The 109,520-nt window shown below is 36.5% G+C and overlaps 1 protein-coding gene across 1 annotated transcript; it reads right to left on the reverse strand.

The window, feature by feature from the left end:
• Positions 1-21,413: 21,413 nt before the first annotated feature.
• On the reverse strand, positions 21,414-100,529 carry LOC108778419 (transmembrane and TPR repeat-containing protein 2). The gene is made up of 3 exons (XM_018545597.1): positions 100,073-100,529; positions 41,960-42,137; positions 21,414-21,491 (listed from the first exon to the last, which is right to left on the reverse strand). The coding sequence occupies exons 1-3, from the start codon at positions 100,396-100,398 to the stop codon at positions 21,414-21,416; spliced, it is 582 nt and encodes a 193-aa protein (XP_018401099.1). The 5' UTR covers positions 100,399-100,529.
• Positions 100,530-109,520: the final 8,991 nt, after the last annotated feature.

Genomic DNA, 109,520 nt, shown 5'->3' on the forward strand with positions numbered 1-109,520 from the left:
TTTCCACGCCCACGTCGAATTATCCAATGCGAGGGTGGTATCCTGAATCAGTTCTCTCTTTCTCTCTCTATCTGCACAAGAGTATCGATTTTCTTTAATATTTAATAGTTCGATTCTGTTCTGGTGGTGTCACAAAGAGAACAATAGCACGCATCGATGCACCGTTTCCGTGAATAGCAGTAATTCCGTCATCAAATTTAACCTCGATGATCGGATACGCGAGCTGCGATATTGCGGTTTGATTTTCAATCGACGGTCCGTCGATAGAAACGCGCGCGCCACATGGAATTCGAAAAAAGGTCGCGCTTGCCACTATTCGTTACTGGGCTCATCACTGTGCTCTAAACCACATACTACTATTATAGATAATTATTTTTATTGTGAAACGGAACTGCTGTCAGCACCATTATTATTTCCATCAAATCACATTAATGGTCATTTCCGATGGCTATAACTATCAGCTCGGTCCTCAATCTTTTAATCAAACAAATTGTTAAAAATTAGAGGCAAAAACAGAAATGGATCGAATCCAGAATGACATCGTATATACATAGACATCGTATTCAACTCGATCCATATTTTCCGTTTAAATGCACTCACCCCTCCGCGTTTCCGACTTTTCGTCGTACTACAGTCATGTCATGTAGACGTTACCCTTCGGAAATCGGATTTTCTTCTTTCGTCGTTAATGGCTCGTATTAGTCCAACTCGTGTAAGTTGTTTTAATTGAACGTATGGTATATGAGAGCATCGGAACTCTCCAGACCGTAAAGAAAAGAATAATTACGAACGAGCGATAACGTTGGCACTGCTTGAAGTCGTGTTTCGAGGTATAAACGCGAGGAACGTGTCCATGCCAGCAAGTTCATAAAGAATTTTTACTAATTAAGAGCATTCGATTGAATGGTGCGTGCAAAAGGCATTACATCCATTATTATATCTTTGTATATAAAATAAATTTTCTTTGCTTCACACTGTTATTTATTTTACATGTTTATTTATTCTACATGTTGCGCCGTTTAATTGCCGCGTTACGATACAATATTTGATTATGCTTCATTAAATATATTCAAGAACCATATACCTCTCGATTATCCCTTGTACATATATTATACTTCATATAACGTACGTATTACCAAAGCAACATTCATCAGCTAACGCACTGTGCGCTCAATAGACTATGATCGGATGGAATTGATGTAACACGAAATTGGATTGAAATGCTATTTGCAGGATAGTATGCAATAGTTATATGCTTTATCGCTCATAAATGATACATCATAGTAATATCTATCGAATAATTTGATTTATACATTACACGATTTATTTTTTAACAAAGTTGTATTCCTTTCCAAACTAAGATGCTACACATTAACTCGATTAAATACTAATTAAGTCAACTACGAGGATAAATTTCGCCGCCGTTATAGTTAAGCTCAATCGCGTATAAACTTTGGCCACGTATGTCCACACATTATTTCTGATATACTCTCGTAGTCTCGTAGAGTAGTTTGAAACTTTGTGACGAAGGCCGAGACTGGAGCCATTAATACTGTTTCATGTAATTTACTTGAAAATATTAAGCACTCGTCTATCTATCTGTCCGAAATTACTCCATGCTTTCCATATTCTATATTACAACGTACATATTTCACTGAAGATTATACATAAAATATAACCATAAAAACGCTACGCTACGGAAACAATACTTGCAAATATAGCAACCTAATTCAATTGCTTTCTCAATTCGATAACTTTCATTTAAAAAAAATGAACACATTGTAAACAATAAATTTTAAATAAAGATGTCAGACGTTAAGAAATCTAATACCAAGTAAATATATCTTTATTAATAAAGTTATAAGTAATGAAAAAAGTATCGAAAAATCATTGAAAGAAGAAAAGGGGTAGGCCACCCCGAAAAGGCGTTTAAGGGTTAATATAATAAGATGCATCTATATATATTTTCAAGTGAAATAGGAAGAGACAGAAAGAGAGAGAATGCATAAAAAAAAAGAGAGAAAATTTTTATTCTGTCCAAAGAGTGCAACTTTGTAACTGTTTCTGTAAATTCTTTCGCACTTTGATTGAACATTGAAAGAAGAAAAGGGGTACGCCACCCCGAAAAGGCGTTTAAGGGTTAATATAATAAGATGCATCTATATATTTTTTCAAGTAAAATAGGAAGAGACAGAAAGAGAGAGAATGCATAAAAAAAAAGAGAGAAAATTTTTATTCTGTCCAAAGAGTGCAACTTTGTAACTGTTTCTGTAAATTCTTTCGCACTTTGATTGAAAATAGCGCATTGTCGCGAGCGTAAAAGTGAACAGGGGAAAAAGAGGATGATAGAAAACAAGTAGCAGAAAGTAAGAGAATTAGTAGATAGGTCTCTACGCAGATAATTTGTGGCGTGCAATCCCGACCCAGCTGGAATAGGGAAGGCGTAAGCTACACCTATTTCGCAGTAATTTACTCGACTTCCACCCCTTCTCGAATGAGTAGAGTCGGAAGAGGGAGGGTTGATTGATCGAAGGCGAAGCACATCGCCTCGCGCTCGCGGCAGGATACGCCGTCAGTCTTGGTTACTAACATACGGAAACTGATGACGATCCAGTTCTACGTACGGACGCGTCAGAATAGATTCAGGAAACGCGTACAACAAAGCCGCACGCTGCGATTTAGCTATTCCACCGTCGACTGCAACCTCTCGTCGTGCGAATACCTCCCCTCTCTGTGGTCTAGTATCTATATTTCTCCGACTGTACATTGTAATGAATGGAAGACGTCGGTATGGATGATGACGTACGGAGGTTTCGGGTCTCGGGTGAAACATCCATGAGGGTTCAACGTATAGCCATGTATATCAGATATGTCGTTGAGGGATTGTCAACGACATTCCCCGGTGATGTCTCGTTGCCATATCCAGCCATTCGCGTATCCGCGTTATAACGATATACGTACAAAGTCTCTCAAGGGCTTCAAGTTTACAACCCTATTCCCACCTCATGAAAGAAAGAGTAGTGTTCATCAATGCACTAGTCTGTTTTGATAGTCTCCCTCCGAATAGGATAGACCGTAAAAGATTAGAGTAACTACGTTTTATCGTCATTATAAAATGAAATAAGTGAGACGAGTATTGTGGATCAATATAAGGAAATCTCTATCTGAATATTAATTATTGTACGAATAATCTAGTAAACATCAACTAAAAATAATATAACAGTAGCGTATAATATATGTATATATATGTATATATATAAAACTTTCTTTAAATATAAATATTATTAATGCATATAAACATTTTAATTTTAGATTTATAAAAAGATTTCAGTTTTATAAAAGATGAATATCGCAATGTGAACTAAGGTGAGACCTCTTGAAATACAATTATCGGAGTTATTTTTATTATATTTACATTAACACTGCACAATACTTATTGCCATATTAATTTTAGGCCAGATTAATTTTATTTAACTTAAGTTTGAATAAGTAAGCAAAAGACTGTCATAATTATAATATGGACAGTCGATTTTTCGTGAATACCGCAGCAAATGATTTAATAATGCTTGGTAACCATTTGTAATATTCAAGATTAATATTTTCTATACGCAATAATGCACATACATCTCTGCTCGGTTTGTTCAATGAATATTTCATATATTGTTCTACGCACGCGCATAAACCCTGTGTATGTTTCTGGAACAATAATATTTACCATGTAAATCCCAGTTGCATTTTGTATTATATAGCATTCTCAAGTGAAATATCGGTGACACCAACGGTAAATGGGAAGAGCTAATACAGTTTCAGAGCCACCATTACGGCAGACAAGAAATCCCTTAAGCCGTTAGATTTATTCTAGTCCCTGTCAGCAATAAAATATTTATTCAAACGTCATCCAGAACGCAACATTAATTTATTAATACTACGAATTATTACAGAAAAACTTTTTTATACCATTTAATAATATACATGCAAAATGTATGTATAATTTTTGAAATATCTCATTCTAATAACTATTATCGCCCAGTCAAATATACACGACAATGACACGAATACACAATACACTCGTACTTGCACGAAAGTACAATTTACGTAAGAAATCTGGCAATGTGGCTTACCGAAAGTGTTCTTAGAGGCTATGGGGAATTTATATCATACAGTATCAGTTAGTCTGAGACATTCCGCGGCTTCGCAGCTCGGTGTAAATGCATGCTGTTAACCGCGCTCTACATCTTTAAAGCACCTTGAATCTACCTCCAAGGCGTCGTACACGGTGGAGCGACGAAATTTCGCGGCCGTACTGACTTAATGTCCTCTAAAGTGGTTAATGGATAATTTAACGTCATTGCGCAACCCACACAGATGCGCGCGTGGATGGGCGCGTGTCGAAGTAGCTACACGATGAATGACTTACATCTCACGTGTGTATCACGTTGGTGCTTCCAAGATTGTTCATGTAAGCCACATCAAACGAAATATAATTTCGCCAGAGTATGTAAAGTTCAACATTTACTCGATAGATATATATTCGTATATACCTGTTAGCAAGAATAGAGGTTTAACATCATTGAGTTTCAGACGCTTAATACTTGGATAAAATCAGTCTATTTACGAACAATATATAATAGATTTAAGAACAATAATTTTATAACATACTAATCTACACAAACATCAACATTTTCTTCACTACGTATGATAAAAATGAAGAAAATTTAGTAGAGCAGACAATCAGCAACGTATAGTACAGAATGTACCGAACCATTGAGAACCAACGAAGTGAAATCAAGTAGCTTCTCCGTATAATAAACAGTAATATCTCAAGAAAAAGCAGTCCAAATGGCGGATGTCTTTAATATCAAGATATCAGAAATTTATCACGCTCTAAATTTTGTCTGTATAGATTTTATTTTTCTACCGTATCGAGAATAAAAAATAAAATAAAATTTATAGAACGAAAGTAATCTTGGAAGCCGTTATTGTATACTCGCTTCTATGGTTTGCCATCGATCTATGATGAGGTAAACCAAGATACCAACAGACATTCTGAAGTCTCAAAACATCCACTCGTCTCTCAAGCATCAGTTAATTGGATACTCCGTAGCCGACACTCTTAGTGACATTTTTTCTTTACCACAACGCTCCTTTCTTCTTGTCTTTCTATTCGTCGCGGTTGACATGTATTTTCTCTGTTTAGTCTCACAGTTTTCCAAGCTAAAAGGAGTTGAAATATTACACGTTGAAAGATAATGTAGCAAGAATTTTTTTTTATATTCCATGTTAATGCGCTTATAAACTTTTCTTATATGCTGTGAATTCTATCATAAATAATGAAAGTGCATTAAAAAATCATTGGTAGGCGTCATACGAGGTATGAAGAATAAAATTTATCGCGGAAGAAGATGTTGCAGGAAATGGCACATTAACAATAATGTTGGTAACAAATTCTTTGATCTAAAAATGAAAAAGAAAAAGAATCACAAAAGCTGTTTGGTATCAACTTTGTTGCTTTGTTCCCGTATATGAAGTATAAAATTTACTACCGTGGGGAATTCGTTAGAGAACCGTGCCTAGACCCTCCGGATATAACTAATTACGCGCACTCAGCGGTGTCGTCGCAGTAGCTTTGTCAGGGGCATTTTATCTCTATGCCGGAATTTTCACTGTCCAGAAAGTTCTCTGCCCACGTATATTCTCGTTGATCTTGCGAGAGATAGGACAACCACGTTGTGATCGTTTAGTTCGTTTTCCTTACATAATTAAAGCTAACACGCTGCATTGCGTTAGTCGCGAAGTTATTATTTGAAAAAAATGAATTCAAATGTGTCAAAGATATAAATTCTACAAAACATTCTACACAAACGGCGGATCCAAAAAATTCGCCAAAAAGAAAGTTTTGGCTCGTGCAAGCAATATTTTTTATAAAGGTCAAATATAAAAAGATAAAATATTATTTAAATTATTACGTTGAAAAATTATTATTTATATATAATTTTATAATTCATAAAACGTTTTATTCAAAATTATATTAATAAAACAAAAAGAATATAATCAGAATCTATGTTTTTTTTATCTAAGAATTTCTTAAATTAATATTATGAATGTCTTCGAAATATATCAAAATTGTAATTAAGCATTTCAGAGAGAGAATTATTAAAAGATATACATAATATTTTGTTATAAATATTTAAAAAAAAAATATTCCAAGGAAACAAGCCTTCGTGAACCCACTAGTGCTGCAGGACGAAAATTATCTTGTAATTAATTAAATATATTATATGTCTCTAGCAAATAAATCTATTCTTTTCTGTTGAATTTCTTGTAATTCATCTTTTCACTTTCTCTTTCCATATTAGAGAAAAATAAAAGAGAAAAAAGAACGATGCAAAAAGTTCAGGTTTAATAATTTGTCCGTTTTCCCTCGATATTCTTCTACGGGACGTACACCTTCCTTTGGTTACCGAACATTTACTTATGCAGTTATTTAACACTCTAGTTCTAAGCGTTCCATAAACGATGTTAATTATCTGCATCGGGTATATCATCGTGCAATCTTTACGGTGAACTCGCAACGCCAGTTTATGGGAAGAGGATGAGGATGGAATTCCGGGAAGGCGCGCAGGTGCTTGAATAGGACATAAATTATAACAAGAGTATACGAAGTTGCTACGAGAAAGTACTTACGGTGAGAAAGAAGCGCATATGTCCGTAGTTGACTAGCGGTATTAACCGAGCGTGGTGTGCGAATATTCGCATACAAAAATACGCCTCAAACCGTAAATCTGCCTTGCTCTTAGGTTAACGTGTGAGAAACGGTTTTGCATATTCTCATAATTTTGAAGCTCGTGAACTTTATACCCTGGCACTTTTTCGCCAGTTATTACACGAGCGTTACAATCCCGCTATAACCAGTTATTGTCGTTTGAATATTGAATATATTATTTATTGTGTAAAAGAAAAATAAAATGAAATTATATTTAATAAAAAATATAATTTGATCAGTTTTTTAACCGTAAAACGAACCACCTTCCTTCAATTCTAATGTAGAAAGGAAAGATCAGTGAGGTTTGAGCTTACAATTAGCGCCATTTACCGCGGAAACTTCCGATCATAAGAATTAATCACCCGGCAACGAGACGTTCGCACGAAAACTGATCTGTAGATTTAACGCTTCGATGGATTATCTGGACGGGAAACAATGAGCGTGAATTTCATTTCTCGCTCTCTCGATCGATAGAGCCGTCTATATATTTTATTTGATCACTCTAATATTGTATAAGGATTGAAATTTTGTAATAAAATCGAAATTTTTTACGTAATACATCATATTTTACGTAATACGTCAGTTTGTCTCGAATCATAGCTTTATCTAGATTTTCAAATCTATGAAGAGATAGAGCAAAACAACAAGCACTACAAAGTATTTTGATGCTTCCTTTCAAAGGCCGCTATTTGCAATAAACAGCAAAATAATTTATGCGAACAAATTGAGATACGCGATATTAAAATACAGAGAGTAATACTTCAAAGATGATTGAACAGGACTTTCAGGAAAATGGCCGTGAGATCGCGCAGATACAAATTTTCCCGTAACAATATTCTCGGTCAAAGGATTACGTCATAAAGACATGCTATTATACATACAGCGATGGAAATAGAAACGAGAGAGCAAGAGGCGTGATATTACGCTCTATCGTTATCACATGCATGAAGTTCCATCGTTCGTGCATGATTGTCAGTGCACCGTAAATGACTGGTGCTGCATACGTTTGCATTTTCGCATAACTGGCTCATAAATATGAAAGTGAGTTTCGACATTCTCCTTAGAGGAAATCACGTCAATACGCGACAACATGGTTCGACTAGCTTTCGCTGAAATGTAGCACGATTCCAATAATTCCCGTCCAATGTAAAATCCTACAAGCGTAGTTGACAGCAACAATCTCCTATTGTTAAGAATATTCCGAATTTCGACAATTTACTGTCATTCATGTGTTGAATAAAGTAAATGTCAAAAAAAAAAAAAAGGGATTTACTTTCAGTGTACAAAAAACACGATCGAATAGAATTGCGCATGATTATTCTAACACTTCTCTATTGCAGATATTGATAAAAATTCAAAGAGCACTCTGTCACATTGTGAGTAACGTCTCGTTGATACAGGGACGACAGGGGGGATTCGCCTGCGATTCAAATTCGCAGGGCGTAGAATTTTCTATAAATTTGTTTTATGGATATTATCGTAAACGTTACACAATACTCCACACATAAATTTTTATGCACGCGCGTTACGGTACCATAACAAACAAAAGAGATATCGAAATCAAACGGAGAGGAAAGTAGAACAATCTTTTTACGAGGAAACTTACGTTAACCATTTATAGCGTATTCCTTCTGTTTTCCAGGATATTCCGCAGTTTCTAAGAGGTAAGCTGTTTTATAAACTTATAAATCTCTCGAGAGTATTCCAAACGTACAAACGTAAAGAAGAAGTTTCAAGTTACCATGCTGCATAAATTCCAATGAACTCTTGCGGCGATTTAAAGAACACAATGAGGTCTTGCAATAACCTCGGCGAACTAGTTCCATCGTCGTTATCATAACGACGTTACGTACCTTTATTTGATACACAATTCAATTTCGACCATAATAGTGATTAAGAATTATTCGCCAATGTCGATTTCAAACGCTAGAATATTCGTAATATAACAGAGTGCATACATGTATATATATATCTGCATTTTAAAATTATCAGTTCAAAGATAATTAATATATGACGTGATTAATAACATGATTATTATTTATAATAATATCCCAATGTTATAATAACGTCTATAACTCAATAAACTTTATTATAGACGTAATTAAATATGATACAATCGAGACTGCTGAATTTAGCTATTGACAAATTTATCATCGATTATTTATATTTAATTTCTTGTAAATCATGTTATATTCCATAATAAAATTAATATATATGTATAGAACGGAGGGGGATCTTATAAAGATTTTATTAAGAAATGTTGATTGTAATAACATTCGTAACATACTCATATCGTGTCATCTTAGGAAGTCTACCTACCGCGTGTTAATATTTTACGACAAAGCCAGCGCAAGTTATGGATATGACACGCGTATGGTGCCCATAATATCATCGCACATGGGTACAGCAATAGACCGAGACACGATGGGGCGGACCCGACGTGGAATTAATCACTGCGAAGATCATACGCGGTATATACGCGAGTCTGTCGTAACCGGAGAGACCCTTTCCATTTACGATTCCATTTACCCTGTACAAGCTTGACGTAGAAACCTCCAATACTCTTTCGCTCCTCTCGACCGCGAGTTTCTACTAAGATTCGTTTGAAAATGTTGCCGTAACACATTTACATTGAATCTTTGACCGAGTACAAATAAAGAGGAACAAGATTTTCTTGAGGCCATAAATACATCATCTGTGTTAGTGTCTACAGTGGATTGCAAAACACGATCCATTTGACTTCAATCAATCCAGTGTATTACACGGAAAGAACAATTTTGTTAAAATATCTAAAACCTTAGCTACATAGACAGGAAATAATTTTATTGAAGTATCAAAATTTTTGTCATTCTATAGCTTGAGCGCCTTACATATACATATTTCGATCTAACAAAATTCGAACAAAATTATTTTGGTCTAATAAAATTATTTTCAAATCTGTATGTATAGCTACATTTTAAATACTTTAGCAAAACCATTCTTTCAGTGTATATAACACGTTGGATGTATACGTTTGTGCGTGTAACACGTTGGATATCGTAAAATTAGATAGCGTGTTTGGATAAGGTAGTTAGTGTCACACGGCGATGTAAAATCACGAATCTTGCATGAGGCGAGATTGAAGCAGCACGAGGGCATCCTGCGCGTTGCAGCAGAGTCGTAATTGCGCGTTGTCAGGAAAACGTTGCGAAACCCTTGTTAATAACGGGCGAGCGCGGAATGATTTATACCGTAGCCTATTTAGCGGCGATTAGCGCTTCGCGTAGAGTTACGCGCGCTAGTCGTTCGCTTAACAAGCTTAAACTTAAATTACCGTATTAATCGCGCAGCAGCACCGCAGGGTCTAACCGAGTAACCACCTGAGCGGCCGAGCGGGTACACGCGATCGCAAATATGTCGTCCGGTATTTCCGGAACCTCGTAAACGTGTAACTGCATTAGAGTGGAAACTCCATGCGCGCGACCTACGACATCCCGCGCTGGCAAATCTCCCCAAGTTGCAGCGTCACCAAAGGACACGTGCCGCCGCGTGCGCCGCGTGTGCGCGCTCGACGAGGAGGATATTTCGAGGACAAGGGTTCGGAGGGAGGATAGAATTCTGAACGACATTGGAGCGCGCCGTGCCGAGACGCTTGTCCGACGTAGGCTTGCGCGATCGTAAATTCCGTGAAACGACGGTACATCCGGCCAAATTATACATGTCGTAAAATATTCCTGCCCGGTTTCTAGCAAGACAGCTTGGAAGTATTTCGCCTAATATCATTCCTTCCTCTAGTTCGTTTCTTCCCCTCACTCGCGACTGCTCGAAGACGAAGAGGGTGGAAAGCTGGAATTGTACCGAGGAAGATGAATAAATATGACGGTAGTTTGCAGGAGAACAGAACGCTGCTCCAATACATTTCTATATGTCACCGAGACGGTATATGGTATATACATATACAGGGACGTGACCATGGAAACAAAACAATATTTTTCGATATACAATTATCGAACACACTCTCTTTTAAAACAGTAACTAAAATTTCCGTTTTTCGCGGTTCTATTTCCATAAAGTAAGTCAGTAAAAAAAAAAACGGAAGCGTTGTATTTAATTAGCGTTCCTTCATCAGTCGTGTTGAAAAGAGGAATCTTACTGTCGAGTTGTACAGTTACGTATGAAAGAAACGCACGGAAACGTAGCTTTTATCATGAAAATGTAATGGTATAACTAATTAATTTTGTAGAGCAGGGAGACAAATTGCATTAGGTTTATGACTGCTTCGAACGATGCGCTTCTGTAATTAAGATAATTTTTTACGAGCGTGAAAAGGACTGTTCCGTCCCTTGGCGCTTGTCATGAAAGAATTCTACGAGGTGAATATATTTCGTAGTCTCGTCATGAACGGAAGTTTTGCGGCGTCGCGTCGAGAGAATCACATCGCGCGACCATTTCCATTTTCCATCTACGTGAAACGTCAGGACACGTCCGTTCCTTGCGAGACGTAATAGATACGGCGGTTATGCGATATCGTTGAACTACGGGATATAGCGGAATCGGATTTACTGGACATGTTCAGCGAGCCGTAAAATCGGATCGTATATTAGAAAATTTTTCGTGAATGTACATTGCGATCTCGGACTTTTTTCGAACATCTATAATGTGTCTCATCGAAAAAGAAAACTTATAAAAACGATAGAACGTCTCGAGACTGACAAGTAGATTAAAACGAATCATGATATTGCTAGTACCGTCTCCAAGAAAATCAACAGAGAGATTTTTCGAGTAGCACCGAAAAGTTGCACCGCATTCGAACTCTTTGAGGATGAGACTCGAACGAATCGGGGCAACGGGACGCGTCGCGAATCTGTTGCAAACAAGCAATTGGAATGGAAAAGTTAGGTAGACGAGATTTCTGGTTTAACTTGAGTACGAATCGAGACTCTTTCTCCGGCTGATAGTCGACTGACGTTTCTGATCCTTGAGATGCAAAATTAAAAGACATTTTAACTCACGCGTACTCGTATTTGAAATGAATAAAAGATAGAGTCTCTCTCTCCCTCTCTTTCTTTCTCTCTCTCTCTATATATATATATATGTATATGTATATACATATCCTAAAATACTTATTCTTTAAAATAATCTCTCTTGAAAAATGTAAAAAATATTACAAGAGTATATTAAAACGTATTCTATTTTTTTTTCCTAACGATCACAGAAAATTAATAACTTATTTATATTTATACACAAAGTGTCTCAAAATAGAGGATAATAAAACTGCAGTATAAAAGTTCATAAAAAGTTAAATAATAAAAGCGCATGTTATTTTTTAAAACAAAGTAGTTTTTAAGTTTAAAACTAAAATATAACCAATTCTAAATCCGTTAATTAAAAAGTCATCCATCTCTGTATGTCGTGCAATAGTATTAAATATCAAATACTTCGCGATCACCGACACTAAGTAAAACGTGATATTTTGATTTTTTTACCAACGTTTAGAATTGATTATACTGTAAATCTTTATACTAAAAACCTATTTTTTCAAATGGCACGCATTTTTATATTTACTTTTTTACACAAATTTTCATATTACAACCTTATTACTCGAATTTCGGAATATTTTTTCGGAATATCTATACATAAGTACTCATTCCCTTTTATTTTGAAGTTAATTTCAATTAATCGAATGGATGCTTGATTGACTGTATGAGAACATTCTTTCGCAGAGGTGCGAAAGCAAACAATCAAAATGGTATGGTAGCTTAAATGTTTCCAACTGCTGAAAGCACCAAGCGAGAGGTGAATACGGGCTGAATCAGATCAAAGGATAAAGTCGTCTTGTTTCCATTGTCATCCAACACTTTGATCTCACGTATACGCGATACGTTACTCCTCAACGAGGGACAATGGTATAAAGTTTCCAGTCGTTCTCAATCGCTGCGAGTTTTGAAACGTTGTAATAGGATTCCTCGTCGCGACTCGCGTAACATAAAGGATTTATACAGATACTCACCTGACGTGGAAACAGGGATGAAAAGCAGCTGGATTATCCTGCGCGGAGAAGTTCGGCAAAGTACCATGAAGTAGAGCGAGCCGTACCACAAGAAGTATGCTAAACTGCAAACATTAAATGGTCGATAAATTTTCATATTGTTATAGAGACACATTTTTCTTTCGAATATAATACTTATGTGAAAACATTCAAATACTTTGTAACAAATGTGGATTTAAAAGCTGATTGTTTGAATTAGTACTCATATTAATATTCAAATTAATTGTTTAAATTTAAATATTCAATAAACTTGATTCCTTGATATTTTTAGTACTAATAACTAGGAAGAATTTAAAAAGTTAAATTTAGAAAGTCCTAGATATATATATAACCTCAACAGTGAATTCATAGTATGAATATCAAATGTGACGTTAAGATTTATATTCATAGTCCGTTTTTATTTTAAGAAAGATTTTAAGATGTTAATGTTCTGTGATTGACTCGTGACATTTGACGAAGCGATCTTAAATATAAGACTATATGTAAAATACAAATACCTAAATGAAATGTCCTTTATTTGGAAAGTACGCTTGTATATTGCGTGCAAATTTATTAAATTTAAAACACTTGCAACTCTTATTCTTTATATTTGCATTTTATCATAATTGAATCATAAAATGTTTGGAAAATACACTTGTATTGCGTGCGAATTTATTAAATTCAAAACTCGCAATTCTTATTCTTTATATTTACATTTTATCATAATTGGACCATAAAACGTTATATTTATATAACAAAAAGTGAAATAAAACAAAGTAATTAAACTATACTTTCAAACAGTCTCTCATATAATTTATTCAGTTCATTGATTCACTGCACGACGACGGTAGAGGCGTAAATACAGAAAGGTATAAACCATTATAATGCAGTGAAATGAATCAAAGTAGAGTTAATGTTCCAAAAGTGAACAGCAAAGGCACAATTGTGCATTCGTATGCCGCGTCCACGTGATACAATTTTCTCTTCATGTTAATTATTCATCATCTGTAAGATACGTGGCAAGAAAGCTAGTAATACATCTCGCAATAATGTTACCAGTCGACGCAACGCACCAGTCACGTTCTACTAAATGGTTTAATTAAGTAACACGATTCGCGGGTCTGAATAGCAAAGAACGAAAGGTAGTTGCTTTGCAGTCTCTCTCTCTCTCTCTCTCTCTCTCTCTCTCTCTTGCGCGCGCGCCAAGACGTCGTCACGTTCACGCAAGGGATGACACGGGACCGTCGTCACATTTCCGTCACGTTCTCCACAGAGCTCGCTAACCCAATAGACGTCCGTACCATCCTCCGATAGACCGCTCTCTATCCCTTATTCCAGAGTTACCGGGGGCGTCGTTGGCCCTCTCACTGTCTCTCCGCCTTTGTACCTACGTCGGGGTCGCTCTCGCTCGCATTCTTGTCGGCGGACAGACACGACGGTGAGTGGTTCTGGAAGGGTTGGAGAGTCGGACAATATCTGCCAATTCGTGGTATTCATATCCTCTAGGATCGAAGTCGACAGACGAGGGTAGCGTCCATCCTAAACGGTCATACGAACACGTCGTAGGTACGTAACGCTGTCATCGAAACGCCTCATTCTGTAGAGACGTTCGACATCAATGCCGGCCTTGTTCTTCGATGGGAAGCTCTTGGAATATTGTATTACGCCACCACGGAGGATCCCGGCTGACCTGCGAAATACGGCGAGCGGAACGGAAATTCAATTCCGATAAATATCCGATCCGCACGAAATGTCGTATCGCATATTGATGCAGCTTTTTATCAACATTGCGAACTTTTAACCATAGATGAATATACAATTGTAAATAATGCTTTACAATGCAATGCCTGACTGCACTAACGATAAGATACAGCAATAAATTAGAAATTATAATACATTCTATAGATTAACATATATTTTATTCTTTTCAAATTAAGATTTTTCTCGCGCCGTGACAATGCATTCTTTTACTTAATATATTCGATTAGATATCGATTAATAATTAAGTAATGATAAAGTGGCTGCAGAAAGCAATCACGATAATGCATTTTTTGCTGGTATATAGTAGCTTCGATCGTAATTTCTCTTTAATTGCAGTATCTTAAGGGAGTGTAAGACACAAGCGAGAGTTAAACGTTAAGTCAATCAGGCAACAGTGAACATAGCAATGTACAATCGGTAAACATCGTATGTATCTCTCTCTCTCTAATGGATTGGCCTATTGATTAGGTTTGTCACATTAGATGTTAGCTGTATAACGCGTCTTTAGCGCTCGTGCCTTCCAATGCAATAACGATGATTTTTAGTGCGATTAATTGCGTTAATAATTTAAAGGCATTTGACGTTAATTCCTTCAAAAATAATTTCAAATTTTTCTCTAAAAATATAAACGTTTACAACATTAATTAATTTCTTTATAATTAATAAGTAATCGTCCTAAATATAAAAAATACGTAACTATACTATACGCTGTCTCATTTATTCAGAATTTATATAGAATGGTTTTAATGAAGTATCTAAAATGTATCTAAAAATTTAAGATACAGATCTGAAAATACACATTTTATTGAAGCACTGAAATATGTAAAATGCTTAAATATTGATGACAATACTGCAAAAAGTTTTTATATTCTAACGACTAGTTTGGGAGTCCTAAGTAAGTATTTCGGTCCAAACAAAATTATTTTTAAATATATATTTTAATTTAAATACAATATATATCGCGTTCTTTCCATGTACTTGTATAATCAACAATGAGAAGTATTATTTTACAAATAAAACATGATGTCTCTATCGCTATTAGTTCAAACAAAGGAATTTACAAATCTGACAAACTATGTTCAACGTTAGCCAAAGTATGGCATTCTATTCTGGAATATTAGCGGACTTTCCCGACGATGAAGATAGAGAAGCATCATTGAGAATGACGTACTTGAGGACGTGTAAGTGCTGCGGGATGGCGGAAACGACGGGGGTGGAAAGAGATCCGGGATATGTAGATAACTGTGTGAGGGTAGGTCGTGTGCAAGCACGCCTCCCTCGTTCAGCGGCATAAATTAGCATAACTCAGAATCGTGTTCGGTTAAAGTACTTTCCATGCGCAACCTTTATTCCTGCATTGGCCCACGTGATAGATCGTGTTCCTGCCTTGACTTAACCACAATACATCTTAAGGGTAAAATACATTATTTAGCAATTCCAATACTGAGGGAAATTATACAATTGAGTTTACTTCCTAATTATACACTACGGAATTTTAATGTGCAACTTGAAACTTCGTTCCTTCTCTCTCAAAAACTGTCTTTTTATGGAAACTTAACTTACGGAAAGATTAATGTGACATATAAAAAAGTACGATTATAGTGAGAATTATTGTCCATTTATACAGGATATCTCAAAACTAATGATAAATATTTTAAAGACAAATTTTTTGTAACATTTTGAGAAAAATTTAATGCGAAATCTAATAAGAAAGACTAAAATATCAAGACTAGGTGCTTTTTCGAACTTTATGTCTAAAATTCGACACCTCCATACTGATCATCCTTGAACGCGCGAAATTCCTGATATTTATAATTTTTAAACTCTTTCCGTTTAAAAATTACCATAGTTTCGACATTTTCGTTATTATTAGACTTTTTGTCTTAATCATGATCAGTTTTGGGACACCCGTAATTGCTAAATATGTATTTGGTAACTAATATACAATGATTGATAATCGGCGTATAGTACAACTATTAATTATTGATTGTGAGATATACTATCCTTGGATCTTTATCGAACGCTTCTCAGTGTTAGTAAGGATGCTTAATACGACGCCGTCTAAATTAATTCGCGACAATAAAGACGATGAGCGTCGGCGTCGTAAGAGCCAGCGTTTCTTGGGTATGAACATCAACGACAGTAAAGCGCCGAGAATTTAATAGCATCTCATAAACTCCGTTTAGGGGTTACACCTGACGGTGTCGTGATCGACCAACATGACCTCAATGGATTCGTACCAAAAATACGAGAAATTCACATCTTCTATCGATGAAATTTACCACTCAACTTGAGACTCCTTTGAAGATTCGATGCACTTCACGCCCGCGTGGATTTTACTAGAAAGAGAGAGCCTTCTTAAAAGCTTTACTATTCGCAAAAACTTTAAATCCTGTTTGAAAATTAAGTTTCAAAGAGGATTCCAAATTAAACGCATAAAACGTTCGATCGAAATTAAACTGTGCAAGTTTTCCGCTTCTTTGAAGTGTATTCAAGTTAAAATGTGATGTTTAACTTTAATGAATCTTAAAAGAAGATAAATTGATCATTTAATTATTGCCGTCACTTAACAAAATTAATTGCAAGAAAGCTGATTATTATCATGGATTCCAATGGTAAGCCCGTGCCCATATTTTTGATTTCCAAGCGTTATACAATACCCATTCATGCGAATCATACATCATTCTGTTGATCTTTTGAAACTGCCGCTATTTCATCCCTCGCTTCGTTTGCCGCACAGTTTGTCTTGTGTTGCATAGCAGTTCGGGGAATGTTATTTATTTTCGGCGACCGTAAAGGGAAATTCTCTACGTCGAGTGTATATATGGTAACGATCGTTAAATTTGCTTAAAGCACGAGTTGCTGTAAACATCGGTGTCTGACTATAGTCAGGCGATAAAAACGAAAGATATCGGTCGTTAAGAATTAATGCCAGCACGGAATAGAGAGAGCGAAAGAGAGAGAGAGAGATGATCCGCGCTAATTCCGTGGATTATAGAAGAGTGACGATCATGTTTTCTTAACACGTAGAAAAATCCCCTTCAGGTATTCACGCCGAGTACTACCAGATACATTACAACAGTGTGTGAATACACATTTGCAAATAATTCACTTCATCAAGATTTTCATCATCATCTTCTTCTTGATATTTTTAATAAATTTTCTGAATAAAGAGCAATCAAATAAATCAATATTTATATACAATACAATACGCTTCTCTCTCATTTGTTGTGAAGGCTTGATGTGAAGTTGCTTGATTTTTCTGTTAATCCAGTTACTCATAAGTTGAAAGTGTACAGACCTAAATAGATAAATATAGTCATGGACATCCCTGCAATTCCCCGGATACCAAAAGTGCAGACATTGTCGTTAATACAATAATAGGAAAGCTAGTTGCTCTTGCCACTCGTCTGAAAATCCTGTGGGACTTCCATGTACGACCGAATGTGCATGGTGCGTTGAGGTGATTCCAATCCTCTTTGACCATTACTCACATATCTACATTTCACATCATTATACGTAGAGTCATTCTTTCTTCTCAATCTTTTAGGATTTAATATGATTGATTGCTTTTAACAACCAATATTAGGATGACAGTGATGCATCGGAAATATCCTGAACCCGTTTTGAGACATAAGATTTTATCACGATATATTTAGACTTTCATAAATCAGATATAATCATAGTATGCCAATTACCGTACATTTACATTATAAATGTATAAAATTATCTTATAACTTACCGAAATGAGTAACGCTGCAGCACGTTTGGAAAAATATCTAGAATCGTCGTTCCACTTGGCTTCGAAAATAGACCTGTAAAATACATGTACCGAATAATGTAATGGCTTTTTTTCGTATTGCAGATTATATTATACGTCTGCCGCTATGAATACAAAAAGTACCGAACACTGCACCAGTATACTATCACTATGATTAATAGTGCACCTAGTCAATGTTTGAAAAGAGTTTGTATTCCGACACGGAACCTTAACGTGCCGAAATATTTTGGCCGCATTTTCTATCGTCACGAGAAGCACATTTACCGCTTTGAGACATGCGACATAGAATTCGTGGTGATTTTATTGTCGTGGCACGTACATGATTTCCGACGGGAAACGAATAAATTTCGTGTGGCTTTTTCGCCTAACACCTAATTTTTCAAACGCGACATAAAATATCTCAGATTAATCCTATTGACTGTGAGGTATTATAAGTAACTGAACTCGAGACAGCTATATCAGTTTAAAGTTTACCTCAAAGACATCAAATCTTACATTTCGCCAGAACGTACACCACGCTCCAATAGCACTTAAACACTTACCTCTTGATTGAATGCCAGGAACGACAGAGATCGTAAAGAAGGTTTAGTGCCAGAACAGTAACGCCAGTTTCCTTCGCCAACATCGATAGAGCACCCAAGCAAACGCTGGACCATACATAAGCCGTCTGCTGGCTATAAAAAAAAGTAAATATTTGGAAATTACATAAAAAATATTATACAATCTTAAATTGGATTTTGTCTCTCACGTACTTAGAATACATAAATCGATTGCAGTGATTTAAGTCATCGAATATATCACAGACTTTAAAGTATTACTACCTTCATTCATATATTATACAAAAATTGTAGACTTGAGATAATCGGTAAATACAGCTAAAAATTTATATAATTTAAGTACACGGTGTCTTATAATTATGACTAAAATGTCCTGCAATTTTTTTATTAATTATTAAAAGATGTTATTTATAACGCAGGTTATATTATAATAAATAATATACTTAGAATTTGAAATATTTTTATATAAACAAATCCAAAAAATCAATATCTTCTTCTTGACTCCCAAATTCCAAACGAATCCGATAAATATTTTCCCTATATAGGAGGCTAATGAGAGTGCCACGTTGCTGTTGGTACGTCAAACAATTTCCTTGGATATATTAAATCCTTTATTCAAAATCACATATAGTACGTTTCGACTCTTTTTTGAGTCATCTTCAGCTACATAATAACACCCAAATTGGATAACCGAATAAGTCACATCGAATTGGTAGATTTGATGTTCTTAATCTCTGTGAAATACAAGCTGATATTTTAATATGTTCTTATTTATAATAAAAATTCATGTGACTCACCAAACGATATCCAACCAGGAAAATACAAAACTTAAAATTAAAATATTTTTATATATTTTTATATAAAATTTTATTTAAAAAAGCAGACAAAAAAAGAATTAATATGAATATATGTAGAATAACCAAAACGTCTGTATAAGAGAGAAATAATACTTTAATAATACAACCATATTTTTGCTTATACAGATATATTACATGATATATTTCCAATATATTTTTCTGTTTTCAGATCGAATAGAAACGTCGGTATCGGGAAACAATTCTCACCAAGAACATTGATCCAAAGACATGTAGGATTTATTCGTTCACGTCGGTCGGCATCTACATCAATCTACGTTGAATGACAGATCAGTTCCAAGATGTCGTTCGGAATTTTAGGAACAACGAGACCAATGTGAGACTTGTCCGCCAAGACGAGACCTTTCTCGAAAACTCGCTCATAAAAACGAGGTAAAATGGAAGTGTTTCTTACAATTTACATCAAGCTTCTTAAGTAAGATTAATAGTAACTCGCCGCAGTAATGGCAAAGTGCGAATGAGAATACACCCACTCTATAGAGAAGTAAAGCGGTCAAGATTGAAGAGAACGATAAGAGTCTTGATAAGCCAAATGTATAATTGGAATTAATCATCGGTGGACTTAACTGTCGAAGGATTTAAATGCGATGCGTAAATGATTGAGAAATTGAATTGAAGACGGAAGAACTAAGAGACACCAGTCAGGTAAAAAGAAGGAAGATAGATAAGCATAAAGCGGGGCGATGAAGCAAAGGTGGAAGGAAACGAAGAAGAAAGAGTACTCAAAGGCAGCCAAGAGTAATCAATTTCCTAGGTTCGAAGACAAGCATCTTACCCTTCCGCCATTGGCCGCCCGGCGCTAGCCCTACAGACGGAGTTTTACCTTCTTGTCTTCTGCAAACGCTCTTTTATGTTGGAATACGACCTCTACGAAAGCTTTTTACGCTCTTACAATCAAGTCCGCCTCTACAGATTTTTCGTTATATCAGGCTCTCTCTCTCTCTCTCTCTCTCTCTCTCTCTCTCTCTCTCTCTCTCTCTCTTTCTCTATAGTTTATTAATGAAATTTACTTAAAGTTTACAATTTAGCTTCTTTATGATTAATTAAATTTACGTTCAGAAATAGCGACGTATATCTGCCGTAAAGTCGTAAAATGAATATTACGAGAATAATGTCTCTTTAGAAACATAATTGAAATTGTTTTGTGCGTTGAGTCATTCTTCTTAGCTCTTATGCTGAAGATCGATCATGAATAACCCGGGGCACATTTACGATCCCTGCACGTAACTGTAATAGTAGTTTGTAGAGTAAATTAGTTTAGTTCATAATTTTCGGGTTCCATGTACATGAGAACGAATGGGTCTCTGTTTTGGCGTCAGGCTGGCGTCGTCGCGACGTTAAGTGTCGCCCAACATTCTTGACGTATGTGTAGTCCCTAAGTTCCTCCAATTTACAGGAGGGTATATCAACTATACTCCAACTTTTAGATAATATATACATATATAAGCGTAATGTAGGGCGAATGCGAAATTTTTTCTACTTAGCTAAATTATTTTCTGCGTAACTTTATATTTGTTGTATATAATATCTTAAGGATAAGGAAATATTTAAATATAATAGAACAAATTTAATATAAACCATCTGTATGTCCATATACATTAATCTTAAAGAAGATTAAATGTCTGGAGTTTCAGTAAGACGAAAAGGATTAAGTTATTAAAGTATATACTTACCCATGATAGGCAAGAAAAGACAGCAAAAAGAAGATACACGCTAGAACATCCGCTCTGCCTACGATGCCAGTCACCTGCAACATAAAACGATATAAAACAACATTACAAGAAGATAATACACGTTGCCGCATAAATAAGCGCAAAATACAAATATGTTTAGCTTTCACGCGTATATTTATTGTATATATTTATATCGTTAAAAACTGAAGTGTTCACTTTAGCCTGGTTTCAAAAATTCTCTTCACTCAACAAGTTGCGGTATATAAAGCAATTCTTCGTCTGAATCGGTTTTTGTTTTAGAAGCGAGAAGAGAATAATAGTAGAAGTGCAATAGCCGCAGGACTACGTGTAGATCTCGGAAAATAGGAAACGACAGCCTGATATTGGATTTAGCGGTGTAACACGAGAAGGCTGATCCGAAAGATGTGTGAAGAAAGCAAACCAAAGATCTCCTTCGTGACAAACGAGATGATGGACAAGACGAGCGAGTACGTGAAAGTGTAAAAGAGAAAAGGAAGTGGGCGGGGCTAAGATTGTCCAAGTTATCGACAGCCCAGCACGAGTGAATAACCGAGATTCTCAAGGATCAACTCCAGCCAGGGAAGCCGACCTGCTACCGGAAGCTGGATTTACCCGTCGTACTCATCTCTCTTCCTTCCTTCCTTCCGCTCTGCTGGGCTAGAGTGTACCAGGTGTACCTTTAAAATTTACGAACCCCCGTCTATCATGGTGAGACGACCGACCTCCCACCTCTTAACGAATTAATTCCACGAAATCGCAGGGATACGATCTGCAAGGTGAACAGAAATTGCAGAGCAAGAATAGCGAGATATCAGTGAATTTCTGACATAAAGTTCGTTCTAAAAGGAATATATTAAAATCCGTTCGTTAAGCCGATTACATACAACGTCTAACGTATTATACGTTATTAAGTTAATTAATCTAGACTTGTGATACGTGAAAGAGCTGACTGTCTTGAATTTATGATCAATTGTAAATTAAAATATATCATTCATTTTATTTAAGTTCGATATAAATACATATTTGAAATAACTCGCGTGATAATATAGCGTAAAGGTAAATGGCTTATATTAACTGTCAAATGAATTGTTCATGTCTTATCTAGCAATATATTGTTCTCCAATGTGCTTGACAAATAATTCAAAGATGAAACAAAAACCATTACCGACGTTAACATTATCATTGAATTGAGAACTGTAATTACAGATACGAGAGACATTGATGAATATACGTTTTCAGCGATGCGAGAGACAGAGAGAGAGAGAGAGAGAGAGAGAGAGAGAGAGAGAGAGAGAGAGAGAGAGAGACAGAACGGTGATGCAATTAATCATTCAATTATAACAAAACAGTACCAGGGAGGAATAACAACTAGCATTTATCTTCCAAATTTGGCGTGAATTGTATGCAAATACGAAATATATGAAATACGAGCAAAATATACGAGATATGTACTTCCGATGCTTTGCATAAAAATGACAGTACTAAAATATTAACAGCGCACGATTACATATAAAATGTCTTCTCAAAAATCACATCGTATTGTTTTATACAGTACAACATTAATCGAATACTTAAACGAACATCAACATTCAAACAAAGCCCGCGAAAGATAAACATTGAGTTGACATTTCATTACAATCTCTTTTTTTTTTTTTTGTCATATCGCTGTACATGCTCTTGCAGCAAGTGGACCCGGAGGAAATCTTGCTCGAGGAAACAATACTCCGTCAACGTCAAGGAGAATGAAAACCGAGTCCGAAGCAGGATCTGCTAGAAGCGAGGAGCCACAACTGAAGGATCTGCTTAAGATAACAGAGGTTACGATGACCACTTTGCGATAGATTCCTTCACACGCCTCTTCGGCTGTCAGATTTATGGCGAGGAATAATGGTCAATTTGTGAAAAAAAGAAAAATGACCGATGGGGCATTTGTCCTAACTACGAATGATGGGCCATTGAGAGATAAAAAAAGCAAACGTGGGCGAAGGGTAAATGAATGATAAAATCGTTTATTATGCTTCTATGATCGTAGAGTCCGTTTGTTTCAATCCACTTTACATCAATCCTTTTCACATTCCATCAATTTTCCGAAAGCTCAACAGACATATGCCATTTTTCATTCTTAGATGAAGGTACAAACGCTATTACTAAAATATACGTGTACGAGTATATTTAACGTAGAAATGATGATCTATTACGGAAACGCGTCCCACCGTTACACAGTTAGGGAATCGAGGGATTTACGACGCAAATAGATATGAGATAGAGAATGTTGATGCGTTTGTTCGACTCGATACTAGTTTGCTCCAGTTTATACTTAGCTGAACTCCATTAGCATCTCACTCATTCTGAACTTCTAATTGATTATATGATGTATACTATACTTCCTTGAAAGTTCGCTCGTTATTTCCAGCTCGGAATCTTAATCTTCTTTAAATTCTTTTTCTTATATTATTATATTCCTTCTATTTCTCAAGATACGAACTATTATTCAGTATTGACAATTACTGGCATTGGAATATCTATGCATGCTTATACTGAACAAATGAGTGAAGAAAAGGTCATTATTAATTTAAACCGCTATATGCGAATGAATCATATATAATAAATACCAATGTAATTGTGATATCACTATTATATTTCAATTTTAGTTTATAATTGCATTTCAAATAAGCGGCGCGCAGTTTTGTATAACAAAAAAGGATATTTAGAATTTACATATAAAAATTATTAATTTAAACCTTTAGATCAAGACTGATTTGACCATTTCCTTACTTATTTGATTTATTCACATAGCTGTCTAGATTAACCAATTGTTTATACAAAAAGTTATAAACTTTTATACGATGTTATTGAATTTAATTTGTTACTTAACTCTTAACTTGTTATCAATGTTGTTTCCCGAAGATGTACGCGAAACGTAAAGTCTATTAGTCATTTTATTATAAATTTCATATTCATGCATAGTTTACAAGTGTTTTGTACGAGTAATACAATATTCTGACAAGTATTATTGTAGCATTTGTACTCGATTCCACTTTTGTTTAACAAATTGAGCACGTCTACGCTTGGGTAATACTAATATTTCCCACAATTAATTAATATCATCATTCAACGCGGTAAACCGCAGGCAACGTAGCAAGGGAGGAGAAAAGTAGTGATGTGTATCAACGATGACGCGTAACACCGTGCACCACGCTTCAAATTTCCAGCAATGCACGAATTCCCCTTGTGTGGGTTAACGTCACAATCAATTGTACATTAACGAAAGATTATTCTGTGATAGAGCATGTAATGAGTATGACTGTTTTAATTAGCTGAATTCGTGAATGTACCGCGGACTAGTGAAACAAGCAAGCAAATCAAACCATTATTTTAATATTACGTCCCATTGTTCCGTACGATTCAATTAACTGGAGTCCATATAACATACTAGCCACGTAACACTCGTTAAATTGCCCGCGTCTGCATTTGGCGAACGCGAAGATGAAGATGCAGCTGCGTCTCCTTTCTATTAATATTTCTGATCTAGCAATATATATTCATTCTGATCGTTATATAAAATTAAGCATTACCGTACAGCGCCACAAAGTAAAACGCTCGGTTCAATCCATGATCCGCCGTGTGGATCTCTTGTGAAGGAAACGTTCTCGAGCCATAACGATCGCGCAACTTCATGTTTAATTTGACCTGAAACCGCGAGCTCTGCGGGTAAAGCCATCCTACCGAATGTCCTCTTCTCCCCATACGCCACCCCTTCCGCGCTCGCAAAATTCATCCCTTCCGCGGAACTGACGCAGACCGGGGGGTCGGCGGGTCTCTTTCGCTGGCAATATACGCCGATACGGCAACGACGTCGTAACCACGAAACGACAGCTCGGTCACTCGGCTCTCGTGCTGTAACTGAAGCGCTTCTCGCGCAGGGAAACATTGCCGTGAAGTATAACGACGTCCAAGAGAGAACGTCCTGTTTAAAACGTATACGGTAGCGTGATTACCTTACGCCATAACAACGAGTCAACTGCAATAAACATCCTTGTAAAATAGATCACGTAGATAATAGCGAGACTAAATAAAAATATTTCGTTTACGAGATCAATCGTCTGTGGACGGACCGACGTTGATATGCCTGAAATTGAAATGCAAGAAACCGCGAGATATTACGCACGTAGAGAGAACAAAATTGAATCGTAGAGTTTCACGTTAAATTATTATTTCTTGCGAAATATGGGTATAATCAAGATACGTCATACATACATCATGTTGCACTTTGATATTTTATCCACGTTGCACTTATAATGAATACATTTTTTGTATTCTAAGAAAGAATAATTTTTCTCTGTGAATTTATATGTCTGCGTAACAGTAATATATACGCCTGTATTATAATGTCGTCATATTTTTATATAATCTCATAATATAACAAGAATGTACAGTTTCGGTATATTCCGAATGCGTTCTGGAGAACGCGATTATATTCGTGCAGTATAAGCACGTACGAGACACCGACAGTCTCTTGGCCTCTTTAATATTATAGGAGGCTTTAATAAAGCCCCAGCTTCTTACAGACTTGCTAGCCCCATTCTCTCCTCCGTCACGACGACGACATTGTTAAACCCCTCTGAACTTGCCCTACAAAAGACTAACGAAGTGGGAGAATGCCGAAATAGTAATGAGAGATTCAGGTAATATCGCTGCAATAATTCATAATATTATAAACGATTTATAATATTAACGTATCAATTCATTTATTATTACATTACGATTCGAAACACGGCGGTGCTCTGCATTTTTAGTTCCATTTTTACTTTCAGAAACGCTATTCTCCGAACGATATTCTGACAACCTTGTTAACTTCACCTGTATCCCATGTCAGCTGTTGGCAGCACGAATAGGTAACGGAGTGAAACTAGCGAAAGAAAAGAGGCAAACATCCGACTTCTTATTCTTTTTTTATTTGCGAGTGAATGTTCTTTTTTAAAGCAGTGATATAATTATGACTTTTTCACCCAAAATTTAATAAAACAAATATATAAATACGATTCACGGATCGATTTTTACCATGAACGTGAATAATTGTGTAATGATTTTAAATGTCAATTAATAGTCTAAATAACATTAAATCTCATAGGATCGTTCATGTCAGAACGTAACCAATAAGAAATAATGCCTTTAACGATCTAGTTGGATCTTAGATGCTTGCTATATATAATTCCGTGTGAATTTATGTACTACGTACGTAGTTCTTCGAACTGCGCACCGAAATTTTTCAAAACCGAAAAATTGTTTCGGTGCGCAGTTTAAAGAACTGTATACGTGGTTCCGTGTGAATTGATCATATATGTTATAAATTCACACGGAATTATACAAGCATCTAAAATCCAATTAAAGACATTAAATTCTTGTCGATAAATGTTTATACTATTATAAAAGGAAAATGAAATACGTATTTTATGTAAAGATTGATATCTACGCTTGATGTAATCATCTTGCGAAATCGTCGATTTCAATTAATCTTTCACCTGATTTGACATTTCCGGAGTTCTATCCTTCCGCATCAAGGATCTAATAATCGTTGATGTCGCGCTGAAGATTTCTCTAGTTACGACTGTCGGCGGAGGGTCATTTTCCCGCTCGTTCACTAACCCACCGTCGTCAAACAGCAAGCTGCAACTGGTTCACCCTTAAGAAGTTCTCCCCCCCTTTCCTTCTGAGCAACGGCAATATCCTTTAATGAAACGTCTAACCGCTCGTACGGAACACTGGGGATGATCGTCGTTGCGGCCACTATCAAAAGTATTTTCTCTATTTGTCCTCAATTACCGTCAGCCTGTGGTTCTCCTTGAGTTGAGTCCGGGAGCGGAGGTCGCTATAGGAAGTTACCAGAGCAACTTTTGTGGAATGGAACTTCAATTGGCCGCACGTGTCTCTATCCACGCTCTAAAGCCAAATAAGGGGCACGTTCGCCTTGTTTTATGATTCTATTCAGGGGAAAATGACAGTTTGCGTATCTACATTACATCTATGACGTATTCATAACGTATGTATATGTACGTCGCAAATGTATCGCTGCGATTAAGCAATCATTTTTTATTATTCCTTCAGATGTGAATTTTAATCAGCTCTCATGTGAATATGCAGTAAGGCAGACATGAAATATGTATCGTGACAAATTAAAACATTTATATTAAAAAAAAAAAATTGCTTTTAAGATGTTCTAGAAAACGCTCGTGTGTGAGGATTTCTACGATCTTGTTTGCAGAACACTTGTGAAAGTTCAGCTTCGCTCTCAAAGGACGTATATCTATAAAGATGCATATGTAGATAGCATATACATCGGGTATACGCTCAACGGAGAGTTTCCTGCGCGTCATGAAAAAGGGAACTGACAGCGCGGAACAAAGACATGAAAATGTAAGCGCGTAACGCAAAAATGAAAGAAGAAAATTAAACTGCAGTACATTACCCCATTTTAATATACCTATTTTAACAGATTACGAAACATTGCACACTGAAATAAGGACTGGTTCAATTTCTCCCTCAATTTAACCCGTTACATCCGGGCGAGCTCGAAGACGTGCTTCTTACATGGTCGCTCCGCTTTCGCGTCAGCTTGCGCGGAATTTTTTAAATCGTTGCTCTTGCGACTTCCCATTCAAGTAGATTCCGACTCTTTAAAACGGGGCATGTGTTTCCGAGATTGCGAACGAAGGAGAACGGCGAATAGTACCTCGCTAATATACACAGAAATGCTGGAACTGCGTTCCGAATGTTCTAAAATATTTCTCACATAGAAAATGATAAATTACAACGTTGAGACTCCGGTCTCGCTGTTCGTTTCTCCGCACGTTGGCGGTTCGAGTCGACGTAATCCGCACTAGTGATCATCTTCCATAGCGGCGCAAATTCGAGTTTCGACCGTAACGGACGATCTATCTCGTCCGGAAGTAAGGATCCGTCGTCGTATCACGCGGCAGCTGAGAACAAGACCGGCGCGGCGGCGTGGAGAGAATTAAAGGATGGGAGGGAGAGAGAGGATAGGGCGAATACGCTCGAATTCTAAGCGTTATGAATCGTGCAATCAAGGAACTTGGAACTCTCGGCCCCAGACTTCAACCAGCTGATACCTTTCTATTTCCGGCTGTTTCCAAAAGGGACGGCGTAATGTGAGACACCAGTGCGCCAGCGATACCCTCTTGTATCCGAACCGAGAAAACGAGAAGAATGGTAAGACACACAAATGCGTATACCTTATACGTATAACGAAGCCGTTTTGAAACTTAATTGTTCGCATCAATAAAGCGCAGACAACAAAGCGTGAATCTTTTCGCTTAATAAACTATTCTGTCTCATTTTATTATTTCAAATCCCGAATGTATGTTGTATATGGAACTGTGCACCTTTGCATGCGGCCCTCGAACTACGATCGTAGACAAATGTTTCTGCTCGCGTCACCAAGTTACGGATATTTTCTGAACATCGACTACTCGACGAAACTCCTTTGGGAACGGAGCGACACGTTTCCTGTAACGTTTCGACGTCAGCTCAAAGAGGGAGGAACACCGCTGGAAACGGGGAGAGAAAAGTTTCGTCCGCGTGAAACGAGGTTACCTCTTCTACTTTGAATCGACGTCCCACGAATCGTGCGCGGAATTACGCTGCTGGTAGTCGCGAATACCATCGCCATGAATATTTCACTGCGGGATTTCGCAAACGCACGCGCGGCCAAGAAGGAAACTAGTGAGGCAGAATCTTGCCAATAATGTGTAAGTGCTTTTAGATAAATTGCGTTTATACCACACGTTAAAGCAACAAGAATGTAGGACTTGCATTGACGTCAGTACATTTACATCAAGTTCCTTCATTAAGCTTTGGAATACAAAGTACACACGAACTACCTATATTTGCAAACGGACTAGTCTGAAGCGTACGAGAAGAACGTCTTGAAGCGAAAAATATCAAAGGCTTGACGGAGAACGAACAGCGACATCTCGCAGGCAGTAGTAAAACGCTTGTGCCGTAGCGAAAATATTCTGTTGAGTATAACTCCCGTTTCCTCGACGAATTAAATTTTTCATTGCAAACTTCTACCGCTGTGAAAATTCAACTGCATCGTCTCGGCGCGACAGCGCTTCCGTTTCTAACGACCGCGCTGGGCTCCGCTCGGAAAATCCGCCAAGCTCACAGGAGCCACGATATTTTTTTCATGCCCAAAGGCGAAGAAGGCGACCGACATTCTTTTTGTCTTCGTGCAGAACGGACGGCCGTGGGATTCGACGTGTAAACGATATCACCCTGCCTGTCCATTGTGCCCGGCCGATAATTCTTTCCGCCTCGTCGCCGAGAAGCCGAGAAACTTTCGGCTTCCGCACCGTGCTCTTTCCTCCATAAATCAGAGATAAATCACTTTTAAACTCGCGCTGTTAACTCCAGGTCGTCGCCGACTTGGCCGACCGACGCCCGCGGATTCCCTCGGGTGAGAACGTCGAAATCGATGGTCCATGAGATAATGAATATGTCTCCTGGAATCTTTTTGATTTCCGCGAAAGAATGAAGCGTACTTAATTAACAGACTCGAACGTGCAGCGGGACAATTATTCTGCTCTTGAAATTTTTATATTACAGTACTCCCTTTCATCATTAATCTCGTTAGGACTTTTATTGGATATGAATAATAGTCTATACGCGTATAATGTATAATATTATAGGCAATAATGTTTTCTTTAACAGTATATTATATAATTTAATTGTTTACCGCAATAACTTCTATCGATTTCTTCATTATGTTGTTTATTGCATATTTAATTTTTTATTAACCTTAATCAGTATTCGAGAATCTAATTTGGATCCGAGCATCTTCAATTACGTTATACAAAATTGTTTATAACAAATGTTTCTTATAATCTTATATAATTTTAAGTTACGTACTTATTTTTCAAATTTTGATCTTCTAAACTAAAATATCTTTCGATTACGAAAAACATTAATTTAAGTTACACTAGATCTAAAATCAGTTTAAAAAAACAGATACTAATTAGAATTAATTATTTAAACGTTTCGCCGAATTTATGCGATTTAATTTATTATAATAATATGAATTGTGTGTGACATAATTTTATAATTAAATTACAATTAAATAGGACTTTCAGACCTTTGATAAAAATTTACCGCGCGCGAATATAATTCGATAAATTTTTTAATGTATATTTAAAAAATCATTGTCGGGGGTAATACTTATACGTAAAGATGTTTTTACTAAAACTAATAATCTATCAACAAGTCTCAACAAGATCTTAGAGCCTGTTCAATGATGTTGTAATTTTTATGACCGGTCCTGATACTGTCGACCATCACGCAACGCTGGCTAGTGGTATGGTTGATGGTTATACTTTCGATAAATTGCAATTCCTTTCAATACAGTGACTGACTTCGCTTTAAGCCACGGAGAAATAAAACTGTACGTTCACGAAAACATTCTCTTACTTCAGATTCCAGTTTCTTTCTGCATTGCTCCAACATATTCCGGATATAACATTATCATTATATTCGCTTTTCTATTTCTTCGTACTTGAAATATATTTATACCAAAAGAAAGTGTGGAATTTTAAGATATTAAAATATTTTTTTCTTGCCTCTCTATTTTTGAAATACTTAAAAATGTTTTAGTTTTGAACCTTTTTAATAAACAAAAAACACTAGAAGGCTGGGTTATTTCACCTTCCGGTAAACTTCAACTCATCTTCTTACTCCTTTTATACTCGTATACGCTTTTACTCTTTTACTCCTTTATTTATTCAATAGATAAATCACATAGTTAATCTGAATGAAACAACCGATCCTAAATCGTTTAAAATTGAAATATCTGTTATTATTAAAAGTTTGTTTTGCAAAGATGCTTTAAACAAACATTTTAAACACTGTACTTTTACGGTGTATATTGGTATTGTATCAGCAAATATATGCATACAAATAGATATATCATACATATAATAATAAACAAAAATGAAATTAATATGATAAATAATAATATACGTAATTATATTTTGATATCTATAATAATATCAACTTTATACATATACACATAGATTCATAGATATGTATACCAATGTACATTATCATACATATAACGTATCAATCAATTTCTGACGATCGATTGTCGAGAGGATGTATAATCTATATAGAAGCGTTGCTAATTCCAAAGTACTGGTCATTGGTAATCCATAGGGACTCGTGAATTACTTTGTTAATCTAGACCAACCGGTTGAGCTTCCCTTAATTTAGTAACCAGACTATTATATGTATTAAGTACAATTATCCCAGAATATACACTAGTATGAGTTTGCCATACCGCATAATACCTATCCATAGTGTAGTGAATGACTGGCACAATTTCCGGGATTTGTGTAATTTTCAGTGGTTACGCCAAGTGATTCATCAGGAAGAGCAGGAGTAAAATGTACAAATTTTCGGAGCTATAACAATGGCAAGCGTGTCATCCTTAATGCATCCATCCGTTTTCAGCTTCATGATAAATTTTCAATTTTAAAATCATAAAATTTTCAACAACATATTCTCAACGTGAGGAAATTTTATTATTTCCGCTGTGTGCATAAAAGCAGAAATTTAAAAGGTATCTCCGCTCAGTATCGATCTTTCGAAAGCAGTGGAAATTCTAAAAATAAGGTGCTAACAACGCAACGTTTGCGATTTTACAAATGATTTAACCGCAACACAATACTTAGGTGCACAAGCTTCGCTGCTATGCACACATGAAGGGAGAACAAAAAAGAAACAAGACTGCAATTTATTACGAGGTCTCGTGCGCATCTTGCCAAATTTATTTTTATTTTTTCGCAGGCGAGTATAGTGTCTTTGGACAATCTTGTTGAATTTTCGAAATACAAGGATTGTTGCGCACGGAGAAATGCTTCCGCTTTCGCATCGGGAAAATCGCATCCCATGCTGCGGAGGCACCTACGATTTTACGAATGATTTAACGGGAATGTATCGCCTGCTCTCCGTGCCTCTCTCCCCCCCTCCTTCCATACTTTCTAACAATATCTAGAAAACATTCCGGTATGCACGTTGATGCTCTTTAGTTTCTTTGAATGAAAAGAGAAGGCATTCGAGACACATCTCGCTCGATCTGTCTTCCCTCTTTATTCCCACACTTTCTTTCCTCTCTTCTGCGAATGTTTCGAGGTAGCGGCTTCTCTTCCGTGCATCGTGAAACGGAACACGTATTTTGTTTTAGCCCACTCGTTTGCTTTCGACAATACACGCGCACAGCAGTAGATCCACGTTCCTCCTTTTCAATTCAAGAGACGCTTTGAGTAAAAATAACACTACTAAACAATTTTCAAAGGTTTCCATACCGAACGAAAACCCAGGTCTAAAACAAGCTGTTTACAAACATACGCTTTTCTGCAAGAGTATTGGCCATTTACCTGTCTCACGATGAGTTTGTATATATGTATTTTACATTATTTTATATTACTTATCAATAAAACTATATACGAAATGTATGTAGTCCATATTCCGTTTATAAAACTCAATTTCAAGCATCCTTCGGAAAACGAGTATCGCACCGTAAATAGTTGAGTTCCGTTATCGCTGTAAATCGCCTCTAGCAATATTCCACCGTGTATGAGATAAATAAAGTAAATACTCGAGAGTATAAACATTCACACTAACTAATTAATCTTATTATCATGGGACGCAGAGTTAACGAATTAACGTGCCCTTTTGAGTTTTCGTGCGCGATTCAAGCTATGTAGATGATGAAATTAAATTTGGCGAATAAAGTGGAAAGCAATATACTATTACGATTACTTTGTTTTTGTGTGTAAATTTTAATTTTTATATTATACGCGGTATAATAAATGCGCAAAGATAGATAAAAAGAAGAAAAAAAGAGAAAATGCGATGAATGAAGAAATTATTATACTACAAACAACGGTATATAAAGCGATTATTTGTAATAGCGAAGGTTGTTAGTCTTAGTAGGTTCTTTCAAACGTCATTTTCCTAATGTACACTTTCCCTTATGAAAATCGTTTTGTTACGCTCACTTAATGGCGAGGTGAAATTGAGCGACTTTCATGTTCCATTGTATGAAAGCGAGCGCGCTTTAATCCGATAAAATAGCTGTAATTTCGAAGAATTGTTCTTCTTCTTTGCAAGCTTTATACGTACGCGAAGAACAAAAGGTGTGTGAGTAAGATGATAAAGTAATATTCAACGGAATCACTTAGTGGACTGAATACATTTTCCGATCCGAATAGATGGACGGTGATTTTATAAAATGGCCGATGTACCTTCGTGATATTGTGCGATCTAAATGTTCCAATTCTAATCTAGACTACTTTTGTCGTTCGCCTACGGCATTTGTCTTATCCGATAACGCGAGTACCATCGATAAATGTATCGCTAAAAATCGATGCATCCAATTTCGTGTGCAAATCAGAATATCGAGCGACTTATAGCCAGAAGCGATGCGAGACGGTCGTGAGCATGAAGAGATAGCATGATACGCGAATTGTAAGATCTTATCGAATAAAACTTAAGTGTTTTCTATGCAATATTGAAACGAATGAATGAAGATAAGATAAAAGTGTCTTAAAGTATTCATAAGCTCCTGAAGAAAGGATGACTTTTATCCCGACACTTTATCCTACTAGATATTTTATAGAAATATATAGTAACGCTATAAGAGTATAGTTCATATTATTTAATTCGTAAAAAAAATTTTATCGAAATAAGATTTTTAACAGCATTTTTCATCGCTTCATTTATAGGATTATGTGAAAGTAAAACCAGTAAAGTTTGGTAAATATTTAGTTAGGCCGAAGGACGGCTGTGAGCTAAATCCTACTGAAGGTCACTCAGGGGTCGTGACCTTGACAACGTATGTCATCGGAAAGTGGTCCGTTATACTAAATATTTACTCGAGATTTTTAAGATTTAAACGTTTTTAAAAACGGAAAAAAAAAGATTACTTGCAGCAACAAAGATTTGTGTGTGCGGTAGTTAAATTCCAGTCGTAGCATATGGATATCTAAAACTTTAGCAATGTGATCCATTTTATTTAGTTGTAAACATTGAGGTAAGAGTGACAAAAATTTAGCTACCGCAGACGCTACATGGAATGGCTATAATACAACGCGCTGCAACAATTAGCACATTAATTGTACAGGAGACACCATAAATTTTGGTAATTTCGATAACATTTTAAGTGCCATTGCAAATTCGAATGTTCGTGGACGGAGTGTTCTCCAAAGTTAAAATTGTTTACATGACAGCTACTTTAATTTGCACTACCATTTATTAGGTCTGCCTGGTAGAAATAAATAAATAAATCTCTGAAATTGCTAAAGTGTTTATCAATTGATCCACTTTTAGTATAATCATACTGAAAGTGAGTCAATTGATAAACATTGATAAATTTCGAACGCCCGCTCGGACATCAAGCGCCTGCGTCTATGACGCACGTCTCGCCACAAAGATGCGCGTCAGGACGAACGAACGGGTCGTCTAATTTGCGGACCAATCGAAAAGAGATACGTATGCACAGTTAAAGTCGGCAACACTCAAAAATATATGATTAGACAACACCCGAACCGAAACGCGTCCGCCGCGGTCGAGTGGCTCCCCGAATTGCCACGATTACACGACACGTTTGCACACGCTTCAATCACTTTCGACTGTTTTCATCGAGAGGCAAAAACAATCGGAAAACAAAACAAACAGCGTCTACAATATTCATATTGCTGCGCGCTGCGGGACTACCTATTTGCGCGTTCTCCGAATTCATAATGAATGTTGCCCGAATGCTCTGCTTCGGTTGCATTAATTACAATTGTTAGCTGTGATAACAAATCTTCAGTTTGTAATCGATATGGTCACAGCAGACAAGTATGTTTTGCTAAGAAATCCATATAATAGCAACAATAATAAATTCTTTTGCTACAGCAGCAAATACAGTTTCAGCAAATCATGATTAGCTGTAGCGCTGAAAACTTTTTTTTTTCCGTGAATCGTGTTCAATTCACGTACCATCCTTTCTGACAATAGCATGTCCAGCCAACCAAAGGCAAACGGGAATTGAGTATTTTGTACGGATTTAAACAAAATAGGAGATTGTAACAAACAGTCTTTGAGTTAGATGTGCAATGGATGCAATTTGAGCAAAACTATGATTATCTTTGATGTGTTATTGCAATGTAAATGTTCTTTAGTTTGTAAAAGCCAGTTCAATTAATATCTGACACATGATCTTGTTACACACATCCCGAGTATCCATCAACAACATACTCGTATTATCTTCAGAAAAGCCAACATGCATATTATACTTGAACATATCGCAGAAAATATTTTTAAACGCAGCTACAAAGCGATCTGTTTCTGTACAATAAAAAACATTTTATATTTGTGTTGAAATCCTTGTTAAAATGTTTGTATTCTATTCTATTTTTATTATATTCGCGTGTTAATTTAACATAATGTGTTATTTAAATATTATGTGTAAAATTATTATTTTATATAATATTTTATAGAGTTAAAACAACATAATTTATTAGTAATAACATAATAAAAATAATATCTTTTAAAACATAAATTCTAAGTTAAGTGAATAAAATATGTGTTAATTTAATTTATATTACATATAAATATTAATTTTACTTAAAAAAATATGCTTTCATAAGCTTATAAATTGTGTCAGTTTAACAATTTTATATTATTTTTTAATATTTGTGTTACAACATATTTTTCTTATGTTAAATTAACATGAAGTTTTGAGTAGATACATGAAATGAGTTAAATTAAACACAAACTTTTCAATTGTGTATAAATTTTTAATAAATCGAAAAAAAAAACATTTTCTCTTTCCTTAAACATTATTTCTCTCAAACTTTTATACACTTAAAAAAGTGTTTAATTTTAAAATATTTTATTCTTATTTCGATTTTTTTGAACACTTGAAGATTTTAATTTTAAACATTTTTAAGGGTTCAAAAAATGGAGACAAAAATAAAAAATCTTAATATCTTAAAATTAAACACTTCTTTTTTGAGTATACACGAAACAAATAATTAGCTTTCTCAAGAATCACTCGTTATTATACTAATAAGCAATTTTATGTATAATACATAAAAAGATCAACTCATTAAATGACTGATGCAAATACCCGATAGACTGCCAATTAATTAGTCGTATGAGCACAAGTAGAATGCGGCCCATATAATGAACAGCAACACAAGCATGGTAATTGATCGATCGTAGAGATTTCCGTGTTTGGTGACCGAACGACGTAGTCCAGAATGATAGTTGGCGATCTCTCTTCACTCGATATAACCCTTCTTCTTCTATCCTCGCAAACGCGTCCTTTGTTCGGGCTAGTTTACATCGGACCAAAAGCCAAAGCTTCAATGGCATTGTACTTAATTAGTGAGAAATTCCTTTCAGCAGCTCAGCGAAAGACTTAATTCACGAACTAACAGTGCTTTCATCGATTGATTATTTCAACAAATAGAATCAAACTGTTAACTTATTTGACTGACAGAAAATCAGCGATTGCCGTCAAAACAAAGATGTGATAACAGATTGTATTATATGGCGAAACAAGAGCCAATAAATCAGAGGTTAAAACTATAGCGAATTATTTAGTATCATGTTTCCCGAATGAGGTGAAAGATTTCCGATCCTCGTGTAAATTTGATACCACACACGACATGGTATAATTTACTAATATCGAGCTAATAAACGTTTCGTGACAGAAGTGTATAAACCCAAAAAGCATGAGAACTTTTAATGATATCGTGTGAAAAATTTTGTGCCAATTCTATGTGACGTGATAGAGGCAAAATAATGACTAACTGATGTAAAAATATTTTAACATTTAATATGAATATAAAAATAGTTTGCATCAGTGGATCGTTAACATTTCGAAATCAGTTGAAATATATATGTGCCGCGGCATATGACGCTCTTGCTATTGTTTCCAAATGGGAAATCTGGGAATGGCACTGATTATTCTCGGTCAGAATCAGATGTTTACGAAATCTGATTCTGCAGTCAGATTCTATCTGACGCAACAATTAAAAACGATAAAAATGTTACATGCAGTAGTAATGTAGGAAAAAGTGACGCTGCATGAGAGATGTGATTGTGGGATATTTTACAGCTCCGTGCAAAAATAATCACGGATGGTAGAGTATTTGATCTGAGTACACATTATTATATATCTGACTTGGCCGTCCGCGTACGACATGAACATGATATCACAATAGTGACACTGGCAACGAGGGTTGGCCGCGCACGCAACGAGTAATACATGCAATACCGCACGCACGTGATGTAACAGGATGCAGTGCGTGACCGGCAAGCAGGTCGAGCTTGTAATGGGCAGACCGGGACTTGCGAACCAGTGTCGTGTGCCGCCAGTAATTCCGCTCAAAAGGCACGATTCCGTACTAATAACGCGGAATTCGCCTTTATCTGAATATCTATACAATCTATTTCCTATACATTCTTCTTATGATTGCTTATTCATAATTACAAAAAATTATTGATCATGCTGTATTACTTCCGTGATTCGTTAAATCGCGAATAAATTTGAGTTCTGTATACTTAATATCAATTTGAAAAATAAAAACCATGTACACTACGTGACTACACTCTAAATCTTGTGTGAAAATGAAATTTTACTCCTTAAGAGTGGTACTTGCACCAGTCCAGCACTTTTCACTCTTAGAAAATGAAGTATCACTTCAAGTAAGAGTCAATTTTTAATTTCTGTAGAAAGTGAATAATTTCATTCTCTAAAAAAAAAGTAAATATAAGTTTAGTCCCTTTCATTCTTGACGAAATTAAACCCATTCGATTGTGTTATTGCACAAAATGAATCTGACAAAAAAAGCGTCGCTCTGCTTCGCGAAGCGAAATATTAATCGGCAAAGTTGACCTTTTGGGAAATTCACTTGAAGAAATGAAGTGAAATTTATTTTTACTGAACTGGCGCAACTATTACTTTTCTTGAAGTGAAATTTCACTCCTAAAAAGGAAGATATTAAGTTAGGACTGTTTTTCGACTAAAATAAAAAAGTTTCAAGATGTACAAATTATAATATATATCAATTGATACATCATAAATTAAAATTCAATTTAAGCAGAGTTGAATGATATATCGCTTATCTCGGGAAAACATCGGAAACTGGTAGAAATCCTTATCAAAAACAATATTCTTCTTTCGCGGCATTACAGTTTACGGTAAACCAAAATCTACCTTTCATTAGATTTCCATAACAATGGATTTTTTGTAGAATTAGGTGGTTAGCCTAATGTCCAACCTCTTACCTGAGGTCGATACATCTATCCACTGATACATGGGACCTACCAGTTTAACGCTAAATCCGAACGGGACGCTATCAAAAACAATAAAATTAACAATTGTTAAATAAGATATCATATATTATTATTTTTTTTTTTTCGCGAATTAAGCAACAAAAACTGTATTACACACGGAATACAAAAAAAAGCAATGGGAGTCAACGCAGTTATTAGTACGATTATCAAATATTTATTCTAAAAAATAACTCGCAATGTTACATAAAGATGGGATGCGCAAATGTGATTAATTTTGTCAATTCTTCAAACGTTTCAACTTAACTTTTAGTCATCTTTAATGAATTATCTAATGATCTTAACGAATCTCGATGTACAGTATCAGCGTTTCAAGTGGTGTATAAATTTTCTAAAAACTGTATTGTTATTATTTAAACATGATAACTTGATAAGCATGTTTTTTATTCAAATTCAAAACTAGAATTCGAAACCAAGCGATTATTTTGCATTGGACTCTTTGTCGTTTGTCAATCGCTTGAAAATATACATTTTCTTTTAAATTATATGTATTTAAACAATAACAATATTTCTTGTTTCATTCTCGGAATATTTTAACATCTCAGTTAATAATTTTTTATTAATAAATGTGACAATATATTAGCTTCACGGACTTTTTATCATGATTCCTTTCATGTTCCTGATATTTTCCTAAGATTAAGTGATACATTTGACTTTTTTGCTTAAGTCCTGTAATATGATACATAATTTGTACATCTTAGTTAGAACTTTTTCATTTTAGTTGAGAAACAGTACTAACTTGACATCCTCCTTTACATTTTTAAATAATTATATTGAAAAAATAGATCTATTTTCTATAATTAAACATAATTTTTGGAACTTCAAGTGAAATAGAAAGTAAAATATAAAAGATATATGTTTTTATATTTGGCGAAAGCGAGAAAAAATGACTAGTGCAATTTAATGTAGGAATAAAGAACTTGAAATCGATATATAAATATCGACAGCTATATGATCTTTCAGTGATTGTCTGCAGAATATAGGGAGAGTTTCTCTCCATTTATGTAAACTTCAACGTTCAACGAACGCATTATAATCACCGACGTATTGTTCCATGCCGTTTCTCAACTTCCTAATCTAACGCTCTATAAACTTCCATTTCCATACATAATAACATAATTTGTGCAATAACGGCGGACAAAGCTTTATAGTTATATGCTTAAGTAAAGCGGGTTAAGTAGGGTAATATTATTAACGACGAAGTTTATCATTTTCTCTGATGCCGTGCAGAAATACTTGATGGAACTCTAATACTATTTCTCCAATTTATATATAGTTCTAAAGAAAATTTAAGATTTTTACGTAAAGTAACGCGCGCACTAATTATTTCTCTTATGACTGATAAGCGTCAACGTTGATTACGTATACAATTAAGGGTTACCAACCGTACTCTTTCTTAAAAGAGTACATGTACTTTTCTTTCAAGATCGAAAAACAGCGTCCTCTTATTTTTCACTTATTGTACTTTTTCTCGAAAAATGAGACAAAATTTTAAAAAATAATAGTTAATATTTAAATTTAATATTTTACAAAAAAAGTTTTGCTTGACTTGTACTAAAGAGAAAGGTTAGACAAGGATGAACAATTAACTTTGATTATTCATCCTTGTCTTATGCATGTAATAGCATAAAAAAGAACAAAAACGTGGACATTTCTTTACGAAGTTTGATACATGAAAAAGACCGGGTTGTCCACTCTCATAAGATTTCTCTTTGTTTGTACTAAGGCTGTGTGTTCGCTTTGGAGCAATATGTAATATATAAATGTTTATTTATATATTATATAAAGATTTTGTTAGAGATTTAATTATATACATATTAATTTAAAAAAAACTTAAAGTTGCAATATACATTGCATACATGAATTAATTTTATTTTTTCAGTTCTATTGACAGGAAATGCTGAAACCGCCGTATTATCGATAAAATTATTATACCGATAATTTTTGACGTTTTCGTTCCTATCCAATTTCTTCGTAAGTTTCACAAAATAAAAATTCCTTTTCCACGATTAAAATATACATGCCAATGTACTTGTCCTTGGTGTATTTCGTGATCAAAGCTGGAAAACATAAAAAATTACGGATTTCGTTATCCATTTTTACCTTCAACATTGATCGCCATAGTGAGATAAAAATAAATAAAAATATCTGTAACTTTTTTATTTTTTACAGCTTTGGACACGATATACACCAAGGGCACATACATTAGAATATATATTTTAATCGTGGAATAGGAATTTTTATTTTGTGAAACTATTACGAAGAAATTGGATAAGAACAAAACCGTCAAAAACGGTGATTTTATCCGTAATACAGGCTCCAGCATCCCTACTTAACAAAAAATCTGGTTAGAAAGTAAAGTTTTAATAAAATTTAAGTAAATATATTTATTTGTAACTTTGAATAAAAGTTGTCAATAAAAATTACATCTTAGAAATATTATTTTATTGAATATCGGATTTTAAAACAGAAAACCTCTTTTTTACATTTTTATCTTATCTTTCTTTAGAAAATGTATGCTTTTTGCCAATCGATGTGCTCTTTTTGTGCAACCAACTAACCTAACCTAACCGAGAGTTGGTAACCCTAATTACAACAAAACAAGTCCATCTTGTTTCGTTGTAGCAACAATCAACCCCCTTCCCTCTCTCACCCCGCGCTCCCTCCCTCCCTCCCTCTCCCTCTTTCATCCTCTCTTCAGCAACATGAACGAACACTTCAAATTCTGTCCGTCACGATCATAGCCATAATAAGATTAGGCTAATTACGTTTATGCACTTAGGAAAAGCGGATCAGCCAGACTCTATTCGCGTACGCAGAATCGAGCGGTTACGTGGCGAGTGGACTCTACTAATCTTGTTGTTTTGTTTGGTTTAGGATGAATTTGTCATTGTGCTGTGAATCGTGCAACGCGTAAGTACATGTTCGCGAATATGCTATTGCATATTAGCTAACGGTAAACAAACAAAATTATAGAACAGCGAATGGCTAAAGCGTCGACTAAAGCGTTTGTGGATAACAATCCTACTTCGCTCAAAAGATTTATATTTGGCAAAATGCTTTCATTTTTTCTTAGGACACCTTGACAGTTATCACTTACCGCTTCCGTGTGTACAGGATGTGCGGCGAATAGCAACCCAGCGAGCGCTGCGAATCCCGGCCGAAGTGCAGCTACCACGAGACTCACTCTGGTGACTAAGATGCACGCAGCAGCGTGTAAGGCGACATTCGTGACGTGATACCACATGGGACTCAATCCCGCCATCAAATAGTTCAACCTAAAATTAATTGAAATGGAATCTGAATTAAATATGATATCGATAAGGCACAGTGATACCGGATCTATTTAAAAATATCCGGATCAGAGTGTAGCAAAAATTTTGCAGTAAAAATTTTAGATAAATTAAGACTACAAATGAAATCACAGATCAGATCACAGATAACAGATAATAATTCCGTTAATTTAGTAAGTTAAAGTATGAAAGAGAAGTGTAACATCGGATTTATTCCATAAATAACGGAATTATTTAAAAGCCGTTGATATAACATTTAAAGAATGATTGACATTTTTATTGAAAATACATGTATCTACAAAAATAATTCATACGATACGTTTTTGCAGAATGAAATAGACTAAATCATTAAACTGTTCACGGAAAGAACGATTTTGATAAAGTCTCCAAAAAAAGCTAGGGGCAGATCTGAAAATAATCTTCTTGAACTATTAAAATAATTAGAAGAAATCCAAATGTGTGGACAATTCTGTAAAACATTTTTATACTTTAGTAATTATAGTTTGAACGTCTTAATTTATGTCTATAATTTTGATAATCCAACAAAATTATTTTCTGATGCGTATCTAGCTAAGTTTGTTGATATTTCAGCAAAAACCATTCTTTTTGTGTATATTATCAATTCGTGTGCATCTTACAAGACAATGTCACCCATTAACAAAGCAAAAATTAAAACGCCCATGTTTTACAAAGCGTTTCTGCATCAAAGGACCGTTCTGCATCTACACAAAATCATCCTTACTTGAGAAAGAGAACAAATTTCATTGTTGTCGGATACAAAGAAACGTTGGAAGATGAATTCTGTCATCTTTTTGTTTATAAGCACAACGGATTTCAAACGCGAACGTGACGTAGTTTCCACGAAAATCCGCTTAAGTCGGCCGAAGTAATCGGATTTTAGAGAACCATTCCGACCGTTCCCTTTTCGCCGCAACTAACCGAAGGACGCCGTTTTCTTTGAGTAGATTAAAGTAACTGATGTTATACTCGTTAGTTAGCAAAAAGTGATATCGACTTTTGATAAGTACGTGCGTGTGAGAAACGAGAGATATCCTATCGAGTCGTTCCATCGAATGGTTTCATTAATTGCTGAGAAATTATTCGCCATTGCGAGACAGTAGACGAGACTGAAAAAATAGGACGGCGTGAAGAATATAGAAAAGTATGGATCGTGGCGACATCGAGATGAAAACAAACACCGTAGTTGCTGACGCAGTCGAGCTATAATTTTGGAAGCCTGCCGGCGGCATAAGTTCGATGCCCTCGGAGGACCTGCGCTTGGCTCGTTTCCAGGTGTCAAGGATCATAGGTTGTCGGAGGCGTATCCTGTCTCTACCTTGGCTCTAGATCAAGCAAAAAGCGCGCATACGTCGATCGCAGGATAGAAGTCGCAGATCTCATGGCGAAGCTATTATTACAAGTTAGACTGTATATTTATTTTTATTATACAAAGGTATATGTATAGCAAATTAAAACGACCGACAGTGCGAACTTATTTAAAATGAAATGATCAACTTCGTAAAAGTTTTATTTTAATGGCAATGCTCAAGTTTCGCTTAAAAGTCAACATACGGACCGCACTTCCGCATTTATATCTACTTACTAACAAAGTTTATTGTTTCTCTGCTGCATCCATGGTTTGCAAGTTTCTGATATACGCAACGGCTCGAAATACACAGTATGAGGGCTGTATACTTAGGAGCTTCTTGTTTGTTCTAACCGGTTTCTCCAAGCATAACGGCGTGCGCCTGCATTCCTGTTTCATGGAATGAAGTACATCGTATTGCAGCGTCGATATTACGTTATCACACTCGCGATGTTAAATAGACATTGATATAGTTTCGCTATCAATTAGGCGATTAAATAAACAAAAGCAACTACATCGGTAATATTTCTTCGATCTGTGTAACGTAAACTGACATTATTTGATAAACAACAGGTAAACATATTTTAACAGCTGGTATCTGTCTTTGATCCGAAAAACACAGAGATTAATCGCCGTGCATTACAAACGTCTCTATTTCCAGCCTCATTCTTCTTCGCTCTTTGCGCATAATCATTTATATTTTTCCTCTGAAGAATTCTGTAACGCAATTTGTCTTCGTTGGCGCAACTTTCTACGTGAATTTCTCCTCTCATATCTTTTATTCATGTCATCATTGAAGCTCTCTCAGACATACACAGAAAAAAGGTCTGCAAATAATTACAGACTCTCTTTATTTATATACAAACAATGAAAATTATTATTTGATTTTAAAATATCTTATGTTATGCACAATAAGATATGTATGTGTATATTCTAGTGACCAACCGTTCCAAATTGGGAGAGACAATTCCAAATTTTAACTCTGTCTCTCTTTACAACGTGTCCCAAATTTTGTCCCAAATTAAGACCGTAATCACAAATTGTCTCTCTTTTTAAGAGGTCCCAAATGCAATTGTGGCGTTGCAAGCGTCAATTGAACTGCCATCTAATAAGTGTATCTGCTATCACTGTAATTGCGATTCGAGAGCGCGTTTTTAGCGCTAATCAGCGCTAATACGCGTTCTATCTTCATTGGACATAGGAAAGTATTGTTTTTCTTTAATTACTCACATATAGACTCCTGAAAGAATACAATTATTAATAAAAACATTAGAATCTATCTAATGCTCAAGTGTGAAAATTAATTTTAACTTAACGTGCGAAGAATTTTACGATTTCTTATTAAAAAATTCAAAAATTATTCGTAAAATACATAGCGTACAAAAATATAATTTTAAAACACATAAAACGTATATACATATTTGTGATTCATAACTTAATTTTGGTTGTGACTTATATGATGCTATTAATTAAGTGTTATTAGTTTATTTACCAATGTAATAATATAATGTTCATATTTCATTAACAAGTCTCAAAAAGTGTTTATCTATCAAAATTTGATTATGATTAATATTAATTTTTTTCTATGTCCCCCTTTCGCTTCTCTAGGTGTTGGTCACTAGAGTATATATCTGCATCGGTTATGTAGTTTAACTACACACATACACAAAAATACTCACATATACATACACAAAACTATTATAGATAACAAAATTGTATAAAACTTTTGTCAATACGTTTTTTGTTTTTAATTATTGATTTAAAAATAATAGTAGACTGTCAAAATTTTTTCTAATCAGACACAACTAAGGAAAATTGTAGTTGAATTAAAAAAGTTTTCACTTATGAAAAAATAGGCAGACAGTTTTTCTTCGTGGTGAGAAATTTATTTATATGTGTGACTTTTATATTATAATTATGCTTTTAATCAATTTACTCTTGAGCGTTTAATCCGCTTTATTCTACATCCCATTGAAAAGATACAACAAACAGCTTTTGAAACTGCAGCTTTCGTAGTTTCTGTATCATACTGTATCCTTTCAATCATCCAATTCATATTATTATCATATATTATTATTGCGGATATTATATGATAATAATAGTAATAATAATTAATATGCAATTTGATATTCTTGAATTGCATTAGATATGCATCGAGTCTAAATTTTTATGTTATTCTTCTAATGCTTGTTAAAAATGCGAAAAATAACATAATGTACATAAGAAAAACACTACAAATTTATTCAAAAAATACGTATTATATTCAAAAGATAAAAGAAAAAATTATTCTCTATCTAAAATTTTATAATTGAATTGAATTGTAAGTGTGAAGGAGGGGCGCGCGCGCGCGCGTGTGTGTATATATATATATACATACATTTGCATTTTCAAGCTGGAATAACACTGGCGATACACCATCAAAAGTTTCAAAACAGAAGCATAGTATGACGAAGTAGAACAGTTGCTCGTATCAGACCGCAGCGGGACCTGATACTAACTGTCTGACCGCAGGTACGCTCTTACTACTGGCTAACCACGACCGGTTCTATTACGACTGTTTGACCGCACCGGCCCGTAACTACTGGCCAGCCGCAGAGCGCGATCAATACTTATCCCCGCCGTTCTATCATTATCACTTTTGCGTTTGTATCTTGGAACGAAACGAACAGCTCTCGCGCCAATTAAATGAAGGGCTTTAATCATGGGAAGATCTCTGAAATCGGACACTTTTCCTGAAATAATGCACATCCAAGCCTGTGGAGACATCATCGTGCATATAGACTTTAGTTACACGAGTCGCGCAGCGAAGATCAGCATCCTAAGAAGAAAATCTTGGCGAAGTTCTGGCACGTAATTAACTAATGAAATTTTGCTCGTCGCTGTAAAGATGAATCGCCCTACCAAGCTTTTCGAGGAAACCTTGGGCCTCAAAGGAGTTCCCTAAAGACGTCGCAAAAAGTTGAAAGATCGGACTCTTCGTAACGAGGTATTAAAATCTTGAACGTTGTCGTTAAAGCACGCTGGCTTAGTTTACCTCCCACTACATCGCCGTAAAGACCAACCGTTTCATCTTTTCGTCTCGTTAGTATCCTCTTCCACTTTTATGGAAGAGAGGTACACTGGTACACAGAAGCTGCCAGTACTCGTATATCACGAAAAGTTATATCGTTATTAAATCTTTACACAGAAATACGTCAGCCGTTTAACAAAGACTAAAAGACGAAAGTTCATCAATTGGCAGCTGTGATTATTTTTATACAGAATAAAATATATTTTATTCAATATTCCTTTTTCGCTCTTTTCAAAATAGAAAATTCCTTTAACCTTTTATGGAATGTCGAGGTAATGCATGAGGAAACATTTCCGCGCGATATTCTCTGACAGTCACGCACGTATTTCGAGTCTCGTTTCCTTTTCGACGGCAATATTGGGTTCTAACTTTGAGGGGACTATCGTTTGCAGCCACAAGACAAAGGCACGATGATAGAGCATCGTAGAAACGCCATTCGAGCTCAATCGTGCGCGGAATATAGCAGCCAAGATACCGATTTCGACTCTCCAGTGCTGCTTCAGTGATTTAAGGGATTGGCTAACCCATACTTCCAGTCACGTTCCTCCCAGAAAAGTGTCCAACGAAATAAATCACGAGCACGTCGAGACTTCGATCTTTGTTGTGCGCGCGCGAAGAAATTCGGACACGTTAAGAGAAGCACCGATCGATATATCCACGAGATATTGCCCACTCTCTAAGACTTATTTATGTTCGAGGAATATACGTTTATGTGTTTTTTGCAATGTTTGTAAGCGTTCTATTGGATGGTTTTATAAGTTCCTGAAGTCAAGTTTAAATGACATTGAAACACAAACGTATAATAAAGTAAATATGATAATGAAATCGGCCGATGACGGTCAAGCAGGATTTTGGTTGCTAAATGTAATGTGTGAATTTTATTTACCACGTATGTAGTCCTCAATCGCGTGCTGAAATTTTTCCAGACTTACAACGCAACTCTAATCAACTACCGTAGTAATATCACTTTTTAGTTAAATTGACACAAGCAATCTAACAAATTTTTGATGCTTATATAAAGCCTGGAAAAATTTCAGCATGCGATTGAGGACTACATACGTAGTAAATAAAATTCACACATTACATTTAGCAAAATCCTACTTGACCGTCGTCGGCCGATTTCATTATCATATTTACTTTAGTTTTCAACATCGACGGTCTTACACAAATCTTAGTTTTAGACAAACGTATAATCGTTTGGTCTATTTTTAAATAATGTTATACAGCATGCTTAAACATATATAATAACTTATGATTATTGTTATAAACATATTTTTAAGGTCTGTTTTCTCTGGACTAATGTACACTTCTGGAAATTAAAGTGTGAAATAGATCTGTGTTTGATATTAGTCGAAAGAGCGAGAAAGAGAATTCTAATGCAGTTTAGTGCAGAAATAGAAAACAAACCATCATTCAATACTATATACTTTATTATTTTTATCGCAATAATATCGTTGCTGAAACCGCTAAAATTATTAGAAAGATGATGAAATTACTGTAAGAGTGCACTGTTAAACATTAAAAGGAACAATGGTAACCCAAATATCTTGAATTACATAAATCAAACGTTTTGTTCTTTTTAACTTCTATGTGTGTTCAAATGTATATATCAATCTATTTCTGTGGTTAGTTTTTTTTTTTTTTTTAAGTAAAAAGATTCATATTATAAATTATATAAAATAACTAAAGTACACTAAACTAAATTTAAATAAAATTTAATACATTTTCGTAAGTTAAATCATTTAATTTTATTATTTTAATTAAATTAACAACATATTTTGAGTAGAAACTATGACGATATATGTATAGAAATGATTAAAACTAACTTAAATATAAGTTGACATTATGAATTTACAGTGATTGAACAACATTACAAACATAGAAAAAAAAAAGTTAAAAGATTACAAGTTTGTGTTTCTGCGTCATTTAAACTTGAAGGAACTCATGAAATTACCAAATATATCCACTATTTCATTATTTTTTCTTTTTATCTTATTTTCTAATCAAACATTCAAAGTAGAACCATAACTGTTATGCAAATGTAATGTGGCGATTTAAAATATTATAATCAGAGATTTGCAAGAAACCATCATAAACGATTGATTACCTCATATTTGTTTTCCTTTGACCCTCTGTCTCCTAACCTCTCCACCATATTCATTCCTATACGAACGATCCGCTTACACATAGTCACGAAGTCAGATCTGATAATAGTATAAATTACGACCGCTTATATGCCTTGAGTGGCGCCATATATCAACGGACGAACCTCATTCCTTTTCTAGATTGTATATTGGAAAACATGGTGTGTTCACGTTGAACATGATGAAGGACTTTCTGAGAAAGGCCATGCAGCAGGTACCCAGCTAATATCTTGTAATCATTAAGCTGCACATCCCTTTCCAGATTGCATTTCAAAATTACACTATCGATCCTGACTCTACAAGCTATTTTCTGAACATATATAAAACTTAATTCGCATTTTCACTTACAATTAATTATTATAATCGTATAGATTTCGTATTAAGATTATATTAATATTACTTGCATTTTTTAACAAAATTAAAAAATTCTAAAAAAATTACAAATTAAAAAAAAATTTAGTGACGAATTAAAACCTGAATAAAAAATTATTTTAATATCAAATAAACATTTTTGTAAATAATTAAAATAAAATTAAAAAATTTACAACTTAAATTAAAAATTGTATTATTAAATATAAATAATAATTGCAATATTATTATAAAGTGCTTCATATATAATATTCACTTTTATATGGAAAGCATAAAGTTTCAATTCTAGTAATTTTTGCAGAGATTATATACACCTGAAATACATCCCTAAATTTACGAGAGAAAATAAAACGATATGCTATAACTCTTATGTGTTGGCGCAAAAAAATTTGACTAAAAGAATCCTTTGTGTGTTCACTAAATAACGAGCGTCCAGAAAACAAAAGGCAACAAAAAGTGCCGTTTGAACGACAGTGTGGGTCATTCTAGACAGCAATGGAACAGTTTTAAAGGGCACTTTGGAATTGTGCCACCAATCAATGGTAGCTGATATCGCTAAGCGAAAATCCGACTTACGGGTCGTTCCAAATCCCTTGTATTGGGATCCGCTGGGAAATGGCCAGGGCTGGTTTCATTGCGGCCAAATTAACCCGCCGATCGAGCGTGTCCCCATAGCCAAGGTCGTTAAGGAACAGATTAAGCCGTGTTCAAGCGAAGGGAAAAAGCTCTTCTTGGAAAAAAGCAACAAGATTAAAAAAAAGTCGCGTTATTAAACGGTTTACTATGTTTTTATTTTATCGTAATTTTTTAATCTCTTTGAGAGAAACGACGAGTTAAATTATATTCTATATATAGGAGAGTAAAACAAGGGATGCGATAACTAGAATTCTATGACCAGCTAAATTCAAACGCTCTTCAATTAAACTCAACATGATAATCGGCCGATGGGATAGCATGGCAATTGATGATGTTTCGGCGAAGTAAGCCCCCACTGATTTGTTGTAATCCGATTTGCTCCTAATCCGTCACGAAGGTCGTCCGCGTCATATTGCGTTCAAGGGTTTTAACAGCGCTAACCGCCCGTGTAAAACCATCGTAATCGCAAATGGAAAATTCGATATTGTTATAACTGCACGAAACAAGTGATCGATTGACAATGAGAAATTGATAATTAACGATTGGTCATTTCGTGCGTGTAAGTTTGCAATGAGATAATAAGCAAGTTAGTTGAAATTTTCTAATGAAAAATTAGAGCACGAACTACGAATATGACATTCATAGCCAACGTACCCATAACAACTCGCAAATATCACATGTGTGTTTAAAAATTTTACTCAACTATATAGTCTCTTCATATACGCGAGCTCGTACGCCCTATAACGTTAAAATGGCAAAGCTGTGTCGCGTTACAACGTAATCTTCACGCGCTAATCATTTTTTATCGCAGCCGATAACCAAAACGTTATTCGCGCCTACTACGGGGTGTCATCGTAATTGTCAGGCAGGCCGCGAAACGCGGCAATTAAATTTGTCATTGTCGTTGAGTGCAAACGACATGCATTTGCGGAATCGTTTCCACCTAAGGGTGGAAAGCCAAACCTCCCTCCGTTCAACCCATAAAAATTTCGCTGAAATTCATGAACGATATCGCGTATATACCCTGATGGGCAATCATTGGATCGCAGTCGCCTTTATAGTCGCCTTTAATTGTCGTTCTTTTTATTGCTGATACACAATCAGCTTGATGGAAGCTTCACGACTGGACGATTCGCTTTTTCATGTACAAGTAATGCGAAGGGTGAATACAACGGAGAGAGAAAAAAAAAGCACAGAGAGAGAGAGAGAGAGAGAGAGAGAGAGAGAGAGAGAGAGAGAGAAACATGTAGAAAGACGAGCTGCCACAATTCCGCGCTGCGCGAAGTGCGGCGTCAGATGCGCTCGTCTCGGCCGCGATCGTTACAACCGTACGCTGCAGTGTAAGGAACTACACGGGGCAAGTTCTCGTGCCTTAAGATTAATCGCGTTCCAGGTTTCTCCCTGCCCTGAGCATTAAACACGACGTCTGAACGATCTCGCGTTTTGTGCACTGGCGAATAGGCGGACGGGCATGATGATAACGTACGACGAAACTGCGAGCGAAATTAAGGACCCCGCGCCGTCGCTGTCGCCGTAGTGCCGTAATAGAATCTCGCCGTTTAAATGTGAAGTGGTTGATGCGCGGGTTGTAAAGGAAAAGGAACACGGGGTTTATTATCGATTTGAGTGTAAGTTGATGTGTTTGTACAATGAAAAATAACCGATATTATGCAAATATTCGACGGTAAAGAACAAGTTTTTTTAGAAGGAGCATTTTGTTATATTACATTATTAAAGATTGAAGAAATTGTGAGGCTATAAATGCGAAATATTGGAATACTTTATTAAATAAATATTGACTGATATGTATTGAAATCTAACGCGCAATAATAATTTTTTAATAAAACTGTTATACTTCTCCAGCTTTATTCACTTTCAATCCTTTATGTTTTTAAATCATGCACCGATTACTATTGAATTTTTTCAAGCGTAATTTTATGTCAAAACTGTAAAAATATTAAACTAATACTCAATTTAGTACTATGTGATGTTAATGTAAATATTTTATAAATCTACAAGAAATTTATTCAGATATCAAAAGTTATAATTTTATAAATCTATATATAATAAATTTATTGAGATATTAAAAGTTATAATTTTGCTTCAGTTTTGAGTAAATATTAATAACGATTAAACGTTGAACTTAGGAATAATTATCTGATTTTTTATGTAAATAATCACCTGGGGGGTATTTTTACGCCCCAATTAAAATCACCATTATTAACATATTGTATATTATCGATTATTCATTATTTAAAAATATTATGAATAAAGTTGATCATAATTTTAATCATAATTATTAAAAGAAGTAGAAACTAAATAAATATTAACCAAAAGAAACACTTTAATTAGTTTATTATGATAGTATTTCTAAAAAAAATATTGATTTTAATTAATATAGGTAATGCTCTTTTATTGCGGGTTTCATAAAAATTGCGTATTTAAAGGTTCACAAAAAATAGTTATTAAAAAAAATATTAAACAATATCTATGTAGAACAATATTTTACGACATTCTTTTACCGCTGGGATACATAAATATTATACCTAGTCTTGTTAATTTATGTCACGTTATATTTATGTCACTGAAATGCGTATCAAATCCAATTCATCTATTTGATAAACATACGTCGTTCTTCATTTAATAAATGTCTCCATACTTTATTTTCTCTTCTCTTTTAACGAGAACGCTGACATAAGAAAACATGTATTCCAATCAATAGCTACGTTCAATAGAAAAAGCAGCTTTACGACTGTTGTAAGATTCTTTAATGTGATTGGTTCTTGTCCTTAATTTCTTACTGGATCTAAATATATAAACTAATCGTTTTAAAAAATCTTACAGCTGTTTTTTTCTGCTGAACGTAGCCATTAAGTAGTCAAAAACAAAATACGCGAGATCTTATCTACATAAAGATAAATAATCTCATTTAAAGTCAAACTAAATTTTTCTTTTTAATTGCTTGAAGAACTTGTATATTGCCCCGTTCTATTCGTCACGCTTTGAATAAAATGAGTACTTTTGATTTGAAGTACAACTTTACAACCAAGTCTCGAATCATAAACTTCAAGGATGTAGTACGTCGTACGATATAGTATAAGAATTTATGGATGTATGCATACACGATGCGCATTGAATTTTTTTAGATTTATGGTACCAGGTTTATCGAGTTGAGCTATAACATTACAAATCAGTTATTCTAACCAAACATTGTAATACGCAGTCAATTTTTAATACAAAAGCTGCAGAATTCTATAGTTATTATCTAAAAATATAATAAATATTTACAAAAAGGGGTATGTAGGAACCGTATAGCATATCGTATTTATACAAACTCCCTAGTGTTTGAGAATGTCGCGATAGAGAAAAAGACCAGCAGTTACCATAACTTCGTTGCTTGAGATGTACCTTAGATTTCGCGGTGTGTCATTACACTATTTCGCTTGCGTGTTCCTAAATAGTACCGTACCGAGAAGGAGAATAAGTATATATGATAAGAGCAGAAAAGCAAGGGAGACGACGAAAGCGAAAATTCAACGAGATGTGTACCGCAAAGTGGCTTTTTCAATTGCATGTTAAGATTTTCCTTTTTATCGAGAAAATTGATTCACGCAAGTAGCGTTAATATATCATTTAATTCACATAACGTTCTACATAGTTATACATAGAACATCAAAGTTATGACCGGCGAAAGGCGTCAGGTCGGAAACGTAGAGATTTATATAAATTACTAGCGAACGACTGATGAGTGTTTCTTAGGTGTTCCTTATGATTCTTAACTCGTGGACAATGCAATATATTCTCGGAAACTCGTGGCTGCGCATGCAAGATCGGACGCGTTCGCAAAGCTCAGGGAACTTTATCGTCGTCGAGTAATGGGCGGCTGTTTGCAAGGCGGAGGCGCGTATAAATTGCTTCGCGAGCAGAAACGGAGAAAAAAAGGCACGGGAGCAAAAAGGACAGGTTGAAAGGAAAGAAAAAAAAAGGGAGAGAAAAGAGAGATAGAGCATGGAGGTAACTTCTCTATCCTCCCAGGATATCCAGGGCCATTCAGCGAGCCGAGGAAAGAAAGAGACCTACAATTCCGTGGGAAGAATACCTCTGGGTATTTAAGGGATAAAGTGCCGCACCAAACTAAACGCCTCCGTGCCTCGCGTATACCACCCTCAACCCCTGCATCCCACGCACAATCCTTCGCGGGATCCACGTCTCCCAAGAGAAGGCCAGAAGAGAAGAAAAAGGGAAAAAAAGGGAAAGGGTGGAGGATGAGAAGGGAGAGGAAGGAAATCCATATGAAATAGCCGAGACAGTATCTTCGACCGAATTGAAATACATCTCCGGGTAAGATATAACTAGGCTCACAAGAAGAGTAGACTGCTTCCCGTCTACAGGTAACTCTCTCTTCGTCCCATGAGAAAATAAGCTTCGCTCTGACATTTCTCTGTATTCTATATAAGTTTAGCGTTCAAACGCCCCTATAAATACGGTGGACAATGTTGAGCTTCAGTCAGAATAATGATACGCGCAATCTATGAAAGGATAAATGCGAATTCTTCCTTCCCATAGAAAAATCCCATTGTCATTCGTCATCAACAACAGGCTATCGTAAATCCGTCGAATAACGCGACGAACCGCAATATATCGGCCAGTAAATGTTTCGTATTTTACTGTGCTTACTGTATTTGTGCAACAGTAACGGCTTTGTCGGCGCATCGGATTATTATTGAATTTATTACCGCAGCCGTCCGAGAGTCACAATTGTGTGGCCATATTTAGCTTGATATTACATAGCGATGATCAATGATGATATTTTGCGAGGAGATGCAATATATAAAACTCATAATTGCATATACCTTTCTTCCAAATTATGGCAATATAAAATGTTATCTCTCAAAGCAAAAATATTAAATTATAAATTTTATTATGTAGGAGTATTTAATTCAGAAGAATTTAAAAGATAGATCAACACAAGATAAATTACATTTGAATATTAAAGAATAAAATATGTTAGAGTCAATTAAATTATAATAGAGAAAATAAATTACTAGAATAAAAGAGAAAGAAATTTATTAATTAGTTAATTGTTTTCATTAGAATATCTTACAGCATTTAAAATATGCAGTTTAGTAAAGCTTAACTATTGAAAACACTGTAAATAGCAAATTTACAGTTTAAATAGATGTTCTCTAATAATATTGAAAAATATTCGACAAATCTCTCTCTCTCTCGATTCTAAAGAATAGTTCCCCAGAACCCTAAGAACAAAAACGAGAAAAAAGTCAAATAAAGTTCCTTCATGTTTTTCAGATTCTTAAAACTCTCGTTGGTTTAAAATAGATGCGCTCGGCATAGCATACACATACATTTTAAGATTCCAATTTTTTATTCTAAATCGATCCTCTCTCTCTTATTTTAACTCGTAGTTTCTGTTAAAAACATCCTTTTAAAAACTTATTAGATTATATACGAAAAAATGTATGTTATATGACTCATCTAGTGTTTATACAATAAATGAGTTCACGTAAGAATAAATGACGCAAAGAAAAAATAGATAAATGATAAAAACGAAAGATGTTAAAAATTGAACCACATTGAATTGGATTTAAATTGAATCAAATAGAAAATTATTCTGTGAAACAATCGAGGAATTATTTTTCAGTGAATTTTTGTACTTTCGTAGAGTTTTTAAGTTTAATAAATGAACAGGTCAATATTCGGATCAAACACATTCTCAACTTCCGAACTAGTACACATGCAATAATAGCAATTACATACTACAAAAGAGACAAAAATATATGTGTTTGTTCAGTTTACCTTCAAATTGTAAAGATATCTCTTAAATAATTTAAAAATATTAATGTGTTCTGGAATATGTATATCTCAAATTAAACATAAAGTAAAGAATGAAATTAATTTGCTAGAATTCTTCTAATCTTCTAATTCTTCTAATCTAGTTCAGGTAATTAGTTCTTATAAAATATTTAAAACCACCTTAAATACAATTTTAAGATATCCTAAGATGACAGAGAGTATTTGCATATATATCTTAAGATTGTTTTAAAATAAAAATGGATTATGAATATCAGTCCAATATCTTTTCCAATTATTGTTTATCTTGTTATAAGACCCAAAATCAACACATTCTGTCTCAGTATATATGATACAATTTCTATCATTGTATAGTTTGTTGAAAATTATTTGTATTAAGCTTGCAGAAAGTACTTTACTACTTCTCGTCATTACTTTGAAGCAAATTACGACAGGGAAAGGATAATAGAATTTTACAAATAAAAATAATGTAAAAGGTAAAATATTATTTAATAGAAAAATAAAAGTATTGTATAGTATATAATAAACTATATTTATGTTTTAAAAAACTGTATAGCATATCATATATAGTATATACAGAGTGTTCACAACTGATATAACCAAAAAAGGGGCGATTCTATATAAAAAAAATAAGCGAAAATGTAAAATAAAATCTTTTTATATAACGCGCTTTGTTTTCAAGAAAATCAATTTTAAATATTCCTAAAAAAAATACGGATTTAATTAATAAATTTAAGCATCAGAACAATAGAAAAATTCATAAAGCAGAGTTGTGTAAATCAACCAAATTTTCAACATAATTGGTAAATTAAACGAACTTGTGAAGTTCGATTTCAATTGTGATGTCCGAATATCCATCCGAACGAGACAATGCATAATTTATAATATAAAGTAATAAAATTTATCGTTAATATCATATTTTTATTATGTACTCTCAATTACTCAATACAATAATAAACACAAACATAAGCAAAGATAATAATCTACAATAAGTTGAAAGATGTAATGAATATTTAAAATCGATTTTCTCGAAAACAAAGTCTCACAAACTTCTATTCTACATTTTCGAATTAATTTTTTATATAGAATCACTCCCTTTTCGGTTGCACTACCAGTTCATAAATATCCTGTATTATATTATAGAAAAATATAATAGGTATTATGTAAAAAAAAAAGAATATTATGTTATTCATCAAAGCAATTTTTCAAATAAATGCTAACTCTTTGAGAAAAGTCTATTTCATCGTAAAAACTGAAGCAACTTTGAGGGTGAAAACAATATGGATAATGGCCAAACTCGAGAAACCGTGGTAAGGATGCCACCCCTATTTGAACATATAGAACGGCAATGGTGATCATCAATTTCTTTTAACAATATAGCAAAAACTTCGATAAAATTTATCAAAATTTATTTATCTCCTATAAAAATGATTCCAATATAATTCTTCAAACCCAGCTAGAAATATTTTCTCTTCTTTCGAATAATTTATCACTGGAGATACATTTCCGTATTTCTCAGTTAACATCACTTCCACGTTATGAACCTGAATTGCTTTAATTCATAAAGAATACAAAGAGAAATTGAAAAGACCGATATATGAGGAGCCCGTAACAAGTTAAATCAAAGCTTTACTTTTCCAACGTAACATTGTCATAAAGTGATCTTTGCGGTTTCAAAAATAATAGTGTAAATATAAATGCGTACTCACTTCAAAGTAGTTACTAATTCTCCTGCCTTTGATTTATATATTAATCAAAGATCCATGAGATTGATATTTCTTGTTTAATAAATAGTATGGCAGATTGAAACAATTTTATAAAATTTACAGTCGATAAATAACTAAATGGTTTTTGTGCAATACCTCTCAATTAATTCCACTAACTAACGAAGACATAAAGACATATATTGTTCATGAGCTTATATGACGGTTTTTCTCTCTCTCTCTCTCCTGTTCCTATTGTAAGGACTTTCGTCCAGTTGGACACCTAGAGACGTCCTTATCAAAGCCCTTCACAGTGGAGAGATGAAACAAGGCCACTCTCATTATGCAAGAACGAACGGAGAACTCTCATCTTGAGTACCTCGTATTGTCTCGAAACGGATGTTCTACGAAAATATCAAGAATATTTTTTATACTATACTATTAAAAAGTTGCCAAATATATTATTGTATTATTTGTATTAAACATATCATAAATTAACATCATAATAATCTTGTCATCAGTGTATAACATAATGTATCATAAATTTAAATATCGTAAAAAGGCATTGCCAATTTTTAAAAATATGTAGATACGCTATTATAAAAAAAAACAATTTATTAAAATTATATTTTATGCTAATTGAAATTTTTATTTATCTTTCTTATATTTGAAAAAGTGAAATGAAAAATTTCCCTTAAAAGAATGTGATAAATACACAATGTTCATTTAATGCAACACATAATCGTTGTACATGATTTAATAGGTCTATGAAAAATTACTCATGAATTTACGACGCGTCTAAGTCTATATGCACCATGTATTACTACCTCATGATAAAATACGTTCGTGTAACATCAAGGGCATTCATCGGTCGATTTACGTTCAAAGTAAACTCTGCAATGAAAAATTACCGAATGCAAATAACTGAAGACACATACACCGATTAATCTCAGTTCCACATTTGAAATTAAAAAGAGCAAATAGGTTTTTATTATATAATACCAAAAAAGTACTAATTTTTTTTAATTAGGATAATCGTTATAAATGTATAATTTTCTTTTTTCTCAATAACATTACAATTTTAATAGTCGACAATATTACAGGAAATTATTTATCTGCTTAATTAACTAGAAAACCAAGTAAGGCCAACACTGCGCACTGTTTATTTACTGTTTATTTTTATACTGCTAGAAAATGTGGAATGTGCGTTTTCATATCTTTTAGCAATACACATCCGAATGTCCCATGCAAGTCGTTGCATTTCTCGTTACATTTCGTTCAGCGTGTCAGCTGGGGCTTTTAAGCTCACGGAAATTCGCCACGCGATTCGCTGTCGCGAAAAGCCGCCGTTGCACCGACGGAGGTGCACCGCAATATAGCAAACTTTTTTCTAATACCCCAACTCGTTGCAGCGAGTTTGCACGTAGTAAACCCTCACGACGCCGTCATTACGCCGTGCAGCACGACTAAAACGACGGACACATCGTTCCTACGTGTCTAGGAAGTTTTCGCATCGCCCGACTCGACATCCGTCCGGGCTCACCTCTACTTTCACCACTGCGGGCACGAAATAAGGGAATTTGCCCAGTGCCTTTCACATAAGTGAAGACGTATACCTGACCTGACCGCTGCAGCCGCATAGTATATAGTCTGGCGAAGACGTAATTAGCGATTAAAACTTTCCGCGGTAATTTCTTTCCTCACGGACGGTTGACCGCGTTTCACGGACGAGCTAGCCAGAATTTTCATTTCTACGGCTTCCGATTCATCAGACCCATAGTTTCCCCGAAGATTCTTACTTTTTCTTCCGATTCTTTCCTCTTTTCTCGTCTCTACAGATTATTTATACTTTTTTCTTTACGAAATCGATTGCGCTATAGTTTATTTATTCTTATCTCGCCAGCTCCCTTTGTATGCCGTATTGCTATAGGTATACTTAACAATTTTTAAATATCATTATTTTATGTTCTGCAATTTTATAGAAATTTCACATATAGCACGTTATTTTTAATATAGATTTCTTTATCCGCGAGAAATATAATTTTCTGTTAAAATTATATCTAAATAGACAACAGGATCTGTTTCTAAAATATCCGAGCAATTTATTCATTTCCTTGATAATTTTAGCCTGGAAAATTTAACATGCATCTGTCACATTTAAATATAATCGGCGTTCAAATGTGGATTTGTTAGCTTTACAGTATCGTCTGTCGCGCATAAGAGTTTGTGAATAAAGTTTTTATATTTACATCTCGGCTAGAACAACGCGTTTCCTTTGTAAATTGTCCCTCTAAATGTAATATAACTTACCGCTGCTACATTATTCTGCATCTCGCGTGTACGCAGATTTAATGCATGCATTAAATCTACCTTCACAAAGCAGCGGTAAATATCACTTCCCATACTACACACGCGCTACATTGTTAGCAAACAAAAAACACAGTTATTTCATATAGCTATATATGAATTGCGGGAAGCCGTAGTAATATATTAATTATATTACCGAATCCTCTAATTCATATAATAGTTATTATTGCTTTCAAAAGGACATTAATAGCATTAGAATGCCATTAATCATCGATTCTCTTTATTGCCAGCTCGCGTTAATTAACATGAGGTAATTTTCTCCATATTTACGGTGTTTCATCTAAAATTCAGCAAAATTATTCCAATGTTATATTAATAGTTAATTTATTCCACTCTCTTCCACTATAAATGATTCCATTTGTATATATTATATGTGTATATAATATTCTTATATGTAATATTACCGAAGAATTTTCAGTGCGTGTTGACCGTATCGATCGATTTCATTGTAAGTGCACATCTTGGAAAATAACTTGGAAAAACTTGTGTTCACAACCAGTTTGTCCCGCGAAGATGGATAGCAACGACATTATATTATTTTTCTTAATCGGGGCGACAGCATTGCGCGCTCGAGAAACCGACGAGCGAAAGGAAATTGCAAGCTTTGTTCGTGTCAACGAAGCAACGGGTTGTTCTTAAGAAATGCGTGCGACTCAATTTGCGTTCAACCGCGCGGATTAGCGAGCATTATTATGCGCATCCTGTATTCTTATCGTGAACGATTGCTCTACTTTTTCGCGGCGAACAGTTCTTCCCCAACGCAGGTAATCAGCAGTTCTTTGTGTCGAGTTTATCGTACTTGCGAGGTTTCCGTCTAATTTACGACAATTCCCCTTTTTACGACGTAATCTCTGAGACCAGTTTGCTTCTCGGGTCTCGCTGGATTCGCACTTGCTTGCACGGAGAATCGAGACGTGCTCATCCGGCAAAGGTAACGCGATATGAACTGGGTCACGTCCGTAAATCGATCCTAACCCCCGGCAGACGGATCGCGATCATCTTCCATCTGTGTAGATTGGACGAACAGATAGACTTCCGATGTCAAACGTGTCGACAATCTCGCCAAGTTTGAGGAAGTCTGATATGTTATCGTTACGACTCAATTCCGGTGATATTCCCATAGGAATGACACCGAATTCTCTCGATATTGTTTCACATGATCCTGATTGAGATTTAAGTAGTATACGGGATCCTGATAGACATAACTTCAATAATTCTTGACTAATTAAAGAGTATATCGAGTGTTTCTTTTTTTCTTTTAATAAAACTGTAGCGTGTTTTATTAGCGGAAGCGATATTATTGCAAGAGTGTTGGAAGAATAATTTGCAGATTTATTGATAAAGATTTAAGATCTAAGAGGTTTAGAAGTTCAACTATAAAACTTCAAGGATCGAGAGCTTTAACCACTTTGAAAGTTTCAAGATTATTAATGTATAGTTTTATAAAAAATATATATAGACAAATATATAAAAATATACTTAAATAAAAGGTTTTTTGTTAATTATATAAAAAATTATCTTCATAAGATTTCAGTGTTTCTGAATAAAATACTTCTGAGTATGTTTTGTGTTTAGAATTTTTAAAACTCTATATCCATCTTTTATGAAGGTCAATTTCAAATGAATCCAAAATCGGAAATAGGTGCCTAGGATAAATCATAGGCGACGCTCACGTTTTCCTACGCGCGTGCAGGAAATCCCTCTCCTCTCCTTTCTTCTGTGATGTGATTGCGGAGAACGAGAAAACGAGGACTCACGCGATGTAGCCGGGGCTCGAGGAACGTCACGTCGATTGGATTGACAAAGTCATGGTTCATTGCGAGTTTCCCAGCTCTTGCGAAGGGTGGCAGGGGTTAAGGGTATGGAAAATTACGGTGGCATTTCCAGGAACGAGCAATTTTTCTCTTCAACGAAGGGAAGTTCTTTCACTTCCTGCTCTCGATTGTAGATAGAACGACATACGAATAAACAGAACCGCAGAGCGATTATAAGGGTCTGCTGATGTCACTATTCTCCCAAAGAGAGCATCGTGTCACTAATTATTGATGATTTGCTTCCTTCCGCAATCATCCTTCTTACGAGACGTAAAAGATAGATAGCGGCGCTTAATTGCGATACACTACGTCACTCGATCTTGCTCCCGACATTTCGAGATGCAGTAACACGAAATAAGCCAAACATTTTACGCTAGAAGCTATCTTGATGTATATAATCGAATCTAAAGTTAATTACTTTAGCTTTTCTTGTTACAAGCTATTGTAAAATATTTGTTACAGTATTTGTTAACTGATGGCAATTTCATTGCTATATTGCCAATGGGCAATCAATTTAATTTGCAAATTACACTACTCTACAATTATCGATGACACAGCCTAAGGGTAATCGAGTTGCCATCGATTTTAATCAATAGTTTCATTTTGCTGCGAGCGTGAGAATTATTAGACCACAGAAATCTCGCATCGATCTCGTCGAATATATTTCAACTGAATTCTCTCTCAAATACAATATTTCTCGCTTATTTCTCACATGATAATTTTTCTCGATATTCATAAAAAATAATCTGTATAAGTAGTACGCACATTTTTTTTAAAGTAACGCGGTAATGTATTGTATAATAACGGCGACATATGTATTATATATATATATGTGACGATGTATGGTAAATATTTAACTTTTGAGAAATATACATATTGAACTTTTAGATTTAAATACGGAAAAAAAGGATTTTGCTGAAATTAAAAATTAAGTCAGATACATATCTGAAACTAATTTTACTGAGCCATTAAAATAATTACATAGGAAATTACACATGATGCGCAATGTTGCGAAATATTTTGATATTTTACAAAAAATACGAAAAAACAGGCTAAACCAACGAGCAAATCAAAGGTCGTGCTTTAATTAACAGTCTATATTTCACTTCATATTTAATATGCAAAATTAAAACTTTTAATTTTTAGCAACCAGTTTAAGCGCATCCTGTATAATTATTTTAATGTGTGTGATATAATAAAACCATTTTTAGATCTGTGTTTAGCTAAATTTTGCAATATTTCAGCGAAACCATCTGTTCATGAATTAAGAGAACAAAACCTAAATTCCTCCTTGATTTATATCATCATACTTAGAAGTCTTTTATTCAGAATCACTAAAATCTTATAAAGATAATTTTTTATATAATTAACAAAAAACTTTGTATTTAAGTATATTTTTATTTGTCTACATATATATTTTTTTTTATAAAACTATGCATGTTAATAATCTGAGTTGAAACTTACAAAGTGAAAATCAGGTATTTCAATATATTATATTATCAATATTACGGCTCTGATATAAACGTGATTCTACTTAAGGCTTGGACTTGTACGAGGGAACAAAGTGAGAAGATTGAGAAAGTTTTTAAACGTGGATTTATCCAGTGTCAAAGAATATTTCTTGAGGGTTTACTTGGAAAAGGGACGGTAAGAAGAAGGACGCTCAGAAGGAGGTCAGCGACGAGGGTGGGCGTGACGCGATCAATCATTCCCGGCAGTCATTCTGCTCGTCTTTCACTTAAGGCCGGACCCGTTAAGAGCTTCGCAGCTACTAATCTCCTTTAATAAAACGAGCCGATGGTACGTTACCCTCCGATTCTTAGTTACAACGCGATTTACTCTCTTAATATCGCCGTTCGTGAGAAAATTGTCAGTTTTCGGGATCGAACGGGGACATTACCGTCCACTTGACTACAAATACAAATGCAGTTGATAGAACTATTACCAGCGGCGCAAACGACCCACTATAAGGAAACTTAGTTCGCACGAATCAGGTACTCTGTGTGACCCTTTTAGGCACGACAAGTTTACCGCACGAAGCAGTGATTTACGGACTAATTTTTCACGAGTCGTTGGACCTCAAGTGGAAACTTCTACACTCTTCGGATAAGTAAATAGCCTTAGGTCTGATAACTAAATTAGCCTGAAATAAAAGTTATGCCTGTAATTTATGTTCCATGCCGGACTCACATTGTTAATGCATGGTTCTTCTATTTAAATAAATGGTATTTTACATAATACACAATTCAAGTAAGATTAGGTATATAAAAACATTCAGAAATCACGTTAAACAATTAATGAAATGGTATCGTTTAAAACTATGCTTAATTTATTCATAAATTATATTCTCGATATCCTCTCCTTCTTCGTAATTTGGAACACTGTCAACTGCAATAATTGTTCAAATCATTCATAGCATATCGATTATGCTAATGCTTGTTATCGAGGTCTATTAAGCAATGTCGCGTTCTCGATTACCTGCCATCATAGTTAAACTATCAAGAATAATCATTGCGAATAGAATCTATAATAGCGTATTTAAACAAACTCTGCCGTCAGCTAATATGGAATGAAAATAAATTATGCAACAGTATATGGAGCATATTCAACATTCAGTCATGGATTCTGTATTGTATATTATCCTTGTTTATTATATCTAAAATGAAGAAGAATGCCATCATTGCCTAATATATTGTATAATATAATCTCACACGAGAAAATAATATGCAACTCGTTCACAAAATAAATATTAACGATTCAATTAGCAGTAGATATTACTGGAAGGAATTCAATTTTGCAAACAGTGTGATTTCCGGCATAAATTTCTTAAAAGACAGCCAGGAAAGTCGCAGATTGATTCTTCTCTTTCGATAAAATATTCAAAATGATTTTAAGCACAGTGACAATTTCACGAGTGTGAAGCTCGATGTTCCTGTCAATTCCTTTTTCCTCGACGTCTGTGACTTTCATTTCGATTTTTCGTTGGGGACTAAAGTATTAGCCCGCCGAATGAGACACGAAGTAACTTTATCGACTTGGTCGACAGTAATCGATCAAGCGATCCAACAAAATAACTCTCGCTGTTCTCTCACGCTGCGCAACGAAGGTAAGAGCTCGGTGGTCTTATTGCATTAGCGAAGCGCCACTTACCACTCCGTCTTCCGCGCGTCTTTTCTTCCTTCTTTTACCACGGCCAGGAAGAACCATCGGCTTACCCGGTATTTCTGTCTTCGTATCGGTGTGTTGCAACAGCGGCAAAGCTTTATGCGGCGGTGGAGGCGGTGGTTTTCCTCCCGGACGGAAAAAGCTGACGTACGATCGATCATATCTATGATTGAACGGTTCTAATGGAGCCGGAAAGCTACGTGGGATTATGAACTGCCGTCTGTGAATAAGCAAGCAAGTCGCTCGAAGTGGCGGCTTTGTAAAAAATGGCATAGGGTTTATTCAGAGTCGTCAGACGGATCTTCAATCGCTATGATTTATTATTCATCGTAGCCATGAACGGTTTTATTTGTTAACGACCAAGAAGAAAGCTCGCGCGGGCGTGCCCACAAGATGAGACATCGCTCGAAATCAATTTCGATCTCCGTAGTGCGGCCCATTCGTCGTTCGAATTCACCTCGGCCTAGATATCGACCTAAGAACGCTTGAACGCGATTCCTCGCGCGCACGAACGTGAAAGTTCGGAAATCACGCAAACGTGCTTGATAACTGCGACGCGAAGTGATACAACATGAACGACGAATCGCTACGGCGAGAAAAACTTGTAATAAATCTTGCACGTTCCAGAAGTGAGACCGAGTAGCAAGGACCCTGGTTTCATCTTTTCCCGCACGAAAGAAGACGCGCAAGAACCGCTGTAGAGGATGGTCGAATGGAAACGGAGAGAGCGACGATTTGTATTCGTCAGAGACGCGAAGCCTTGGCATGCTACGTGGAATAATACTGGGCGGTACGCCCGTACCGCCCCCATAGAAACTTCACCCTCTGGTTCACCATTCATCATATTAATAAACCAGATTTCCCTTTTACGTAGCGGCACCGCCTTCCTTTCTTCGCTGTCAAGACTTAATCGCTCGTCGCTACGGCTACAAAAAGAGGCTCCGCTGTCAGAGCGACATTTATGATTGTAATTTCTTTCTCGCGCCATTTCCAACCTACTGACAACTACAGTGCATATTAATATCTCGAATTTAACGTTAATGTAACTGCAGAATTCTATATTTCGAGATATTGTACGATTTTCAAATATAATCATAACTCAGTTTATGGATTTATCTATAAATATTCGCAAATACGCCATGTCACAAAAGTATTGTTGTGTGATTGTAATCTTCCAGTGAAAGAGAATAGGCGACAAATAGAAAGAACGGATCAAGACGCTCGAGAACTCTCGATGGGGTAGGCAAGGGTGAAAATCGTCGACTAAAATAAAAACGAATGCACAAGTAAGTTTCGATTTATTTCCGCAGTATCAAAGGGATGAAAGAGCGTTGCCTTTCGTGAAGTTGAGAAACGCGAACTTGTGTATCCGCAGTTGTACAGTACCAAGTATATTGATAAAACATTCATGAGGTGAGAGAATATATAATACTTCGTAGCAAGGCGAATAACACCTTAAAAAAGGGTTTGTAAAGAGAATGCAATAATTTCATACATGGCAATATTTCAAATAAAAAAAGAATTTAATGAAACTATTGCATTAATCTGTACCTACTTACATAAAAATATTTCCACTTACATAGAACGCTTTGGATTAAATTGCTTTTCTACAAATATACATATATATATATATATATATATACACATACATAATATATGTATATACTTGTACATATTTTTATGCATATGTATACATACATGTTTGTGCAAAAAAAGATACTATCATGGGAAAAAATTATTTTACGAGTTTATGTTAATTATATAATTATACAACAATTACATATAAATTTTTATAATTCAAACTTTAATTGAAATACTCTTATTGTAAGTAAAACTTCAATAATTTGTGGTTTTCCTCATTTCTATCGCACCAACAGCAGTAAAAAGACTTAAATCCTTCTGGACTAGAAGGAAAATTCCCTATAGTAAACTTTGTTCGAACTTCCTTCTTCTTCTTTTCAGCCGCCTAGCCTGAATCATCACGCCCGGCATCGTAAACGTCGAGATAGGTTTAGTGCATGCAAATGTAGGCGAAAGCAGAAGTAGAATTCGTGCCGTATCTTCGTGAAAAGTCGCGACGTTCTTCCTCTATCTTGCTTCGCCGTTACCGGTATGGGTGGGAAGCGCGGCAAGCAATTTACCGATTACCCTTAATTGAAGACGATGACTTAACGCTCGTATAACCACCCTGGGTGCTGAGAATCGCAATAAACGATCTGTTCTGCAGCGTCGGCGAGCTACGTGACTTCGACGACGGCTCGATTAAACTCTACAAACACCTAATGGATGGCATGGGTAATATATACAACCGCAATACACACATATATATATATATATATATATATACAGATATATTTCACAATGACACTCGGCGAATCGTGCAAAATATTTAATGCCGTGGATATCGTCAAGCGCGCGATAAAATTTTCACTCGGCAGACAATACTTTCGTCAAAACTTTTGTAATACGATCGAGTAACTGCAGGACTATTCGGCCCATCGATCAATCGGTCGTTGTACTGACAGTCATTAATCTTCATTATAAAAAAGGCAAGTTTCAATTAAGCGAATTGCTTGCCCCACTCGAGCTGTAAAACCGTTAAACGATGAGAGGAGCCTGCGTCTTCCATCATACGATGAATGAGAGAAGAAATGTGCGGAGTTTGATAAATGATTCCATACGCGCACTGTACACGTTCATATTGCACATCCTTGAGCGTTAAGTATTAACTGTGTAGCCTCGTATTCATTTTACTATTTGTACATTGGAATGATTTCCAAACGACGATATATCGATGTGATCGGCTGATTTTTAATGAACACGTATAGCACTATATCGAAAAAAAAAATCACGTTGTGGGCAAAGTTTTCAGGATTTCTGAATAAGCCTGCTCGTAGATTTTCGCGTAATCTGTGTTTCCAGTCTTGTAGACGTCGAGGCCCGGTCTGATAAATCGCCAGCACCAGACAGACGAATGGCCCGTAAAACGCATCTCTGACAAATGGATGGCCATTGCCGAAGAAAAGGGCGCGCGGACTCCTCGCGCTGCCTTTATGGTAAACGCCAGGAGAAGACTACTAGGCCTGGCAAACTGATCTCCGACGAAAACCTACGTGATTTTCTTCTGTCTGATATTTTCACATCGCAAATAAGACCCTGGAGCTTAAACCCCCAAATTCCCAAAATCTTATGGGCGACGTAAACCTATCCACAGGAGGGAAAAGTGATGATTATATTGTCTGTATTGTGTATGGATGTTTTATTTCGGGCACATATTTGACAAAAATATGGAAGCAGTTTTAAACGTTTACGGAAATAGCAGTCAAAATCATTTCTAGTTTGAGCGTAAAACTTTCTTTTTTATTACATGCCGAGGACACCGTCATATTTTTCATCAATTCTTTTAACTGAATGAAGAAAAGACTTTTATTATTATTTTTGTTTATTTTTGATGATGTGACATCGCTCTCAAATGAATCCCGTTGCAAGCAACGTAATCGAACTCGCTCGCAGGCTTGCGATTGTGCAAAGGCGATTGTGCAGTCTATCGAAGATCGATTCGTTAAGTTGAACGTCTGTATCGAGCGCAGCATCGTGTCGCTGCAGCACGGCTATTACTGCATAAAAATGCGGATACCGTGAATGTCGATACGGCCAACGGCTAAATTCGATACGTTAACGTGATTGCATATGCGGGTTAATTCACGGGGAGGAAAAAAGCCAGAGGAAAAAGGGAAGATTGCAAAGAGCACCAAGGGCGATGCCTGTGTGCATGAACCGGCGTAAAAATCAAAGGCTTGCTCTCGATGTCACCAACACATGCAGACACGATTTTCCTCTTAGGCCATCGGACCTATCAACCGTCAATAACACGTGTTACATCGACATGCATGTATGATAGAAAGCTCCTTTAATACGGAATATCTTTAAAACCGTGAATAATTGCAGTAACGATTGTCTTTTAGAGATATTGGATTTATTATTATAGATTAACTTATATACAAGTACATATACTGTGTGTGTGTACAGAGAGAGAGAGAGAAAGAGAGAGAGAGAGATGTGTATATATTATGTCATGAAAAACTTCTACCTATCTACCCCTAAAAATCTGATATTTCATAACATTTCGTGTCCTATATATAATATACGCATATATTTTTTTATAATATATAACATTAAAATGGTAAAAATAATACCATATTGTAAAATATTATATAAGAAAAATACATTATATTTACAATATATGTATATATTTCTGTGGCTGGCGTCGTAAAAGTTGGAGTAATTGGTAAATAATTGTTCTATATCATATTTGATGCGCAGCCGGTAGAATTCGCACGCGTGATAATTAACTGGAAGTTTCTAGAAAGGCGAAAAGTAAGAAAAAGTATAATGAAACTCGGGCCATTTCGTATACGAAACTTTACATCCAACTCTAAATTTCAATTAAAAAGAGTTAAAACATTTAATTACATGCAGGGAGGAATGAGTTCTGCCGTTATCATAAATTTGGACTAACTATTGCTAGCACCCCGTCGCGTCGTTGTATATTAGGTAAATCTTTTGAGATGTATTCATGTGTTACAGCAGTTACGGGATAGATGCGTATCTCCCCGTCCACAATGTGTGAACGGAGTTTTAACAAATAATTTTCACGCTTAGCTGCCGCGCAAAATTAATGTCTCGCGAAATACAGGGGGAACGTTTTAATTAGTGAACACCTTCACCGAAGCGTTAACGACTTGTGATGCTGGTTTGACGTGGTATTTGGATCACGGCTATGGCCACGTATACACACTGTGCACTGAGGGGGCGCGTGAATATTTGTCAGAACTTATCGCAACGTGTCATCGCGCCAAGTTTGACATCGTGTAATGAACGTGGTCGCGCATGTGTATGTACGTGTCAAGTGAGGTAAAACATGTGCCAGACTATACCACGCGAAAGTCACGGCAACCAAAATCGTTATCATATCTGCCACGAATTTTTTTTATAGAAACAGTATTTATATTAGCCCTTATTTTCAGAAAAACAAAACTTCGGTAGCAAAAAATACACGATGGACAATATATATATTACAATTGTTTGGAACAATAATACCAGACGTATGATAAAAAAAACATTCAAAAATTCTTTTTTGTAAGTAAAAATTATTTTTTAACGTTGTTACATTGAACGAAAATAAAAGTAAGGATATATTTTGCGCGCAAAAACACATTTTCAACGAAGAGAATACGATATAAAATGTTCACGATTAAATGAAAAATTGATGTACAGTAACGTTTGACATACTAAAATGTCAGTGTTAGTGCTCATATTTTTTGTCTGTCCAAAAATTGGACAGTTATTAAGCTCATATTTTTTGCCTGTCCAAAAATAATTTAATATTAATAAAAATTTTCTTCTTCTTTTTTTAATGGTTTTTTTTTTGCTCGAGGCAAAGAAGTATTTCCGAAAGATTTAACCAATAAATAAATAATGTAAGATTAGTCTTCATCTTGTTATCATATCTTTTTCTTCAATTTGTGAAGAATGGTTATATCGTTGTAATTTTACATGCATATAGCGATATATTTATACGTGATAATTTTAATAATTTTTTATAAAAATAAATTATTTTTAATAATTATATAATTTACTTAACTCTTTCACAGTAATAACTTGAAAATCACGTTTTTTAAATTGTGTTACTTTTTGAAATAAAGAAGCGGTATAATCTATGTTATAATTATTATAAAAATAATTCATGCATTACTCGTTAATACTACATTCAATATTCAGCAGTAAAGAGTTTCGCATGAATTAGAGAACAGTTATTTCCAGCGAGAAACGAATAATGCACTTGGGTAATGGGTTTCGTTACCGGTATCTTCTATCGCGTTGATTTGTGCGCCAAATAATTCGTTCTCGCGGTATTTCCTCGTGTTTCACACAGCGAACGCTCGAGCGAGGAGGCAAATAATCTACGAACTGGCATTATATACGATACGAGAATACGACCAGATATTACTCGGATCAGCATTACCGTTATTTACAAGAACGCATGCGCCGTCGCGTATCGACAGAAGTTAATTAAAGTGTCGCTACCTGAAATGCAATGCTAAACAAACACGAGAGATTACATCTAAATACACTGGTTGTGTGCGATTAAGATGTAATGACGGATAGTGTATTAATAACCGTTTCAGCGGTTTACACAACGTTATACGTAAAGCCTGGGAAATTGACACGACAAACAAATAAAACAATTTTCAGTTCTTCGATACTTTGTACTATTGATGTAATCTATACATTCAGTAAGAAAGAACGTGTTTTTATTATTTTTTCTTCAGTGCGTTAACCATATGTACCGTGTCCTATAGTGCAATGTGTAAATCGTCTAAAGATTTCATCGCGGATTTAACGTTGTACGTCTTTGTGCATCCCGCCGCATTAGTATTGTAAGGGATTAAGCTCGACCAACACCAGTTTCAATCCCTCTCGGAGTTTATCCCCACGCGGATACCCACGCTCGTTTGTCGCATTAGGTGTGGAGGTAACTTCGCCACGTTGGTGCGGTCGAGTAAAGGTGACTGCGATAAAAAGAATCGAGAGATATCGTGGAAAACAATTATAAGAGAGGGGTAGCTCGGGGCGAGGCCTGAACCGGCGAGAGACGCGGCGAGAGAAGCTGCGGACATTCCCGGAAGAGTTATAATGGTAGAGAAGAATAGATATAATAGCGACGGTCTCTGAAAAGGGTGGGAAAGAAAGAGAGCGGGAAGGAGAGAAACGAGAGCGGCAGGATGGAGAGGGTTTTGAGGAGGGATCGGCGGTGGGATTGGGAAAGCGGAGATGGGTGGCGAAGGGGGAGCTTCAAGGGGAGGACATGGGGCACAGGGTCTGCGCAGCGCCAATTCATCAACCGCACGACTCCATACTACGACCAGAGACCGCCAGACCACGGCGAGCCATTTCATCGTTCATTCTCATCAACAATGCTTGCCAAGAATCGCGATGGGCGGAGCGGCTCGCTACGAACCATGGAAACAATTCCCGCCAAGGTATACGATTCCTCGGAGTCGCATTATTCGCTCGCGCGCTCGCTATATCCCTCAGAAAAATCCTCCTTGTCGACCGCCCGAAGATGATCAACGCCCCAGCGACGATATAGACGGCTAATTATACCCGCCACGCTGGGATATGACTCTTCCCAGCGCGCAGAAATGAATCAACCATAAATCGTGTCTGCGTGTCCAGGAAAGGCGTAGCAAAAATACGGGCCGCTTGTTTTTGCGCGAATGTTATTTAAGTGTTTTTAGACAATGTTATTTCTCACGTAACACTGTTTTCTCGCAATACAAATTTACCTGGCGCACGTATAAAGGCTTTTTAATACATTATTATTTCCAACGTAAACACGAAGGAAGTTTTTAAAATTTGTTTCAACTTGATTAAAATACGGAACAGCTCTGTTATGAAACAATATCGACGTGAGTAAGAAAATAATATTTGAAGCAACATTCGCTTCGTAATCACATTTACTGCGTTAATCGACGCGGAAGATACAATAGGAATATGCGGTATACAATTGGCAAAGAAAACATTTCTTGTAACTGTTAATAAGTACTGGTACTTTGCATACAAAAGAAGGGCTAAAGCTTTCCCGCGCTTCCATCTGTCCCGAACCGACTGCTATTTCTCGATGGAGCAAGAACCGAAATCTTCTTCGCTTTTTCGTGCTCCTGACAACGGACATTCACAAGAATGACAGATGTACGACTCGACGAGATCGCAGATTTTTTCGCGTCGCTTTTCCATTCGCGTCTTCCTCATCTTTTTCATGTAAAGAACCGCAACGTCCCGTTTCGTGTTAACCGTAGCCATCCGCCTTCGTTCTCGCAACCGGGAGAACCGACGACGACCACCCGCAGCGCACTTTTCACGTCTAGGCTTGATTGAAACGGGTGACTTGCCAAAATAGCGAACGTGTAGTATTGTACGCGACACTGCGGTCGGCCCACGTGGCGACACTCTATTTTCCAGCGGACATTCGCGTGAAAAATGAGCCGGGAAAACCAATTCGCGTCTTATTCCACCCGGTGCTCCATTCTCATTCCACGAACCGACACCATGGATGAAAACACACGAAACTCGTGTCGGATGTCGTCGCAAAAACCTACCCTGCTTCGCTGTCAGCAGCTTCGACCCCGGGCGTTTCTTTCGTTCGGAACACGTCAGACACGACTGAGGAAACTATTTCGGAAATAATTCATTGAATACACGAGATATTTTTCATTATCGCGCACAAAGATTCCAAAAGAATTCTCAGAATTGCAATATGGAGAGTAACGCACATGAAAGCCATACGTATAACACTCGCAAAATTACGAATTGATTGAACGGCTGCGTCGAATCAATATCGGACTAAACATCGGTACGCACTGAAGCATCTCATAATTGTATTTCGCCCGAACGATAGTGTGCAGCGCGTGGAATTTTCGGGTATAAAATAAAACGCGACCGGACGCCCCGGTTACGTTAAAAACTCGCACACAGATATAGGCATGACGTGAATAGAAACAAAAAAAATCGCCGGATTGGCCCACAACTATATGTATTATATATATGTTTTTTTTTTCCTCTGAATATATTTGCGCCTTCCGCTGAGTTATGTCGGGGCAGTCGACGAGATAGCGAATCGGTGCAGGTGGTGATGCTGCAAATTCAACAAATAATTGAAATACCATTACACACGAGGCAATACAATTGTTATTATAGGGCACGTTATTATCGCACCCCGTATGATCGCCGGGATAAATGCAGAACCAGCCGCGGGTGTGCACTCGTGCAGGTGAAATAAATTCTTTCAAACGATTTCACCTGCGCAGCGTCGGTCCGCGCCCTGCTCGTTTTGCGAGCGTTATCGCACGATACTGGCGCGTAATCAAAAATCACGAACGCGGCGTGAATTTTCGCGAGATGGAAATTCACGGCAAATTTAATCCTGTAATTAGACCGGCCAGTGTGCCGTTTGACACAAGGCGCGGATATCGCAATTTGGCTATCACCGACGCTGATCGCGAAATGGAGCGAAAATTAAATTCTTTTATACATGTTTATTATATTAGCGGTAACAGCTGATATCGCGATTATAAACAGAATATAGATTCCGCGATCCTATTTGCAGTCTCTCATTTTATCAAAGAGCCGCATTTACCACGTTAAATGTATAATGAGCGCATACAGCTATTCCGGCCCCGTATTCGTTAATAATTGCAACAACATACTGCCCTATTTAATAATTATATTTATTAGATTGTAGTAGTTTACGCGGTTCAATAATTTGTATTACAAAAACACCAATGACAGATTAATAGGTATATAAAGATAAAAACAATATGCACTATAATGTATAAGTGCGTATAATTAATTCAATATGCATTACAATTTATAATCATAAATATCAAATGCGATTAAATCTAATTTTGTATGAAATGTTATTAATTATAGTTTTGCATATTACTGACCAATAGTTTTAGATATAATGTTAACGAGAAGGATCAATATATGTACACAGGTGCAGGTATACGATAGATCGATATTCTCAATAATATTCCGTTGCTTCGAAATATAGCATATTTATATACGATTTGCATTTTACGGCATACACAGTTGGAAAATTTGTGTTAAATTTAACATATATTTCACATGTCTCAAACAGTCCACTTAAACTTTCGTATCAAACGCAAAATGAATATGTTATTAGAAAGTAACACAAATATTATGTACACAATTAACACAACATACTTCTTCATTAAAACTAACATTAATATAATTTATCAAATTAATACGTTTCAATAAATTTAACATTCATAATATACATTAAATTAACGTTTTTTATTCATTTATATATTGTATAAAAAGTATTATTATTACATTTATTGTTGACGTACTCATAAATTGTGTTATGTTATGTTAAATTAACACTCAGATGTATTAAAAATTCAACACAAAATTTTAACAAGAATCTGAATTGTACCATCATTTCTGACACAAATATAAAATATTTTTTACTGTGTAGGTAGAGAAGAATGGTTTTCTAACATGTTTAAAAATTAGCTAAACATAGATCTAAAAATAATTTTGTTAGACCATTAAAATGTTTTGTAATTAGATAGGATGCGTTCAAGCTGGGGTTGCTAGAATGTTAAAATTTTTACAGCATTACTCGCATTATGCTTAAGCGTTCTATATAATTATCCTGATAATCCAACAAAATTACTTTCAGATCTGAATCCACTTAACTGTTTAGATTTTGTGGAAAAAACGATTTCCACAAAATTTTTACGCATCTACCATATCTCATCAGAAGAAACTATATCTTACATAATCTGCTTGAACCGAGATAAGAAATACGTTATAACGGATAGTTAACATTACTTTTAATCGTTTTTTTTTTCGCGAAAGACGTTTTTTGCGTTGTATACTCGTGCACGGTTGAAGACGTCTTAGACATCCGGCAGAAATATCCATTGCGCATGCTCTTTCGCGAAGGAAAGTATACGAACGAATCGAATAGGATTCCGCGAAGACGGCAGAACGCAATGCGGACGTACGTGCGCGCGAGTGTGCGAAGGAACGAATGCATTTTTCAGGAGGGATGCTGCATTCGTCTCTTAGTGGACCGGAAGGCGGAGATGGAAGGTAGGAGAAAGCAGCAGCTCCCGGGGAACCCTTTTAGCCGGCACGTCCATTTTAATGGGCATGGGTTTTAGTACCTTCGGTAGACACATGTTGCCACGATGATGCATATAAACGCGAACGCGTTACGCCATGCCATATAAAGAGAGAAAAGTGCGCTGATATAATTTATGAAACCTCACTCGTTGCATGCAAACGAGAATGAAATTATTCATGATGCAAGTACTGCGATCGTGCATACGTGATCCTAGAACGGTCGAGCTTGTTCTCTCGTATACGTATTGCGAGATCGCGAACTTCGCGCCGCATTGACGATTATTAATTATACGGAATGTAAAGTGAGCAAAACGTTTTTCAAATCGACGTTTCACCCCCTGCATAATTTTGGTATAATAAGTACTTTACAATCGATGTCTGAACGACCGTACAAAAAAAGCTCATATTACGTGAATATTTTTACTATTTGAATATCTTTCATCGTCTGAAAAGGTTGAAATTAAGGCGGTGGCTCTCTCTAAACGTAGCAAAAATAACTTTTACGTTTATTCACTGTGTAAGCATCGTATAAATCGTACTAAAAAATTATAGCAGTTTCAATACTTTTTCCAAATATTATGTTCCTTCTCATGACGAGAGGAATTGTTATTTATTTTTAAATAATATATACAGCGTATATGACGAGCTCTCGTGGATGAGCTAGATATACAATATATGATATACGCAAACGTTTAAAAAAAAAAAAACATAAAAACACGCCGTGCGTAAATCTTCGATTTAAACACATTTAATAGGACAGAAAGCGCGCGCTAGATTCTCGCTTAGACAAGAAATCACGATAGCACTCTATTCATGTAACGGTTGAAGTTCGTCCACGATACCGTTGGACTCTGGGATAATGGTCTGACATCGTTTTTGTCGGCGTTTTGTGAAACGGGCCTGAAAGTGGCGGTCACTTCCTTCTTCCTTTCGCCCATTACCGCATATGTAACACGTCGTTGATTACGCCTTTGTGACGGTGTCCGAAGGATGGGCCGACGTCGGAGGTAAAAGCATAATCTTTCGACGCGCCGCGCGCGGATCGAGAGAACGAGGGTAGGTACTCTCGGTGGTGAACGCGCGCAGGGATGGGAAACGCCGGGAATTGGATGCAGAGGATGAAGGGAAACGCGACAACGGGAGGATGTGCAGGTGGTGGAAGAGTGACGAGAGTAGCAGCGCGACATGATTACTCGACGTCCCGCACCGACGCAAAACACGTACGCGCACCCCCTTTATCTTTCACCGTAAAGCACCGCGGCGCCTAAGCCGGTTTCACGGCTTTAAACGACACGTCGAGATAAACGGCCAAAATGCGGTCCCCCTCACGTGAGATCGCGGGTGGCTTTAATCACGTACGTATCGCCCGCACGCCGAGAGTGACGAGCGCGATTTACGTCGAGTCTGGAAAACTCGTGTACTGGCGAGTTGATTCGTTAGAAGAGACAGGGAATTGTGTGCACGGTTTGAGCGTGCAAATTGATCGCGACGAACATCTCACATTCATTTCTGATCTTATTGAAGTCAGAACAAATTTACCTTATCTTAATTCATTCTTTTGCTTCGACTATTTCTTCCAAATGTATATAAGAGAAAATTAAATATTTATATCTCTCAATTTTATCTAATCGGCTAATCTCAAGGGAAATTTGGTATAAAAAAGTATAAAAAAAAAGTATAAAATTGAAAAAAACATATAACAAATAACAATTTTTTTTTCAATTTTTCATTATTTATAATTTGATTTTAGAGGAACAGTACCCTCTTGAATAAAATTGTACATTTCTAAACATATAGCTCGGAAACAATGAGAAATGAAAAAGTGTTTCCAACAAAAGTTTTGCGTAATTTTGAAAAAAACTTTACAATAACTGCGCGATTAAATGTAATTTTTTAAAATCTAATCCTACAGTTATTGTGAAGTTCTTAGAAATGTAATAAACCAAGTTTATTTTTAAAAAACGGTGCTGTTCTTTTAAAATTAAATTATAAGCAACGAAAACAAATTTTTCATAATTAGATTACATTTACTCTAAACTTATGCGAAGTTTTAGATTCTTTCGAATTTTATATTTGCCAAACTTCCCTTGTTTAAAAAATTTTTTAAACTCAAAAATACAGGGCGACAAAAAAGTTTAGCCATAAAGTTTTATATTCATAAAATAGTATATAATAATTATTTAATGTATATTTACAAAAAATAAGCTCTGAACTATTAATTATAATTTAATAAATAACAAAAATAATAGTTAATAAAAAATATTATCTTTAGCCTTAAGACAAGTTTAAAACTGTTTCAGGAACGCAACTGCGCATTTTTCCACGGATAAATTCTCCCAGACAGCCAATAGAGTGATCGTTAGTCTACGAACCAAGATAAAAAGCATTGTAATATGTAAAGTATTTTTGATATTTATAATAAAATGTAATTAACACTCTCTAGAGTTTGAATTTTTTTAATATGTGTCACTCAAGTAGCAAGCTGACATTTACGTCACCTTGCTACCTGAATAATCATTTGTCAAATACACAAGACTGTATCACATAAACTGTTTTTGACACTTTTTTTTGTATATTTTTAAATAAACAATATGAAGTCAAGGGCAATATAAGAGTCAATAAAGATTTTTGTTCAACAATAAAACATATAATTAATAACTACTTTCGATAATTAAAGGCGAATTAACATTATGTTAATGTTTATCAAATTAATTATCGAAAGTAGTTATTAATTATATGTTTTATTGTTGAACAAAAATCTTTATTGACTCTTATATCGCCCTTGACTTCATACTGTTTATTTTTATATAACGAGTCCTCATTTCTTTTTCTATTAATTTGTATATTTTTAATTATAATCGCGATTGTAAATAATGAGTTCGAATGCTTGAAGAATTATACGATTTTACGCTATCTGAAAGTTATGGTACGTCAAGTCCAACACGATATATTTTCTTTTACGAGAGAAAAATATAAACTACTAATTAAATTGTTAAAAAAAATACATCGTAACATAAATGTTTTCCTCGTTTCACAGAATCTTCTCCTCGAATCCCTTTAAGGATTAATAAAATTTATAAGTTCTGTACGTTGTTACAATTTAAGAAATCATAACGTTAGAAATACGAGTCCAATATATATTAGTTGCCCATCGCGAGGTCGAAGATGACTTCGTTCGAGGATTGTATTAATGCCAAGGATTGTTTTGCGGCGCGTTACTGTAGATAAAACCCGAGCGGTAAAACGATTCAGCGTAATATATCAATTCGCAGGACGATGCGCTCTGCAAGTATCTAAAAACGCCCCCGAACGCATTATTTCCCGAGTACGTCGGGATGGCGTTGTCGGATATAAATAATTTTCACCTCGCCGTTTCTCAACGGGATTACGTAATATTTCGAACTAAGGCGAAAGGACAACCTTCGTAAATACCGATGGTGTAAAGCGTGCGTTAATAAAGAGCAGTACGGGCGCAGTTAACGAGAGGCAGCAAGCAGTTCCCGCTAATGCGCTCAACGTATCCACACCTTATGCTTGCATAATAATATTCCACCAGTTGGAACATTCTTCGAACCACCTGCGCCCGTTTTGATTAAAAGCTAACACATCAACGAAAATTTTATCCTCATGACAAAACATTAAAACCACAATGTGAAAATGACGTTCCTGTCTCAGTTGCGTTATATATGGAAAGATTACTAGTTGTCAAAAAGATGAGATGTAATGTTTTGACAAAAGTGAGTTGATTACACTTTAATAGTCGCTAATTAATTGTCGTTTTTTCACTCAAGTATGTCGCATGCTTTATTTAATTTATAGCGTCTTATAGTTCATAAATCATAAGACTTTTTATAAACTAATTAAACTTTTATAGTTTCAGTCGTAAGAAATTGACCAATCACAGTTGAATATGAGAAGAATAAACGACTATGATATGGTCAATCTCTTACGGTTTAAGACTTATACTTAAGTTTTACGTCTTAAAATCTTATTATTGACGCCGCTTTAAGTAAGTAATACCTGTAAAACGGCGTCTATAATAAGATTTTAAAGCGTAAAACTTGTAAGAAGTCTACAATAGAAGTCGTAGACAATCGTAAGATTTTACATCGTATAGGAAACTGACCAATCGCAGTCGAATATGAAAAGAATAATCGATTATTGGTAATTGGTCAATTTCTTACAACTTAAAACCTTACGACCATCTAGGTATGACTTCTATTGTAGACCCCGTATAAAACTTTAAGCAAGTCGTAAGAAACTGATCAATCACAGTCGAATATGAGGAGAATAACCGACTAGAATAGGTCAATTTTTTTACAGCTTAAGATTTAAAACTTAAGTCTTATGCCTTAAAATCTCATTGCAGACGCCGCTTTAGGCACGTAAAAGTGCTTCAACGATAAAGTCACGCGATAAAGCACACCTTAATAAAGAGAATCGAGCGTATGATAAAGAGCGAAGACAGCCACGCCCGTTAATGTAGTCGATCCGAAACAGGATTAAATCCTTTACGCGGCAATTTCAGCGCCCCAGCACTTACTGGTGCAATACACAACGGCAGACATAACTCTTAAACCGAACTCTCAGCTCCACAAATTACAAAACCGTCGAAGCGTTTATGCGCAAGTTATAACTGTATAAGCGGTATATTACGCGCTAAGAAGAGCTACGATGTTTACTCCTCTCATCCCGCGCGCACTGTCCGCGGTTATTTATAACGCAATGCAGTTATGCTTTATTGTCCAACTACGTACATTACGTCGAGATATCTACGGTGTTGCACGTATGCGTGTATAAGTACATATCGATTTCAGACGCACACAGAAGGAAAATTTTGTTATCGCCGCAGTAACGTAGTAATTTTCATTAATTTTCTACGTGTACTTGCAATCAATCAAATTTAGTTGTACCAAATTAACATGTATATATACACCATCAATACATCGCGATTAATTATAAAGAATGAACTGAAATATTTGCTTATCGATATTATATACAAAATACTCGGCGTACGTAAATTTATTAACACAGCATGCAATGTTGATGAATTGCGATAAAATACAGCCTCCATTGTGCAGCTTTCAATCAGATAAGATCACACGATATGATTTTGCGTCAGAAGATGCGATAAATTCATGAAAATACTCTCGACTCATCCAAGAATGATCAGCAACGCGATTCACGCTTGGATTCTCACATTAAAGAACTTTCGTTAGGTATGTCTTACATAAAGAGGAAGACCCTGATGTACATTTTGAATTTGATGGTGAACCCGCATGCCGTAAGAGTATGCGTCTAGCAACGAAACGACAGAATATCACAGTTAATAATCGCGACAATTAGCATTGCAAGTGACAGTTAGAGGCAAACTGTGCAGAACAGCGTCGCGAGACGGGCATGGGCAACACAATGTAGGTAATTCTCGGTTAATTAGAGGTGCCACCGGGGCGCCACGGAGAAGAGAGATAACGAGAAGTGTCGTAAGCGCGGGAGGAGCGCGGTAAGTACGGGACGGGGGGTCCAGCCAGATAGAGAACGACGGCGCCGCGCCGTCAGGACGCTGACCCAGCGGTTACGATTCGCTCGATTTACTTGGGACTATGAACGCCCGTTGCTACGCCACACGCTCATCCTTGCAGCCGTCTCCGCTGCGATTATGTCTTCCAATCTCAATCTCGATATAATCATTCCGCCGTTTCGACAACGAGCGAGTACTCGATTACCTCCGAAATGTCTATTTTATGATTTCTATATGGCTTGTGAATCTTAATACTACATATCGACATAGAACATTTCAAGACAGATTTATTCACGTGAACAACGAAATATATCAAAGAAAGAGGAATTAATCTTGGATATCGAAAATTTAACCTCTCGGAGCTGACAGTAAAATTTATAATATAGTTACTGACGCTGGTAAAATCTGTAAATCTAAATTTATAGATGCAACATAAAGAAAATTAAATTATTTAACTTGAACATTCGTACAGTAAAATTCGTTCAATTGCTTTATAATTCGCATTGGATTTTAATTCTTTACTCTCTATGGGTAAGTTTTTTATTTTTCTTTTAAATATATTAATTTTATTAGTAGTGGGATGTCGCCTTTGTTGCAGAATTTAGCCACTGAGTTTGACAACCGATATAAGCGACATACTTATTTTTAGTTTTTTCATTTTCATATAAAACCTACGGTATAAAAACAAATTACTTATTATTAGAATAAATTAAAGATTTTAACGAATTCATTGGCTCGTAGCCCTGTTTCTCTTTATTAGTTTTAAATTACTTATTTTATATTTGTATTAACATTATTTCTCAAAATATACAACTGACATTAAAATAAAAATTGTATTTTTTTATACGTGTTATATTATAAATACTATTAATCCTAGAACGTGTGACAATCAATTCAGAACACGCGGCTAATTGTTACATTTTCGCAGCTTATTTAAAATTAAGTAACTTATTTGTACGATATATGATAAATTCAAGAGTAATCTTTTTATTAATACTCCTAAATGATATAGGTATATTATAACGTATATATATTTCAAAATCAGGCATGTACTTTTTTCTAAAAATCACTAATCAAAAACTGTGACAATCAGCCTCCCCTAAATTGTTTGACACACACACAAAGAGATTTATAATTAAATGATATAATAAACCCAACATTAACTCCAGAGGATTAATAGCTCTACAGCCAATAAACACGGACATAGACGAAGGGATAACATGTGTCTGGATACGTGTGGGATGTCCTCTAATGAGAACGCGATACGAGCTCTGCCAAGGCTTCTTCATCATAAAACCGGATAAGAGCGTGGTACGCGGCTGCGGCGCGGCGGCGGGCGTCTGGAAATGTTCAGCCGTGAAAAATAGCGATCTCGCGCAGCTGGTGCGGTTGGTGGCCGAAAAAATGATCATTCCTTGAGCCGAATAGAAATTGCAGTAGTACGTGTTTAACATGCCCACACATGTACGAGTACATGCACGCACACACACATACACACACACACACACACACGCGCGCGTGCGCTGCTGATATCCTCATAAATAAAATCAAAATATAGATTAAATCCGAACATTATTTGTCGATATAGAGAAATTGATTTTAAACGCGCTTGTTGAAATTGGATCTCGAGTAAATACATGATACTTCTTTCGTTACGATATTATGTTTTTTTACTGATAATTGCAATACTCTTTGACGTTGGTCATTTAACATGACAGCTAAATGCTTGTTATTACCGTTTGTTACGGCAGTCACGCAATAATGCAGTGTTTATCTGTTTCAAAGCTTTGTTTCGAAAGCGTAGCCATTATATATACATTAAAAAGGATAAATCCAAGATATACATATTTCCCCATCATTTGAAAAGTTTAAAAGGGATATATTATAAAATTAAAAATTATTAATATATTAATATAATATAGTTATAATTCGATCATGATATATGTACATTTAAGCGCGCAATTTTCATTTATTAATCAAATTCATGACGTATATAACCGAAGCGTATAGACGGCATGTACCGATGTAGCGCACCGGAATTTTCTAAAACTTTCCAAAAATGCACCAGCTATGCGAGGCCAAAATTGTTGCATCGAAAGAATTCATTGTCGACGCAATATCGACGGTACAGTCCTCTAACGTTGGAAAATTATTTTCTAGCAGAGCACGTCTCCATTGAAAATCCGAAAGAGGAGTAGCTTCTGCGAGTGCGGTCAGCGAAACGAAAAGAGAATTGCGTCCGTGCGATCCGGGTTTATTGAGTGCGGAGTCTCGGGAGTGCGCGCGAGAAGAAAGAGAGTGTGAGAGCTTTTTTTCACGACTCCACTTTTCGAATTGCCGGCAGGGAAAATCTTGCCGCGCGCCGCGCCGCGCCGCCGAGATTTGTTGGATGCATGCCGGGCAGCCCTGTGAGATTTATTGCCGACCCTCGCTCGCTTTAAGAGCCGAAGTCGGGCTGTCTTCGCGAAATTCATTACTTCGCACTGGGACTTCTCGACAGCTGTTGACGCCGCGAAAAGTTTACTTTGAAAAGTGCACAGCAAACGCCGGTTTACTCGCGGCGAGGCGGAAAACCTTTCACGCCCAGCCGCATAGTACAGCTTATGTAACTTCGTTCATTACACGGATGGTATAAGATGCAACAAAGTGCCAGATGTGTAATCATAAACCAGTGAAACGCGGTACAAAGACTTCGGTATCTCACTGAAATAATTTGTCTGCTTGTAAACGACGACGAACAGTAAAAGTCTCTTTGTCGCGATGTTAAGTAAAAGAAAATCGCAAGTTTCACGAAAGTATACAAAAAAACTTTAAGAGATAGCTTAGATAGCAAGAGAATCGTATAGGGTTTGTACCTGAGGTCCCTTCGTACCGATTTTATCCGCGCAATATCCGTATATGAGAATCTCGCCTCTATTTCTGGCTATGTTCACCGATCGAAGCATATTGCCGTGTTCCAGTATCTTCGAGCTTCCAACTGAATGGCATGTTATGCAGTACGACTAGGATCTTTACTTTGTCCAAGTCCGAGTCGACCTGTTTAATGGCGGAAAAGTTTTGAGGCGCAGATATAACGATACCTGTACCAGTGGGTGGCATGACGATAACGTCAGAATAATGTCTTTTAATGGCGCGACGACAGGAACAGCGGTAAGTGTGACGTTTCGAGCAAAACGGTCTTGGTTCTAAACGAAGTCCGAACTTTCCTGTGAAACTTATAATGCGACCGGGCTCGTTAAGATGCCATGGACATCGGAACAGAAGCTCGTTAGCATAATCTACGAAGTTCGGTAGTCTAAATCCTCCTATACATAAATACACGGTCGTAAAAAGTGCGCAGCGACTTATATATATTACGATGGCGTTCGAGGGTTTCTTCTCGAGGAATATGTATAAATCGATTCTCAGGGCGACCTATGCACTTACGTCAGTTAATAAATTAGTTGTATCGCTGAAGAACGTTAGAACTATGATCCATTATATTCCAATCAATGGTACTAAGGAGTATTTAAATAATTAAGAAATATTGTTCACGTCTATTAACCTTTAATATAACTCAAGTAGCAAAATAATGTCTTAATAACATCTTAACGACATCTTCGATGAAACATCATTAAAACATCAATTTATTACTTTGGACGCGATAAGTCATTCAAACATCTTTCGTTTCTTCTTTTTGAAATACTAGGAGCATCTGATTAAATAACGGTCTTTATCTTCTCTTTTTTTTAAGACTCAACTTTACTTACTAAGGATGAAGTTATTGTGTATGTAAAAATCACTTAATAATTTTTGTATACTTGTAAAAGTGACGCCTCGATCTACCCTAAAGTGAATTAGATCGGATCATTATATTTAAGGCCTAAAAAACTGATAAAATTGCGAATCCAAAGGTCTTATTCACAAAAAGTATCACACATACAAAAATATTGAGGTAATCGTAACTTTTCATATATGATATTTTTCGAGAATACGGCAGGGTGCATGTTAGATCATTAGAAACAACTATCCAACAATCGTAGGCCATATCGATGTTACATCATAGTCGAAACGTAACAACAGATAACTAGCGGATACCGTTTTCCCTCCATTTCGGCCAATTACGCGCATCCAATTATCGAGGCAGCGGCCGCGGATCGGAGCCGAGGCCGGATCGTTATTCTCGCGTACATGCGAAACACGTTTCAGATATCGCCGCCGCGTGCTTTTCATTCTCCGCCTCCCCCTCACGACCGCCCGGAAACGATGTCATACGTCATTGCCGATTTCATTGTGATTCGCGGATAGCCGTGCACTACCTGGAGAGCGCGAATTCCGCTGTACCCGATTGCGCTTCGGCTCCACGGCATTCCAATTCCGCGCCGTACTTTTAGTGGCATTGATTAGTGAGCCCGGCATCCATAAATTTTAGGGGGAGGATCCATTGAAGGAGAATGCGGCAGAATGATCAAAGGAACGTAGGATCGATGCAGAAATAGAGTACACCAGCGCGGCGGAACGCGTGTTTTCGGGCGGCATCGCACGTGCGGAACGACATCGTTAATCGTCCTGTTTCTCTGCTCGGAATTCTGCGCAACTCGAATTTAATTATAATGACGTGACTATATCGCAAGAACATACTTTCGCTTTGTAAACTATGTTGACGCGTTAAATCTCCGGCGGTTGTGACAAAGCTTCTGAAAAGTAACGAAAGACCGCGCCCGGCGATGTCCATATTTTTAACATTTCTAAAGTTGCGGCGAAAAGTTACACGGGTATGGAAAGGGAAGTTAACTGCTACTTTGTAACGCGGAGAGTTCGAAATCCCCTCTGGGATGACGGAGTCCTTCGAATTTGCATGAAAAAGGAACGGGCCTTCCAGCAACTGGTATATAAGCTACTTCCAAATGAATGCAAATTCTTCTTCGAAAGCTCTCTCGATGAGAGTCTAGGAATTTGCTTACGTAAATACGATGTTATTGTGCGACGAAATATTGCATCGTCGCCACCTTTGGCGGAAGCTGCGCGAAACGCATTAAACATTTAAGATATTCATTTGCCCATCTTCATCTTTTGCAACGCGCGTTACTTTAAATTTCAAATATTGAAACTCCATGATAAAAGATGCTCATCTCGCGCAGCATTATACAAAGTTTATCAAATCATCAAACTATTTAATATACCATCGAAAACTTTTTCCTATGTAAATATAAAATGTTATAATACATGGAATGTATGTAACGATCGTATACGACATGTTTGATGGGTTGCTACTGTGAAACGGTGTAAGATAATTGATTACGCGTGCTTCTTTGGATCAGCCGATAATTGCCTGACACAGAGGGTACAAAAACAATTACCGGTTCGGATTAGGTATTGGCACAGTGTCGATGTGTACGTGTAGGTAAATGTGTCTGTATGTATGTGTACAAGATCTGCAACGCGCAATGATATGGTGGCGTGTCGAGAGATAGTAAGCACGCCAGGCCATGCACGATATATTTGGTATTAGTTGATTGGATCGATTCCAGATTTCTACAGAAACAACAAATTGAAATTCGATCTTACGATTTGTGGACTTACTAAAGTTAATTGCACAATAATTATCGTAATTATCTGAAATACAGGCAACGTAACGTTTCAATTTTTGATCACGTTCATATCGCATTGCGAGTTTCAATAACCGTTGGAGATTTTTTTTTGCGAAAACAAAAAAATTATAATATATGTATATATCTGAAATTTAATTATCTCAGATTTCATATAATACACAGATTAACAAAGTTTGCTTAGCAATAAATTACCACATGACCTGAAACGGTCAGAGTTCGATAAGCGTCAACATCCTGATTTAAATTGACCTAAATACTGATTTCCTCATGCGAGCGACGGGAAACTTGGATGAGGTTGAATTTCGCCGCGCTTATATCATTTCACTATCAACTCAGGGAATCAGAATTCTAAAGAGGGACGCTCGATGACACTCCTGAACCTTTTCCATTTCTTACGAGTAGAGTAGTTGCCCACGATATTGGCCCAATTCGCGGTCGACTCTCGCGAAGGAAATGGATCTTGGCATGTGGCTGCGCCAGAATCGAATCAGACTCTATCTAACTGACCACGTCGATTTCATCCTCCAACCACCACCATCGTGGTATTTTAATGCCACGAAATCCAAATTATTTAGTTTCACAATCTGCATAATCATTTATCCTTAAAACACTCGAATCATGTAATTTCTCATCCATTTGTCTATTGATAAATGTTTCAATTATTGATATAACTGTAATATGTACATATACCAGTATATATATATGCATTTATAAAAGAGACAGTATTCCTTTAGTTTCAAATGTCGATATAATAAGACATTTTTGTTTTAGCATATAATATTATAAAAAAATATGTTTCATGTTACACTTTACACTTTTATTATTATTAATAAATACAATCAAACAACGATATCTCTGTAGTAATTCTAATTTCAGAGAATAAAACATCCTAGCAATCTGAATTTTCTTTCGATACGATTTATACTGAATATCCCCGGCTACATGTAATGATGTTTGACTTTAATCCTAGATCTGTCTAAAAGACTGGCGACTATGCTGTTTAAACAATTCTCTACTCGAATTTCACATGATAACGGAACAATCGGAATAACCAGATAGGCGAGATGTAAGCTACGATGCCGGCAATACCGTCGTCGTCACCAACCTCCTGTCCACTCGTGTTTTACTGTTTGCGAGTGTTGAGCCTCGCTAAGCTCCGTAGATAACGTTTTGCCCTTCGTACATTGTTCTGGGAGTTTAAACAGATTACGCCCCGGCGCTGGTTAAACGTAAATTGCTGCCCCAGCTCTATCCCTATTCTCATCGAAAACCAAGCAGCCTCTCGATATTTTAAACATATTTATTCAGGTTAGTAAGAAAGCGAAAACAGTAAGTTAAGTATATATGGTATATATATATATATATATACATATATATGTACTACACTCTATATGCAGCTTTAGAAAAATTTAATTTACATTTTTTAAACATTAATTTATATTATGTTAATATTATCTATAATGCCTGTAATAACCATATATTATATAAGAAAGTATAAAACTCTTTTTAGACATATACATTATAAAAGAGTAAATGAATGATAAATGGGCGATTATAAGAACATAAAAAGTTTATGAAGAATGTTCTTGTAGGGCTTATAAAATTAGTTCTTTACAATATTACAGTGTTTTAAGTTGCTTATGAGCAACGTTATTAAAATAACAATTCATGTAATTTGTGATGTTATTTCCAGTTTATAACTGTATTTCGAATCTGACAAAAAGAATCAATGTGTAATTTACAGAGAACTAAGAAATACATTTATAAATCTATACATATATGTAAATGTTATTAAGTATCAAGAATCCCTTCGATTGAAAATAGGATTCCTACTCTTATTTGATTTCTTCTCTTATCTAATTTTTCGACTTATATAATTATAAAATTATATATATTACATATTTATCAACAAGGAAGAATATGTTAGGATAGAAAATAGAAACAAGATTTTTAAATGTACATATATTGGATACTTAGGGAAATTATGGCTGTGAAAATAGTATAAAATATAGTTAGAGTAATAGAATATAATAAAAAGAGGTTTTTTATTTATAGAATTATGTATTATGTTACAATTGTCATGAACCAATTTAGGTAGGAAAGGATGTGTGATGGAATGGGTTATGAATGGATTAAGACTTCTTTATGTAAACCAAATCCCCTTCTTAACTGTAAAGTTGAAGTGCAATAAAATCTTCTATTGCATATTTAACTTAAATAAAAGACTGTTTGGAAGAAGGAACTTTTTATTTTCAAAGAAAAACTTTTTTTCATCTCGTATGATAATGAGATTCTTTTGTTAATTCACAAAACATTCATATGGAATTTACAAGTAATCATGTAAAAGTATTACATAATCCCAAAGATGGATGAGAAAATGATAAATGTCAATCTATTACAATTTCGGTGTAATGGCAATGATCTTCATATCGAAATTCCATAATGGAAGATTTTCGATTCCAAATAGTGCAATCATCTTCTTACCACGGCCGTATCTTTCTTAAGAAGTAAAACGATGTTTGCGGATCGGAAAGATCACTAACAATAAGATGGCTGGCCTGTTTTTCACGGTTTCTTTGTGGTAAAAAGGAAAGAAAAATCTGTTTTACCCCGAGTGTATGGAACTACAGAGTAGTCGATGGTAAACATCAACAGCCAATAAGCCATTCCGTGGGGAGCATACCCTATTAGAGTGTTCACTTCTATTGCGAAGCGTCTCTTATTGCGCCGATTCTTTTCGAATAAATATCTTCCTCACTATTCGTATTTCTATTGACGTTAAAATGTCGAAGCAAATGCGTTGATAAATTCATCAAAAAACATAATTCATTCAATACACGATTATCCCGCAGTATTCATAGTCTGGTATGAAAAACGCCGAATTCCCGTAGGGTTTTACGACGCATAATTCGAGTTTGCATCGCATGATTGAACGAATAATGGATGAATTATTCGTTATCGCCATCCATTTTACGCGATTTATCGTTGAAAGAAATTAACATTTATTTACGAGTTGTTTGCTATTATATCGCAAGCGAATTACATATATATGGATCCAGTAAATAGCAAAGATCGATGATTTAATTTATAGTTGTATATTTAGAAGACTATGCGGATAGATACAAGATACTCAATCATTTATATACAAAATGTAATGACAATTTGTCATGATTTTACAAAGAAAAATATATTATTTCTTTCTTGCATGCCAATGTGAAGTTATTTTCAACGTTTAAGAATTATTGTTTGCGAAATTTTAGAAGGAGCATAAAATGAAGCTTCAGAGAACGTTGCGAACCTGTAATCTCCTTGATGTCTTTCTTATCATGGTCATAATTACGCCCGCTATTATAAACATCGTATTTTCAACTCTAAGAGAGCAGATCTCGGTGATGCTGTCTGTTTAATAACAGCCCTGTTATCCAACCGCGCGCGCGACGACAGTCAACGCGAGAGGCAGAGAAACAGAGACAAGGGATAACGCTAGAAAATGCGGTGTAATAACAGAAAATAGGTTATTACTATATTGTAATACCTAATGAAGCTCATCTCGAGCGGCTCGATATTAATAATATTGCACGGTCCACGGAAACGATAACGCCGAGCGGAAGTTGAACCGACGCGCGACCATCAGGATTACAACGACAAGAGGCCGTATATTTTATGTTACTCAGTTTTACGATTGCCGAGATTAATGACATTCCACTTCTCCTGGGCTTCACTGCGACATACAAGTAATATCGCGAGACGTCGCTGGGGCTCACGTTTACGGGAGGAAAGAAAAAAGAAAGACAAACACCGGATAAGAGGAGACTGGCCGTAGGGCACGCGTTAAATCCAATTTCCCTGAAACGACCCGGACTGCCGGGAACAGGACCAAGTACGATCTATTACGGCGCTGTCTTGCGTAGATCAGTCGCGGTACAAAAAGATTATTGTTGCATTATGTTATTTTTTGCGACTGTGCGCGACATGAGTATAAATTTCACACGAATTCTCGGCAATTCTTTCCCACAAATCTTTCTCGCCTTGTGAATCACGTCATACACTATTGCTTGTGCGTTCCACTATATTCTCCTATCTATTGTCTGCTTTTTCTCGTGGTCGCTGCGTTACTGGTCCTTTCGAGTGCTGTTCCATTGTAAAAGTTATCTCGGTTTTCAATTTCATATGCAAAAGTAGAAATACAGAGAAGGGGGTGAGAAATTGAAAAATTTAATGCGCGTAGCGTCGAGAACGTTGTAAATTTTCAAATATTTACCGATCTCATATAAATTATATAAATAATAATATACGACTGATTAGTGTTAATATTAATACAATATAATGATGTTACCCGTTGAAACTTTATCTGCAATGTAAATTATATGCATCAGCGGACATCGTTATACAGATAACGACTGACATTAAGCAATTCTCTACAAAAATTCAATGTGAAAAATGAGAAATGCGAGAGGTTAGCTGATATACAATCGTTATATGCACCTGGGATTATAATGAGTCGTATTTGTATAGCTACTGCAAAATATCGCGATTTTTTAAAACGTAATGAACGAAAATAAAATATCCTGTTAAAGCTGAAATTTAGAAACCAGATTTAATTATTGCGAAAATTAACGTATAAGTAAAGAACTCGTCAATATATGTTACAACAACATATATAAGTTTTAATAGAAATAATTCTTGTAAACTTTATGCCGTCGAGATAAAAGAAAGAGAATGCAAATAAAGAAATGGTCTGACACTTTTGCATATGATGAGACTTCCAAGCGAAAGCTCGAATTTCCTATGAAATACGATGCAAAAAATCCTGCTTTCATACGTTCATTCCTACTTCGCATCGTACTTCTTAAAGTAATGCATACAAATGTAAGAATAAGAGATGAAAATACGAGATATGTGTGTGTGTGTAGTAGTAGTAGTAGTAGTAATAGTAGTAATAGTATGTGCGTTAATGTACCTTTCAAATAATTGTTATTCGAATAATTATTTCATTGATTAAAAAAATTTGTGAACAAATATAATTACTTTTTACTCATTGAAAATATGAACGTATGTATTTCAGATATTCAAGAAATGCAATGTTTTTCATTATTCAATTAAATTTTTTTATATTGCCAATTTTAAACAATTTGCTGCATCGTTTGAATTTACTTTGAGAATTTCGTCATTCTTTTTAGCACCATGGTTGGATGTACAAGCTCTGGAAAAATCGTTTAGAGACGGTGTCATAGCTTATCTTAAGTCCTTCTCTCTCTTGTTAGATGACATCCTTGTGCTATACAAAAGCAAGTAATTGAACTCTTTGCATTGAAACTTAGGAAGTTAAAGGCCTCAGGATGTTGCTTGAAATTGAATTGACTCGAGCGAGTCAAGCTATTTGGCCTTGTCCATTGTGAATAAGAAAGTTGAATTTACGTAAATTAAATCTTTTACAGCATATCTATTAATAATTTTTTATCTATAAGTGCGATATTTCAAGTGCGCTTTTCATATTTTACATAATAAATAATTACTAGTCCAATTTTTATAAATTAAAAAGTTAAAAAATAATATACTAAATAAAAATTAATATTAAAATAACAATTTTATTTATAAACAAGTAAATATTGACGATTATAAAACTTTACAACACATTCACATATTTTCCTCATCTTTTCATATGTATAAGGAAGCGATTTATTATTATGGGGATACGTCAATCAGGTAACTATAGCACACTCGACTTTGGAACTGTGAACTAATTACGACGACGTAATTAAGTAATTAACTATCTAGCAGAGGATGCTGCAAAGCACTCTGTTCCATAACTCTGTCAGACTATGTATGTACACGCACATTTAAAGCTGGCGCAGTTTGAAAGAGTTATTACGAAGTCATATAACTAACTACTTCACGATTGTCACATTAGTTGATATTTTTTTTATATTATAATTTTGATAAATAAATATTTCCATGCAAAATATATTTTTAGATAGTTTTTTAATGCATCCATTCGTTAATAAACAAATTCCTATTAGTCCATCATTAATAGCATATAGTTTACAATTTACATCCAAAAGTCGTTTGTATTTCTATACTGCTAAAAAGCAGTTTGACAATATAGGAATACGAGTTTTAGAACTAGAGATTCATAATTTAGATTCATATTTCTAAACAACTTCGCTCGATAATCGTATTGCGTTCTCATTTAATTAGTTAAAGGGAGCATGATTAGCGCGTAATAATTCAATGCTAATAATGAGAGTTTTGGCGAGGAAACCATGAGGCAACGAACCACTAATTAATTCTCTCAAGCTGGGGCATTCGTCGTTTTCACGGGGTCTATATCGGGGTCAATGAAAATTATGCGTGTCTATATAGCGCAATAGAATGTTCAAACCACGAAGTACCCACGCTCTCTTGTGCATACTCAGGCGCGCGCATCGGGAAAAGTGTTCCTTAATATACGTGCATCGAGTGAACGAGCTTTACAGCGCTTGCTCACGGCACGCTTCTGGTACGAGTCACGAAATCCTCTGGATGAATCACTGCGCAGCACGAAGTGCAGTGATATAGGGGCAGCCAACGTGCCACGAGAACCCAATGACGCGTCCATGCGGAAGCGAATTATCTTTTCTACCACCTGTACCTTGCACCTGATTAATCCGCCGTTTCTCGATCACGGGGTCACACTTTATCAAATGACGAAAATTTAATGGCGCGCGTCCATTTGATTGTACGATTAATCGAAGGGAAATATTATAATCTTCACTACGTCGGAAATGAGCTTCACGGCCAAATGGGCGCGTTATACGGAACGTCAAGACGTCGGAATAGATAATATATTCATATTATTAAAAGCCTTTTCATGGAAACGATGAAAAATGGAAATGATTTTTAACGAGCTCTCTCAACTTGCAAAACTTTTCTCGTTGTAAATGTTTCAAAATGTATTCAACAAAAATATCATATATCGCTCATTTGCTACAACAACAATACAATTAAAAAAAACACAGTTTTCTAGAAAATGAGTTGGAATATTTTAAATCATTAAAATTTGTAATGTAATTTTGATGCAATAATCATAAGGGAGTAAAAGTACGTACCTTTCAAAAGTATGTTTTATCCTTTTTTTTTTCTTTATATTTCCGTTCTTTTTTTGCAAATAAATAAAAAATGAAAAATTTTGAAATTATGTTGTAACAAATAAGCGATATGAATCTGAATTGCTTGATAATGTGATTTACACAATAGAAGAATAGTACGGTGCTGAAAATGCAATGGTAGATCTACTTTCTTCTTTCCGGATTTACGAAATCTCATCTTTTTCTTATATGTAACGTAGCCCGTAACAACTCAAAGTTCGCCGATCGAATAAAAAGAAGGTGGTACATCTTGGAGAAGACAAATGCGCGCTCCGAGTTTCCCGCCATGATCGAATTGAAAGAACATTCATAGATACATGTATAAATAGCATATTCTTGTCGCGTTTGAAACTAGAATGTCCCTTCCTCACATCGACGATGCAAGTACAGCCTGAATGCACTTGGTCTGAAGAGTTCGCTCATGAAACTGTCCTGCCTCCAACAACTCAAATAAAACGGGAAGAACTTCTAGTCGTCATAAACGAAGAACACCAGAGGGGAAACGCGATTCGCGATACTTCAATGTGGAAATGCCCACTTTTGAAGTGCACTCAGATGAGATATTTCTCCCTTGAACTTGTGCCGAAATACGAGCGCGTATCATCGCGTATACCAAGCCACAAGTCAACGTACACACACATTTTGATATCTACATGATTCTATTTCGTCGTTTATATATTAAATGTGCAATGGGATGAATACGTTAGTAATGTAATTAGATTAAATAGTAGTATTACGATAATATATTAAAAGAGAAACTTTTGAAAAAATTTAATTATGTTTATCTATAAAGAAGTATTAATGTTTACTGTTAAACCTATAGTGTCAATTAAATTTAAACTAATGTGAATCGCCATTGCTCCTACTCTATTATATCATTATTTCATACTAAAACAATGGTTATATTTGACACTGTACAGTGTTAATTTGACACTATGTAGTATTAAATTGACACAATATAGTGTCAAATTTAATTATCGTTTTAGTCTATATATAAAATAACGATATATTTATTAGGAACAATGGCGACTCGTATTAGATTAAATTTGACACTATAGATTTAATAGTGTTCCATACTATAAATTTTGTATTAAAACAAATTTTTTATTTAATTTTATTAAATTTTATTTATCTTTATTATAAATATAACTTTTTAAATAAACAATAAGTGACCGATGTATTAGACCGATGAATAACGCAACAAAGAAATCCATGAGACATTCCTCTGATTTTGAGCTTTGAATATATTGTGTTCTAGATAAAAAAAACATATTTTTTACAAGCGTTCTATCACATTTTTAGCTAGTGCAACACCTTTAATTTGTTTTAGTTTTAAGAATTCTCAATAATTATAATTAAAAAAACTTTTTTATTCTAATTTTTTGTTAATAAGTATCTTTGTGTACACTTTTTAAAATTATTATTGTAAAGTATTTTTCAAACAATTCAATTTGTATTCAAAATATTTTTTCTATCTTTTACGATTTTTACTACATTTGCTTTAAAAAAACAATAACTGATCTTTTTCAAAAGGGTATTACCCCGCAGATATTACAAAAAATATATACCTTATTTTTGTCTAGAAAATAACATATTTAAACTCATGAAAATTGCGGAGAGCAACATCTTTGAAAGGAAAATACCTTATTTGATCTGTGGTATATTTACAAATACTAATTTGTACTTACTTCACTATGAACTTGTAATACATGTCTAGATTTGTAAATTGCACTTATTTTTACAAAACTGGATATACATTATAAATTCATACCGTAATATTTTTAAGCACTATTTAGTTCAAATTAAATAAAGCATTTTCAATAAATTTTTAACTTTTAGCAAAATCTCGCGAATCCATAGAAATTACCGTTTCATACAAATTCATGTTATCAGTACAAAAACTTTAAATACAATTCGATAATTTTATTATATTTAAAAACTTACATGTTTATGCTTTTAGCATGAAAAAGACAACGACATGTATTATTTACATGGTCACATTATTTCAATGACTTTACAATTTTGATGCACGTTTTTGTCCCTCAACAGAAAATATATATACTACGCATATCGAAAAGCATGTGCCGCCACTTTGTTGAATTGTTATTGATAAAGCAAATATTAATACTGATAACATGAAATTCCATCTATCTCGATAATGAGTTAATCGCAAGACTAAATGAAATATCATAGTCGACAGATCGCGGCGTAATCGAATACGAGGCGTACATGCTGCGCAATGCAAAGTTATATCACACGTCTAAATTAGAGCTAGCAGCGCAATCATTCATGCGTGTCAGTAGCGCCGCGGAACGAGATTCCACCACGTTGCGTCCTCTGGTCAAGTAATTTAATAATAATTATTCCCTCACAGGAGACGGCCGCAAAGCGTGGGCCATTGCCACTGTCGGCCGACTCATAAATCACCAGCTAAACGCCTAACCGACTTAGTCGCTGATCGTGATTTAATGCTAGTAAAATGCTAACAAGCGTATGAATGAGTCAATAAGAGACATCGTTTAAGGGGAGATCTTAAGGCCATGCTGGGGACTAACGGCTGAACTTGATCGATGTTGATAGTACAAATTTGTTTAACTCTAAATTAAAAATATTGATAATAGTGACATCTACTAATTTCTTACATTGTATCATTCTATCTCATTCAAACGCATACATCTACCCTTATTTAACATATTGCATCGCCATCCCATTTACAAGATCAAGCATTTACTGCTAGACACAATTACTGTTTCGTTTACCATTGCGAGTTTTCGCTAAGCATTACACATAATTTGCAGATATAATCAATATAAATCTTTTTTAAGTTTTTTATTTTAGTTTCATAAACTCAGTATTGTTTGTTCAGATTTAAGAAAACATCAACGGTAACTGTTCTACAAGTTGAAAAATAAGTAAGTTTCTAACTTTTTTTCGATTTTAGTATAAAATCCACTGCATCAACTCCTAATTGTGCGTCTACCTGACAAAAGTTTAAAAGGATTTTTAATTTTATCCAATTTTCACACACACACACACACACATACACATTCGGAGATTTTTATAATAATGTTTCAATAATTTGTCACTCCAGCATAAACAAGCTCCTTAAGATAGCCTCTGTTTTTCTCTTTCGGTTGATACCATTTAATATCTAATCTAATATAATAAGAATAAATATAGGATACAAAATATTAGATATATAAAAGGGACTTTTAACACAGATAGCAGAATTCATGGATCGAATTCATGTTCCAACGCAGACAAACCAAACGGAGATGATCAAATTCAGATGACGTTTTGTTGCCGTGGGCTATCACGAAAAAATCAGTGAATATTCACCGTCACGGTTTTTGGCCACGAGCTCACCGCAAAGCGCGCAGTACTCCTGGCCATGAGTGACGAGACAAAGAAGAATCTCTGGGGGGAAACGGTATAAGTTCCAACTTGTGGTTGGAACGCGATTATATCGATCGTTATTGTATAGGTACAAAGGCCTCAGTGAGCGAAAGCGTGTGAGTGAGTGTGTAATGTGTGTATTATCAAGGTACACCGGATGCGTTGATAAATCCGTTGGAGAAGAACGTAATAGGGAAGCGCGAATATTCTGCCGAGGACAGGGAGATTTCTCTTAATTGAACTGCACGTAAATAACGTAATATCGCGTGAACGAGTGTGCTGCGTTAATTGGATAGGTAAATTTAATGTTTGCAGAGCTTCCTGAGCTTCGATAATCGCTCTCGCGCATACCTACCGAACGGACTTTAACTCGGTAGCACGCCACAATTTTACGTCAGAGACCATCCTAATTTTCTTGGATTTAATCGAACAGTTTTCATAGCCCGCGCTAATCTCATTCCGTAAGTACATCGAAGCCCGCATTAGAGCGACCAATTTTGATACATTATCTTGATAAGTGAGCGCGTATTATTAGATACCTGTATACTCTCTCAGTCGGGATAATAAGCCGTCACCTCATTTTATCCAGCCTTTCTCCTTTATCATACTATCTGGAGCATATTCCGCAGTCTATTTGCGGACGTAATAATCCAACGTGGTCGTCAACCCGTGAAGCTCGCCCTCTCGCAAACGTGGAAACGAATCGCTCTCGGTAAGGTCTTTCTGCGTTATTCATTCGACGCCGGAGCAAAGACTCACGCTCGACCGCACCCGTAAATTATTTCCGCCCGAAACGAAGTAGTTGAAATACATGTACAACTCTTGCATGAAATCCCATTTTTTTTTTATCCCGCGGACTGCAAATAACTGCTTGCCAAATATCCCTTCGCGATAAGAACGCCGCGTGCGGCTGATACCATCTCAATTAGCACCCATCGTGTCAAAAACGTCGGCGAAGCGATCAAACACGCGAATTAAACGCAAGGGGGAACGATCGTTGATGAGATCTACGAAACGATATGCCACCACACGTTGAGTATAAGATTGCCTACGTCTATCAGCCTGTAGGGTGTACCTATCCTTTGTGCACCATATACGGTACGATGATATAGACGAGATAAAACGTATAAAAGTATATACTATACGCCAGCATGGCAGAATACGATGACTGCTTGGAGGAAGTACCCGGGGAATCTCTTGGAAACTTTGGAGCGGTCCGTGCGGAAGGCGTTGGGTCAACTGCCACGAATGCACTCTGGACTTTTGGGGTCGTCCCGGCGCATTTTCATCCGAGAACTCGAATTCTCAAAGCGGCATACCGTAAGGGCTGTCAGAGTTTCGTGGGAATAAAGAGAACAGGCGACGAAAAGAGACGCATCACGCGGAAAGGATGGAAAATCGAGCATATATGTATGTGCTCGGAAAAGGCGCGCGGAATTGTCCAAAGCTTTCCACCTGCGTGTCGACAAAGCACGATTGCTGCCAGCACAGAAAGAATTATCGGTGTTATCGACGATCAAAGAAAATCCAACGTATTCGAATCAGATTTCTTTTTCTTTTTTTTTTTTTTATTTGCGACTGCTCTGCAAACGCAATACAATGTTGGAATAGATTATCAGACAAGATAGAGATTCTTAATTTTCTCATACACACGTACGCCCCTTGCGTCAAACAAATGACGAAAAGTAACCATACATCAACCGTCCAATATTGTAGACAACTCTCGCCTTAAACGGCTGACACATAAATCTTCGCTTATCCTTTCAACCGCGTGTCAGCGTAAGCGGCGCATTTTCCGCACGCGCATAAACCACTCTCCTTCTCGCTGGAATCGAGTGGCGGCAACAATGAGAGATATCGTACTTCCCTCCCTCTGCCCCCCTCCTCTCTCTCTCCCGCACGATATAAAAGCGGCCTCCGCGCGTCAGTGGCGATCGAGATCGTTAAAATCTCGTCTTCTCGACGAGACGAATGCGGTTCGCGGCGCGTCGCGGCGCCGGCGTCTCCGCGCGCCCGGGGATTATGGATGCGTTCCACTTCCGATAACGCGCGAAACGTGGAGGCGTTTATGCCCTCGCCCTTACGCCCCCGACTGCTCCCTTTTCTCAACCGTCCCGTCCCCGCGCCGCGTTTCGCGCCCGCACACCTCGTCGAAGTTGGCAACAGCATCTGGAGCGTTAAGGGTGGATGAGCGATGTGCCGGTGTCTTGCGGCGTGATGGATCGTCCAATACCAGCCAATATGCAGTATTGCACGTGGAGTGGCAAACTGGTATCCATGCATCAAATCGGCGGGCAGGGAGCGGGCGGGAGGAAGGAATGGTCAGGAGGGAGAAGGGAGAGGGTGGAAGTTTGGTGTGCTCTACACGACACGTTACCGCACACACTACCGTATGCTCGGTCGCTTCCGTCGTGGTCAGAGAACGGTTCTTGCCGATCCATCCTTAGTGGTACGACCATAAGGTGCATCTCCGATTGCATGGGATATATCTATGTACGGTTATGTAGCTACACATGTACGTGTACTTGAAAGTACATACGTACATATGTACAGATATACATACACATACATATATATATGTATACACATACAAAATATATATATATACGTATACACGAGATCCAAGATGTCCCAGTAAGAACGACCAGGATGCCGGTGCTGCAAGCTACGTGGTTGTGCCATGTGTTTGGAACGTCAGCCAACCAGACACGTTTCTCGAGACAATTTCTTGCCGTCTTATTTCATCCGGACGGATACGACCGTGCACCGAATCGTATTCACTTTTCTGTTTAACGGATTGTCCTAAAGGACCAGTTTGATAAACGAGCCGCAAGGAAGAAAGCGAAGACAGATCAAATCAAAATGTAACAATGTCTAATAAATAGCAGGACGAATCTATAGCTATGAAAATAATTATTCGAGTGACAATTAATAAATAATTTAGTATAAATCCAACAGTATAATTAATTCGATTACTCGTCCGCGATACTTTCGGTCATTGACTTAAAGCTGTCTACTCAAAAATAACTAGGTCAATCCTCTGTCTAATCTTCAGACAAATTCAACAAAGAGTTCGATAAACGTGAGAGAAATATTGACTCACCGAAACGTCAGAGTGGTGAAAGGTCGATAGCTCTTGTGACTATTGATGCTCTCCATCGGCGTACCCCAGAAATCGTCGTTGAGCACGCTGCTCCACGATGCCTCGCCGATCACGTCCCTGTTCCTCACCACCGCCGGTATATCGTCGTGCACGAAGTCGCAGTCGAGCGCATTGAGGTAACAGCCAACCGCGACAAGCGCGACCGCCGCGTAGATACACCATCCCGGTGGCTCGTTCGCCTCAGTCTCGTTGCATCCGTTACGGCCACCTCTCTTGACCGACGATGCCTGACAGAAGCAAGTGGAACCGTTGTTCCGTCGCCTCATGTTGCTTGGCGCTGTTCGTTATCTCGCACGAGATAAGCTCTCACGTTCGTTCGTTCGCGAGCGTCCCGAAGCGCGAGTACTATCATGAAGTCGCGAGCCGTTTTTTCGGACACCGTTATCTTCTGCGCGATTGACCGCACTGCCCAGTATGACTACTCTGATCGCGATCGGAATCAACTGACTCTCGCATTTCTAAGGCGAACGCTCAGATGGGAGTTCACGGTCGTAAAGCGTATTTGCGTCCTTTCAGTGCGTTTAAGGATCGCTACTAAGCACCGGTTTCAATTACAAACCTCGGCATTTCACCTCTGGCGTTTGTTTCATCAATAGCTTTACAAGCGGACAAATCGTAAAGGTCAATTGCTTGTATACCGTTTGGCTCTTCGATTCCCGGTCGAGTCAAAGGGGCATGATTCTTGCGTAACGTTGGCGGCAAAGCGACGCGAAATTTCGCGGTGCTAGCCGGTACCTCGCGTTGATCTCTCCCATTTAGGCCGACGACGCTACCTCGACGAGCATTCGTTTGTCCAACGATGAGCTTGACAAATGACTGCAGAAGTTCATTATTTATCGGCCCGACTCGAGCGTGTTCTAGATGAAGGGTGGCAGCGGGTTCCGCGTGTAAACCGCTCACGACTCGGATAATAGCCCTCGCGTGGACTTTCTTCGGGAATTACCCCCAAGGGGGATCCAAGTGGATCCTTTTTACGTAACCGCGTAACGACGTAACAGCTCGTTACCGCGCTAGGAGCGCGGTATTGGATCGATCCGCTCTCTAGCCACAAATCACTGATCCGCGCTGATCATTACGGATTCTCCCGGCAGAGTAAAACGATATGTCTATAGCTCACTTACCGCTCTCGGACGTAAGTGACATTAACGCTACGGTTCTATAAATTGCGACTTCGCTCCGGAGCAAGTCGCGCATTTGACGCTCATTATCCATCTACTCTACGAACGGATTTTCAATTACCAATACGTTGACACGGAACACAGCGTTAGACAATTCTACCGGCGCTCGACATTTCGTGAGCCCTAACGGTTGACATAACGTTTGCGGAACGTCACGGGCAAACACAACGACGATTGCTCGACGAAAGATAACGATTTATTTTGATCGTTCCACGACGATGCGGTTCTCGTGCGCTTCAAGAGGGACAACTCCCACGGTCAGTGATGAGTCTCCATTTTTTGCTGCATCCGGAAAATTGTGTAGAATTATGGAGAAAAGGGTGCAACGAGAGGACGGCTGTGTGACCCAGATACTCGTAGCCAGAGCTCCTCCGTCGCCACAATTTTACTGTGCACATAGATCTATACAAACGGCTCGTATCTCGCTGAGGGCACAGCTTGAAATCCTCCGCGACAGCACCTTCACCTACCGTCGACCTCCTGCTTCTCTCGCTACCACTCTCCTCTATCTCCTTCCCTTGGCGCCACTGCCACTTGGTCGCTTCTTCTTGTTCCCTCTCTTCCTCTGGCTTCACTTCCTACGTCGTCGAATTCAATCGTTGGACAAGTGTCACGACGATTTTTTCTTCGATTCCATTGGGCATGCGAGAACTAGAGACGAACTTCCGACGCCTCGACAATCTCACTAGTATGGTTCTCCCTGCTTGCCTTCAACGAGATGTCACTCGAGACAAAAGTCGGGCGTACTCGACGTTTGAGCAGCAGCTAGTAAATGTTCCTCGACGTTCGTCTTGTTCATTCGCGCCAAATCGATCGAATGACTTCGGACAAAGGAACGGAGAAATTTCGCAAGGTAGAAAATTATGGACGATTTTTAATTAGAGGTATTTAACAATAGCTTCGATCCTTCGTTATCGAAATATTATACTTGAAAAATTCAATACTTTAGCACCGCTTGTTTTTTTCGATTACTTTTGTTACTTTTCTAATTTTTAGTTAAATCGCGTGGTAGCATACGATTTGCATTATCATAAAGATGCTTAAATGCGATCGCAAGGGTAAAAATATAATTTCCTCCACTGATTGGTGATATCATAAGAGGTGACAGTTACCGCGTTTCTTCGCTTATTCGAGCGAAATAAACGTAAATACTTCTCGAAAGCCTACAATCTGATATCGGACACCTCGCCGATTGGCGCGAGGCATAAATCGGTATGCACCGCACATTGAAACGTCACAAATCACGGTAACGACATCGACGTCGAGCCCGAGCGAGTCGTCGCGACGACGATAAGCGCGAGACTAAGGGACGACGGCATCCGCCCGGTTATATACCCGACGCACTCTGACCCGCAAGCCGCGCCCGCGCACGAGCCACCCCCGGGGGTTTCCCTTCTGCCTACATCCTCGCGCGCCTTTCCTTTCTTCTTCTTTCCCATTTACCAGCACCTGCTCAACCTTGGATTCCACCGACGTCATGTTGTTTACCCATAGTTTACCTGCCAAAACAAGTATCTCCTGAAAAAAAAAAAAAAACACGTATTAAGTTCAAATAAGTTTCAATTATTAAAGTTGGACACGACAATGCAATGTAATGATTTCTTTAACGCCAGATAACTATTATAAACAGCATTAAAACACATATATAAATATTTTACTTAATGGTTGTCATTTATTGTAATCAATTGTAATAATTGCTAATTTTATTAGAGGAATATTGTATTATTTTATTCAACGATTCTAATTGTTCCATTTTACATTTGTATTTCCACTACTTATAGCTCATTTTAATTAAATTGAAATCGTTAACGAGATTTCTACGTTACTCATAATGTAGTTAAGAGCGTTTGTATCGAATCTTACAAACTGGATAACAAAGACAGCAGTGAGCAATTATTTATTACCTGTATTTCCCTCTCAGGGATATCTCGCATCTAACAATACAACGGATCACGGCTCGCGAATCAGTGAACGTAATGACGATATGAGCTCGTTACTGACGATGATGATACGGTAACGAGCTCGGAGAAGTGATGCTGTATTGTATGATTGAATTTGGCTATTACCATCACAACTATGAATATGTACCAAATTAAAATTATATCGTATCAAGACATTATTATCATATAATTTTAATTGTTGTTTGAAATCATTATCACAAGTAAAACAAAATTTGTAAACATAAATTATTAAACAATTTATATATAATAATTTATACATAAACGTGTGTGTAAAAATTATCATTGCTATTATTGTTATCATGGCTATTGTTATTTTTATTATTATCATTATTATTATAAGCGTACACCAACGAGAATACCTATATATACAAACTTGTAAGTAAACACGTATAGTTTTACTTAATTAAAAATTTAATATAAAAAATTCATATTAAAAACTATTACTAAATAATTAATTTTTCAATTTTTGAAATAATAATAATACGCAGGAACATATAAAAATGTTATAAGATTAATATGGAGACAGATTAAACTCTATTTTGTTAGTTTCTATTGCTATTCTGCCTTTAGTAAGATTCTGACGAAGTAAAATTATCTTGAAACTATCAAATAACAGATATATATCAACATAAAGTGGCAAAGATAGATCTGAATTTTTCATGTCACTAATAAGCAAGTTTCACAGAAAGTTATAATTGAGCGAGATACCGACATTCTTCTACCGAGGAACTTAATATTAGCAACATAGCTGTCGCTCAAGTAATTCGCATAATATACCCAGGGTTCGCAATTAATGATCATTTAGTTCGATGGCGCCGAGTAGCCGTCAGTGCCACGATTCGTAGGCGAGCGCGGAACTTTGGCCCGCCAGCGCGCTAAACTTCCGTATGAATCTACTTTCAAACTACACAAGAATTTTTAATTACGACCCTATAGAACGAAAAATGCCACTTACGTGTCACGTTAATGATTCTTCGCATCCGAAGCGTTAGAGGAATGTGGACCAATCCCACGCGACTTCTAACGAATTTTTATTGCCGCAAAAGAAGACAATGACTATTCGCGATAATTACTTTATTCGTACTTGCAGTCTTTATTCTCCCCGGCTTCGAATGTTTGTGATAACTGATAATCTTGTTTTCCAAATGCTACACTGTTAAATTCGTAATTATACCCAATTTGAGTTATTTTTAATTACGTTTATAGGTCGTTACTTCTCTTATTCGATGTGTTAAATTAAAATAATGAAGTTAAACAATTAGAAGATATAAATTTATCTCAAATTTATTGTCCTATTTATTAAACTAAATGCAAACGTTAATATGGAGATTGTTTACTTTGAAATTAACCACAAAAATAAATGGATTTATATTTGTGTATATATATATATATACATATAGAAGTTAAACAAATAAAATAAACTTTTAATTCAAAAGATTGGATTACTATCATTTAATTCAAAATATTTAGTTACTTATAAAGTTGTTTATAAAAAGATCGGTTTAAATAGTCTCTTTTAATTAGAAAAATCAGTTTTTCGCAAGATAAATCGGTTTAAAGTTGTTATTGTCAAAAATCGATCTTTTTAGAAATCAGAACGCACTCCTTTCTTCATATCTACCAATATATTTTCGGATTTTAAGCTACTCATTTTTTCATAAATTTGACTTCTGAGTCAATGTGACATCTCATCAATTCTCTACAGATTACTTCATATTCATCATGCAAGCTCGAAAAATGTGTAAAGAATCGATCTGACAGCCCTAGCAGCGTGATTTCGCTGCGGCGAACCCAAGCTATTTCTTTATGGACTTCCCGTTGAAGTATAAATTGGTTTTATGCTCTGTCAAGGAAGTTTCTAACTGGAAACTTATAGTCGCGGAACAAACGTCTGTAGACGGCATTGAAATATAGTGTTCAGACGCTCGTTGCGCCTGAATATTCAGTGACTTCGCCCACTCGCTCACTGTCTATATGTCTCACGCGCGCTGCCTACTTCGTTACACCCGGTTAACGCTTGCCATCGTCTGACCGTATTTAATAATGCACCTAACCGACGACGGCGCCGCCGACGCCCCAGGAGAGCAAGGTCTACCAACGACCGTGAAAAGGTGTCGGTGTCCTGTAAGTAAGGGCAGCCGCAATACGTGCGCGACTCTCTCTCTCTCTCTCTTCGTGAACTAGCCTGGGGACAAGGAGGGAAAAAGCACGCGAAACGACTTTATCTGAAATAAAGATAAAGGCGGTGCCTCTCGGTCCGCGTTCGCTTTGCTCTTCTCGTGCGTTTTCATTTATTAAAACGCAGCGAGCAATTGTCTGCCTTCTTCTTTCCTTTCCCCTCTGGCGGCGCGGTATAAAAATCAACCAATAGCGAACGACTATTGAACGCTTCGTATTTTCGCACGTGCAATGTAGTCTCAACAAAAATAGCTCAGACACAATCTGATCGGCTCCGTCGGTTTCTTATTTATAACTTTGTAGCGTCTTGTTAGCTCGTTATACCTACACATCTCGCTATTTGAGTATATTTTATTGTCGAATCGTGAAACCGCTTTAGTTATCTCCGTCTTGTGAAATATTTCGACTCTGCCAGCCTAAGATAACATCTCGGGCTCGAAAGCGCAATGTTGCTGCGAGAAATCACATGTTGGTCGCCTCTCGCTACACCCTATATCGATCGGCGAGAAATCTTAAACGCGGACCGACGCGAGAAATAATGCCTATAATTCGTACGTAATGCGAGACACGCAAACACGAGACACGAAGGAGCATGCGAACGGTAACTCGCGTTGAACTCGTGTACGAGCGATTCTATTGTGATTGCAAATAGTGTCGTCCGCAACCGCGGCGTTGATACATTAACGAAAATTGGCGGCCGGTCACTTGCAACAGAACCGACGTCCCAACAGGACTGCGGGAGGTACGAAACCTGTTAACGCCGCTAATGAACTCGGATGGCGCAGCTTCATCAAAACAATTCTCGCCACGCGGACCGACACCCACGAGATTTCGCGCGGCAGAGAGACAGTTTCGGCCGCCACAATAGGAACTCTGCGGACAATCAAAGGTGGTGGACATTCGGTCGGTCGGAGGATGGCGTGCACGAAACGCCGCTGGGGAGGAATGTATTTAATTAATGCACTCGAGCAACGGCTAGCAGAATACACATGGACGACCGTATACAGACAGTATCTGTGTATCTGGAGAATAGGGTGCAGTATCGTGTGTGAGCTTACGCGCGGCCACGTGCGCATACGATATGCGGCAAACTGTCAAATTTGCCACGAAACTCGACGTGTTTCGTATCGGTGACCGGTGTGTTCGGTCACTATTTCGCGAGGAAGAGTTACATTTGCAATTTCTGGTAACGCACGCAAGGAGGGCATATATATATTGACGAGAATTCTTGGCGAAACGAGCGGTCGAAATCCGAAATGAATTCTGCCATGCCCGCATACCTCGGGAAAACACATCTCTTTACGGTCCCTCGCTCTCTTTCTCTCCTCTCGTCTTTACATAGGCGAGATCGCGAGCTTACGAGAGAAGGGCGTAGACGTTCCCGAGGCTACAAATGTTGGAGGAATCTCGTCGACCAAGCAAGGTAGAACGTAATCGGGATCTTGCCTCGCCACCCGACACCCTTCATGCTGCACGGGAAACTTGGAATGATTTCGAGCGTAGAGTTTCGAGCTTTGCCTTACCCCTCGAGCCTTGCCCCTTGGATGTTGCCCGAGTGACAAGAGAGAAAGAGAAAGAGAGGGAGACAGCTCTTATACAATACATGGAAATATTATCTAACATTTCAAGTTATCGCGCTACGAGCTTACTAATTGCATGCTTTCGCAGAATACCACGGAAACTTTTGGATCTATCACGCATTTTGGCTTGTAATAGAAGTTTTTCTCCAAATTGCTTAATTCACGACAAAAATAGATACAATGTGTGTGTGCAAATATCATACTCGTAAATTAACGTATTCATTTGCGAGTATACGTGCGTGAAATAAAAATATATAATATAGATTTAATACTCAATGTTGCTCAAAGCTTCGAACAGGTAATTCACTAGAGAGGACAATCTACGCTCCGACGCGACATACACAAACGAAAGGCGGATAAGAGGATCTAGCAAGATGGCCAGGTAGATGTAACGAGAAGAGATATCTCCGCATCAGCTGAAATTTTCACAGAACGTGTTCCTGTCCGGCCGGCGAAGAAACACACGCGAACGACCGAGTACGATTTTAATTACGAGCTTATTCGCGCGCGCACGGCTTGATTCCGAGAGGAGGATACTGGAAAGGAGTTACATAGGATTAGCTCCGAATTCGAAAAAGCGCCGGTCCACTTTTCGTGTCGGAATAATGCCGTCGCTATAAGTCTCTCGCGAGATCACATTTTCGTTTCGAGACGAGAGAGCAGATCTGCGTGGAATTTTTTTGCGTCCCGATCCATCTACACGGACACGATAACGTAACGGCCCGGCACACGGTCGATCAATATAATCGCATCGGTAAACGGATCGGACGTGAAGGACCGATCGCGTTCGGACGGCTTTCGACGGCGGAGCTTACGAGGTGGCTTACGCGCGTGCAAACGGCGCGCTCCCGATGCAAGTGATTTCGACTTCTCGAGAGCTGACCAAACAAGGATACGCCGAATTCGGTGTAATAAATTCACGGTTTCCTTGCGATTGGCTTGGCGTTGCCTCGAGAGCTGTAGGCGACACCACAATCTCCGATCAGTGGCTTAGTGACGCGAGAAGATTTGGCGAAGGGCCGTCACGGGATACACGATATACCGTCAAGAGTAAGAGGTAGAGTGGATTATGCGAGAACGACTTCCTCTGTGTGGACGAGAGGACAAGACTGGACCAACCGGATTAAAGCTAGCCCCTTACAGCAAACTTGTCGAATTATCTTCGACTAAGTTTGTTCTGAAATTTCGGATGTGAGAGTCGGGGTATAATGGCCGTTACGAGCTGCGCCGATAATAACTCGGACGGAATGCGGAGTGTGGAATTCGGACGCAGTCGTAAATCAATTACGGGAGTCAGGAAAGCTCGTACGTTAATGAGTCTGTAACGAATTGGACGTCAGCGAGCACGGTGGTCGACGGCCAAAGCGGATTCGATTATCAATTTATCGGGAATTAATGAAATCTGTTCACGAGTATATTTTAATGATCCGCAAAGGGAGGATCATCATGTCGGAACGAGAGTGAGTGCTACTTGTGCGTAAAGGCGCGAGCATTACTATCTCACAACAGAAATCGTCGCAGTTTTCAATCCTGGGATTTTACGACGACCGGCATCAACATTTCATAAAGGATCGAGCAGAATGGAGTTGGGCACACGGCTTGCAAAAACGGTTTACGAGATGCGTTTCGTCCGCCATATTTTCGTTCGATCGAAACATTTTGCTCGTTTTACATTATTTACACGAGAGAGCGAGCAGATACAAATGGGCGGCACAAAAATACAGGATCGACATGTAATATTTTAAAGCGTCGCTTAAAGTAACATGACGATAAATCAAACGACAAAATGAGAACGGTTGATGTACACAGAACAATGTTCAATTCGATACACATATGCGATTCCTGCCTATCTCACCGCGCCAGTTCGTTTTCATCGATTACGTACAATCGCGATTTATGTAACGTTCGTCTTTACATATTTTTCAGAGAACGCAATTTCCTCAAATTAGGATGCTATCGATAAATTTTACATACAAGTAAACTAGGCCATTATGCTTTCAATGGTCATTAGGACATCCAATCTGTCATACTAAGAGTTAAAACAAAAGGAAACAATCTTTTAAAAAATTATTTGGATCCCCGGTAGTCACTATTATGATAGAGAGAGTGATAAGTGATTTTTATTTAGCATTTGCAGAAAATACACGATTTCGATCTATATACACTGTATATCAATTATATAATTCAATATTGAATTTGATAGTGTGTTCTCATACAGGGTTTTACAATGCAGTACTTAATCAGAACTGAGTCAATACTGACTGCCATAATTCAAATACTAGCAAACTACTGGCCCAATACTTGCTAAGTACTGAATGATAACTTAGCCGGGCCCAATACTGATAGATGGTATTGGCCCAGTCATTTGCCAATGATGGCCTAATATTGGCTAATAGAACCTTTGTCGTCAATTGATATAGTCGTTGGTTAAACGTTAATTGATTTCGTTGTCTCTCTCTCTCTCTCTCTCTCTCTCTCTCTCTCTCTCTCT

Source organism: Cyphomyrmex costatus, unplaced genomic scaffold (genome assembly GCF_001594065.2).
Source record: "Cyphomyrmex costatus isolate MS0001 unplaced genomic scaffold, Ccosl1.0 scaffold119, whole genome shotgun sequence".
NCBI classification, from domain to species: Eukaryota; Metazoa; Arthropoda; class Insecta; order Hymenoptera; family Formicidae; genus Cyphomyrmex; species Cyphomyrmex costatus.

Coding starts and splice junctions, on each gene's coding strand:
- LOC108778419 (XM_018545597.1), bottom strand. CDS start 100,398: ATGAGGCGACGGAACAACGGTTCCACTTGCTTCTGTCAGGCATCGTCG. Junction 42,138..100,072: donor TTCACCACTCTGACGTTTCG/GTGAGTCAATAT, acceptor AATTAATTTTAG/GTTGAACTATTTGATGGCGG. Junction 21,492..41,959: donor ATCCTGTACACACGGAAGCG/GTAAGTGATAAC, acceptor TTTATGTTGCAG/GTGACTGGCATCGTAGGCAG.